At 47.1% G+C, this 143,548-nt stretch overlaps 5 protein-coding genes and 1 long non-coding RNA gene across 7 annotated transcripts; 1 reads left to right on the forward strand and 5 right to left on the reverse strand.

Annotated features, from left to right (window-relative positions):
- Positions 1–3,314: 3,314 nt before the first annotated feature.
- Positions 3,315–31,071, reverse strand: rce1a (Ras converting CAAX endopeptidase 1a). 2 transcript variants are annotated; one of them, XM_080182435.1, is made up of 8 exons: positions 30,918–31,071; positions 28,305–28,407; positions 24,046–24,129; positions 23,109–23,187; positions 19,534–19,701; positions 15,949–16,020; positions 6,514–6,576; positions 3,315–5,526 (listed from the first exon to the last, which is right to left on the reverse strand). In XM_080182435.1, the coding sequence occupies exons 1-8, from the start codon at positions 31,064–31,066 to the stop codon at positions 5,294–5,296; spliced, it is 951 nt and encodes a 316-aa protein (XP_080038561.1). In that variant the 5' UTR covers positions 31,067–31,071; the 3' UTR covers positions 3,315–5,293. The 2 variants fall into 2 exon arrangements, with proteins under 2 accessions (XP_080038561.1, XP_080038562.1); XM_080182436.1 differs by having other exon boundaries at positions 24,046–24,125; positions 30,918–31,032.
- A 3,627-nt stretch (positions 31,072–34,698) lies between these two features.
- LOC145337640 (uncharacterized) lies at positions 34,699–37,920 on the reverse strand. Its single transcript, XR_013885380.1, has 3 exons — positions 37,805–37,920; positions 36,207–36,580; positions 34,699–34,887 (listed from the first exon to the last, which is right to left on the reverse strand). It is a non-coding gene; the product is annotated as an uncharacterized LOC145337640 (long non-coding RNA).
- A 14-nt stretch (positions 37,921–37,934) lies between these two features.
- On the reverse strand, positions 37,935–46,010 carry top6bl (TOP6B like initiator of meiotic double strand breaks). The gene is made up of 5 exons (XM_080182429.1): positions 45,826–46,010; positions 43,818–43,939; positions 40,312–40,422; positions 38,930–39,028; positions 37,935–38,036 (listed from the first exon to the last, which is right to left on the reverse strand). Exons 1-5 carry the CDS (start codon positions 45,986–45,988, stop codon positions 37,935–37,937), a joined length of 597 nt encoding a protein of 198 aa, XP_080038555.1. The 5' UTR covers positions 45,989–46,010.
- A 1,117-nt stretch (positions 46,011–47,127) lies between these two features.
- LOC145337627 (type 2 DNA topoisomerase 6 subunit B-like) lies at positions 47,128–67,426 on the reverse strand. Its single transcript, XM_080182430.1, has 6 exons — positions 67,314–67,426; positions 64,334–64,481; positions 62,315–62,368; positions 59,817–59,920; positions 56,881–56,964; positions 47,128–47,133 (listed from the first exon to the last, which is right to left on the reverse strand). The coding sequence occupies exons 1-6, from the start codon at positions 67,329–67,331 to the stop codon at positions 47,128–47,130; spliced, it is 414 nt and encodes a 137-aa protein (XP_080038556.1). The 5' UTR covers positions 67,332–67,426.
- A 242-nt stretch (positions 67,427–67,668) lies between these two features.
- Positions 67,669–115,548, forward strand: LOC145337624 (acylphosphatase-2-like). Its single transcript, XM_080182428.1, has 5 exons — positions 67,669–67,684; positions 83,213–83,363; positions 95,475–95,491; positions 104,932–105,041; positions 114,300–115,548. Exons 2-5 carry the CDS (start codon positions 83,303–83,305, stop codon positions 114,412–114,414), a joined length of 303 nt encoding a protein of 100 aa, XP_080038554.1. The 5' UTR covers positions 67,669–67,684; positions 83,213–83,302; the 3' UTR covers positions 114,415–115,548.
- LOC145337628 (putative G-protein coupled receptor 75) lies at positions 70,800–72,447 on the reverse strand. Its single transcript, XM_080182431.1, has one exon. The coding sequence runs from the start codon at positions 72,445–72,447 to the stop codon at positions 70,852–70,854; it is 1,596 nt and encodes a 531-aa protein (XP_080038557.1). The 3' UTR covers positions 70,800–70,851.
- Positions 115,549–143,548: the final 28,000 nt, after the last annotated feature.

Here is a 143,548-nt window from a genome sequence, read left to right on the forward strand (position 1 = left end):
GTCACTGGCTGGGTCAGCATTTATTACCCATCCCTAGTTGCCCAAGGGCAGTTGAAGGTCACCCACATTGCTGTGGCTGTGGAGTCACATATAAACCAGACCAGGTAAGGATGGCAGATTTCCTTCCCTAAAGGACATTAGATGGATATAGAAGGATAGGGGCCAAATGTGGGCAATTGGGATTAGCTTAGGGGTTTTAAAAAAATGGCATGGACAGGTTGGGCCAAAAGGCCTGTTATCATGCTGTAAACCTCTATGACTTTAGTATTAAAGTGAACCAGATGGGTTTTTCCCTACAATGATTTCATGGTTATCAGTAAATTCTTAATCCCAGATTGTTTTTATTGAATTCAAATTCCACCATCTGCCATGGCAGGATTCAAACCCATATCCACCAGAACATTAGCTGAGTTCCTGGGCTAATCATCTAGTGATAATACCACTGGGCCATCACCTCCCCATTGTGGCAGATTGTTATTTGCCACTCATCAGCCCCAGCCTGAATGATGTCCAGGTCTTGCTGCATATAGACACTGACTGCTTCAGTATCTGAGGAATGATGTTGAACATTGTGCAATCATCAGCGAATATCCCCTCGTGAGATGGGAGGGAGGTTATTGAAGCAGCTGAAGATGGTTGTGTCTTAGACACTACCCCGAGGAACTCCTGTAGCAATGTTCCACAGCTGATGGGATTGGACTCCCAACAACACCAACCAATTTCCTGTGTGTTAGGTATGACTCCAGCCAGTGGAAAGTTTTGCCCTTTATTTGCATTTATTTCAATATTACTTGGGCTCCTTGATGCTGCACTCTGTCAAATGCTGCCTTGACGTTAAGGACAATCACTCTCACCTTGAGTTCAGCTCTTTTGTCCATGTCCGAATCAAGGCTAGATTTTTAGAATCGGACAGAGCGGTTGGGCACAGAACATGTCCCCTTTTCTTCATGCTCTGCCTTTTTTTGCTTGACTCACAACCAACTCTTAGAATCATAGAATTCTACAGTGCAGAAGGTGGCCATTCAGCCTATCAAGTTTGCACCCACCCAGGCCTTATCCCCATGCATTTACCTTAGCTATTTCCTTGAAACTACAGAGCAATTTAGCATGACCAATCCACATATCTTTGGGGGGTGATGCCCCTTAGACAGGCCCTGGCAGAACCCAAATTGAGCATGGTTGAGCAGGTTTTCAGGGTTCAGGACAGAATACTTAGGGAAATCTCTCATTGGTGGAAGGATTATCAAAGGGGCATAGATTTAATGTAATTGGCAAAATAAGCAGTGGAGGCATGATGAGAACCACATCTCTGAAGATCTGGAATTCACTGCCTAAGAATGTGTCAGAGGCAGGTTCAGTTGAAGTGGTGATTGGATTACTATTAACTGAAAACACCACAATGCAGTTACTGTGAAAATCCCCTGGTCGCTACACTGTGGCACCTGTTTGGGTTACACTGAGGGAGAGGGGGAGAATTCAGCATGCCCAATCCACCTAACCTGCACATCTTTGGACACTAAGGGGCAAATTAGCATGGCCAATCCACCTAACCTGCACATCTTCCAACTGTGGGAAGAAACCAGAGCAGCCGGAGGAAACCCATGCAGATACAGGGAGAATGTGCAGACTCTATACATATAGTGACCCAAGGCAGGAATCAAACCCAGTTTCCTGGAGCTGTGAGGCAGGGTGCTAACCATTAGGCGATCCAGGATAGAGTGCCACGCATTCCAGACGCACACTTATTATTCTCTCCGTAAAGCAGAGGCCAGGTTTGATGAGCACATTCTCTATATTTTATTTTGCTTTTTTCTTTCTTTAAAATCAGAAATTTATATTCTACATAATACAGTACAAGATTGTCAGTTCAAGTAAAACTCTTTAAAACCTCTCTTGGTTTCTCATAATACAATCTCTCGTCAGGAAAATAGTTACTTTTAGAAAATATATATTGTTTGATTTACAAACATTTCTGCAGTTACACGTTAGAAAAAATATTTACTTCTTTCTGAATGAGCCGAGGGGAGCGAGGCCCTCAGTCAGAGTTATATCAACTTTCGTTTTTCAGTAGTGAGGTCAAAGAGAGGTTACCAGAATCCTAAATGTTAACTGGCTGGTGAGACATTCAGCACCGTCAAGGTCCCAGTCAGTACACTCTGGGTGTGTAGCTGGCAGGAGGGGTGGGGAGCATTGAGACCACCTTTCCCTGGAAAAATTAGCATGGACATGGAGATGGGCAATGGTTTCAGGTGGCCAGACACACGCATTGACAGACACACGCACAGACAGCGTGCACACTACCCAGCAAGATACTTCTTTTACAACTTCCTTTGCATTCACAGCCAACGCATACACAAAAAATTGAGTCGGTAAGTTAAAAGGGTGCTTCAGAAATGCTCACAAACTGTGCAAAACTTTTTAAAAAAAGGCAGACAGGAACTCATTCTAATGCGGAACTCTGGGTGAGGTAGGGTAAAAGTTTCTGCCTAGTGGTTAACGGCTCTCTAAATTCTCCAAGATCGAAAGATTTCAGGCGCAAGTTAACTCCTTCCCCTTGTGTTAAAGTAAATGATAAAACGGGGGATGCTTCCACTGCAGTTTGGGCTGCAGACATAAATAGGTATTGAATTCTGTCTCCCCCACAACCACAACTACACCTACACACCTCCACACACACTCCAGCCCCAATTTTCTGCAAACGGATTTAGCTTACATTCATCTGTCCCCTTTGGATCTGGATTAAGTTCCAGAGATTAGCCTGCCCAGGAGATGCCAAGCACTGCAGCAGTGCAGGGCACTGCAAACAAGCCCTGCTCAACACAAAAGGGCAAACGCACTTTAATTGCTCATGTTGGCCATCCAAGAATTCTTGGAAGAAAACGGCGAGGGGGGTGCGAGAAGGGGATGTAGTGGCACTGAGAAAGTGGCACCACAAACACAGCCCAGATTGTAGGCTGCCCGTCAGGCCTGCTATTTCACCCGCTCCTGCACACTGTCACTGCTCCCCAGTGCCCACTGATTCCTCCCTCATTTGACAGGTTTGGACTGGCACTCTCATGTCACTGCTCCCTGGGTGAGTGAGCAGAGATCCTACGCTTCACAACAAGAAAGGGAGCTGGGCACTGAGTTCCATGATGTGGAGATAGATGCCAGCGTTGGACTTGGGTAGGCACAGTAAGAAGTCTCACAATACCAGGTTAAAGTCCAACAAGTTTATTTGGAATCATGAGCTTTCGGAGTGCTGCCCTTTCATCAGGTGAGTGCAGACTATTCACCTGATGAAGGAGCAGCACTCTGAAAGCTCATGATTCCAAATAAACCTGTTGGACTTTAACCTGGTGTTGAGACTTCTTATTCTGCACTGGTCCCCCCAGAACCTGGAAACTTCAAATGGGCCAGTCAATGGCCCCTGAAACGAAGCCACAATCGGGACAGCTCCAAAGGGCCTGTGGATAATTTAGCTTAATGAGGCAATAAGTCCATTTCTGCGCACATAAACCCTGGAATTATTTAACAAACAGCCCAGCACTGTGACAGTAGCGAGATGGGTGTACGACTGATGTAGGCTCTCTCCCCTCCAGATTTAACATGGACCCGAAAAGCCTTTCTCATCCATATATTTCACCGTGACTTTGCAAAGCTGCCTTTGAAACACAACACACACACACACACACACAACAGCACTCACAAAACCTAACAACTGAGGTTTCAATGAGCTTATCATACTATTGTAATACTCCTTACAATGCCAGTGTAAGTTGCTCTGATTCAGAACTGATTTGTGTCAAAAAAAACTCTTAAAATTTGTCTTTTAGTTTAGAATCATAGAATCCCTACAATGCAGAATGAGGCCATTTGGCCCATCAAACTTGCACTGACCACAATCCCACCCAGGCCTTATCCCCGCACCCCCACACACTTACCCTACTGGTCCCCCTGACACTAAGGGGCACTTTAGCACGGCCAATCCACCTAACCAGCATGCCTTTCGAACTGTGGGAGAAAACCGACGCAGACACGGGGGAGGATGTGCAGACTCCACACAGACACTGACCCGAGCCGAGAATCGAACCTGGGTCCCTGGCGCTGTGAGACAGCAGTGCTGACCGCCTCTGCCCCTGCTCCTGCAAGCTCTGAAAAAAAGGGTTGCCCTCAGTCTGTCTCATTGATGGGATGCTTTCAAAATCAGAACATGATTCCTTGGCGTCAAGTCCAAAATGACTAGAACCCCAAATTTAAATGATTAAAAAGGCCCTCTCACACTCCACACATCTCAACCCACCCTAACCAAGAGCTTTCTGGCTAGACACAAACATCCCTGGCCTTCATATCCCTGGAGAGAATGAGCAAGGATGTTTGTCAACAGACAGAATTCAGAAAGACCTGCTGAATCATGTCCCAAACTCTTCAACCAGTTGAGAGTGGGTGGGCCATCGGAACATAAACGATTTCTTTCTAATCTCTGCAGGGAGAAAGCACCCTACCCCCTCTCCCCATTGAGAAAAAGAGAGTCCTCTTCCTTCACTCTGCCAAACTCCCCCAAGGGGCAGAGACAGAGGTAAGGTTCTGTGAATGTACACAAGACCCCCACCCCTCCCCGCTGGCCTTAAGGTGACAATCTGGGCGAGAACCAAGTGCAGTGAAGAAAGAGTGTGCACAGTGCCAGAAACAGGCCTGCAAATGTACATCGCAACCAATTAGTCAAAACCCTGGGGTTGTTGTGTTGTAAGAATTCCCAAGTGCTGGAATATTGTAATTATATACTGGGTGGGGCGGAAGTGGTGGAGGAAGTAGGCAGGGGGAAGAATTTGATGAAGCGGAGAGGAATTTGATGAACCAGGGAGGAATCTTGACACAGTGACCTGGCCGTGTGTAGAGATACAGGAATTGGGGTGGGGGTTGGAGAAGGAAAAGGGTGAATTAAGCATCGCATTGGGGCTTTTTTTTTAAGCAATGGCAGTTCGAGAAGTGGATAGAAAACAAACGTGGTTCAGTAACAAGTGCTGGTTTGGAAGCCCTGGGCTCCTTAAACACAATTGGGCCTGGCTTGGTGCGGTGGGCTGGATAACAACACCTCGACATGTACGGTCTGTATCACGTGGGGGGGGAAAGAGAGATCTGGGGTGGTGACGGGAGCCTAAGTTTTTTATCCCAGACTTGCAAAGACGACTCCCAATTCCTGAGACATTTCCCAATCCACTCGCCGGCTCCCAGATGGAGAGTTCCCTGAATATTAGAGAGAGAGGGGAGGGGAGGGGGAGGGGATGCAGCTGACAGATCCGCCCTGCTGGGGTCAGGTGCACACCGAAGAAGGGCTGATGTCTGACTTGGTCAACTGGCAAATGGCAAGGCTCCCGTAGAAGGTGGGGTCCGTCATGGGAAAAAGCAGCAGGAAGAAGAGGATGACTCCCAATAGGTAGAAGATGATGATGGTGACTTTCTGAGGATGTTCCAGGGCAGCTCCAATGGCTGGGAATCCCATGTAATTACAAAACGAGTGGCACAGCACGGGACCAATCAGGTGGCCTAGGAAATAAAGAGCCTGTCACAAGACTGAAAGGATTCTTGTTTCATCAAAGAACCGCAACATCCAGATCTTCCCCAGTAGCAGCAACAGAGTAGCTCTCAAACCATTCATCCATCCCCAGGAATTACTAACACTCCCTGGGGGCCCCCAGAAAAAAGATCGGCGCTCCCAGGGGGCCCCCAGAAAAACAAGGATGCCCCCAGGGACCACCCTGAAAACATCAAGCCTAAAGACTAGGACGGCACAGTGGTTGGCACTGCTGCCTCATAGTACTGGGTCCTGAGTTTGATTCCTGGCTCGGGTCAGTGTGTGGAGTCTGCACGTTCTCCCTGTGTCTGCGTGGGCTTCCTCCGGGTGCTCCGGTTTCCTCCCACAGTCTCAAAGACATGCTGGTTAGGTGCTAAATTCTCCCTCAGTGTAACTGAACAGGCACCGGAGTGTGGTGATAGGGGTTCTCACAGTAACTTCACTGCAGTGTTAATGTAAGCCTACTTGTGACACTAATAAATAAACTTCAAACTTAAAGGAGGGAGAGGAAACTGGGGCAAGAAAGGAATTCCAAGAGGATGGGAAGGAATGAGCTGTCATTAGAGGCAGGCAGTGCAATGTATCTGAATCATAGCACCACTACAGTGCAGAAGTAGGCCATTCAGCCCATCAAGTCTGCAATGACCACAATCCCACCCAAGATTTAACCCTATCATTTACCCTAGCTAGTCCCTCTGACACTAAGGGGCAATTTAGCATGGCCAATCCAACTAACCTACACATCTTTCAGATAATGGAATGAAACTGAAGCACCCGGAAGAAATTCACGCAGACACGGGGAGAACGCAGAGACTCCACACAGACAGTGACCAAGCCGGGAATTGAACCCAGTTCCCTGGCTCCGTGAGGTAGCAGCACTAACCACTGTGCTGCCCCAAACACAAACGAGGAGGCTGGAAAGGGGACATGAAAGGTGTGAACAGTAAAGGCATACTAACCTGTCCTGATGAAAATAAATGCTGTGTACGCTCCAAACACTGCAGTGTACGAAAACTGGAAAACTGGGGAGAAGATGAAACAAAAACATGGATTATTAACCCAGTTATCAACAATTAAAGGCACAGTTTTATTGTCACCGTTTCAACCAGGTTGCAAATCTGTCACGATCAAAGCTGTCACAAAGGGAAATGTTGGACTTTAATCTGGTGCTGAGACTTACTGTGCCCATCCCAGACCAACGCTGACATCTCTACATCATGACAAAGGGATACAAATAGATGATTTTAAAAAGATATTCATTTGTGGGACATGGGCGTCGCTGGCTGGGCCAGCTCATTCCTAGTTGCCCCTTGGAGGGCAATTGAGAGTCAACCACATTCTGTGGCTCTGGAGTCACATGTAGGCCAGACCGGGTAAGGACGGCAGATTTCCTTCCCTAAAGGGAACCAGATGGGTTTTTCCGACAATGGATCACCAGTAGATTCTTAATTCCAGACATTTTTAACGGAATTCAAATTCCACCATCTGAAAGATTCATGACTCTCAAGAGCAAAATTTTTCCTTCATTTCTGTTATAAATGGGAGACTACAGTTTTTAAACTGTGTCCTATGTCCTAGTCTCTCAACAAAGAAAATTACAGCACAGGAACAGCCCTTCAGCTCTCCAAGCCTGCACCGACCATGCTGCCCGACTGAACTAAAACGCCCTACCCTTCTGGGGACCATATCCCTCTATTCTCATCCGATTCATGGATTTGTCAAGACTTCCCTTAAAAGTCATTATCGTATCTGCCTCCACTACGTCCCCTGACAGCACCCACCACCCTGTGTAAAACAAAACTTGCCTCATATATCTCTCTCCCCCTCGCACCTTAAACCTGACCCCCTTGTAACTGACTCTTCCACCCTGGGAAAAAGCTTCTGACTATCCACTCTGTCCATGCCCTTCATAATCTTGTAGACTTCTATCAGGGTCGCCCCTCAACCTCCGTCATTTCAGTGAGAACAAATCAAGTTTCTCCAACCTCTCCTCATAGCTGATGCCCTCCATACCAGGCAGCATCCTGGTAAATCTTTTCTGCACCCTTTTCTGTAAGGGGACACATTCTCTCAACATTCATCCTGACAAATCTTTTCAAGATCTTGTATGCTGCTGTACGATCAACTCCCAATCTTCTGAACTCCAATGGAGTTCAATCTTTCCTCATACAAAAACTCCCTCATCCCAGGAATCAGTGAACCTTCTCTGATGTGCTTCCAATACAATTACATCCTTTCTTGAATGAGGCCAAAACTGTATTATGGCAGGCAAAGCGATGGCCTAGTGGTGTGTTGCTAGACTATTAACCTAGAAACTCAGCGAATATTCTGGGGGTTCTGGTTCAAATCCCACCACAGCAGAAGTTAGAACGTGCATTTAATTTTTAAGAATCTGAAACTAAGAATCTACTGATGACCATGAAACCATTGTCGATTGTCAGAGGAACCCATCTGGTTCCCTTTAGGGAAGGAAATCTGTCGTCCTTACCCAGTTTAGCCTACATGTGACTCAAAGAACAAAGAAAATTACAGCACAGGAACAGGCCCTTTGGCCCTCCAAACTTGCACCAACCATGCTGCCCGACTGAACTATAACCCCCCCACCCTTCTGGGGACCATATCCCTCTATTCCCATCCTATTCAGGTATTTGTCCAGACACCCCTTAAAAGTCACTATCGTATCTGGTTCCACTACCTCCGCCGGCAGCGAGTTCCAGGCATCCACCAGCCTTAGTGTAAAAAAACTTGCCTTGTACATCTCCTTTAAACCTTGCCCCTCGCATCTTAAACCTGTGCCCCCTAGCAATTGACTCTTCCACCCTGGAGAGAAGCTCCAGGACACAGCAATGTGGTTGACTCTCAACTGCCCCTTCAGGGCAACTAGGGATGGGTCATAAATATCAGCCCAGCCAGTGACGCCCATGTCCCACAAATGAATAAGAAGAATTCCAGATGTGATCTCACCAACGCCCTGTACAACGGCAGCAAAACATCCCTATTTTTATATTCTATTCCCCTTGCAATAAATTACAACATTAATTTGCCTTCCAAATCACTTGCTGTACCTGCTGACTAACCTTGTATGAATCATTACCAGGACACCCAGATCTGTCTGTATCTGTGAGTTTTGTAACCTCTCCCCATTTAGATATTATGGTGCTTTTATATTCTTCCAATAACGTGAACACATTATACTCCAGTGGCTAACTTTTTGCCCATTCACTTAATCTTTGCAGACACGGTAGCACAGTGGGTTAGCACTGCTGTCTCAGTGCCAGTGACCCAGGTTCGATTCACGGCTTGGCTCACTGTCTGTGCAGAGTCTGCACATTCCCCCCGTGTATACATGGGTTTCCTCCAGTTTCCTCCCACAGGCCAAAGATGTGCAGGTTAGATGGATTGGCTGTGCTAAATTGAACCTTAGTGTTAGAGGGACCAGCTAGGCTAAATGTATGGGGCTATGGGGTAGGACCTGGGTGGGATTGTGGTTGGTGCAGACTCAATGGGCAGAACGGCCTCCTGCACTGTAGGGATACTATGATTCTAGTCAATCTATTTAAAATAATGGGCTGGCTCCCATTTCAAAATAACCCACTGTGTAATTACACGCAGTGAATTTATCATAGAAGGAAATCCTCATCAGGAGTGCTTACACCTCTACTTTCTCAGAAGACTAAGGAAATTTGGCACGTCCGATACGACATTCACCAAACTTTACAGATGCACCATAGAAAGCATTCTTTCCGGTTGTATCACAGTTTGGTTTGACTCCTTCTCTGCCCAAGGAACTACAAAAGGACATGAATGTAGCCCAATCCATCACACAAACCAGCCTCCCATCCATTAACTCTGTCTACACTTCCCACTGCCTTGGCAAAGCAGCCAGCATAATCAAGGACCCAACACTCGCCCTGGACATTCTCTCTTCCAACTTCTTCCATCAAGAAGAAGATACAAAAGTCTGAGGTCACGTACCAACCAACTCAAGAACAGCTTCTTCCCTGCTGCTGTCAGAATTTTGAATGGACCTATCTCGCATTAAGTTGATATCTCACTACACCCTAGCTATGACAGGAACACTACATTCTGCACTCACTCCTTTCCTTCTCTATGAACGGTATGCTTTGTCTGTATAGCAAATGGAATTTATGGCAAATGGAATTTAATGTTGGCAAGTGCGAGGTGGTCCACTTTGGTAGGAATAATGGTAGGAAGGATTATTACTTACGTGGCGAAAAACTGCAGCAGGCGACTGTGCAGAGGGACCTTGGGGTCCTTGTGCACGAGTCGCAAAAACCCAGCTTGCAGGTGCAGCAGGTGGTCAGGAAGGCAAATGGGATGCTGGCCTTCATAGCGAGGGGGATTGAATATAAAAGTAGGGAGGTTCTCGGGGCTTGTTAGAGTGTAGTTTACTTCCGTACCGGAAGTTAGGCCAGGGGATAGTCGTTAAGGGGGAGCGGGGGGTATAAATCGGATACTCACCCGGGGACCCACCTCATTGTTCTCCGGAGCATTGAACCTGGTGGCTGTGGCGAGTGACTGATTTGAATTAAAAACTGCTTTTTTCCCTCTACTTCCGGTTCTCAGGGCTTGTTAGAGTGTAGTTTACTTCCGTACCGGAAGTTAGGCCAGGGGATTGTCGTTAAGGGGGAGCGGGGGGTATAAAAAAGGGGTAGCAGCATAGAGCGGGCAGCGTCGGGAGCGGGCAGTGGAGTGAGTGGGAACTGAGTGAGAAGGGCTTTGGCTCGCTGGGCTTAGGTGAGAGTAGGCTTAGAGAAGGGAGTTGCAGATTTCTACCTTTTGCCACATACAGGAGGTTGGGACATGGTAGGGAATATAGGGAGGAATGTAAGTTGCGTCCAGTGCCACATGTGGGAGTACCTGGTGGTGTCACGTGTCCCCAAGGTACACATCTGCAGTAAATGTTTAGAACTGCAGCGATTGAGGGCCCGGGTCAGGCAACTCGAGGGGAGGCTGGAAGATGCGTTTCTAGTCAGGGAGAACGAGGAGATAATGGCTGGGAACCATGAGCAGGAGGAGGTCTCAAGGGCTGAAGAGAAGGGAGGATGGACGACTGTTAGGAGGGGAAAAAGGAAGAAGAAGAAGAGTAGTCAGGGTCCCCCGGCCTCCCCGGAGGCCCCCCAAGGGTCGTCGGCAGGGGCACAGAAAAATAGGAAGGAGGGGAGACTGACTTAGAGGGACGGAAGGGGGCTGGTAAGGTGATAGTGGTAGGGGATGGGAGGGTCCGAGGGATTGATAGGAGGTTCTGTGGGCAGGGGCGCGACTCCAGGATGGTGGTCTGCCTCCCTGGAGCAGGGGTAAAGGATATAATGGAAAGGGTAGAGGGAATTTTGAAAGGGGAGGGGACCCAGGCAGAGGTCATAGTACACGTAGGGGAGGGGGACATAGGAAGGAGGAGTAGGGAAGAGGTCCGTAGGCAATTTAGGGAGTTGGGGGCCAAACTAAAGAGCAGGACCTCCAGGGTGGCACTGTCTGGGTTGCTGCCCAGTGCGAGCAGGGCTAAGAATGACGAGATCATGCAGTTAAATGCATGGTTGAGGGACTGGTGTAGGGTAGAGGGGTTTACTTATGTGGATCACTGGGAGGTGTTTAGGAGAGAAAGGCAATTGTACAGGAGGGGTGGGGAGGATTTGAACGGGAGGGGGACTAGTGTCTTAGCAGGGAGGTTAGCTGGGGTGTTCAGGAATGATTTAAACTAATAGGGAGGGGGCGTGGGGAGGTGGCTGGGAGAGAGTCGGGTGAAAGGAAAATTATAAGGGAGAAGGTGGTTCCGAGGGACACTTGTGGGTTGAACTGTGTCTGTTTCAATGCTAGGAGTGTGGCAGGGAAAACGGATGAGCTTAGGGCCTTGATGTTTGTGAGGCAGTTAGATGTGGTGGCTGTAACGGAGACGTGGTTACGGGAAGGGCAGGACTGGCAGCTGAATGTTCCTGGGTACAGGTGTTTTAGGTGTGACAGAGGAGGGTTGAAGAGAGGTGGAGGGGTGGCACTGTTATTCAAGGAAAACATCACAGTAGTGCAGAGGGAGGACGATATGGAAGAGATAGGGATTGAGTCGCTGTGGGTGGAGCTGAGGAATAAAAAGGGAGAGATCACATTGCTAGGGGTGTACTATAGGCCACCCAACAGCCCAAAGTCAGTGGAGGAAGGCATCTGCAGGGGCATTTTGGACAGGTGCAGGAAGAATAGAGTGGTTGTAGTGGGTGATTTTAATTTTCCCGGAGTGAATTGGAGGGGGCCTAGAGCTGGGGGTACGGAGGGAGAGGAGTTTGTGAAATGTGTTATGGAAGGGTCGCTAGAACAGTATGTAACTAGCCCGACTAGGGGAGGGGCTATACTGGATTTAGTGTTGGGAAACGAGCCGGGGCAGGTGGGTGAGGTAGAGGTAGGCGAACATGTGGCGAACAGTGACCACAAGTCCGTCTACTTTAGGATAAAAATGGAAAGGGACGAGTGCCGGCCAAACGGGAGTGTGCTGAACTGGGGAAAGGCGAGCTATGGCAGGATTAGGAGGGAGCTGCAGCAAACTGATTGGGAGGGACTGTTAGCTGGCAAGTCCACGGTTGGCAAGTGGGAGGCTTTTAGGGACAAAATGAAATGGTTGTAGGGGAGGTATGTTCCGGTTAAGCGAAAGGATGGGAAAGGTAGGATTAGAGAGCCGTGGATTACGGGGGATATTGAAGACTTGGTCAGGAAGAAGAGGGAGGCATATGTTAGGTCAAAACAAATGGGTACGGAGAGTGCGCTGGAGGCATATAGAGAGAGTAGGAGGGAGCTAAAAAAGGGGAATTAGAAGGGCGAAGAGAGGGCATGAGATGGCTTTGGCTGGTAGGATTAAGGAAAATCCAAAGGCATTTTATTCCTATATTAGAGGCAAGAGAGTAGTTAGAGGGAAAATTGGTCCTCTTAGGGACAAGAGTGGAGAGTTGTGTATTGAGTCGGAGGGAATGGGGGAGCTCCTGAATGAATACTTTGCGTCGGTATTCACGAAGGAGAGGGGTTCGGAATCGTGCGGTCTCTTGGAGGGAGCGGAGGTTCAGTTGCAGGATATAGTTATTACGAGAGAGGAAGTGCTAGGGCTTTTAGGTAGCGTAAGGACGGATAAAGCTCCAGGGCCTGATGGTATTTATCCCAGGCTGCTTAGGGAGGCGAAAGATGAAATTGCTGGGCCTCTGGCGCACATCTTTGTCTCTTCTTTGGACACAGGTGAGGTCCCAGAAGACTGGAGGGTAGCAAATGTGGTCCCGTTGTTCAAAAAAGGTAGTAGGGATAACCCTGGGAATTATAGGCCGGTGAGTTTGACGTTGGTGGTAGGGAAGTTAATGGAAAAAATACTTAGGGGTAGGATGTATGAGCATTTGGAGCGTTGCGATCTGATTAGGGATACGCAACATGGCTTTGTTAGAGGGAGGTCTTGCCTTACGAATCTGGTGGAATTCTTTGAGGAGGTGACAAAAACGGTTGACGATGGGAGAGCCGTTGATGTCATCTATATGGATTTCAGTAAGGCGTTTGACAAAGTCCCTCACGGTAGGCTGGTAGAAAAGGTTAAGGCGCATGGGATACGAGGCCAGGTAGCTAGGTGGATTGAGAACTGGCTGGGAAATAGGAGACAGAGGGTAGTTGCGGAGGGGACCTTGTCGGGCTGGAGGCCAGTGACCAGTGGTGTGCTGCAGGGCTCAGTACTGGGACCTCTCCTCTTTGTAGTCTACATAAATGACTTGGAAGAGGGCGTAGGCGGTGTGATCAGCAAGTTTGCTGATGACACCAAGATGGCAGGGTTGGCGGGTACGGAACTGGATTGTCAGGTGATACAACAGGATATAGATAGGTTGGTGCAGTGGGCAGATAGGTGGCAGATGGCATTTAATCCTGACAAATGCGAGGTGATGCATTTTGGACGGAATAATGCAGAGAGGAGCTATGTGATAAAAGGTAGGCCAATTAGGAGTATAGACATACAGAGGGACCTGGGAGTGCAGGTTCACAAATCCATGAAGGTTGCGTCACAAGTGGAGAAGGTTGTTAGGAAGGGGCATAGAGTATAAAAGCTGCCGTCTAATGCTTCAGTTGTACAGAACGTTGGTTAGACCGCATTTGGAGTACTGCGTCCAGTTCTGGTCACCTTACTACCGGAAGGACGTGGAGTCTCTGGAAAGGGTGCAGAGGAGGTTTACCAGGATGTTGCCTGGCATGGGGGGACTGGGTTACGAGGAGAGATTGAAGAAACTGGGGCTATTCTCCTTGGAAAGACGGAGATTGAGAGGGGACATGATAGAAGTATATAAGATACTGAAGGGAATAGATAGAGTTAATAGTGAGAGACTGCTGCCTAGACTGGGTACGAACAGGAGAGGTCATCATTTAAGGGTGGGGGGGGGGGGAGGTATAATTTGGAGGTGAGAAGAAGGTTCTTTACGCAGAGAGTTGTGGGGGTCTGGAATGCGCTACCGAGTAGGGTGGTGGAGGCAGGAACGTTGGACTCGTTTAAGATGCAGTTAGATAGGCACATGAGTGAAACGAGAATGGAGGGATATGGTAGGGGCTATTAAATAGGGTTAAACCTCGGGAGACACCGGAAGGGCAGGCTGTATGATTAATATTTTTTGTCTTTATTCCACAGGTGGAGGTCCACCTCGTGTCAAGCGAGGGGCATGCACACGGTGGGTCGTGCGTGGGCTGCTCTTGGAAGTCCAGGAGGGGCCTAGTACTTCATGTCGGTGTGTGTGCTTGATCCTGGACTGGTAGACGGGCGCCGCAACAGCTCAGTGACTAGCACTGCTGGCTGTGCAGACACATGGATTTGGGCCTGTGTCTGTGGGAGTTGGCGCGTTCTCCCTGTGGTTGCGTGGGTTTCCTCCGGGCGCTCCGGTTTCCTCCCACACCCCAAAGATGCGCTCTTAGGCTAATCGGTTTTTACCAAATTGACACTATTTCTTCCCTGAATCTGACTGAGTAGGGTTCCATTCGTAGACATGCAGGGTAGAATAGGTGTAGGGTGATGCGGCGGCACAGGCTCGTTGGGCTGAAGGGCCTGTTTCCCGTGCTGGGTTGTTCTTTGTTCTTTGTCTTGCTGCGGCTGTATAGGGCATTGGTGAGGCCGCAGCTGGAGTACTGTGTGCAGTTTTGGGCGCTGCACCTGCGCAAGGATATTTTGGCCTTGGAGGGAGTGCAGAGGAGGTTTACTAGGCTGATACCGGAGTTGAGGGGGTTGAGCGATGAGGAGAGGCTGAATAAACTAGGCTTGTACTCGTTAGAGTTTAGAAGAATGAGGGGAGATCTCATTGAGACGTATAAGATGATGAATGGGATGGATAGGATAGAGGTGGAGGTGGAGAGACTCTTCCCGCTCAGAAAGGATAGTAGGACTAGGGGGCACAGCCTCAAGATAAAGGGGGGGGCGGTTTAGAACGGAGTTGAGGAGGAACTTCTTCACTCAAAGGGTGGTGAATCTCTGGAATTCTCTGCCCGTTGAAGTGGTGGAGGCTACCTCGCTAAATATTTTTAAGACGCGGGTTGATGGGTTTTTGATAAGAGAGGGGATTAAGGGTTATGGGGAGAGGGCGGGAAAGTGGAACTGAGCCACGACAGATCAGCCATGATCTTATTGAATGGCGGGGCAGGCTCGAAGGGCTAGATGGCCTGCTCCTGCTCCTATTTCTTATGTTCTTATGTTCTTATAGCGCGCAAGAAACTATATTTTTCACTATATACTAATATTTGTGACAATAAATTAAATCAAAAATCAAGTCTTTATAAACAGGCCGCTCAGTCAATACCACGCTCTTTACACTATCAACCAAAGTCCAGGTTACCCGGAGAAAAGTAAAGTTAAAAGTTCATTATATTAGCCACAAGTAGGCTTACATTAACATTGCAATGAAGTTACTGTGAAAATCCCTAATCGTCATACTCCTGTTTTGGGTAGGCTGAGGGAGAATTTAGTACGACTGATGCACCCTAACCAGCACATTTTTCGGACTGTGGGAGGAAACCGGAGCAAACCCAAGCAGACATGGGGTGAATGTGCAAATTCTGCACAGACAGTGACCCAAGCCAGGAATTGAATCGGGGTCCCTGGCGCCGAGAGGCAGCAGTGCTAACTACTGTGCCATCTTGCCACCCACAACTGCATATCCAACTGGCTGGTGTAGCCAAACCGAAGTACAAAGGTTTGCTTTAAGAGAGAGTTGATTGACTTGTTAAGCTCTCCTTCCACACAGTCCAGTGTCCCAGCTGTCCCCTATCTATAATAGCCTTTGCTTAACCTTTGCAAATGTAATTAATAAGACACTGACACACCGTAAACAGTAACCCACTCTTCCCAATCCAATGTTTGGTCCAAGAGCACCCTCCTCCCATGTGCATCATACCTGCAGAGAGGAAGATCCCCACAACTGTGCCTTGTCTGAACTTCAGGAGTTCGATCACATGGTGGAAATGAGCTTGGGAGCGGGAGAAAGAAAAAGACACAAAAATGTCACAAGATTTAAAACAAAACCTCACCTGGTCACTTGATAACACAATCAGTCTGGGCTACACTTCCACCTGGGACCTTTGCCTGTTGCCACCCCACCTTAGCGTGGCAGTGATTAGTACTGCTTCACAGCGCCAGGGACCCGGGTTCAATTCTGGCCTCGGGTCACTGTGCGGAGCTTGCACGTTCTCCCCATGTCTGCGTGGGTTTCCTCCTGGTATTCCAGTTTCCTCCCACAGTCCATAGATGTGCAGGTTAGGTTGATTGGCCATGCTAAATTATCCCTAGTGTCAGAGGGATTCGCAGGCTGAATACACGGGGTTATGGGATAGGGCGTCGGTGGGATTGTGGTCGGTGCAGATTCAATGGGCCGAGTAGCTTCCTTCGGCACTGTAGGGATTCTATGATTCTTTGCCCAAGTAGACATTATTTTAGAACTGAGGGGAGGAGAAATTTCTTCACCCAGAAAGTGGTGGAATTCATTCCCACAGAAAATAGTCGAGGCCAAAACGTTGTGAGATTTCAGGAAGGAATCAGATATTGCTCTTAGGGCTAAAGGGTTCGAGGGATACGGAGGAGGTGGAGGGGATCATGATATTGAATGGTGGAGCAGGCTGAAAGGGCCAAATGGCCTACTCCTGCTTCTAGTTTGTGTGTTTCTTCAGGTGCTGGTGTATTCAGTGAGTTTAACAGGTGGATGGTGGAGAATGGGCACTACACAACACTGTTCACACCAATGGCCTTTCCAGCAGAAGTTGCAGAATTGCAATCAGCCACCTGGGAGGACCAGTTTACTCTTTCGATTAGGTCTGATTTACTATTGTCACATGTATCGGGATCCAGTGAAAAAGATTGTTTCTTGCACACTATACAGACAAAGCATACCGTTTATAGAGAAGGAAAGGAGAGAGTGCAGAATGTAGTATTATAGTCATAGCTAGGGCGTAGAGAAAGATCAACTTAGTGCGAGGTAGGTCCATTCAAAAGTCTGACAACAGCAGGGAAGAAGCTGTTCTTTAGTCGGTTGATATGTGACCTGAGACTTTTGCATCTTTTTCCCAACATAAGGCGGCAAAGAGGGAATGTCCGGGGTGCGTGGGGTCCTCAATTATGCAGGGCTGCTTTTCCCGAGGCAGCGGAAAGTGTAGACAGAGTCAATGGATGGAAGGCTGGTTTCCGTGATGGATTGGGCTACATTCACAACCTTTTGTAGTTCCTTGCGGTCTTGGACAGAGCAGGAGCCCATACCAAGCTGTGATACAACCAGAAAGAATGCTTTCTATAGGGCATCTGTAAAAGTTGGTGAGAGTCATAACGGACATGCCAAATTTCCTTAGTCTTCTGAGAAAGTAGAGACATTGGTGGGCTTTCTTAACTATAGTGTCAGCAAGGGGGGACCAGGACAGGTGACCTGGACACATGAAAACATGAAGCTCTCAACCCTATCTACGAGTATGTTCTTAGGTTTTTTCTACTTTGTCCCCATTAACGTAGACAGGGGCATATTCTCCTCTATGCTTCCTGAAGTCAATGACAATCGCCTTCGTTTCGACAATCTCCCCTGACTTAGGGGCATTGAGGCTCTGACGCCGTCTCTGACTGAGATCCTACATCCTTAGCAATGACTGTGACACTACATTCTGCACCCTCTCCTTTCCTTCTCCCCAAGGTACCCTATGAATGGTTCTGTATAGCACACAAGAAACAATACTTCTCACTGTATCCCAATACACGTGACAATAATAAATCAAATTGAACGAGAATGCTGACAGAGGGAATGAAGGGAAGGTGTGGAGTTGGTGAAAATGGTGGAAGATTACGCTTTGCACACGGAGGTTGGTGGGGTGAAACGTGAGAACAAGGGAACTCTGTCCTAGTTCTGGGAAGGAGGGGAGGGGGTGAGGGCTGTGGCGCAGGAGATAGACTGCACGCTGTTGAGGGCCCTGTCGACAACTGTAGATGGGAATCCACAGATGAGGAAAAAGAAGCACATGTTGTTCTGGGGAACCCGGGTTCGAATCCCACCACGGCAACTGGCGGAATTTGAATGCAATAAAAAAAATCTGGAATTAAAAATCTACTGATGACCATGAAACCATTGTCGGAAAAACCCATCTGGTTCATTAATGTCCTTTAGGAAAGGAAATCTACTGTCGTAATTGCCCCTTGTTGTCTGCAGATACATAGGTTAGATGGATTAGCCATGTGGGGTTATGGGGATAGGGTAGGGGAAAGGGCTTGGATAAGATACTCTGTTAGAGAGAGATGCTGTAGACTCGAAGGGTTGAATGGCCTCCTTCTGCACTGTAAGGATTCTATGGAGGCACTTTGGTTCATTCATTTCGGGACAATCTTTATACTATCTCCCTTCCCCTTTCGGAAATTTGTTCAGTTTTTGCTTTAAGAGATACAGCAGACTGTACCTCAACTCCTTCCATGTATTAATGTTGCCTTGCATAATCATCTTGTTTCTCTGAAATTATTCCTGGGATATGGGTGTCACTGGCTGGGCCAGCATTTATTGCCCATCCCTAGTTGCCCTCAGAGGACAGTTGAGAGTCAACCACATTGCTGTGGCTCTGGAGTCACATGTAGGCCAGACCAGGGCAAGGACGGCGGATTTCCTTCCCTAAAGGGAACCAGATGGGTTTTTCTGACAATGGGTCATCAGCAGATTCTTAATTCCAGATATTTTTATTGAATTCAAATTCCACCATCTGCCATGGCCGGATTCGAACCCGGGTCCCCCAGAACATTAGCTGAGTTTCTGGATTAATAGTCTGGCGATAACACCACTAGGCCATTGCCTCCCAGGGCAGCACTGTGGAACAGTGGGTTAACACTGCTGCCTCGCAGCACCAGAGACCCGGGTTCAATTCTCGGCTTGGGTCACTGTCTGTGTGGAGTTTTGCATGTTCTCCCCATGTCTACACGGATTCCGCCAGGTGCTCCGATTTCCTCCCACAGTCCAAAAGACGTGCTGGTTTAGAGTGCATTGGCCATGTTGAATTCTCCCTCAGTGCACCCAAACAAGAGTATGGCAACTGGGGGATTTTCACAGTAACTCCACTGCAGTGTTAATGTAAACCTATTTGTGACACTAATAAACAAACTTTAAACTCTTTTTCACAGTAACCTCATTAGTGTTAATGTAAGTCTACCTGTGACACTAATAAATAAATAAGCACGGAACAACCGTGCTAAATTCTCCCTCAGTTTATCTGAACAGGACTGTGGCGACTAGGGGATTTTTACAGTAACTTCATTGCAGTGTTAATGTGAGCCCACTTGTGAGACTAATAAATAAACTTTAAAAAAAACTTCCCTCCAGCCATGAACAGAAGCTGGCCAGAGAAAGAACAGACTGTCTCTGGAATGGTGCTTTGAGCCAAGAATTCCCAAGCACAGCGCCTCAGACATCCTCGTGTGTGCACAAGTACACCTTACACCTTTCCGACCCTGAACGTAACATCACACTCACCAACTCCGAAGAACAGCGGGCAGGTAACAATGGCACGGCTGAGGCCTGTACAGGGCACCAGCATTGGTAGCATGCACGCCCGGAACACCAGCTCTTCCGTCAGAGGAGCTACCACCTGGTTCCTCATCCAACGCATGTCGGCCAAGCAGTGCACCCAAAACTGGGGGTCTGGGAAAGAGACGAGAACAGGGTTACTGGAGCTTGATCTCTTGTGGCGCACTCAGACAGGCATTGACAGAGACAGGGGAGCACATATCCCTCACTGCACTTTTCCACATTGCTACTCGCTGACTGGGCAAAGATCCATGAAGCAACAGACAGGATCTTCCTCCCAAATATTTGCCTACTGAGAAAAAGCATTTATTGCCCACACATAGAAACATAGAAGATAGGAGCAGGAGGAGGTCATTCGGCCCTTCGAACCTGCTCTGCCATTCATCACCATCATATTTGTCCAACTCAATAACCTAATCCTGCTTTCTCTCCATAACCTTTGATCCCGTTCGCCCCCAAGTGCTAGATCCAGCCGCCTCTTGAATACATTCAATGTTTTGGCACCAACTACTTCCTGTGGGAATGAATTCCACAGGCTCACCGGGTGAAGAAATGTCTCCTCATCTCCGTCCTAAATGGTCTCCCCCCAATCCTCAGACTGTGACCCCCCCTAGTTCTGGACTCCTCCCCCCCCCCCCCAACCATCGGGAACATCCTCCCTGCCTCTACCCTGTCTAGTCCTGTTAGAATTTTATAAATCTCTATGAGATTCCCCCCTCATTCGTCTGAGCTCCAGCGAAAACAATCCTAACCTAATTAATCTCTCCGGTGGCCTTTTAGAAGGTGGTGGTTTGCTGCCTTCCGGAGTGATGTAGACCACATGGCGTAGGTACCCCAGTATTATTATGTAGGGGATTCTCAGATTTTGATCCAGCCCCACAGTGGGTTAGCACTGCTGCCTCACAGCGCCAGGGACCTGGGTTCAATTCCCGGCTTGGGTCACTGTCCACGTGGAGGCTGCATGTTGTCACCCCCATGTCTGCATGGGTTTTCTCTGAGTGCTCCAGTTTCCTCCCACATGAAAGACATGCTGCTTAGGGTGCATTGAGCTGAACAGGCAGTGGAGTGTGGTGACTAGTGGATTTTCACGGTAACTTCATTGCAGTGTTAATGCAAGCCTACTTGTGACACTAATCAATAGACTCCAAATCAAAATGGTGTGACTTTAAGAGAAACTGGGAGATAGTGCTGGTGCTGGCAACACCTGCTGCCCTTATCCTTCACAGTAGTAGATGTGGATTAAAGTTTATTTATCAGAGTCACAAGTAGGCTTACATTAACACTGCAATGAATTTACTGTGAAAATCCCTTAATTGCCACATTCTGGTGCCCATTCAGGTGCACTGAGGGAGAATTTAGCATGGCCCAATGCACTCTAACCCGCACGTCTTTTGGACTGTGGGAGGAAACCGGAGCACCTGGCTGAAATCCATGCAGACACAGGGAATACGTGCAAACTCCACACACAGTGACCCAAGTCGGGAATCGAACCCAGGTTCCTGGCTCTGTGAAGCTGCAGTGCTAACCATTGTGCGGGTTGAGGAGTCATCATTGGAGAAAGCTTTGGCGAATTGTTTCAGCGCATCTGGCAAATGTAGCCAGTGTAGAGGGGGCGATGGTTTAGGTGGGTGAGGTGCCTAAACAGGTGGACTATCTTGTCTTGGATGGATGACTTGCTATAAAGTGTACGTTCATTTCTCAATTTTCATAGCTACTGAGCCATAAGTGCAGAGTGGTGCACTGGCTCTAGAATCATAGAATCCCTACAGTGCAGAAGGGGGCCATTTAGCCCATCAAGCCTGCATTGACTACAATCCCATCCAGGCCCTATCTCCGTAACTCCACATATTTACCCTGCTAATTCACCCTGACACTAGGGTCAATTTAGCATGGCCAATCCACCTAACCAGCACATCTTTAGGCACTAAGGGGCAGTTTACAGTGGTCAATCCATCTAACCTGCACATCGTTGGACACTAATGGGCAATTTAGCATGGCCAATCCACCTAACCTGCACATCTTTGGAGAAGACAGCCAGCTGAGGACAAAGACTGAATGGGCAATGATTATCCCTCCTTGAATGAAAGTGAGAGAGACGACACCACCCCAAGGCACGCAAGAAAGAACTCGCGTTTGTATCACACCCTAAGGCTGTCCCGAAGTGTTTTGCAGTCAATGAGGCATTCTCTGAAGCATAATCACTTTTGCAATGCCGAAAACACAGCAAGCATGTAACAACAGCAATGTGATTAGTTGCTAGCTGAGAATTTAGGTGTTTTGGATAAAATGACACTTCGAATTAAACTGCAAAAGCAGACGCAGCTTGTGATTAGCTGAAGACAGATTTGGGACTGGGGAACGATCTTTACTCAGTGATTAACAACTTGAACGGGTTCATGTTAGTGTAGTGGTGGGGAAATCCCTGGAATCATAGAAGCTTCACAGGAGGAGACAATCAATTAGCTTATAGTGACAATGGCAGCCATCTGCAAGAACTTAATCCCACTGCCCAGCCCTGTGCAACCTACCTGCACTAATTTAGGGAATGCCTGGATGCTACATATGCCATTGACTCATCTATGTTCTCTCCCTGTGTCTGCGTGGGTTTCCTCCGGGTGGTCCGGTTTCCTCCCACAGTCCAAAAGATGTCCTGGTTAGGTGCTAAATTCTCCCTCAGTGTAACCCGAACAGACACCGGAGTGTGGCAACCAGGGGAATTTCACAGTAACTTAGCTATGAGGAGAGATGGAATAAACTGGCATTGTTCTCCCTGGAAAGATGGAGGCTGAGACGTGACCTGATTAGAAGTTGATAAAATTATGAGGGGTATAGATAGGGTGAACATTTGGAAGCTTTTTCCCAGGGCAGAAATGACAATTACAAGGGGGCACGAGTTCAAGATAAGGAGAGAAAGGTTCAGCGGAGATGTGCAGGGTAAGGTTTTTACACAGAGTTGTGGGGGGTGGGGGGTTGGAATGCACTGCCAAGTGAGGCGGTTGAGGCAGATACATTAGCCACATTTAAGACTTATCTGGATCGACACATGAACAAACAGGGAACAGAGGGATAGAAGCAGTTGGTAAGAGAAGTAAAGGTGATCCAGTGCAGGCTTGGAGGGCCAAAGGGCCTGTTCCTGTGCTGTCCTGTTCCTTGTTCTTGGTTCATTTCAGTGTTAAGGTGAGCCTACTTGCAACACTAATAAGTAAACTTAAATAAACTAAAAGCAGATACGGGGGTGTTTGGGAAGTGGGCAAACAGTCTTTGGAGGAAACTGGAGCATCCAGAGGAAACCCACGCAGACAGGGGAGAATGTGCCAACTCCACACAGACAGTGGTCCAAGCCAGGAATCGAACCCGGGTCCCTGGTGCTGTGAGGCAGTTGTGCTAACCCACTGTGTCCCCCCCTCCCTCTCCCCACAATTCAGGCAGCCATTCAGCAACTTAAGCCCTTGTTCCAAACTGAGCAACCTCAGAACACAAGTCACTCGCTACAGACCAGACTCGCTGCACAAGAGGCTCACCGAGAAACGTCTTCATCCCATCGAGTAAATCCCACGGATAATCCATAACCAGTTGAATCAGTGGCCCAAAGAACAGCACCTGGCAGGCACAGAGAAACACTTTTAATTCTACATCAATCCCATGTGCACCTCACCCACTTCCTCTGTGCTGCCCACATTCTCACCACCCTCTTTCTTCCAAATCTCCGATCTGGTTGATTCGTGACTCTGATATCTGGATGGCTCCTCATTTTGGACACCCTCACATCATCTCTACATCAAACCCTATCAAACAGCTTTACGCTGTAAATCTTAGAAAGACCCCTACCAGGTCACTCCTTGAGCAAGGATCACCCAGCCTAGGCAGCCTTTCCTGATACGAATAACCTCTCATTTTGTAGTTCCAGAGAATTCTTCAGTGCAGAAGGAGACCATTCAGGTCATCAAGTCTGCACTGACCACAATCCCACCCAGGCTCTATTCCTGCAACCCCACACATTTACCCCAATAATCCTCTCTCTCTCTTCCCCCCACACTACAGTCAATTTAGCAATCCCAACCTGCACATCTTTGGACACTAAGGGACAATTTAGCATAGCCAATCCACCTAACCTGCACATCTTTGGACTGTGGGAGGAAACCAGAGCACCCGGAGGAAACCCATGCAGACTCTGCACAGACAATGACCCAAGCCAGGAATCGAACCCAGGTCCCTGGTGCTAACAACTGTGCCACCGTGCCGCCCCAGTTATGGTCCTTGAGAATCTTTGTTGTACCTACCAGTCGTTGCTATAAGATTAGGAATGTGCACAATATCCTAACCAAAGTTCTACACAAGTGCATAACATTGCTACGTAAGTGAGTAAAAAGAACTGTTTTAGTTCCCAGTATTGCAGGAAAGCCTGCCAGCCTGCATCCCCGCCGTTCTAGAAGTTACTTACTCCGAGTGTGCACTCACCATGGTCAACAAGAGTGGAAGGCAAGCAGCGGCAATAATGCCCTCCAAATGAACGCCCATTAGCATCAGCAGCGAGGGACCTGTCTAATCAAAACATGCAAGAAGTCAGATCCGCCGGTCTAGCCCGCCCGACGAGTAAGGAGCACCGTGACTTCAACTAATGCCACGGGCAGGATTTTACACCCTCGTTCATCCTGAAACTGCAAAATCCCACCACAGGGCAACCCTCCACCCCTCGCCCGCTCGGCTTCCTGCAGCGGAGCAGGGGCGGTAAAGTTTCAGCCCTTGTTATTCACAAGTGAAAATTATTATTTAAATGGGAAGCAGATTCAAAGCAATTTGGTGCAGAGGGATCTGGGTGCCCTTGTGCATGACTCGCAGAAAGTCAGCACGCAGATGCAGCAAGCAATAAGAAAGGCAAATGGAATCTTGGCATTTAATGCAAAAGGTCCAGGTGTTAAAAGTAGAGAAGTGTCGTTACAAATGTATAAAGCCTCGGTGAGGCCACATCTTTTTTTAAATTCATTCATGGGACATGGGTGTTGTTGGCTGGGCCAGCTATTTACCATTTATATAGATGATCTGGAGGAGGGAACCGAGTGTAGGGTGTCAAAATTTGCTGATGACACCAAGATTGGGGGAAAGGCAAATTGTGCGGAGGGTGTGGAGAGTCTGCAGAAGGATCTGGATAGGCTGGGCGAATGGGCCAGGAAATGGCAAATGGAATTTAATGTTGGCAAGTGTGAGGTGGTCCACTTTGGTAGGAAGAATGGTAGGAAGGACTATTACTTACGTGGCGAAAAACTGCAGCAGGCGACGGTGCAGAGGGACCTCGGGGTCCTTGTGCATGAGTCGCAAAAACCCAGCCTGCAGGTGCAGCAGGTGGTCAGGAAGGCGAATGGGATGCTGGCCTTCATAGCGAGGGGGATTGAATATAAAAGTAGGGAGGTCTTGCTGCAGCTGTATAGGGCATTGGTGAGGCCGCAGCTGGAGTACTGTGTGCAGTTTTGGGCGCCGCACCTGCGCAAGGATATTTTGGCCTTGGAGGGAGTGCAGAGGAGGTTTACTAGGCTGATACCGGAGTTGAGGGGGTTGAGCTATGAGGAGAGGCTGAATAAACTAGGCTTGTACTCGTTAGAGTTTAGAAGAATGAGGGGAGATCTCATTGAGACGTATAAGATGATGAATGGGATGGATAGGATAGAGGTGGAGAGACTCTTCCCGCTCAAAAAAGACAGTAGGACTAGGGGGCACAGCCTCAAGATAAAGGGGGGGCGGTTTAGAACGGAGTTGAGGAGGAACTTCTTCACTCAAAGGGTGGTGAATATCTGGAATTCTCTGCCCGTTGAAGTGGTGGAGGCTGCCTCGCTAAATATTTTTAAGAAGCGGGTTGATGGGTTTTTGATAAGAGAGGGGATTAAGGGTTATGGGGAGAGGGCGGGAAAGTGGAACTGAGCCACGACAGATCAGCCATGATCTTATTGAATGGCGGGGCAGGCTCGAAGGGCCAGATGGCCTACTCCTGCTCCTATTTCTTATGTTCTTATTGCCCATCCCATTGCCCCTTGAGAAGATGGTGGTGAGCTGCCTTCTTGAATCGATGCAGTCCACGTGCTCTGGGTTGACCCACAATACCATTAGGGAAGGGATTCCAGGATTTTGACCCAGCGACTACAAAGGAACAGCCGATATATTTCCAAATCAGGATGGTGAGTGGCTTGGAGGGGAATTTGCAGGTGGTGGTGTTCCCCATGTGTCTGCTGCCCTTGTCCTTCTAGATGGAAGTGGTTGTGGGTTTAAAAAGAACAAAGAACAACCCCACGCGGGAAACAGGCCCTTCGGCCCAACGAGCCCGCGCCACCATTTCAACAAAACATTTTGCTACGCCTACCCTGCCCCGTGTGTATGTGAATGGTACCCCTAATGCAGTCAGATTCAGGGGAGAATAGTGTAGGGTCAATTTGGTACACCAATCAGCCTAAGAGCACATCTTTGGGGTGTGGGAGGAAACCAGAGCACCCGGAGGAAACCCATGCAACCACAGGGAGAATGCGCAAACTCCCACAGACACAGGCTCAAATCCATGTATCTGCACAGCTAGCAGTGATAGTCACTGAGCTGTTGTGGTGCTTGTCTGCTGGTCCAGGATTAAGCACACACAACGACACGAAGTACTAGGCCACTCTCGAAACCTCCAAGAGCAGCCCACGCACGACCCACCGTGTGCATGCCCCTCGTTTGACAACAAGGTGGACCGACACCTGTGGATTTAAAGAGATAAAACATTAACATGTAATATTACATTTCCAGTGTCGTCCCGAGGCTCTGACCCTTTTTAATACCGTCTACTATAACCCTCCATCCCTGTTTCGCTCATGTGTCTATCTAAGTAAACCTTAAGTCCAACGTGCCTGCCTCCACTGCCTTACTTGGCAGCGCGTTCCATACCCCCATGACCCTCTGCGTGAAAAACCTTCCTCTAGTATCCAAATTATACTTCTCCCCCCTCACCCTTAGATCGTGACCTCTCGTAATAGTTGTCCCCAATCTAGGGAAAAGCCTGCCACTGTTGACTCTATCTATTCCCTTCATTATTTTATACACTTCTTTCAGATCCCCCCTTAATCTCCGTCTTTCTAAGGCGAAGAGCCCCAGTTTTTCCAACCTTTCCTCGTAACTCAGTCCTTCCATGCCAGGCAACATCCTGGTAAACCTCCTCTGCACCCTCTCCAGGGTCTCCACGTCCTTCCGGTAGTAAGGTGACCAGAACTGGACGCAGTACTCCAAATGCGGCCTAACCAACGTTCTGTACAACTGAAGCATTAGACAACAGCTCTTATACTCTATATCCCATGGAAGGTGCTGTCTAAGGATGTCTGGTGAATTGCTGCAGTGCAGCTTGTCGATGGTGTACACTGCTGTCACTGAGCGTCAGTGTGGAGAAAGTGAATGTTTGTGGATGTGGTGCCAATCAAGCAGGGCTGCTTTGTCCTGGATGGTGTCGAGCTTCTCGAATGTTGTTGGAGCGGCACCCATCCAGGCAAGTGGGGAGTATTCCATTACACTCCCAACTTGTGCCTTGTAGATGGTGGACAGGCTTTGAGGAGTCAGGAGGTGAGTTACTCCCCACAGTATTCCTAGCCTCTGACCTGTAGTGTTAAAATGGTGAATCCAGTTGAGTTTTTGGTCAATAGTAACCCCAAGGATATTGACAGTGGGGGATTCAGTGACATTTATACCTGGATTATTGCATCCAATTTTGGTCTCCTCATTTGAGGAAGGATATGGTGACTTGGTGGCAGTTCAGAGGAGGTTCACTGGATTGAGCCCAGGGACAAAAGTTAAAGTTTATTTATTTATTAGTGTCACAAATAGACTTACATTCAGACTGCAATGAAGTTACTGTGAAAATCCCCAAGTTGCCACACTCCAGTGCCTGTTCAGGTACACTGAGGGAGAATTTAGCACCCTAACCAGCACATCTTTCGGAGTATGGGAGGAAACTGGAGCACCTCGAGGAAACCCACATAGACACGGGGGGAGAACGTGCAAACTCTGCACAGACAGTGATCCAAGCTGGGAATTGAACCCAGGTCCCTGGCACTGAGAGGCAGCAGTGCTAACCATTAGTGCTGTCAAACTATATTTGACACAAAGCCATTTGAGATATCAGGAAAGGTAATCATAGGATCCCTACAGTGCAGGAGGCCATTTGGCCCATCGAGTCTATACCAACAACAATCCACCTAGGCCCTACCCCCATAACTCCACATATTTACCCCACTAATCCCTCACACCTACATATCCCGGGACACTAAGGGGCAAGTTAGCATGGCCAAAGCACCTAACCTGCACATCTCTGGATGGTGGGAGGAAACCCACGCAGAACGTGCAAACTCCGCACGAACATTGATCCGGGGCCAAGAAATGAACCCGGGTCCCTGGCGCTGTGAGGCAGCAATGCTAACCATCATCCCACTGCTCCATCCTCAAAAGTTTGGTTAAAGAGCTTTAGGAAGGATCTTAATGAAGGGGACCAAGGTGGAGAGGTTTAATGATGGGATTCCCAGGTTTAAGGTCCAGTGGAGAGTCCGGCTGCCAATAACGCAATGACGGAAATCGGGGATGCTCAAGAGGCCGGAATGGGAGGTGTCGCAGAGATCAACATAGGATTTGATCCACCGGGCAGAATTCCAATCGGCATGGTAACCTGTCGTTGCTGGACGGCCCCACAGAAGTTGGCGAACACAATGACGTACCTTGAAACCCGTGTATTGCCGCCATGTCCACAGCCATAACGGAGACAGTATCGAGACAATCAGGACACTGGTGAACCGCCGCTTAATCACAGTGGGGTGATCCCTGTTATACAAAAGAAATTCTATTAGACAGAAACGCTTTATATGGATTACCTCACATTGCAGGCACCATACACAATCACAGAATATACACTGCAGAAGAGGCCCTTCAGCCCATTGAGTCTGCACCGACGCATGAAACGCCCTGATCTGCCCAACCAATCACATCTGTCAGCACTCAGCCCTCAATATTATGACATGCCAAGTGCTCATTCAGGTGCTTTTTAAAGGATGTGAGACATCCCGCCTCCACCACCCTCCCAGGCAGCGCATTCCAGACCCTCTGGGGAAAAAAGTTTTTCCTCAACTCCCCCCTTTGCACACCCTCCACTGTATTCACATCCTTCCTATAATGTAGTGACCAGAACTACACACAGTACTCCAGCTGCGGCCTCACCAAAGTCTGATACAACTCCAACATGACCTCTCTGCTTTTGTAACCTATACCCCAACTGATGAAAGCAAGTGTCGCATACACCTTTTCCACAACCCTATTACCTGCCTTTCCACCTTCAGAGATCTATGGGCAAACACACCAAGGTCCCTTTATTCTTCAGAACTTCTGTGTCAGACCTTTCATAGTATATTTCTTTGTCAAATTACCCCTTCCAAAGTGCTTCACCTCACACTTTTCAGGGTTAAATTCCATCTGCCAGATATTCTTATCTGGCATTTGACCATTTTGTCTGTATCTCTTGTAACCCAAAACACTCTAAGTCTTACAATACCAGGTTAAAGTCCAACAGATTTCTTTGGTAGCACAAGCTTTCAGAGTGCTGCTCCTTCATCAGTGAAGAGGCAGTGCTCCGATAGCTCGTGATTCCAAATAAACCTGTTGGACTTTAACCTGGTGTTTTGAGACTTCTTACTGTGCCCATCCCAGTCCAACGCTGGCATCTCCACATTGTGGCTACCACCAACACCGCAAACTACTGGCTCAAAGTGGACAGGATCTCCAAGAAGATCGCGCATATCGACACACACATCAAGTTTCTACAAAGATGCAAGAAAGCAGGCAAGATACCGAAAGGACTACAGATCACACAGGTCAACCTGGAACACAGACTATGCTGAGAGACTTTGCCATCGCACCTCTCTCACACTCCTCAACCACCTCATACACCATCTACAGCACACCTCCTTAACTTGTGCTTAACCCTCTCTTCACTCGCATTGTCTGCACCTGTAAAGCCTCGATTACCTGAAAAGACTTGCATTCCAACCATTATCTTACAATTGTGTCTGTGTCTACATACGCCGTGTTTGTGAAACCTACCTCTCCACTCACCTGATGAAGGAGCAGTGCTCCAAAAGCTCGTGATTCCAAATAAACCTGTTGGACTTTAACCTGGTGATGTGAGGCTTCTTACTGTCCCCACCCGTCATCTCCATACATGACTCAATCTCACTGTTAACCACCCGACCAGTCAAGAGGCATAAAGTTAAAAGTTTTAAACTTTATTTAACCACTGCGCCAGCGATAGCAATTTAGCAATAACTGCACATGATCGCGAACATCCGAGCGGCTAGCAATGCTGCCTTACAGCGCCAGGGACCTAGGTTCAACTCCCAGCTTGGATCACTGTCTGAACCTTCTCCCTGCATCTGCGTGGGTTTCCTCCGGGTGCTCTGGTTTCCTCCCACAGTCCAAAAGATGTGCTGGTTAGGTGGATTGGCTGTGCTAAATTGCCCCTCAGTTTTGATTTATTATTGTCACATGTATTAGTACACATGAAAAGTATTCTTTCTTGCACTATACAGACAAAGCATACTGTTCATAAAGAAGGAAAGGAGCGAGTGCAGAATGTAGTGTTCCAGTCACAGCTAGGGCGTAGAGAAAGGTCAACTTAATATAAGTTAGGAAGAGACTGTAACAGAGCATTGTTAGAGGGTTGCAAAGAGTTACAATAGAGTTTCAAAAGCATAGAGCAAGAATGAAAGATAGAATTAGTGGGTATGCTTGGAATTCATTGGTTAGTCACAAGTTAGGCTTACACTAATACTGTAATGAAGTGATTGTGAAAATCCCCTAGCTGCTACAGTCCGGTGCCTGTTTGGGTCAATGCACCCTAACCAGTACATTTTTCGGCTTGGCTTGGCACAACTTGCAAAAAGTCACCTTATTCCAGCACCATCTTTGATGAATCAGTGTACCTGGACAGGCACCACAGTGTAGCTTCTAGGGGATTTTCACAGTAACTTCATTGTGACATTAATGCAAACCTACTCGTGAAACTAATAAATAAAATAAACCTTCCATCATTTCTGTTTTGCAAAAGTCAGGTGAGAACTTGTGCATTATTAACTGTTTCACATACAGGGAAGGGGGGTTTATTTCTCTCCCTCTCTCAAACTTTCCTCCGCTACAAGGGTTGCTGACTCAGCTGTTGCTGGCTCAGCAGCATTGCAACGGAGGGACCCCCCCCTCCCGGAGGGGGGCGGGGGGGGCAATGGCGTTGCCCCTGGCAACCCGCTCGCCCACCCGCAGCGCAGCCGCAGCGGCGGCACCGTTACCTGGGCAACGGGCTCCTCCACACGTACAGGCTGCCCACATAGCCGCAGGCCAGCAGCAGGCAGGAGGTGACTGAGATGGGGCAGAGCTGGGGACCGCCGCTTCCCCCACTTCCCGCGGCTCCACCATCGCCGCCCTGCTCCGCCATCATCCACAGGCCAGCACTTCCGGCGCAGCTGGTGCTCCGGCGCGGGATTAATGCGTCATTCAAGCCCCGTCCCCCATCACGCCAGCCCTGTCCCGCCCCCCTCACCCAACTTCATTCATAAATTTACCCGCAAGCGCGGGAAGAGTAGCTTAGTTACTGCTCTCAGAGGCTCATGTCCAGCCCAGCGTGGGCTGCACTGCAATTCCTCTTCTGTTAGCTTGGATCTTGTCTATCTCCCTTGTGGGGGTTCTGAATTTGGTTTTAATTTGATTTATTATTAATTACATTTATTATTGTCACAGGGTATTAGCAAACAGTGAAAAGTATTGTTTCTTGTCTGCTATACAGACAAAGCATACTGTTCATAGAGGAGGAAAGGAGAGGGTGCAGAATGTAGTGTTACAGTCATAGCTAGGATGCAGAGAAAAATCAACTTAATATTTGATTTATTATTGTCACATGTATTTACAGTGAAAAGTATTGTTTCTTGTGCACTGTACAGACAAAGCATACCATTCATAGAGAAGGACAGGGTGCAAAATTTAGTGTTACAGTCATAGCTAGGGTGTAGAGAAAGGTCAGCTAAATACATTTGATTAGATTTATTATTGTCACATGTATAACTTGGACATCTCTGGACACTAAGGAGCATTTTAGCATGGCTAATCCACTGAACCTACACATCTTTTGACACTAAAGGGCAATTTAGTATGGCCAATCCACCTAACCTGCAATCACATGCAGCCTAACTAAGATTCTATGAAGCTGCAACACAACTCACCACTTGGAGTGTTGTGTGCAGTTTTGGTCTCCTTATCTGAGGAAGGATGGCCTTGCTACAGAGGGAATGCAGCGAAGGTTTATCTGGCTGATTTTGACATCAAAACCTTGGGTGTAGAATACACCATACTGCTAGGCTGCTAACCCACTTGAGAAAAGAAACATCCTCTTTGCTGGAGCTGTGGCAAGATTAAACCCATTAATAAATGATTTCCCTGCATTTAATGCCGTGAGGAATTCTTTACCTATAGTGATAAATGAGAGGATTTGAGTGGCAATGCAGGTGGAGAAGGTAGTCAAGAAGGCATACAGCATGCTTCCCTTCATTGGCCGGGGTATTGGGTTTAGAAATTGGCAACTTGCTTGGAATATAGTGTTCAATTCTGGTCGCCACACTACCAGAAAGATGTGGAGGCTTTGGAGAGGGGACTGAAAAGATTTACCGGGATGTTGCCTGGTATGGAAGGCATTAGCTATGAGGAGAGGTTGACGAAACTTGGTTTGTTCTCACTGGAATGATGAAGGTTGAGGGGGCGACCTGATAGACGTCTACAAGATTACGAGAGACCTGGACAGAGTGGATAGTCAGAAGCTTTTTCCCAGGGTGGAAGAGTCAATTACTAGGGGGAACAGGTTCAACGTGCGAGGGGCAAGGTTTAAAGGAGATGTACAAGGCAAGTCTTTTACACAGTGGGTGGTGGGTGCCTGGAACTCGCTGCTGGGAGAGGTAGTGGAAACAGATATGATTGTGACTTTTAAGCTGCATCTTGATAAATACCTGAATAGGATGGGAAGAGAGGGATATGGTCCCCGAAGGAGTAGGGGGTTTTAGTTCAGACAGGCAGCATGGTCGGTGCAGGCTTGGAGGGCTGAAGGGCCTGTTTCTGTGCTGTAAATTTCTTTGTTCTTTGAATAGGGATGTTTTGCTGAAATTGTACAGGGTATTGCTGAGGCCACACCTGGAGTATTGTGTGCAGTTTTGGTCTCTTTATCTGAGAAAGGATGTCCTTGCTATAGAGGGAGCACAGCGAAGATTTATCAGGCTGATTTCTGGGATGGCAGGTCTGCCATATGAGGAGAGACCAAGTCAGTTAGGATTATATTCATTTGGAAGAGTGAAAGGGGATCCCACAGAAACTTTAAAAATTCTAAAAGGGTTAGATAGGGTAGGTTCAGAAAGAATGTTCCTGATGGTGGGGGTGTCCAGAACTAGGGATCATAGTTTGAGAATAAGGGATAAACCTTTTAGAACTGAGGTGAGGAGAAATTTCTTCACCCAGAGAGTGGTGGAATTCACTCCCACAGAGACTAGTTGAGACCAAAACATTGTGTTATTTCAGGAAGAAATTAGATATCACTCTTGGGGCTAAAGGGATTGAGGGATATGGGGGGAATCAGGATATTGAATTGGATGATCAGCCACATCAAAATGAATGGTGGAACAGGCTCGAAGGGCCGAATGGCCTCCTCTTGCTTCTAGTTTTTCTGTGTTGCTGCGAAATGGCAGATTCACAGTCATGATGGCTCCACAAAATAAGTTGAGAGTTCAAGGTGGGTTTGCCAGGATTAGGTGTGCATCAGAGTTTGGGAACTTCCCTAATAAAAAGCAAATTCTAATGGTGTCACATAGAATGTCAGTGATAATGATGAGGGATTGCATGAACAACAGCAATGAGCGTGCAAGAAGCTGGAACATGTTACATAGCAACACAACTACAGGAACTCTGTCTCAGTCCTTAGATATGCACAGGTGGGATTTTACAGCTTCGCTTATCCAGAAACCGTTTATTTATTAGTGCCACATGTAAGCTTACATTCACACTGCAATGAAGTTACTGTGAAAATCCCCCAGTTGCCACACTCCGGCACCTGTTCAGGTTACACTGAGGGAGAATTTAGCATCTAACCAGCATGTCTTTCGCACTATGGGAGGAAACCGGAGCACCCAGAGGAAACCCACACAGACACGGGGAGAATGTGCAAACTCCACACAGACAGTGACCCAAGCCGGGAATCGAAACTAGGTTCCTGGCACTGTGAGGCAGCGGTGCTAACCCACTGTGCCACTGTGCTACTCAAAATCCCACCCACGATCAATGCATCTTTCCATTGTTCATCTGTCGCCCACTCTGAATCCCGTGGCAGATGGGACGGTAAAATTCCTGTTGATATATTTTTAAAACAAGCAGAAGCCTCTGTTACTCTTTACCACAGATGGATGTCATGCAGAGTGCTGTGTTCCCTATTCAGATAAGAGTTTTATTTCTATGGTGCAATGTGCCAGAGGGCAGCAGCCTCTAACTAAATGATGCAGGGTAAAATATACTATTATTGTACTGTATGATCCAGACTGGGGCACTTGATTTATGATGTGGGTATGCCGGCGTTGGACTGGCGTAAACACAGTAAAAAGTCTGACAACACCAGGTTTTAGTCCAACCTATTTATTTGATAATATTCTCACAAGCTTTCGAGGGGTTACCCTCTTCGTCAGGTGAATGGAGAGCATGGTACATTGGGGAGACCATGCAGACGCCACGTGATCATCCGTTGTCGTGGCGTCTGCATGGTCTCCCCAGTGTACCATGCTCTCCATTCACCTGACGAAGAGGGTAACCCCTCGAAAGCTTGTGAGAATATTATCAAATAAATAGGTTGGACTAAAACCTGGTGTTATCAGACTTTTTACTGCACTTGATTTAAACAGCAGTTGGATGTGCTGTGAATGCATAATAGAAATTCTGGCTATTAACCCTCTCCATGTCACCCTGGAAACAGAGCAAAGATCCTAAAAGTAAAATAAAATCTCCTGTTCCACAGAAACAACTTTATTTTATACATGTTCCCTTTTGCATTATTATACATTGGGTAAACGTTGTCCAGATTTATTCCTTATTCTGGATTCCATGTGGCTCCTGCTCTGTTGTTAATGCTCATTTCTACCTGATTTGAGTTGATGACCTGAGGGATCTATCAGCCCACCCTGACGATCAGTGAGTCCAGTCAGACAAATTGGAAACTTCCTGAAGCCACAAGTATTCCTCCTGCATCCAACAACACAAAAAATATTATTCTCATTGCCAAAGAGGCCAACATGGAGGACACAAATGATTAACAGAAAATATTACATACTTTTCTCCCCTGGTGATGCCATTGAATGTAATTAATGAGAGCTTCAAGTTTTTAGGTGTCCAGATCACCAACAACGTGTCCTGGTCCCGCTATGCTGACACTATAGTTAAGAAAGCCCACTAACGCCTCTACTTTCTCAGAAGACTAAGGAAATTTGGCATGTCAGCTACGATTCTCACCAAATTTTACAGATGCACCATAGAAAGCATTCTTTCTGGTTGTATCACAGCTTGGTATGGGCTCCTGCTCTGCCCAAGACCGCAAGGAGCTACAAAAGGTCGTGAATGTAGCCCAATCCATCACGCAAACCAGCCCCCTATCCATTCACTCTGTCTACACTTCCCACTGCCTGTGTGTAGGTTAAATGGATTGGCCGTGGCAAATTGCCCCTTAGTATCCAAAGATGTGCTGGTTAGGTGGATTGGCCATGCTAAATTGCCCCTTAGTGTCCAAAGATGTGCAGGTTAGGAAGACTGGCCTTGCTAAATTGCCCCTTAGTGTCCAAAGATGTGCTGGTTAGGTGGATTGGCCATGCTAAATTGCCCCTTAGTGTCCAAAGATGTGCAGGTTAGGAAGACTGGCCTTGCTAAATTGCCCCTTAGTGTCCAAAGATGTACAGGTTAGGTGGATTGGCCATGCTAAATTGCCCCTTAGTGTCCAAAGATGTGCAGGTTAGGAAGATTGGCCGTGCTAAATTGCCCCTTAGTGTCCAAAGATGTGCGGGTTAGGTGGATTGGCCATGCTAAATTGCTCCTTAGTGTCCAAAGATGTGCGGGTTAGGTGGATTGGCCATGCTAAATTGCTCCTTAGTGTCCAAAGATGTGTGGGTTAGGTGGATTAGCCAGGCTAAATTGCCTCTTAGTGTCCAAAGATGTGCAAGTTAGGTGGGTTGGCCATGCTAAATTGCCTGAGTGTTCAAAGATTGCAGGTTAGGTGAATTGGGCATGCTAAATTGTCCCTTAGTGAAGTGGGATTAAAAGATTAAATACATGGGGTTACAGGGATGGGGTGGGATTTTTATCGGTGCAGACACGAAGGGCTGAATGACCTCCTTCTGCACTGTAGGGATTCTGTGATTCTATGTTAGAATTTGAACTCAACCTCTGAGTTACTAATCTAGCAGTATAAATATAGCAATAGGTTTTCATGTTTATCAGGCACTTAGCCGATCAAGACATATAAAAGTTCCTGACAATGAACTAGGATACCAATGCTGGGTACAGTCACACACCTGATCTTCAGTTGATTTTCTATTGAATGTTTGCTCAGTGCTCATTATACTGCAGTGAGCCCCAAAGAGGTCAGCTGTCTGAGATGTGAATCTTGTTGGGGTAGGTGGAGAGACCTGCACGTCTGTTTTCAGTAAGGGAATATGGCCTAAGCTAACGTTTTCTGAGCTTGTCTGGCTGTATGGTCCATGCGCTGCTTTTTTGAACGGTCTGCTGTAAGGACTTGCACAGGGCTTCATTCTATATGTTCCCAGCTGCCTTTTTCTGGTGCCAATTCTTTCCTCATTGCTGCCCAAACAACAGTCAGTTTCTGCTGTCACTTGTGGAGGTTCAGCAGTCCAGTGCAGCCTGTCTGAATCCACCAGGGTAGATGGATCTGAAAGATAGAATATATCAAATCTGTTTTAAAAACTTGCATTCCATCCACTCCTTTCAATTTTCCGTAATACTGCAAAGCACATCAGTTAAAGTTTCCATTTTAACACAGTGGGTTAGCGCTGCTGCCTCACAGCGCCAAGGACCCGGGTTCGATTCCCGGCTTGGGTCACTGTCTGTGCGGAGTCTGTACATTCTCCCCCTGTGTCTGCGTGGGTTTCCTCTGGGCTTGCCCCGGCACTGTGGTGTGCGTGCCATACAGAATGGCAAAGGAACAGAGGGACTGGAAAACCCCACCGGTGGCCAATAGCATGCCGTCTCCACCATCAAAAAACACGCAGCGCAGGAATTGGAAAATCCCACAACATTACTGACACCCTGTAATCAGTGGAGGGGAAGGGGGATCCACTGTCACTCTGCCTGGGATCAGTGGGGGGAAAGAGGGGGAGGGTCACATGATGGTAAAATTGGGCCCATAGCATGGATGGTAGGAGACTAGGAAGTTCTGTGGATCAAAGGGACTTTAGCACGTTTGTCCACCGAAAGGCAGGTTAATAGGGTAGTGAAAAAGGCATATGGCACAATTGCCTTTGTCAGTTGGGCTATAGATTACAAAAGCAAGGAAGTTATATTGAAGTTATATAGAACTTTGGTGAGGCCACAGCTGTGTGCAGTTCTGGTCTCCGCATTATAGGAAGGACATGACGCACTGGAGGGCGCGCAGAGATTTACCAGGATGCTGCTTGGGATGGAACAGTTAACTTCTGAAGAGAGGTTGGATAGGCTTGGGTTATTTTGGTTGGAGCAGAGAAGACTGAGGGGTGACCTGATTGAGGTGTTCAAGATTATGAGAGACATGGATAGGGTGGATAAAGAGCAGCAGTTCCCCTTAGTTGAAGGGTCAGTTATGAGGTGATATAGGTTCAAAGTGAGGGGTGGGAGTTTTAGCAGGGGATTTGAGGAAAAACTTTTTTATCCAGAGGGTGGTGAGGGTTTGGAATGCGCTGCCTTTGAGGGTGGTGGAGGTGGATGCCTCACATCCTTTAAAAAATACCTGGATGAGTACTTGGCACGTCATAACATTCAGGGTTATGGGCCAAGTGCTGGCAAGTGAGATTAGGCAGGAGTTCAGGTGTTTCTTATCTGTCAGTGTGGACCCAATGGGCTGAAGGGCCTCTTCTGCACTGTATGATTCTAAAAGGTTTGCTTTGCGTTGACCTTGTACCTGACTCAGAATCAGTGGGCCCAGTATGGATTCTCTGTTCTGTGTGATACAGATTGTCTCGACTGGTCTCTGGACTCGCTGGATCAGTGTTAGACTGAGCATGGTCACCATGTCCTGAATGAACCTTTGGTCAAAAGACAACCGATATTAATCTGACAACAATCACAACTGCAACCCCAGTGACCCAAGTATTAATCTCGTGTCGAATAATAGGTGCCCCAAACACTATTTTCTGAAGGATATCAATCATGAAATTTGAATAAAATAACTTTACAGAAGGTGTTGACTTTCTCAAAATCATAGAATCCTACAGTGCAGAAGGAGGCCATTCAGCCCATCGGGTCTATACCAACCACAATCCCATCCAGACCCTATCCCCATGCATTTACCTTAGCTAGTCCCCCTGACACCAAGGGGCAATTTAGCATGGCCAATCCACCTAACCAGCATATCTTTGGACTGTGGGAGGAAACCGGAGCACCTGGAGGAAACCCGCACAGACATGGGGAGAACATGCAAACACCGCACAGACGGTGACCCAAACTGGGAATTAAACCCGGGATCCCCTGTGCTGTGCGGCAGCAGTACTAATCACTGCCGTTGTCATGTATTCCCCATTCAGTTAATTCAGATGGTACATTGGGGCAGCATTGTGGCGCAGTGGGTTAGCACTGCTGCTTCACAGCGCCAGGGACCCGGATTCGATTCCCGGCTTGGGTCACTGTCTGTGTGGAGTTTGAACGTTCTCCCCCCATGTCTGCGTGGGTTTCCACCGGGTGCTCCGGTTTCCTCCTGCAGTCTAAAGATGTGTGGCTTAGCTGGATTGGCCATGCTAAATTGACACTAGTGTCAGGTGGTTAGTGGAGTGAAAAAATAGGGTTATGGGGATTGTGGTCGGTGCAGATTCAATGGGCTGAATGGTCTCTTCATGCACTGTAGGGATTCTCTGATTCATTGTATGATAAACAATCACCGAATATTATTCTGGAGCGGCGTAACCAGCTCATTAAGGATCGTGAACCATTCAAAAATCACAACATCATAAAATCAGCTGTGTCCAGGAAGCAAATCAAGTCTCCTGCAGCACTCAGTCATAATCAGCTCTCAAGTTATTTAAGAACATACTCGCTTTGAATCACAGACTCTGCTCGGGAGAAATCTATTCTGGATAATATGTTGGAGAGTATTCTTAAGTGAAGTCCTCATTTCTCGAGTGTGTGAGACCTAGAAAGTCAATAGCAAAATCAATTGCAGCTGGAATCATTTTCAATTTTCAGAGTAAACGTGGTGGTGAAAATAAATGATAGAAGCAAGCAGTGCGGCGGAGAACTGCAACAGATCTACACTTCACAGGTTCCAACTGGGATCCGCTCACTTAGCACAGACAACAGAATATTCAATTACAGAACAGAGACGTGTGATCTACCGGCCCCAAGCCTTGAACTGACCCCGTCTGTGTGACTGGTACTGTGTTGAGCACAAAGGTATTATAAGATATAGGAGTAGAATGAGACCATTTGGCCCATCGAGTCCACTCTGCCATTCGATCATGCACCTCATCCCCATTTCCCATAACCCTTCAACCCATTCCCAATTAAAAATCTGTCTAACTCCTCCTTAAATTTACTCACTGTCCCAGCACCCACCGCACTTTGGGGCAGCGAATTCCACAGATTCACACTTTGGGAGAAGTAGTTTCTCCTCCAACTCTGTTTTAAATTTGCTGCCCCTTATCCTAAGACTATGATCTCTCGTCCTAAAATGTTCCACAAGAGGAAGCATCCGCTCCACGTCTACTTTATCCAGACCTTTTATCACCTTGTGTCCCTCAATTTGATCTCCCCTCATTTTTCTAAATTCCAGAGAGTGTCGGCCGAAACTGTTCAATCTCTTTTCATACGACAAACACCTCATCTCTGGAATCAGTCTACTGGGGGCGATTCTCCTGGCCCACTGTGCTGCTCGAGCTCAGGGTCAGGGGCTGGCACTGGGGCTGACCCAGGAAGTCCGGTTGTCCAGTGACCGGGGGAGGGGGCGGGCTTGGCAAGGACAGCGATTGCGGGGAGGGAGTTGCGGGACTGCTCAGTGATGGGGTTGACCAGCGATCTGGAGGCCAGCAATGCAGGGCCACTAATGCACGTGCTAATCCCGATGCTGACAGATCGGCGCACACGCAATGGCACACTCAGTGCTACACTGCCGGCTTCCTGAGTGGGAATAGGCCCAGTCTGCAGATTTTCAGAGTGAATCCAGCTGAGTCACTCTGTGATGTCAGAGATTCAATCTGGAAATCAAACTTTAAAAAAAGCAGGATTTACTCCCATTTTCCCACAAATCGGGGACTTTGAATTTTTTTGGGAGAATTCCATGCTGTTTTATTGGACACGGTATGATGCTTTAATAGCTGCAAGTTTGTTTTGCTGCAGTTTTTGCTCGTCTCACTGCCACTTTCATCTGCTTAAAATGATGCATTTTGTTCGCCTACCACAGGACATCTCCATGTGTACCTTCAGGAGCTGCAGAGACTTTGTTCTAAAATCACGATCTGTGCTGCTTGATAATATACTCAGAATGGCATCACAGATAACAGCAGTCGCGGCCTGAATTCTTCTTCGATTCTACAGGGAAAAAATATAAATAACCACTGGTTTGTATTAACTACAAATGTTCCCTTCTTCCCAATCACATCAGTAAATTCAAAGATAATTTTAACATGCAATGGGCTGTCTCATTGGGCGAAATACAGTCCAGGCTGTATTCAATGGTGGTCCCCCATTCACCCAAAAACATTAGTGTGTAATCCATGTTGTCCAAGGCTAAAACGGGGTGGCATGGTGATACAGTGAGTTAGCACTGCTGCCTCATAATGCCAGTAACCTGGGTTCGATTCCCGGCCTTGGGTCACTGTCTGTGCGGAGTTTGCACATTCTCCCTGTGTCTGTGTGGGTTTCCTCCGGGTGCTTCGGTTTCCTCCCACAGTCTGAAAGATGTGCTGATTCGGTGCTAAATTCTTCCTCAAGTGTTCCCAGGTGCCAGAGTGTGGCGACTAAGGGGAATTTCACAGTAACTTCATTGCAGTGTTAATATAAACTTACTTGTGATTAGTAAATAAACTTAATTTATATAGAGGCCAGATCAGATAGAGAGTCATAGGTTTGCTGGAGGATATTAGTGAATCAGTAGAGCTTTTACAACAATCCTGCAACTTTCAAGGTCATGTTTTTTGTGCTATCACAGTGTCATAGTGGGTCAGCACTGCTGCCTCACAGCGCCATGGACCCAGGTTTGATTCCCAACTTGGGTCACTATCTGTGTAGAGTCTGCACTTTCTCCCTGCGTTTGTTTGGGTTTCCTCCAGGTGCTCCGCTTTCCTCCCACACTCCAGGTTTCGGACTTCCACACGCAGGTTAAGTGGATTGGCCAAGCTAAATTGACTCTTAGTGTCAGGGGGATTAGCAGGGTAAATACGTGGGTTTCAGGAAATAGGACCTGGGTGGGATTGTGGTTGGTGCAGACTCGATGGGCCAAATGGCCTCCCGTAGCGATTCTATGGAACAGCTATGTCTATTGAATAAATGCCCAGAGGGGCAAGTTCCTCTCTAGGGTGAACCAGAGAAAGATCAAGAATTTTGGATGGGTACATGGATAGGGAGGGAATAGAGGGATACAGACCGAGTAAGAGCAGAAGTTTTTTTTTCAGTTTGGTTAGGGTATCATGATCGGCACAGATTGAAGGGCTAAAGGACCTGTTCCTGTGCTATACTGCCCTTTGTTTGTTCTTTGTTGTTTGAATAAATTCTTTCTATTTTCTCTGAAAAATGCTGAGTTTTAGCTGGGATGTAGTTCTAAGGTGTCCTCTAACATCTCAAGCAACCATTATTCACACGACAAACCTACAAGTGTTGAAAGGCTAATTAATCACTGGGACATCACATCTGAGCTTAATCCTGTGCTTACTAGATAGCCACACAAATGTGTTCCACAGAAGTGGCCAATGCAGAACAGTTACCACTGGGACACTCTGGGTTACTTTTCCCTCACCAGACCAGAGGGATTGCTGACCTGCCTGAGATCAATAATGCAGCACAGGCTGAGAATTAAATCTTCCTGTCTTGATGGTTTAGCTAAAGCTATTCTCCTGACACGGTTAGCACTGTTGTCTCACAGCTCCAGAGACCCGAGTTTGAATCCCAGCCTTTGGTCACTGTCTGTGTGGAGTCTGCATGTTCTCCTTGTGTCTGTGTGGGTTTCCTCCGGGTGCTCCAGTTTCCTCCCACAGTCCAAAGATGTGTGGCCATGCTAAATTGCCCCTTAGTGTCCAAAGGTGTGTAGGTTGGGTGGATTGGCCATACTAAATTGCACCTCAGTGTCCAAGGATATGTAGATTAAGTGGATTGGCCATGTTAAATTGCCCCTCAGAGTCCAAAGATGTGTAGGTTAAGTGGATTGGCCATGTTAAGTTGCCCCTCAGTGTCCAAAGATGTACGGGTTAGGTGGATTGTCCATGCTAAATTGCCCCTTCGTGTCCAAAGATGTGCAGGTTAGGTGGGTTGGCTGTACTAAATTCTCCTTCAGTGTATCCAAACAGGTGCCGGAATGTGGCGACTAGGGGATTTTCACAGTAACTTCATTGCAGTGTTAATGTAAGTCTTACCTGTGACTAATAAATAAATAAAAACTCAACTATAATATGATATTGACAGAATGCAGTATCATATTTACCAATCTTAGAATAGAATAGAATTCCTAAAGTGCAGAATGAGGCCATTCGGCCCATCAAGTCTGACTCTCTGAACGAACATATTACCCAGCATCCCCCCACCTTCCCATTTTGCCATGTTTAATTCTCCTAGCCTACACAGCTTGGACACTAAGGGGCAATTTAGCACGGCCAATCCACCTAACCTACACATCTTTGAATTGTGGGAGGAAACCGGAGCACCCGGAGGAAACCCACGCAGACACGGGAAGAACGTGCAGACATCGCACAGCCACCAGGCCAAAATCAAACCCGGGTCCCTGGTGCTATGAGATGGCAATGCTAATCACTTTGCACACATTCACTCTTAATAAGCTTAGGATAAAACTTATTATATCCGGCACAATAGCACAATAGTTAGCGCTACTGCCTCATGGCACTAGGGACCCAGGTTTGATTCCTGGCTTAGGTCACTATCTGTGTGGAGTTTGTGCATTCTCCCCATGTCTGCGTGGGTTTCCTCCAGGTGCTCCGGTTTCCTCCCACAGTACAAAGATGTGCGGGCTAGGTGGATTGGCCGTGCTAAATTGACTCTTTAGTGTCAGGGGGACTAGCTAGGATAAGTGCATGGGGTTATGGGGATAGGGCCTGGGTGGAATTGTGGTCAGTGCAGACTCGATGGGCTGAATGTCCTCCTTCTGCACTGTAGGATTCTACGATTCTAATGGCAAGGGAAAGATGGTGAGAGTGAGAGTGAGAATTCTTATGCAAACCCACTATACTCATCACAGCTGCTCTACAAAGGCTGTGCTCAGTCCATAATCGAGCTGGTACTTCCAAGTCCTTCCACTGTGAACATTACTGGGTACAGCCCGGTTACCATATTTCCTCCACTATTTCTTTAAGTTCATTTATAGGACATGGATGGCGCTGGCTGGGCCAACATTTTTTCCCAAAGGGCACATTGCTGTGGCTCTGGAGTCACATGTCGGCCAGAGCAGGTAAGGACAGCAGATTTCCTTCTCTAAAGAATATGAGTGAACCAGATGGGTTTTTCCGACAATGGGTCATCAGTGTTCCAGACGTTTTTAAAAATTGAATTCAAATTCCACCATCTGCCGTGGTGGGATTTGAATTCGGGTCCCCTGGAACATTAGCTGCGTTTCTGGATTAATAGTCTAGCGATAATAGCACCAGGCTATCACTTCCTGTACTAGAATAGTAAAGCATCAGGTTAACCCAGTGTTAGGATATAATCAGATTCTACAGCTCCTCATCATTTGTTGTATATCTTTGCAGTTTAGCCACTGATACCTTCTTGAAATTAAAGTATTCATCCAGGAGTTGATGAAGCACTAATTGAATTGATTTCCCCACAACATCTTTGTTGTAATGAAGAACCTGGTCCAGATGATCTACAATGGCCTTCTGTCCTCCTGTCAACAAAGGAAGTCTATTAAAGATTCACATCACAAACCACTCTGTTAAAGAGACCTAGATTATTATGCTAAATAGGATGCCATTGGCACTTTGATTGCAAAACTGAGGCCAGAGTTTCAGTATCAAAGTGTCATAGAGGTTTACAGCATGGAAACAGGCCCTTCGGCCCAACTTGTCCATGCTGCCCCTTTTGTTTTTAAAACCCCTAAGCTAATTCCAATTGCCCACATTTGGCCCATATCCCTCTATACCCATCTTACCCATGTAACTGTCTAAATGCTTTATAAAAAATAAAATTGTACCCGCCTCTACTACTACCTCTGGCAGCTATCAATAATCTTTTCTTTTTCCCAATGTAAAGAAAATAATCAACAAATCTGCCATCATAAGAAGGAACATCAGAGTATAGGCCCACTTCAAAAGGCATATCAACAAGGGATAATTTAGCCGCCAGACGGAGGTTCATTTAGAAATCTCCAAACCTACCTCACCTCCAAAAGCAGAACCTGCACGCGTGTCCAATTGGAGATTTCAGTCATAGTAATAAAGAACAAAGAACAAAGAAAATTACAGCACAGGAACAGACCCTTCGGCCCCTCCAAGCCTGCACCGACCATGCTACCCGATGAAACTAAAACCCCCTACCCTCCCTGGGACCATATCCCTCTATTCCCATCCTATTCATGTACTTGTCCTTCAAACTCACTATCGTATCTGCTTCCGTGATCTCCCCTGGCCGTGAGTTCCAACCATCCGCCACCCTCTGTGTAAAAAAACTTGCCTCGTACATCTCCTTTAAACCTTGCCCCTCACACCTTAAATCTATGCCCCCTAGTAATTGACTCTTCTACCCTGGGGAAACACTTCTGACTATCCAGTCTGTCTATGCCCCTCATAATCTTGTAGACTTCTATCAGGTTGCCCCTCAACCTCTGTCATTCCAGTGAGAACAAACCAAGTTTCTCCAACCTCTCCTCATAGTTAACGCCCTCCATATCAGGCAACATCCTGGTAAATCTTTTCTGTACCCTCTCCAAAGCCTCCACATCCTTCCGGTAGTGTGGCGACCAGGATTGAACACTACATTCCAAGTGCAGCCTCACTAAGGTTCTACAAAGCTGCAACATGACTTGCCAATTTTTAAACTCAATGCCCCAGCCAATGAAGGCAAGCATGCATTTTGCCTTTTTGACTACCTTCTCCACCTGAATTGCCACATTCAGTGATCTGTGTACCTGTACGTGCTTGCTTGCACCCATGCAGCCAATTATAAGGTTAAATTTGTTTATTAGTGACACAAATAGGCTTACATTAACACTGAAATGCAGTTACTGTGAAATTCCCCTCATCACCACACTTTGGCGCCTGTTCGGGTCAATGCACCCTAACCAGCACATCTTTCGGACTGTGGGAGGTAACTGGAGCACCTGGAGGAAACCCACACAGACACGGGGGAGAATGTGCAGACTCATCACAGACAGTGACCTAAGCTACAAATCGACGCCAGGTCCCTGGCGCTGTGAGGCAGCAGTGCTAACCACTGTGCCACCGTGCCACCCACACTGAGGGAGAATTTAGCATGGCCAATGCACCTAACCAGCACGTCTTTCAAATTGTGGGAGGAAACTGGAGCACCCAGACAAAACCCACACAGACACGGGGAATTCCGCACAGACAGAGACCCAAGGCCTGAATCGAACCCAGGTCCCTGGCACTGTGAGGTAGCGGTGCTAACCACTGTGCTACCCTGATGGAAAATCCATTCTCATTTGCAATGCGGAGAGAATCCACTTGCATTTCCCGATAAAAAAAGAAAATGAGGCAATGAAGTGAATACACCTGAAACTAAAGGAAGCTCATAGAATAAGCTTTGTGAAAGTACCTGCTATATCCATCAACTCCAAGTGAAAGTCATCCCAGAATTGATTAAAGAGAAAAAGAAGCAGCATCTGTTCTTGGACCTCTCCACGTTCAGACCAGTCGTCGTCCAGGATTGATTGAAGAGTGTAACTGATATCTGGGCAGGCTAATCCTGTAACACACATGGATCTATACAGTGGCTTTTACAATTTGTTTTCAGATTTCTATCCTCTCCAGCAGATGTTTACTTTTATGGAGGTTCCTGTGGGGCCACCAATTCTCTAGTGTGTCACTGAAGTGGCCATGTTAGCACTATTTTAGTAAAAAGTCTGACAACACCAGGTTTTAGTCCAACCTATTTATTTGATAATATACTCAATTATCAAATAAATAGGTTGGACTAAAACCTGGTGTTGTCAGGCTTTTTACTGTGTTTATGCCAGTCCAACGCCGGCATACCTACATCAGCACTATTTTAACCATACCATGTATTCTACCTGAGCTAGATTCTGTCTTTCCCAAACAGACACAATCGAGCAAACACCACTGCTTAATGATTAGGAGTGAATCCCTAGCTGAATGTTCCTGTTCATTGACTAACAACACCAAGAGCAATTTTCGTCTGGAATTGAATCCAGAAGCTTCTATCCTGTGGCTTAGCACCATACATAGGGGTGGCATGGCTGCACAGTGGTTAGCGCTGCTACTTCAAAGCACCAGGGATCCGGGATAAATTCCCAGCTTAGGTCATTGTTTGTGTGGAGTTTGCACGTTCTCCCTGTGTCTGCGTGGGTTTCCTCTGGGTGTTCTGGTTTCCTCCCACAATCCAAAAGACGTGCTGGTTAGGTGCCAAAACTGAAAATGCTGAAAAATCACAGCTAGTCTGGCAGCATCTGTAAGGAAAGAAAAGAGTTGATGTTTTGAGTCCAGACAACTCTTTATCAAAGCTAAAAGGCAGAGAAATTGGCCTTTATGCCTATAAAAGACTCTGTCTTTTAGCTTTGACAAAGGGTCATCTGGACTCAAAACATCAGCTCTTTTCTCTCCTTACAGATGCTGCCAGACCTGCTGAGATTTTCCAGCATTTTCTGTTTTGGTTTCAGATTCCAGTGCTGCAGTAATTTGTTTTTATGCCGGTTAGGTGCATTGGCCATGTTAAATTCTCCCTCAGAGTATCCAAACAGCGCCAGCTGGAGTGTGGCGACTTGGGGAATTTCACAGTAATTTCATTGCAGTGTTAATGTAAGCCAACTTGTGACACTAACAAATAAAGTACATCTGGCAGTTAGCCAGTGGGCCATCAGGAACACTCTTTTGGAGCAGGCTAAACCTGCAACAATGGACGAATATATACAGTTCATACTTAGAAGAGGTAATGGTGAAGTGGTATTACTGCTAGACTATAATCTGGAAACTCAGCTAATGTTCCGGAGACCCAGGTTCAAATCCCGCCACGGCAGATGGTGGAATTTGAATTCAAAAAAATAAAAATCTGGGATTAAGAATCTACTGACGACCCATTGTCGGAAGAACCCATCTGGTTCCTCTTAGGGAAGGAAATCTGCCGTCCTTACCCGGTCTGGCCTACATGTGACTCCAGAGCCACAGCAATGTGGTTGACTTTCAACTGCCCTCCAAGGGCAACTGGGGATGGGCAATAAATGCTGTCCCAGCCAGTGACACCCATGTCCCCAGGAAAGAGTAAAAAAAAAGTCAAGGTAAATATGTACAAGTGGGATAAATTTTACTGTCCCACCTGCAACAGGAATTGGAGTGGGTGAGGGGAAGACCATGGAAAGATCTGTTGACCTCGGATGGGATTTTCCGGTTTCAGGTCAAAGAATGTGATTGATCCAGACATTCCATCAGCGTACATATTTAAAGATTTGCAATTTATTTAGTGACTTTCACGACCTCAGGAGAATTTAAGTGAATTGAACAGCAAATTGACTGGGATTTTACATTGTCCGTAAGACCATAAGACATAAAAGCAGAATTAGGTCACTCAGCCCATCGAGTCTGCTCCGCCATTCAATCATGGCAGATATGTTTCTCATCCTTATTCTTCTGCTTTTTCCCCATAACCCCTAAATAAATTATCTATGGTATTATCCATGTTGTGCCTGTGCAAGGAAGAGAAAGATCAAATATATTGTGCCACATTGTCTCCCATGTTGTTTAATTTGCACACCCCTTATTCTTCCCTCCTATCAGCTATCTCTCTTCCTTCAAGTACTCATTCCCCCATTTCTCTTCTATACTCCCTCCCATTTCTCACACTTGCTTTTCATGGCATTTTCTTTCCCTTCCCCATCTGCCTTTACAGTTGGCAAGTGGACCAATTGGCAGGGCAGCCTTTCTGTTTTTGCCGCATCCTTGGACCAGGGCAGGATGAAAGGCTCAGATGAAATTAACAAGTGTGTCTGGGGACTACAGTCTGTATATTGTCGTGACCTGACCCTCATGCATAGCTTTTCACTGACATTTATTGTTTTACAAGTCAGCAGCTTCCTCCCGCTGTCTCCCTGAGAGAGAGCACATTGGAAATACCAGCTCGCACGCTCCATTTCCTTGGGTGCCCATTCTCCCTCAGCCTTTCACAGAGTGTACTTCACGCTGGATGGCTGTTAAGCAGTGTGATAACGTGTCAACAATACAACCTTGGCAAGAAGCAGGTTTCATGTTGGCTCACGGCCTCGCATGAACGTAAAGTTCAGGCCATGGAGTTACAACGTTTTGCAGCTGTTTCATCTAAAATGTTAAAATAATCATGACTTTTGGGTTTAAAAACCACACTGATACTCCCCTGCCTGTTATTTTAAGATGTGGAGATGCCAGTGTTGGAATGGTGCGAGCACACCAGGTTAAAGTCCAACAGGTTTATTTGGAATCAGGAGCTTTCAGAGCGCTGCTTCTTCATCAGGTGAATCCTGATGAATGAGAGTCCTGATGAAGGAGCAATGCTCTGAAAGCTCGTGATTCCAAATAAACCTGGACTTTAATCTGGTGCTGTGAGACTTCTTACTGTTATTTTAAGAGTTATTAATTCACTGAGCATTCAAGGAGAGATTCTCTCAAAGGAGCAGAAGATATTTTAGTTATTTTGTCATGGGATGTGGGCATCGCTTACAAGGTCAGCATCCGCTGAGTGGCTAGACTATTAAACATTTCTATGGGTCTGGAGTCACATGTAGCCCAGACCAGGTAAGGTCAGCAGGTTTCCTTCCCTAAAGGTGCCAGACAGATTTTTTACACCAATTGACGATAGCTTTATGGCCACCATTACTGAGACTAGCTTTTAATGCCTGACTTTATTTGAACCTATGTCTCTAGAGCCTTAGTTGGGATCACAAGTCTTGTGTGCCATTATTACTTGCCACTGCCTCTCTGAAATTTGAGGAAGTTCTTTTCTTTAGAGGCAGGAGACAGTATTTTTAACATCTTGCAGTGTTTACCTAATTTTTTAAAAAAGTTCAGGAAGTTTTGTCTGCATTGGATTACCAGTGACTTTTGTTTAAAATTAGCAATTTAAATCCTTAATTACAGACCTGAACAAATGGTCCTTTATGAGGCCACATAGTGGCTTTAATGCTAATTACAGTAATTATAATTAAGCCTTGAATATTTTTCAATGCAAATTGCTTCAGTCTCTACAAAAATGAGGGTAGCATTTCAAGGACATTATACATAAAAACAAAAATAGCCACCTTGCAAATTATAGCTAAAACAGATTGATAGTTTTATGACTGGAACTCGTTGACTGTTACTGTTGACTACTCATAACACCTCCTAGTGGGCTGTTACTTATCTTCGTTAAATAATTTCAAAACATTCACTGAAAACTGAAAAAAAATCTTATTCGCTATTACGCTCTAGCGGAACAATAAACCCTCAATGCAATGTATTTGACGTAATGCTTATAACTTCACTGTGTTTTAAATTTTAAACAAATCTCTCCCATTATTAGCTGGTTGTATAGCTGAGCTGTACAAATCAGGCAGATGCCAAGTTTGATTCCTGGACAGTGTAGTCAGTTTGAATAAAGCTACGGCAACAACTGAGATGGTACAATTAGCCTCTGTTCTCCAGGAGAAAGAAGGAGAAAGATCTCCCATGTTTCTACCCCCAGAGAGAGACGTGGACTTTCACAGAATACTACAGTGCACATCCTTCCTATGATATGGCAACCAGAACTACACACAGTACTTCAGCTGTGTCCATGCCCCTCATAATCTTGAACTCCTCAATCAGGTCACCCCCTTAGTCTTCTCTGCTCCAACAAAAACAACCCAAGTCGATCCAACCTCTCTTCATAACTTAAGTGTTCCACCCCAGGCAACATTCTTTTTTCTATTCATTCATGGGGCATGGGTGTCACTGGCTGGCCAGCATTTATTGCCCATCCCTAGTTGCCCTTGGAGGGCAGTTGAGAGTCAACCACATTGACAATCACACGACATCCTGATGAATCTCCTCTGCACTCCCTCCAGTGCAATCACATCCTTCCTATAATGTGGCGACCAGAACTGCAGACATTACTCCAGCTGTGGCCTCACCAAAGTTCTATACGACTCCATCATGACCTCTCTGCTTTTGTAATCTAGATTGTCAGAGCAGCTCTGACGAAGGGTCATCCAGACTCAAAATGTTGGCTCTGTTCTCTTTTGACAGGCTGTCAGACCTGCTGAGATTTTCCCACATTTTCTGTTTTTGTTTCAGATTCCAGCACCCGCAGTATTTTGCTTTAATCTCAGACTAGTTGCAAACTGGATTATTCTGCGATCTGGATAATCCAACATTCACTGCAAGCTAATATATGATGAATAGCCATTCAGGAATATTTGGGGGTGCCCTCGTGGCCATATCCTAGCTAGGGGAAACCTACTCAGGGGACTAGAAGGGTAAAGGAAGAATTAGTGGAAAGTAGGGCAAAGAAAATAATGGGAAATATAATATTTCAGACTACTGTATGCCCCAGTAAACTTCCATTTTCCCTTGGTTTCAAAGGGCTCTCCGAGTGGCTTCAATTCTATATTTATGTCCGTGTCTCAATGCGTTGGCAGACTCAGGGAAATATTTTGTACCTATGTTGTCCACTTTGCAGGTTTTAATGACAAAAAAATTTACAACTCAAATAAGAATCCATGCAATTTACATAAACAATTCTTTAACTATCTTAAGGATATCAGCTTTTGATAAAGAAGTAAAGAAATTTAAACTTTCCTTCTGCTGTCTGTACATCTGGATTTTGAGTCAGAGTTTGTTCATACTGTTTCCAGTCTGCTAGATGGGATGGATCCGTGAAGAACGAGCAAGCGTTTTTGCTGTCCTTGAACAATATAGGCAAGTCAGCCGGTCCATATATGAATATATGTGTCAAGTCAAGGGGTGTTGTTTCTCTTTTGCAGGTATCATTGATCTGTAGAAACTATTTGCTACATCCAAGTTGTTAGCTCCTCTCCACCTCTACTCCATCATCATGGCTAAATCACAAACATAGGGCTGGATCTCATTTTCATCTGCCAGTGGGTTTGAAGGCACGGGGTGGGGGTGAGGGGGGCATGTAAAATCCGGCAGGTGACCCTCCTACTTACCAGCCCATGACCTATCTAAGGTTTTATGGGGAGGTGTTCATAGAATCTGGCCTTGTCCCACTGCCACTGCTACATGCCGGAGGTCAGGCAACTTTAGCTGCATGGGCTGATGTGTTGGTCACAGGTGGAGAATCTGCTTTGTGGATTTACTGGGCTCATCAGCTGGATACCACCATCCCCCCTCAAAGATTGTCTAGCCATCCTCTCTTTAGCTGGCCTCCTGATCTAGGCCCCACCTCACTCTCCACTGACAGAGACTCGTGACTCTGGACTTATCTGGCTCCTCAGCATGGTGAGATTGACTGTAGTCGGCAGCATGGTGGCACATTGGTTAGCACTGCTGCCTCACAGCGCCAGGGACACAGGTTCAATTCCCGGCTCGGGTCACTGTCTGTGCAGAGCCTGCACAATGTCTACGTGGGTTTCCTCCAGATGCTCCGGTTTCCTCCCACAGTCCAAAAACCATGCTGGTTAGGTGGATTGGACACTATCCACTCCACCTAATCCACACATCTTTGGACTATAAGCAGCAAGTTAGCATGGCCAATCCACCTAACCCATGCATCTTTGGACACTAAGCGACAATTTAGCTTGGCTAATCCACCTAACCCGCATATTTTTTGGAGTGTGGGAGGAAACCGGAGCACTCAGAGGAAACCCACGCAGACACAGAGAGAGCATGCAGACTCCACAGGCAGAGACATGAATCCAGAATTGAACCAGGGTCCTTAGCACTGTGGGGCAGCAGTGCTGACCACTGTGCCATCGTGTCGCCCCAAAAGGTCAGCTAGATCAAATCTACCCCCTTAGCCATTATGGTGGACATTACACACAATGGAAGCATATCACGAGAAGCACATACTTCAGCAGAGAAACTTACTTCCCATTTACGTTTACACATGGTTTATAATCTTTCAGTGAAGGATACAGATATGTTGGAAATTCTAGTGGGTTTGTTGGGGTAGTTCTTAATGCAAGGGCAAATAGCCGCTATTGATAATATCTCAAGCACTCCGCATGCTCCTTCTTCTGCTAATTTGTTAGGAATAGAAAGAGGGAAAGGTTTCCCAGCAATAGGATGGAGTCTGCAGCATCGTGAATCAGCTGTACGCTCAAAGTCTCTGCTCAGAGAAAAGAAAATAAATGTATAATGTAAAAAATTAACTGTTATTAACTATATATATATTTTTTAAAGTTTATTTATAGTCACAAGTAAGGCTCACATTAACACTGTAATGAAGTTACTGTGAAATTCCCCTCGTTGCCACACTCCGGCACTGTTCAGGTCAATGCACCCTAACCAGCACATCTTTCAGAATGTGGGGGGATATCTATAAGATTCCCTCCTCATTCTTCTGAATTCCAATGAGTATAGTCCCAGTCTACTCAGTCTTTCCTCATAAGCCAACCCTCTTGACTCCGGAATCAACCTAGTGAATCTCTGCACCCCCTCCAGTGCCAGTATATTCTTTCTTAAGTAAGGAGACCAAAACTGTACACAGTGCTCCAGGTGTGGCCTCACCAGCACCTTATACAGCTGCAACATAACCTCGCTGTTTTTAAACTCCATCCCTCTTGCAATGAAGGACAAAATTCCATTTGCCTTCTTAATTATCTGCTGCATCTGCAAACCAACTCCTTGTGATTCCTGCTCAGGGACACCCACATCCCTCTGCACAGCAGCATATGGCAATTTTGTACCATTTAAATAATAGTCCATTTTGCTGTTATTCCCATCAAAATGGATAACCTCACATTTACTAACATTGTACTCCATCTGCCAGATCCTCGTCCACTCACTTAGACTATCGCTATCCCTTTGCAGACTTTGAACGTCCTCTACACACTTTGCTCTGCCACCCATCTTAGTGTCATTTGTGAATTTTGACACACTACACTTGGTCCCCAAATCCAAATCATCTATGTAAACTGCAAACAATTGCGGTCCCAACACTGATCCCTGAGGCACACCACTAGTCACTGATCACCAACCAGAAAAACACTCATTTACTCCCACTTTTTGCTTTGTGTTAGTTAACCAATTCTCAAAGCATGCTAATACATTACCCGTAACACTGTGCACCTTTCCCTTATGTAGCAGTCTTTGGTGCTGCCTTCGGGAAATCCAGATACACCACATCCACAGGTTCCCCATTGTCCACTGCACACGTAATGTTCTCAAAGAATTCCACCAAATTAGTCAAACATGACCTTCCCTCCATGAACCCATGCTGCACCTTACCAATGGGACAATTTATATCCAGATGTCTTGCCATTTCTTCCTTGATGATAGATTCAAGCATTTTCCCTAGTATAGAAGTTAAGCTAACTGGCCTATAGTTTCCCGCTTTTTGTTTACCTCCTTTGTAAAATAGTGGCATCACATTTGCAGTTTGATTAATTATTGTCACATGTCATGCTATACAGACAAAGCATATCATTCATAGAGAAGGAAAGAAGGCGCAGAATGTAGTGTTACAGGTATAGTTAGGGTGTAGAGAAAGATCAACTTAATGCAAGGTAAGTCTGTTCAAAAGTCTGACAGCAGCAGGGAAGAAGCTGTTCTTGAGTCAGTTGGTATGTGACCTCAGACTTTTGTATCTTTTTCCCGATGGAAAAAGGTAGAAGAGAAAATGTCCAGGGTGCTTGGGGTCATTAGTTATGGTGGCCACTTTGCCGAGACAGCAGGAAGTGTAGACGCAGTCAATAGATGGGAAGCTGGTTTGCGTGATGAACTGGGCTACACTTTTGTATATTTTTCCTGATGAAAGAAGGTAGAAGAGAGAATGGCCAGGGTGCGTGGGGTCTTTGATTGTGCTGGCTGCTTTTTCAAATGTGGAGATGCCGGTGTTGGACTGGGGTAAAGAGAGTAAGAAGTCTCACAACATCAGGTTAAAGTCCAACAAGTTTATTTGATAGTAAATGCCACAAGCTTTCAGAATGCTGTTCCTTCATCAGGTGAAGGAACAGCATTTCTGAAAGCTTGTGGGTTTACTATCAAATAAACTCGCTATACTTTAGCCTGGTGTTGTGAGACTTCTTACTGTGCTTTTTCCAAGACAATGGAAGGTGTAGACAGAGTCAATGGATGGGAGGCTGGTTTGTGTGATGGATTGGGCTACATTCATGACCATTTGTAGTTTCTTATCTGATCCTTACCTAACAAACTGAGCACTGTCTGAAAGTATAGAGTGTCCATAACTGCAAAATTTGTCCAAGTTCCCATTCCTAAAATTAAAGTGTTTTAGTTAGCGTTGGATCAAGGTGAGGCATTTTTGTGCAATCCTAGATTAGTAAATACTTGTGACCGGGGAAGGCGGATGAGAAATCTATACATAATTCAATAAAAATCAACAGATTTGAAGCAGACTGACTTGAAAATTTTTTGGACATGAGCCATATAGAACTGCATCTCCCACATCCTCTTCCATAGAATGGCCTGACCAGCCATCATCTCATTCCAGCTTCCTGTGCCTCAGCTAATCAACAGCAGAATCCCCACCTCATCCTCAAATCACTCATTGCCCCAATTGCTCAGATATCCCTATCCACATTCTCCATTTTCTGACCCCAGTTTAAGATTATCCATCAGTGTCACAAGTAGGCTTACATTAACACCACAATGAAGTTACTGTGAAAACACCCCTGTCGTCACACTCCGGTGCCTATTCGGGTACACCGAGGGAGAATTTAATACCTAACCAGCACATCTTTCGGATTGTGGGAGGAAACCGGAGCACCCAGAGGAAACCCACAGAGATACGTGGTGCAGACTCCACACAGATAGTGACCCAAGCTGAGAGTCGAATCTCGGTCACTGGCGCTGTGAGGCAGCAATGCTAACCACTATGCCACCGTGCCATTAACTATTGGGCAGTTACTATTGGCCCTGCAACCTGCCCACTCCACTGAGTAAGGCCAATCTTTCAGCCATTGCATAGGGAAATCACAGAAACCCTACAGTACAGAAAGAGGCCATTCGGCCCATCGAGTCTGCACCAACCATAATCCCAGCAGGCCCTACCCCCATATCCCTACATATTTTACCCACTAATCCCTCTAAGCTACGCATCTCAGGACACTAAGGGGCAATTTAGCATGGCCAATCAACCTAACCTGTACATCTTTCGGACTGTGGGAGGAAACTGGAGCACCCAGAGGAAACCCACGCAGACACGGGGAGAACGTGCAAACTCCACACAGACAGTGACCTGAGCTGGAAATTGAACCTGGGTCCCTGGTGCTGTGAGGCAGCAGTACTAACCACTGTGCTACCATGCCGCCCAAGTGGTGACAAGCATGGGGAGTTGAGGCTGAAATGCAGAAGGTAATGTGAAGTATGCTGTTCTGGATTAGTGGAGATTTGACAAGAGTGAACTTCAAAGCTCTTAAAGAATTATTTGATACCTATAACAAAACATATAGTGATATTCCACATACACTAGAGTAGTGATGTGATAGCAAGTGCATATTCTTACCCAAAGATGTGTGTCGATAGGTTACCATTTATTTTGACATTAAACTGGATTTTCACCTGAAAGAAAAGGTTTTTTCTTTCTTACTCTTGAGAGTAATGTTTGAAATCAATACAGCCAATACAGAACAGCAGTGTATTTATATTTGAAAGTATGGTCATTTTAATCAAATTGTTTTTCTGTCCATTGTCACTGTTAATTTTCATCTTTTATTTATTAGAGTCACAAATAGGCTTAATCTTAATGCCGCAATGAGTATTGTGAAAATCCCCCAGTCTCCACTTTCCGGAGTCTGTTTGGGTGCACTGAGGGAGAATTTAGCGTGGCCAATGCATCTAACCAGCTCATTTTTTGGACTGTCGGAGGAAACTGGAGCACCCAGAGGAAACCCACGCAGACAGAGGGAGAACGTGCAGACTCCGCACAGACAGTGACCCAAGCCGGGAATTGAACTCGGGTCCCTGGCGCTGTGAGGCAGCAGTTCTAACCACCGTGAGGTAACCCACTGTGCCTTAGGAGAGAAGTTAGAAAACATTTCTTTACATGAAGGATTAATTAATGAATTATCAATCAATAATAAATATTTGATCAAAGGCAGGATAAAGGGTTATGGGGAAAAGGCAGGGGAGTGGAGTTAGGAGGAGATGGAGAATAGCCATGATCATATAGAATGGCAGAGTGAGCTCAAAGGGCTGCGTTGCCTTCTCTCGCTCCTAATACTTATATAATTCTAAATCTGAAGCTGATAGGTTTGTGCTGGTCAAAGGTTATCAAGTATCTGGAGTCAAGGCATGTGGATGGAGTTAAGATACAGTCAGCTCTGATCTCAATGAATGGAGCAACAAGCCTGAAGCCTATCCCAGTTCTTATTTTCATGATCCCCAGATGGCCAGCTGATACTCCACATTCAAAGGCTCAATATGTTGGCCTTGATGTGAAGGAACAAAATTAGAATGTGATTTGATATTTGGTTTTTCCTGGCTCACCCAACTGATTCACACTCAATACCTGTGGATGTACGATGCTGATCCTTTGTAAGAAACGCTTGATCATTAAACAATCTGTCATCACAATGCGGCTTCTCTCAGTAATCTAATTAACACAGAGAAAAACAATGTGACTTCAGAACACAGCAATGAAGGGATTAGCCAATAAATTCTATCAAGAGCAAACACAGGAATGGCCTACGATTGGAGGAGAAGCTTTTTGCAGAATCTTCCATTCCAAATGACTGGCCCTTCGAACATAAGAACTTGGAGCAGGAGTAGGCCATCTATCCCTTCAAGCCTGCCCCGCCATTCAATAAGATCATGGCTGATCTGAAGTGGATCAGTTCCACTTTCCCGCTTTCTCCCCTAATTCCCTTGAATATCAAAAACCTATCTACCCGTGACTTAAATATATTCAGCGAGGTAGCCTCCACCACTTCAACGGGCATAGAATTCCAGAGATTCACCACCCTTTGAGTGAAGAAGTTTCTCCTCAACTCCGTTCTAAACTGCACCCCCCCCCTTATTTTGAGGCTGTGCCCTCTAGTTCTGCTATCCTTTCTAAGCAGGAAGAATCTCTCTACCTCTACCCTATCTAGCCCCTTCATTATCTTGTAAGTCTCTATAAGATCCCCCCTCAGCCTTCTAAACTCTTAACGAGTACAGACCCAGTCTATTCAATCTCTCTTCATAAGCTAACCCCCTCATCTCTGGTATCAGCCTGGTGAACCTCCTCTGCACTCCCTCCAAGGCCAATATATCCTTTCGCAAATGCGGGGACCAAAACTGCACACAGTACTCCAGCTGTGGCCTCACCAGTACCCTGTACAGTTGCAGCAAGACCTCCCTACTTTTATATTCTATCCCCCTTGCTATAAAGGCCAGCATTCCATTTGCCTTCTTGACCACCTGCTGCACCTGCAGACTGGGTTTTTGCGATTCATGCACAAGGACCCCCAGGTCCCTCTGCACCGTCGCATGCTGCAGCTTTTCGTCCTTTAAATAATAATCCCTCCTACTATTATTTCTGCCAAAGCGGATAACCTCACATTTGCTTTGAAACTGGCCCCGGAGCCACATAGAGGCACTTGGGCCGCCTGTTGGACTAAACCTGATCTAAACAAGCAGAGTATAAATCTGTTCCCATTCAAGGGTCTCTTGTGATATTCTGAGGTTCACTGCCCGAAGCTGAGTGAGGGTGGGAGCAGAGCATCTTATCTACCAACATGCAAAAGGGAAGCTTTAAACTTTATTTATTGCTGTCACAAGTAAGGTTTACATTAACACTGTAATTAAGTTACTGAAAATCTCTTAGTCGCCACACTCTGACACCTGTTTGGGCACACTGAGGGAGAATTTAGCGCCTAACCTGTGTGTGGACTGATGCCGCACACAGTCTATCTTTCAGACTGTGTACGGCACAGTGGTTAGCACTGCTGCCTCTCAGCACCAGGGACCCGGGTTCGATTCCCGGCTTGGTCACTGTCTGTGTGGCGTTTGCACATTCTTCCGGTGTCTGCACAGGTTTCCTCCGGGCGCTCTGGTTTCCTCCTACTTCCAAAGATGTGTTGGTTATGTTGATTGGCCATGCTAAATTTCAGGAGGGTTAGGGCCTGGGTGGGATTGTTGTTGGTGTAGGCTCGATGGGCCAGAATGGCCTCCTTCTGTACTGTAGGGTTATGTTGATTGGCCATGCTAAATTGTCCCTAAATTGCAGGGGGTTGTCACTGGGTGGGATTGTTGTCAGTGCAGGTTTGATGGACTGAATGGCCTCCTTCTGTACTGTTGGGTTATGTTGATTGGCCATGCTAAATTGTCCCTAAATTGCAAGGGGAGGGGGAGGAGTCACTGGGATAGGGCCTGGGTGGGATTGTTGTTGGTGCAGGTTTGATGGGCTGAATGGTCTCCTACTGTACTGTAGGATTATGTGGATTGGCTGTACTAAATTGCCCCTAAATTGCAGGGGTGCCACTGTGGAAACAGACAGATTTACATTGGGGAGCAAAGGCTTTGACTAAAGATCCAATGTGAGTCATTAACCTGGCTATTCAGATGTTGGCTATGCCTTCTTAGCACCATTTACTTTTAATTTGAGATATGTATTTATACCTTCATTTCCATCTTGCATGTCTTTTAAAAAATCCCAGCACGATGACACAGTTAGGTGGATTGGCCATGCTAAATTGACCCTAGTGTCGAGGATTAGCAGGGTAAATACGTGGGGTTATGGGGATAAAGCCTGTGTGAGATTGTGGTCAGTACAGACTTGATGGGCTTCCTTCTGCACTGTAAAGATTCTATGATTGTATGAATATTTAAATTCAGCAGAGCTGAATAAGGTTAAGTGCTTAATCCTAACTCTTGACTTCAACCCACAGGAATTGGAGACACAACATCCTCAGTTTCTTCAAGATTTTGAAATCGAGATCTTTTTGCCCCCAAAATTTGTTGTGATTATTAGACATAATCTGTGACTATTTACTTATTAGTGTCACAAGTAGGCTGATATTAACACCGCAATGAAGTTACTGTGAAAATCTCCTAGTTGCCACACTCAGGCGCCTGTTCGGGTACACTGAGGGAAAAGTAAGCAATGCCAATCCACCCTAACCAGCACATCTTTCGGATGTGGGAGGAAACCAGAGCACCCGGAGGAATCCCACACAGACACAGGGCAAACGTGCAAATTCCACACAGACAGTGACTCAAGCCGGGAATTGGACCCAGGTCCCTGGCACTGTGAGGCAGCAGCACTAACCATTGTGTCACCGTGCCACCTTATTATTTATTTTACATATATATCCGTTTACAATCAGCTTATACATTTTCACAAGAATAGCAATACATATTGCTACTTTACCCCTTGCCCCTCTCCCTCCTTCTAAAAACATGACAAATATCAGTGATAAAAAAAATTCGGTGGCTTCTGGTAGTGGCTGATTACGCTGTTCATACCTCAAATGTCAGCCTGAGCCCTGGAGAATTGAACTTCTCATTTAAATCAGCACTCTCCATGTCTGCTTGCACACTTAAGGATAGCTGTAGCAAGAGCTTTTCAACTGCTGATAAAAGAGATCAGTGTTAGTGGAATCAGAACCATTGGAGTCATCTTAGTTTATCAGGACCAACAGTTTTAGGAACTGGAATGTGAGGCAATGGTCTAGTGGTATTATCACTAGACTGTTAATCTTGAAACTGAGCTAATGTTCTGGGGGACACGGGTTTGAATCCCATCACGGCAGATGGTGGAATTTAAATTCAATAGACTGGGACTTTTTTCTCTGGAGTGTAGGAGAGTGACAGGTGATCTTATAGAAGTCTATAAAATAATGAGGGGCATAGGTCAGCTGGATAGTCAATATTTTTCCCAAAGGTAGGGGAGTCTAAAACTAGAGGGCATCGGTTTAAGGTGAGAGGGGAGAGATATAAAAGTGTCCAGAGGGGCAATTTTTTCACACAGAGGGTGGTGAGTGTCTGGAACGAGCTGCCAGAGGCAGTAGTAGAGGCGGGTACAATTTTGTCTTTTAAAAATAATTTAGACTGTTACATAGGTAAGATGGGTATAGAGGGATATGGCCCAAATGTGGGCAGTTAGGACTAGCTTAGGGGTTGGGGTGGCATGGACAAGTTGGGCCGAAGGGCTTGTTTCTATGCTGTAAACCTCTATGACTTAATAAAAGATATCTGGCATTAAGAATTCTCCGATACCATGAAACCATTGTCAATTGTTGGAAAAACCCATCTGGTTCACTAATGTCCTTTAGGGAAGGAAATCTGTCTTCCTTACCCACTCTGACTTACATATGACTCCAGAACCTCAGCAATGTGGTTGACTCTCAACTGCCCTCCATGGGATGGGCGATAAATGCTGGCCTAGCCAGTGACACCCATGTCCCACAAATGAATCAAAAAAGGTTGTAAACTTTAAAACTTTCTCAGTGTTCATCTTGTCAATTCCTCCCAGAATCTTATGTTTCAATAAGGTCGCCTCTCATTTTTCTAAACTTTAACGGATACAGTTTATGTTTATTTATTAATGTCACAAGTCGGCTTACAATAACACTGCAATTAAGTTACTGTGAAAATCCCTTAGTCGGCACACTCCGGCGCCTGCTCGGGTACACTGAGGGAAGCCAGCATTGAACCCAAGTTCCTGGTGCTGTGAGGTAGCAGTGCTAATCACTGTGTTAAACACTGTGCCACCATGCATCAAGTGATGAAGGGGCAGCGCTCCGAAAGTTCGTGCTATCAAATAAACCTGTTGGACTTTAACCTGGTGTTGTGACACTTCTTACTGTGCTCACCCCAGTCCAACGCCGGCATCTCCACATCACAACAAGTTAGTATTTAGGTGCAGGAAGTGATTGGAAAGGAAAATCCGAACATTGTCATTTATTGTAATGAGGATGGAGTATAAAAGTGACAATGTTTCGTTAGAGTTGTATAGGGTGTGGGTGAGATCAGATCTGGAGTAAGGTGTGAAGTTTTAGTCTTCTTGAGAAAGGATTAGAAGCAGTTCTGATAAGGTTCACTCAACTGATTCCTAGGATGAAGGGGTTCTCTTATAAAGAAAGGTTGGAAATGTTAGGTCTCTCCAGGGGTGGCACAGTGGTTAGCGCTGCTGCCTCACAGCACCAGGGATCCAGGTTCGATTCCCTGGCCACTGTCTGTGCGGAGTCTGCACGTTCTCCCCATGTCTGCGAGAGTTTCCTCCCAAAGTCCAAAGATGTACGGGTTAGGTTGATTGGCCATACTAAATTGCCCCTAGTGTCTTTTTTATTTATTCACACGTGGGTCATGGGCTTCGCTGGCTGGGCCAGCATTTATTGCCCATCCCTAGTTGCCCGAGGGCAATTGAGAGTCAGGCACATTGCTGTAGCTCTGGAGTCACAGGTAGGCCGGACTGGGTAAGGACGACAGATTTCCTTCCCTAAAGGACATTGGTAAACCAGATGGGTTTTTCCGACAACTGACAATGGTTTCATGGTCATCAGTAGACTCTTAATTCCAGATTTTTTTTATTGAATTCGAAGTCCACCATCTGCTGTGACAGGATTTGAACCTGGGTCCCCCAGAACATTAGCTGAGTTTCCTGAATTAATAACCTAGCAATATTACCACTAGGCTATCGCCTTTCCTGTCAGAGGAATTCGCAGGGTAAATGTGTGGGGTTACAGGGATAGGGTCTGGGTGGTATTGTGGCTGGTACAGACACAATGGGCCGAATGGCCTCATTCTGTACTGTTGGGATCCTCTGATTCTATGGATTCTACCCAAAGATAACATATTTATCCCTGTTCTCTGCTTCTTGAGATTTAAATACAACAGGATTGGAAGAGGAACGGTGGGGAGAAGGGGATGGTAAAAGGTGATTGGCTGGCATTGCGATGATCCCCAGCCGCAGAAAAACTGGAAGAAGCCGAAAGTATAAGACTTACTGATTTTGCTCTTACCTTTGTAAAAATGATCTGTTTGATTACTGGGGATCCATTGTCCTGCAGCTGCAACTGGACAAATTGGAATAATTTTAAAAAATTAACATCATGGCTAAAATAAAAACCAATTGATATATGACACATAGAATCATACAGTGCAGAAGAGGTCCTTCAGCCCAACGAGTCTGCACCAACACATTAGAAACACCTAAACTCCCACCTAAGCCCATTTGCTAGCACTTGACCCATAATCCTGAATGTTATGATGTGCCAAGTGCTTATCCAGGTACTTTTTAAAGGTACATTGCATGAAACCCATCCTGAGAACTTGTTTCACAGGAGTTAAGTGATCTCACAATTAGGTGATCCAACATGTAGGATTACAAGTAAATTCCATTTGAACTTAAAAGGACCAGTTTACCAGAAATGAGTTCCTCCCTGTACCACCCTCCCCGGCAGTGCATTCCAGATCGCCACCACCCTCTAGGTAAAAAGGTTTTTCCTCACATTCCCCCTAAACCTCCTGCCCCTCACCATGAACCTATGTCCTCTCATATCTGACCCTTCAACTAAGGGGAATAGCTGCTTCCTATCCACTCTGTTCATGTCTCATAATCTTGAACACCTCAATCAGGTCACCGTTCAGTCTTCTCTGCTCCAACAAAAACAACACAAGCCTATCCAACCTCTCTTCATAACTTAAATGTTCCATCCCCGGCAGCATCCTGGTGAATCTCCTCTGCATGCCCTCCAGTGCAACAGCATACTTCCTAAAGTGTGGCGACCAGAACTGCACACAGAGCTCCAGCTGTGGCCTCGCCAAAGTTCCATACAACTCCATCATAGAACTTTGGTAAGGCCACAGCTGGAGTACTGTGTGCAGTTCCAGTCACCACATTATAGGAAGGATGCTGTTGCACTGGTATAGCATTGGTATAAAAATCTGTAACTCCTCCATAAATTTACTCACTGTCCCAGCATCCACCGCACTTTGGGGGAGCGAATTCCACAGGTTCACAACACTTTGGGTGAAGTAGTTTCTCCTCCAACTCCATTTTAAATTTGCTGCCCCACAAGAGGAAGCATCCGCTCCACGTCTACTTTATCCAGACCTTTTATCATCTTGTATATCTCAATTCGATCCCCCCGTCATTCTTCTAAATTTCAGAGTATGGTCTAAACTATGCACACCTGTACTCTAGCTGTGGCCTCACCAAAGTTCTATACAACTCCAGTATGACTTCTCTGCTTTTGTAATGCCTTGATTGATGAAGGCAAGTGTCCCATATGCCTTTTCACTACCCCACTAACATGCCCTTCCGCTTTAGAGATCTACGGACAAATAAGTCAAGATCCCTTTGTTCCACAGAACACATATGAAATTAAATGTTAAGTTTCACTTCTGGTTGCTGTCAACTTTGAGTGTCTGTTTATGTGTTATTGTACAGCGAGGTAATGTTGCAGCTGTATAAGGTGCTGGGGAGGCCACACCTGGAGTGGTCTCCTTACTTGAGAAGGGATATACTGGCAGTGGAGCGGGTGCAGAGGAGATTCACGAGGCTGATTCCGGAGTTGAGAGGGTTGGCTTATGAGGAGAGACTGAGTAGACTGGGACTATAGTCATTGGAATTCGGAAGTATGAGGGGAGATCTTACAGAAACTTATAAGATTATGAAGGGAATATATAAGATAAAAGCAGGCAAGTTGTTTCCAGTGGCAGTGAAACTAGAACTAGGGGACATAGCCTCAAAATAAGGGGAAGCAGATCTAGGACCGAGTTGAGAAGGAACTTCTTCACCCAAAGGGTTGTGAATCTGTGGAATTCCCTGCCCAGTGAAGCAGGTGAGGCTCCCTCATTGAATGTTTTTAAGGCAAGGATAGATAAATTTGTGAACAGTAAAGGAATTAAGAGTTACGGTGAGCAGGCGGGTAAGTTGGAGCTAGGTCCACAATAAAGATCAGCCATGAGTTTATTGAACGGCGGGGCAGGCTCGAGGGGCCAGATGGCCCTCCCCTGCTCTGCCTGTTCTTACATACCTGTTACAACACAAAAGAGATATTCCCTTTGAATGTGTAAGCTTGAGTTTACTGCATTAACCAGGACAAGCAGATCTCCTTCCAGTTCAGCCAATTTTCTAAATCTTCTGTTGTCATTTTTAATGTGAATAATAAGATACTCTATAATCTGAAAAGAAAACATATGATTGTGTCCAACTCATAAACCATTTCTAATATCATGACAAATAATAAGGAATGGCTTGTGCTGAATACTTTATTTTAGTTCTTAATTCTTATCCAGATTTAGCAAAGCAATGCAGTTTTTTTAAAAATTAGAATCATAGAATCCTACAGTGCAGAAAGTTAAAGTTTATTTATTAGTCACAAGTAAGCCTTTCATTAACATTGCAATGAAGTTAAGTTACTGCGAAAATTCCCTAGTTGCCACACTCCGGCGCCTGTTCAGGTCAATGCACCCAAACCACGTTTTTTGACTGTGGGAGGAAACTGGAGCACCCGGAGGAAAGCCACACAGACACAGCAGAACGTGCACACAAACAGTAACCCAAGCTGAGGATTGAACCTGGATGCCTGGCACTGTGAGGCAACAGTGTTAACCATGGTACAGTATTTTCTGGCATGGACCCTTTCCTGTATTTTTCAGTATGATGTTTGGAGGGGAAAAAGTTGGCTTGACAGAGAGCTTACACATCTGCTTCCAAAGGCACCACCGTAGTGGGTCGGATCTCAAAAGAATGACGAGACAGAGTACAGGAATGAGACAGAAAATCTGGTGAACTGGTGCAACAACAATAATCTCTCCTTCAATGTCAACAAAACAAAGGAGATTGTCATCGACTTCAGGAAGTGTAAAGGAGAACATGCCCCTGTCTACATCAACAGGGACGAAGTAGAAAGGGTTGAGTGCTTCAAGTGTCCAAATCACCAACAACGTGTCCTGGTTCCCCCCATTCCAGCACTATAGTTAAGAAAGCCCCACCAAGTAGTCCTCTACTTTCTAAAGAGGTGAAGAAAATTTGGCATGTCAGCTACAACTCTCACCAACTTTTACAGATGCACCATAGAAAGCATTCTTTCTGGTTGTATCACAGCTTGGGCTCCTGCTCTGCCCAAGACTGCAAGAAACTACAAAAGGCCGTGAATGTAGCCCAATCCATCACGCAAACCAGCCTCCCATCCATTGACTCTGTCTACACTTCCTGCTGTCTCAGGAAAAGCAGCCAGTATAATTAAGGACCCCCCACGCACCCCGGACATTCTCTCTTCCACCTTCTTCCATCGGGAAAAAGATACAAAAGTCTGAGGTCCCGTACCGACCGACTCAAGAACAGCTTCTTCCCTGCTGCTGTCAGACTTTTGAATGGACCTACCTTGCATTAAGTTGACTTTTCTCTACACCCTAGCTATGACTGTGACACTACATGTTGCACTCTCTCGTTTCCTTCTGTATGAATGGTATGCTTTGTCTGTATAGCGTGCAAGAAACAATATTTTTCACTGTATCCCAAGACAATAATAAATGAAATCAAATCAGAGAGGATGGCAGACTCTTCAACTTGCAACAGCTAGTGGCACATACCAAAACAAGAGCGGAGCTGCTGTTTGCTGATTGTGGGACTCTCAGTTCAGCTTGGCTCAGCAGGTGCCATTCCTGTTTCTGAGTCCATGGATTTTAGCATATTGCAACATCACAGGCAGTGAACGCCTTCAGGTGCTTCCACCATGTGACTATTCTTCTTTGTGCAAACCTACTCGAGGAACAATGCCAGGTTATCCAGCCACAAGGACCTTACAACCTTGCACAAGCCTCTTGGGTTTGGAGTCAGTTACATTTAGGAGTCAGTAACAGTGTCCATGAACAGGAACTCTGGCATATCTTCCCTACCTGGGCGAACAAAACCCTCACGACAAAAAACCGAACCCTCCCGGCTAACTCTGGACAAAGGAAATGCAAGCTTGGGATCTTCCCAGGCAGAGTGACTCGAACATTTAAGGAGGAAACTCATTGACCCCCAGCTAGAGCTGGTTGCAGCAGTTCAAACCCTTGAATAAAATTATGCCCAATATATCCTCTTGAGTTTCACCCTCTGCCTCCTCATGGAGAATGATGGGAAATAAGCAATGGTGGCCACCATTTTCCCAACTCAGGAAAAATAGCAGATTGGGAATTTGAAGGCCGTTGACATAGAATCATAGAATCCTACAGTGCGTAAGGAGACCAGTCAGCCCATTGAGTCTGTAACAACCACAATTCCACCCAGGCCTTATTCCCATAAACCCATACATTTACCCTGCTAATCCCCCTGACCCTAGGATCAATTTAGCATGGCCAATCCATCTCACCCGCACATCTTTGGACACTAAGGGACAATTTAGCATGGCCAATCCACCTAATCTTGGACTGTGGGAGGAAACTGGAGCACCCAGAGGAAACACGCAGACACGGGGAGAAAGTGCAAACTCCACACAGTGACCCAAGGCCGGAAATCGAACCCAGATCCCTGGCACTGTGAGGCAGCAGTGCTAATCCCCTGTGCCCACCATGCTGCCTGTTCATTTTGATTTGAAAGACTATATATGTATATATATATATGCAAATTTAGCAATTCAACTCATGCACTTAGCATCCTTCTTTTGCAGTTCAATTGAGAAAAGAATAAAATATCCTAAATTATTTGCTGACTATTAGTCCAGGCACTTCTTTCTGCGGTGCTTTTCTTTCTCCCTTGGCAGTGGAAGACTTTGCCCTCTGTGCCTCCATTACCTGGCGGAGCGCGGGCTCCATTTTTTTATGAATGGGTTTTTTTTCCTTACTGAACTATTCCCGCGCGCCGCTAACGGAAATTTCCGTTTAAAAATTAACGCACTCTCCCCTACACCCGCGTGCCGGTCCTTTCCCGCCCAAAAGGAGGCGTAATGCGCCTGCGCCGGCCTTCATCAATCTCTCTCTCTCTGTTTCTCTTCCCCGCCCCCCACATTATAAATCGGTCCCCCTGACCCGCTCCCCTGTGCGCATGAAACGTCCACGCCCCCCACTCCTTTGCCAATATTGCTAGAACGCATGTGCCAGCTCGTCACCACACTTGGCCCGAATCGCTAGTCCGTACGCGCTTGCCCGCCAAGACGACTTTGCCAGTATCGCTAGTACGCATGCGTTCACCCTTACTTGGCCTAGTCCGCATGCGCCACCCTTGGCTTAGCCCGTATGCGCCATCCATCCAAGCCCTTTGCCAGTATCGCTACTGCACATGCGCAGAGAATCACCCCCACCATGCCAGTATCCCCCACTGCGCTTGCGCTGGTTCTCCCGCACTTCCCTTGTCAGTATCCCTCGTGCGCATGCTCTGGATGTCTGGTTGCTGAGAGGAGGTAAGTCCTTGACAACAGAAAGTAGCTGACAGTTACTACTGGAATGGGGATGATAAGGTTATTATTTAATGCCCCACCGTGCTCCAACAATGTACCTGCTAGATATGGTTCTGATATCAACCTTCCTAGACTTGAAGTAATGTTTATTTATAAGTAGGCTTACATTAACATTGCAATGAAGTTACTGTGAAAATTCCCCCTAGTCACCCACACTCCGGCGCCTGTTCAGGTACACAGAGGGAGAATTTAGCACAGCTGATGTATTGTGATATTAGAGTCAAGTTAAAGTTTATTCTTTATTTATTAGTCACAAGTAATTGTAACTACTTACATTAATCAAAGGCTTACATTAACACCGCAATGAAGTTACCGTGAAAATCCCCTGGTTGCCACACTCCAGCGCCTGTTCGGGTTACACTGAGGGAGAATTTAGCCCCTAACCAGCACATCTTTCAGACTGTGGGAGGAACAGTTACATTAATCAAAGGCTTACACTAACACTGCAATGAAGTTACTGTGACAATCCCCCTAGTCACCCACACTCCGGTGCCTGTTTGGGTTACACTGAGGGAGAATTTAGCACAGCCCAATGCATCGTGTCATAGAGTCAAGTTAAAGCTTAAACTTATTTATTAGTCACAAGTTAGGCTTATATTAACACAGCAATGAAGTTAATGTGAAAATCCCCTAGTCGCTGCACTCCAGCGCCTGTTCAGGTTACACTGAGGGAGAATTTAGCACCTAACCAGCATGTCTTTCAGACTGTAGGAGGAAACCAGGGCACCCAGAGGAAACCCATGCAGACACTGGGGAGAACATGCAGACAGTGACCAAGCCGGGAATCAAACCCAAGTCCCTGGTGTTGTAAGGCAGCAGTGCTAACCACTGTGGCATCAGATTAGCAATCCAGAGAACCAGGCTAATGCTCTGGGGACACGGGTTCGAATCCCATCATGGTAGCTGGTGGAATTTATTCAATGAATAAAATCTCTGATATAAAGCTAGTCTCAGCGCCAATGAAACTATCATCAATTGTTGTAAAAAAAAACACTAATGTGAAGGAAATCTGCTGTCCTTAGCCGGTCTGGCCTACATGTGACTCCAGACCCACAGCAATCCCAAGCCTGGTGAAGGTCATAGCATTGAGGGAGCGTGCCCAGTGGTAACATATCGGAGGTAACTTCATGATTGAGTTCTGCTTCAACAGGGAATTGGGGTGGTAATAGCCTAGTGGTATTATCGCTAGACTAGCAGTCCAGAAACTTAGCTAATGTCCTGGGGGACCCGGGTTCGAATCCCCCCACAGCAGATGGTGGAATTTGAATTCAATAAAAAAAAATCTGGAATTAAGAATCTACTGATGACCCATTGTCGGAAAAACCCATCTGGTTCCCTTTAGGGAAGGAAATCTGCCGTCCTTACCTGGTCTGGCCTACATGTGACTCCAGAGCCACAGCAATGTGGTTGACTCTCAACTGCCCTCCAAGGGCAACTAGGGATGGGCAATAAATGCTGGCCCAGCCAGCGACACCCTGGCAGTATCTTGCAAGTTTCAATAAGATCCCCCCCTCATCCTTCTAAACTTCAATGAGTACAGACCCAGAGTCCCCAACTGCTCCTCATACAACAAGCTCTTCGTTCCAGGGATCATTCTTGTGAACCTCCTGCAGACCCTTTCCAAGGCCAGCACATCCTTTCTTAGATACGGGGCATAAAACTGCTCAAAATATTCCAGTCCTCAGACTTTTATAGAATATAAAAGCAGGGAGGTCTTGCTGCAACTGGGGTACTGTGTGCAGTTTTGGTCGCTGCACTTGCGCAAGGATATTTTGGCCTTGGAGGGAGTGCAGAGGAGGTTCACTAGGCTGATACCGGAGATGAGGGGGTTAGACTATGAAGAGAGACTAAATAGACTGGGTCTGTACTCATTGGAGTTTAGAAGGATGAGGGAGGATCTTATAGAGATGTATAAGATAATGAAAGGGATGGATAGGGTAGAGGTAGAGAGATTCTTCCTGCTCAGAAAGGACAGCAGGACTAGAGGGTGCAGCCTCAAGATAAGGGGGGGGGCAGTTTAGAATGGACTTGAGGAGGAACTTCTTCACTCAAAGGGTGGTGAATCTCTGGAATTCTCTGCCCGTTGAAGTGGTGGAGGCTACCTCGCTAAATATATTTAAGTCACGGGTAGATAGGTTTTTGACAGACAAGGGAATTAAGGGTTATGGGGAGAAAGCGGGAAAGTGGAACTGAGCCACTTCAGATCAGCCATGATCTTATTGAATGGCTGGGCAGGCTTGAAGAGCTAGATGGCCTACTCCTGCTCCTACTACTTATGTTCTTATAGGTATGGAAGACAAAACCAGAAGCCATAGGAGCAGAATTAGGCCATCCGGCCCATTGAGTCTACTCCATCATTCAGTCATGGCTGATATTTTTCTCATCCCCATTCTCCTGCTTTTCCCCATATCCCTGATCCCCTTATTAATCTATCTCTGTTTTAAAGACACTCAATGACCCGGCCTCCACAGCCTTCTGCGGCAAAAAGTTCCACAGATTCCCCACTCTCTGGCTGAAGAAATTCCTCCTCATCTCTGTTTTAAAGGACCGTCTCTTTAGCCTGAGGTTGTGCCCTCTGGTTCTAGTTTTTCCTACTAGTGGAAACATCCTCTCCATGTCCACTCTATCCAGGCCTCGCAGTATCCTGTAAATTTCAATCAGATCCCTCCCTCATCCTTCTAGACTTTGAGTACAGACCCAGAGTCCTCAACCGTTATACAATTTGCAGGATATATGCTTCTGAGGGGACTCATAGTTGATCTTTCTCTACACCCTCGCTGTGACTGTAACCCGACATTTTGCACTCTGTCCTTTCCTTCTCTATAAACAGTATGCTCTGTCTGTATAGCGTGCAGGAAACAATACTTTTCACTGTGTGCTAACACATGTGACAATAATAAATCAAATCAAATCATTCATAAGACATGCTGCATCCAGATTTATACAGATTATTAACTCGTATCCAGTGTTCATTGTTATATTTGGATGTTTTAACAGTACATTCAATTTGCCATTCTAATTAACAACATCCTCATGTCACCCACGTTTGTCTGCTTCCAAAGCTTTGGTGAACCATGTGCTCTGTTTTGCCCCGTACCAATTTGGTTGCACTAGACAGATGGGGCAGGAATATGTTTGACTGACGTGCTGTCGCAATCCTGCATGAAGTCCGATGTTTTGGAGATGTGGTAGTACATTCCAGTGTAGGACTGGGCAGAGCCGCAAGCATACTTCCTGGGCTGCAGGCATGTGGGGGTACTCCCCTCCTGGGACACGCTGCTATTATAGATACTGTAGTAGGGCTCGATCCGAGTGTTGATCAGGGTGGAGGCGCTCTGCGTTTTCTGCTGGTGCCCCACCGAGGTGAAGATGTCCTTCGAGTGGCTGGGTCCGCAGGCCTGGTCCACAAGCTTCTTCTGCGACTTGGGGGAGAGGATATAGGCCGAGTTGGTGTCGTGGTGAGAAGATTTGTTGCGGTTGGCCACCAGGCTGCCATCCCCCACCGCTTTCAGCCTGGTTTTCTGATGGCAGCACAGCAGGAGGGCCGCCACCTGCACACACCATGCCACCTTCTTGCGGAGACCGGAGTTGTTGCGGGAATAGATGAAGGGGTTGAGGCCCGACCTGAAAAAGACCAAGGTCAGGCCGCACAGTTCGAACTGGTAGATGATGAAGCTACTCTCCAAAGTCAAGACATGGTGCACCAGGACCACACCGAGCGGCAGGCAGCAGATCACCGAGAGAAGTATCATGACGCAGGTCGCAACTGCTTTGGAGTCCTTGGCTGCCGAAAGATTCACCGTTTGCTCCAGCTTCTTGCCGGACGAGGTAGTGTTTTTGCCATGCGCGTAGAGGTGTGTCTGAACGTGGGATGATTTGTGAAGGTTCTGCTTCCTGTACAAGGAGGGCTCTGACGCATCTGGTGTGGCCAAACAGCCGGGCTTTTTGGGGTCAACCACTGTGATGACAGGGCAGCGGCGTACCTGCGCGTTCTTGTGCAAGGTTTGAGCGATCAGGGCGTAGGAAATGGCGACGATGCCCACGCAGAGGGTGAAGTCCACCACGTACGTGTACAGGACGGCCTTGCCATCCTCGCTGATGAGCCCGAGCAGCGGCACGCAGACCCTGGAGCCATGGTACTTGGTCATGGCCGACAGGGTGGCCAGGGTGAAACTGATGACCCACAGGACGATGGTGAGGAGGAGCGTGCAGACAAAGGAGGAGGCTTGGCTCGACTGCTGGCCCAGCACCATCCGCAGGCGGTGGACAGCGATCATCGCCACCGTCTTCAAAGACATGATGACAAAGCCCGCGCTGGTGAGGTGGAAGGCAAAGCAGAAAGCGTCCGACATGCTGCCTCCGTTGTCAAAAAACATGACAGCGCCAAACATGGGGACGACCACGAGGCAGACGAGGAGGTCGCAGAAAGATAGGTTCAAGATCATGAAATCGAAGTGGGTCCGGAATTTCCTGAAGGCTGGGTTGAAGAAGGAGGACAAGACGATTAAATTCCCGTAGGATCCCAGAAAGAAGACCAGCATGAGCAGCAGGCTACAGGTGGCCAACGTGGCCTTGTGGATGGCTGTTTGGACTCCGGTTTGATTCTTGCCCGGGGAGCAGTTTGTCAGCACTGGGAAAATGCATCCCGGAGTGGTGTTGGTACTGAAGGTCAATTTCCCACTTACAAAAGATGGCTGGATATCCATTGACGAAGGCAGTTTACTCGTTAACTATGACAGTTCCTGAAAAGTTTTCTGTCAGGTTTATTATGGCACCTGGAATTAGAAAGGTGAGTTTACATTAAAGTTTTTTTCAAAAGTTTATTTATTAATGTCACAATTAACACTGCAATGAAGTTACAAGAAATCCCCTAGTCGCCACACTCTGGGTACGCTGAGGGAGAATTTTTGCATGGCCAGCACGCGCTGGCTAGGGGGGTGGTGGGAGCAGGTACAATAGTAGCAATTAAGGGGCACCTAGACAAATACATGATTAATAAAGTTAAAGTAAGGCTTACATTAACACCACAATGAAGGTACTGTGAATAGGATGAGAATGGAGGGATATAGACTCAGTAGGTGCGTACAGTTTTAATTTAGGCAGGTATTACGATTGGCTTGGAGGGCCAAAGGACCTGTTCCTGGGCTGTACTGTTTTTTGTTCTTTTGTCTTTCGGACTGTGGGAGGAAACCAGAGCACTTGGAGGAAATCCATGGAGACATGGGGAGAAAGTACAGATTCCGCTCGCTCTGTGCCCCAAAGCCGGGAATCGAACTTGGATCCCTGGAGCTGTGAGGCAGCAGCGCTAACCACTGTGCCAGTGTATTTTGTGAATAAAGGATACCATAAAGCTACAAATTTTGATGTAAATAATAACACCTTGAAATAGATTTTTTTAAAATTTGTTTGTGGGACGTGGGCGTCGCTGGCTGGGCCAGCTTTTATTGCCCATCCCTAGTTGCCCAAAAGCAGTCAAGTAGTCAACCACATTGCTGTGGATCTGGAGTCACATGAAGGCCAGACCGGGTAAGAACAGCAGATTTCCTTTCCTAAAGGATATTAGTGAACCAGATGGGTTTTTCCATGGTTTCATGGTCATCAGTAGATTCCAGATATTTTTAATTGAATTCAAGTTCCACCATCTGCCATGGTGGGATTTGAACCCGGATACCCCAAGAACATTAGCTGAGTTTCTGGATTAATAGTCAAACAATAATAGATATAGTTATTTTGTATAATACATTTTTACCCATTTAGGCATAAATTTCCCACCCTTCTCCCAAATGCTATGTGTTGTTCTCATTCTGAGGTCAAAGTGCAACATGGTCTGAGCGCTTCCCTCACTGCTGCTCACTGAACAATTATTGGTGGTCAAATCAATGTAGGACAAGGTGGTACAACCTGTATCCTTTTCTCTAACGAAGCCTCCACTTGACATCTATGCATTTCAGCAGTCTAGTCGTCAGTCGAGTCATCAGTCACCATGGAGTCTGCTCCGCCATTTAATCATGGCTGATATTTTTCTTATCCCCATTCTCCTGACTTTTTCCCCATAATCCCTGATCCCCTTATTAATCAAGACCCTATCTATCTCTGTCTTAAAGACACTCAATGACCCAGCCTCCACAGCCTCCTGCAGCAAAGAGTTCCACAGATTCACCACTATAGCTGAGGTTGTGCTCTCTGGTTCTGGTTTTTCCTACTAATAGAAACATCCTCTCCAGGTCCACTCTATCCAGGCCTCACAGTATCCTGTAAGTTTCAGTAAGCACCCCCTACCCCCGCCATCTTTCTAAACTCCATCAGTTGTGGATTGGGCAGAGACCTGTCTACAGGTAAGCATGGAACTAGCTCATAACTTATTGTTGTTGCAATTGTATGGGATGCTGGTGAGACCACATCTGGAGTACTGTGTCCAGTTTTGGCCTCCTTATTTGAGGAAGGATGTGGTGACATTGGAGGCAGTTCAGCGGAGGTTCATCAGATTGATCCTGGGGATGAAAGGGTTGATGTATGAGAAGAGATTAAACAGTTTGGGCTTGTACGCACTGGGGTTTAGAAGGGTGAGAGGGGGATCTGATCGCGGCATATAAAAGGGATTGATAAAGTAAATGTAGACCGAATGGTCCCTCTGAGGGTGGTACTTTCATGACATGTAGTCTAAAATGAGGGTGCATGACATGGGGAGAATGTGCATATTCTGCACAGTCAGTCACTCAAGGCCAGAATTGAACCAGGTCCCTGGCACTGTGAGGCAACAGTGCTAACCACTGTGCCACCATGTTTTCTAACCAGTATTGTTTCTAGATGAATGCACAAAGTGCCAGTTTTTGTACCAGGCCTGTGCGTGAGTCTTTTTGACATCAGTTCAAAGTAAATATTAAGTCAATATTGGCATTGTAAGAGCAAATAGAAGAGTTTGGTGCGATTATGCTAAGCCTTTACGTTGATTCATTTCTGCTCAGAAAACAAACTGTTGTGAATCTTGGCTGGAACTTTCCTGATGGGATCCTCTGAATGGTGTATCCCACCCCCTCCCGTGGGATTCCTAGTGGCAAGGGGCAAATTTAGTGGGAAATCCCATTGACAATGGCAGATCCAGTGGATTCCACTGCCAGCCAATGGCGGGCTCCGTCCACCACCGCAGAACACAGCCATGATCAAAATGAATGGCGGAGCAGTTCAAAGGGCCGAATGGCCTACTCCTGCTTCTAGTTTCTATGTTTCCAAGTTCTATCGCAAAGCAACATTCTGAGGAATGAAAACCTTAGCTCACCAATAAAATCAATCCCTGTGCTAAAAATCATGACAATTTCTCAATAAAAATGCTGAACTTTGATATTGCTGAACATCATAACACCTGCACTAATAGTCCCCCTGTCTTCAGTTTCTCCTATTTTGTTTGAACAAGAATGGCTTCCGTTTGTTTACATTTTGTTCCTATCCAGTGGCTCCCTGCACCTCATCACAACACCACTGAAGTGGAAACTTGCCCTCAGGTCTCTGCCACAGATTTTATTATAAATTCTGGTAGCCACACTAGAAGGACGTGGAAGCTTTGGAGAGAGTGCAAAGAATGTTCACCAGGATGTTCCCTGGTCTCGAGGGCGTTGACTATGAGAAGTTGAATAAACTTGCTCGCCTTCATCAGTCTGGGCGTTGAGTACAAGACTTGCCAAATCATAACGCAGCTATATAAAGTCTTGGTTAGGCCGCATTTGGATTTTCTGAGTATTTCTGGTTGCTATGCTACCAGAAGGACGTGGGAGCTTTAGAGAGAGCCTGGTGGCACAGTGATTAGCACTGCTGCCTCTCAGCACCAGGGACCCGGGTTCGATTCCCAGCCTTGGGTCACTGTCTGTGTGGAGTTTGCACGTTCTCTCCGTGTCTGCATGGGTATCCTCCAGGTGCTCTGGTTTCATCCCACAGTCCAAAGATGTGCAAGTTAGGTTGATTGGTCATGGTAAATTCACCCTTAGTGTCAGGAGTTATTAGTAGGGAATTACGTGGGGTTATAGAGAGAGGGCCTGAGTGGAATTGCACCTAAACAGCTCACCTTTCGGACCATGGGAGGAAACCCACGCAGATACGAGGAGTTCATGCAAACTCCACACAGACAGTGACCCAAGCCAGGAATTGAACCCGGGTCCCTGGCGCTGTGAGGCAGCAGTGCTAACCACTGTGCTGCTATACATCCCCTTCCACCCTCATTAGGTTAATGAGGGAAAGCAACTATTATCCCCAGTGGTCCTCTTACACCTACACAACACTATTAGAACAATTATTAATGTAAATTAGGATTTGAAGCTGAAGAAATGATGCCCTTACTGTGAATAGTATTCCATTGTGGACGGTAGCTCATTCTGTATTTAATTAACTGCAAAACGTTAACGAAATTAGGCATTGGTGCCACATTCACTGAACCATAGTTTTCTTTGCTTGCTTGCAATGTTGTCTTTGCAACAATGCATAAATATATTCAGACTCCTACACCACAAGTCCTCGACAAGGACCTCAAGTCCTCATGGGTGGTACGGTGGCACAGTGGTCAGCACTCCATCCCCTTAAACCCCACATATTTACCCTGCTAATCCCTCTGACCTGCGCATCCCGAGACACTAAGGGGCAACTTAGCATGGCCAATCCACCTAACCTGCACATCTTTGGACACTAAGGGGCAATTTAACATGGTCAATCCACCTAGCCTGCACATCTTTGGACTGTAAACGTTGACATAGCGATGCGCTTTAATGGGGCTGTTACTAGTCCTGTCCAAAATTGCAGCAAGGAATGCCTCAAAGATGTTTACGTTGTCCTGACACATCGGTTTAAATGCCCTCCTTTGCACTTCCTCCCCCCACCTCACCCACCTCCCACACTCCTGCTGTCTACCGCAGGTTGACACACACGTATGCGGTTAGGAATACGGGAGGAAAGATTGACAGGCTGTGAACTTAAACACTTCATGTGCCTAGAGTCTCAAAAAAAATACGCACGGCCGCCTCCATCATCAATTCAACTGCATTGTAAAGATTTCTGTATTGAAGAAAATTCATGCATTTAGAACAAAGGGTTTTCGGAAAAAAAAATTAAACATTCCATTTTTAGCATGGGTGTTTGCAAGTTCAGGAAAACATGTACTGTTGGCACGTCCGTAGATTCTTGCGTTTCCCTAGATTTTACAATAAGCTAACAGCTTCTCAGTAACACGACCATTTATTCAGGGATGAGTTAAGTGCTTTAATACATACCGTTTGGTGGGGATTTTTTCCCCTGATCACATCCTGGCTCTGATGGAGGGTTGTGCTAAATCTCCGTGAGGCGAGAGAGGGTTAATTTGGCATTTCACACTAGGTGCTGCAGGTTTTGACATTGGTAGCTGAGGAGATTCAGAAATCCTCAGGCTGGGAAGAAAGGAAGAAGGCACGCCAGGTTGCATCAAAAAACGGCAGCTAAAAAACCCCCCATCCACCCTGTCAGACGGAAAATGCCAAAGCAAATACACGCCAGGGAGAGAGAACAAAAATAATTCAATTAATCCACTCAGTACACTGACACACTTTGTTAAACAAGCTCTTTCCCCCCCCCCCACAGTAACCCCCCCTTCCCCACTCTCATCTGCTGCAGCACTCTGGAGCAATCTCCTGTTTCTAAGGAGCATCTCCATGGAAACCACAAGTACGTACGAATTAGAAATGTGTGTTGCTCTGCGAGCCATCGTCCTGATGTTTTCACAGGTAGGCTGGTCCATCCAGATGGATAAACCTGCCCCCCCCCCCCCCCCCCCCCCTCCAAACTGGTGGCAAAAGGTTCACCCATATGGCAAATCCAATTAGACACCCACGTTGGGCACAGTGGGTTAGTGCTGCTGCCTCACAGCGCCAGGGACCCAAAAGAAAGAACAAAGAACAAAGAACAAAATCAGCCCGGGAAACAGGCCCTTTGGCCCAACGAGCCCGCGCCGCCATCTCAACACCACCAGTCCACCTCTCTACCCATGACCCCTATCTAATGTTTTATGGCCATCCAGATTGAGGGAAGCTGATTTAGGGACAATTTATTCCTGCCAATCAGCCTAACAGCACATCTTTGGGGTGTGGGAGGAAACCGGAGCACCCGGAGAAAACCCACGCAAGCACGAGGAGAATGCGCAAACTCCCACAGACACCGGCCCAAATCCATGTGTCTGCACAGCAATCAGCGATAGTCACTGAGCTGTCGTATTGCCCAGTATCTTGTCCAGTTTAGGCACACACTAACGACATGAAACCCGGGTTCGATTCCAGCCTTGGGAGTGGCTGTTTGCACGTGCCTGTGTGGGTTTCCTCCCGATGCTCTGGTTCCCTCCCTCAGTCACAAAGATGTGTAGGTTAGGTAGACTGGCCATGCTAAATTGTCCCTTAGTGTCCAAAAATATGTAGGTTAGGTGGATTAGCCATGTTAAATTGCCTCTTATTGTACAAAGATCTGTAGGTTAGGTGGATTGGCCAGCTCCTTGGGCTGAATGGCCTTCTTCTGCATTGTAGGGATTCTATGATTATGACTTGGGGCCCTTTATTAAAAGAAATAAAGCAGAACCTTATCGTCCCGCCCACTACAGGCATTTGAGTGAGCGAGGGGTGGACCTTGGAAAGATCCTTTGACCTCGGGCGGGATTTTCCGGTTTCAGGGCGAGCGAGCCCGGAAACTCTCACCCATCGTTTTTACCCAACTTCCAATCCTGCATGAGCTACTTGCTCATTCGTGTTCTGGGTGAACACGTGCCTCGGCTTTGGACAATTTCCATATTTATGTGTGTGTGTTGTAATTCTTCCATGAGGTGTGTGCATCGCTGGCGAGGCTAGCGTTGGGTGTCCATCCCTGACTGCCCTTAAGAAGGTGGCAATGAGCTACCTTCTTGAACCACTGCAGTGCATTTGGTGCCTACAAAAGCGTGGTTAACCTCTTAGAGGTTAAGGTTTGGGATCTGTCTACTATTCATACAAAGACAATATACCATTCTGTGTGGTGTGTGGGAGTGGAACAATATGCAAACACTATGTGGCTGGAAGCATCTGTACGTCTCCAAAACAGCACTTGGAACTTGATCAGTAAAGATTGGCCAAACTCCTCACTGTTACGAAGGTAAAATTATGACCCAGAGCAGGTAAGTGTTCAACAGTTCCATGGCACAGTGGTTAGCATTGCTGCCTCACAGCGATTCCCGTCTTGGGTCACTGTCTGTGCGGAGTCTGCACGATCTCACCCTGTGGGTTTTCTCCAGGTGGTCCGGTTTCCTCCTACAGTCCAAAAGACATGCTGGTTAGGGTGCATTGGCCATTGCTAAATTCTCCCTCCCAAAACCAAGAGAGAAAACACTGGAAAATTTCAGCAGGTCTGGCAGCATCTGTAAGGAGAGAAAAGAGTTGACGTTTTGAGTCCAGGCAACCCTTTCTCAGAGCTAGAAGACCAAACTCCTTTTAGCTTTGACAAAGGATCATCTGGACTCAAAACGTCAGCTCTTTTCTCTCCTTACAGATGCTGCCAGACCTGCTGAGATTTTCCAGCGTTTTCTCTTTTGGTTTCAGATTCCAGCATCTGCAGTAATTTGATTATATCTAAATTCTCCCTCAGTGTACCCGAACAGGCGCTGGCTGGAGTGTAGCGACGAGGGGATTTTCACAGTAACTTTGGGGGTGATTCTCCCATCGTGACCCACAGATTTTCTGGCAGGTCTGATCTGGAGAATTGCATGTCAGCCATTTTGTGGGATTCGGGCTTGCGTCTCCAATGCATGCACCTCTCCCAGAGCCAAGAAACAGCTGCAGTCGGGACTGTGCAGGAAACTGACGGGAAGAGAGGGAAGTGATCTCAATCTGTTTTAAATATAATTTTAAATATTATTATTGGGCCTGGCAAGTTCCCACGCTGTCAGGACTACTTCACTTCGGTGGGGTTTAGAATAGCTCCCCACGTTTGGGGAACTAGCGGGAGAGCCCACCAGGGTGAAGGGGGGGGGGTGGAATCAGGACCTTGGGCGGGGGGGGGAGGTGTCAGGCAGCAGGGAGGGGGACAGTGTCCCCTGGGCATGAGCACCCAGGCAGTGCCAGCCTGTGCCCCTGGCACTGCCCAAGGGGCAAAGTGCCCATGCTTGGGGGCATCTTGGCACTGCCCACTAGGCACCGAGCAGCGCTAAGGTGGTGGAGCCTATTGTGGGCAGGGCCTAATGAGCGATTGGCAGGGATGCTGGATCCCGCTCTGCATGGCAATCGGTCTGGGCTGAAGTGATCGAGGCAGGCTGGGGAGGGTTGAGTGGGGTTGAGGAGGAGGGGGTCTGGCAGGGATCAGCAAGTGGGGTCTGCTGTGGTGGGGGGGTTGGGGGGAGGCTGTACATCAGGGTGCTGCTCTGGGATGGGGGTAGGTCAGGGCTGGTCTGGGAATTGTTGTGGGGGCTGCGATCGGGCTGTGGTGGGGTTTGGGGGGGCGGTGGTGGTGGGCTGGAGAGACAACACTGTGAGGTTCCTGAGCTGGCCAGCAAAAGGGGAAACTGACAGATTGTGGCCACTGTGCATGCACAGACTTCCAGAACTGTCAAACTCTGGCACGAATAAGCCCCGCTCCCCCAGGTTTTTAATGACATTCCCGACTGGGACCTCCGCAGTGCACAGAGTACGAAGATTCACTGAAGAAACAGTTGTGATCAAGGCCAGTTTTCTCACCAATTCAGCACTTTTGAAAGAATCGCCTCCTCTTCATTGCAGTGTGAATTTACTTGTGACACTAATAAATAAACTTGCAAAACTTCAGAGCTTATCCTGGGATTTTCATTGGCCTGGCACGTTTTCCTCTGTTCCGTGAGTGCTTTGGCTGTAGGTAGGTCCTCAGCTCATCACTCACTGGTGTTTCATCCTGAGCTGTTTTTCTGGGCAGTTTTTGTCAGTGGTGGTTTTGCCACTGTTGTCCATTCTCAGGACAGGGGTGGGGAACAAGATCACAACTCTACCACAGCCAGATTGGATAACCAAGCCCAAACAGTTGGCATTCTTGTGAATCACATACTAACCATGAAGGGAAGGTCATGTTTGACTAATTTGGTGGAATTCTTTGAGAACATTACATGTGCAGTGGACAGTAGGGAAATTTTGGATGTGGTGTATCTGGATTTCCAGAAAGCATTTGACAAGGTGCTGTACCAAAGACTGCTACATAAGATAAAGGTGCACGGTGTTACGGGTAATGTATTAGCATGTATAGAGAATTGGTTAACTAACAAAAAGCAAAGCGTGGGGGTAAATGAGTGCTTTTCTGCTTGGCGATCAGTGACTAGTGGTGTGCCTCAGGGATCAGTGTTGGGACCACAATTGTTTACGGTTTACATAGATGATTTGGATTTGGGGACAAAGTATAGTGTGTCAAAATTCACAGATGACACTAAGATGGGCGGCAGAGCAAGTGTGCAGAGGGCGCTGAAATCTGCAAAGGGTTATCAATAGTCTAAGTGAATGTGCGAGGATTTGGCAGATGGAGTACAATGTTGGTAAATGTGAGCTCATCCATTTTGGTAGGACTAACAGCAAAATGGACTATTATTTAAATGGTAAAAAATTGCAGCATGCTGCTGTGCAGAGGGATCTGGGTGTCCTTGTGCAGGAATCACAAGGAGTTGGTTTGCAGGTGCAGCAGGAAATGAAGAAGGCAAATGGAATTTTGTCCTTCATTGCGAGAGGGATGGAGTTTAAAAAACAGCAAGGTTATGTTGCAGCTGTATAAGGTGCTGGTGAGGCCACACCTGGAGTACTGTGTACAGTTTTGGTCTCCTTACTTGAGGAAGGATATACTGGCACTGGAGGGGGTGCAGGGGAGATTCACTAGGTTGATTTCGGAGTTGAGAGGGTTGGTTTACTGCGCTAGTGCAAAGTCCCCCTCACTCTGTTTTTGTTATCTCATTGGGCTAAACTGCCTGGGCAAATGCCATGCCAATGTGCAAACTTGGGTTAGCACTATTCAGAGCAAGAGACAAATGTAAATTTGGGTTGTCTCATGAGTACTACTGTTTGTGATGTGAACAATATACGAAACACATACTCTGGAAAAACTTTAAATATATTTTGGGGGGACCCTTAATGTAGCTTTAAAGGAATGAGATGTGCTTGCAATTGCCACAATCTTGAGGGTTAGGATGGCACGGTGACATAATGGTTAGCACTGCTGCCTCAATTCCTGGCTTGGGTCACTGTCTGTGTGGAGTCTGCACATTCTCCCCATGTCTGCATGGGTTTCCTCTGGGTGCTCCGGTTTCCTCCCACAATCCGAAAGATGTGCTGGTTAGGTGGATTGGCCATGCTAAATTGCCCCTTAGTGCCACGGGGATTAGCTAGGGCAAATGCATGGGGTTGTGGGTGATAGGGCCTGGGTGGGATTGTGGTCGTTGCAGACTTGATAGGCTGAATGGCCTCCTTTTGCACTGCAGGGATTCTATGATCCACAAATGCCCATGGCATAGTGGTTAACACTGCTGCCTCACAGTGCCAGGGACTGGGTTTGATTTCCCAGCTTCTGTCACTGTCTGTGTGGAGTTTGCACGTTCTTCCCATGTCTGCGTGGGTTTCCTCTGGGTGCTCTGGTTTCCTCCCACAGACCGAAAGACTTGCTGGTTAGGACGAATTGACCTGAACAGGCTCTGGAGTGTGGCGACGGGGGCAGTTTTACAGTAACTTTATTGCAGTGTTAATGTAAGCTTGCTTGTGATACCAATAAATAAACTGGTAGTCTAGGTCAGCGTTTGATGGAAGACTAGAAGCAGAGCGGTTGACTCAGTTTCTAAGTGATCGATAAAACTGGTTAGCAACTGATAGCAAACTGGTTAGCATTGCTGCCTCACAGCACCAGGGACCCAGGTTCGATTCCCGGCTCGGGTCACTGTCTGTGCGAAGTCTGCACATTCTCCCTGTGTCTGCATGGGTTTCCTCTGGGTGCTCCAGTTTCCTTCCATTGTCTGAAAGATATGCTGGTTAGGTGTATTGGTCTTGCTAAATTCTCCCTCCCATGCTAAATTTCCCCTTAATGTCCAAAGATGTGCAGGTTAGATGGATTGGCTATGCTAAATTAACCCTAGCATCAGTGGGATCAGCAGGGTGAATATGAGGGGTTATATGGAAGTCGGGGGCTCGGATGGAATTGTGGTCGGTGCAGACTCAATGGACCAAATGGCCCTCCTCTTTACCGTAGGAATTCTATGATTCCTTTGTGTGTTCATCCCAATTGTTAATGCCTTTAAATGGGTAAAGAAAACAATGCAGCCAGTGTTATACAAACTCGTAAATCAGAGCGAATTAGAGCCCTAATGAATAATAAACAAACTAAATTCCCCTAATGAAATGTGTCGGCTGCAACACAAAAGCCTAGAGGATAAAAGATGATAGGAATTAGAGTCTGTCTTTATTGTCCTGTTCCTTGGTCACTTGCTTACTCTCTCTCTCTCTTTGCTGACAGAAGGATTTTGTCACCCTCGGGCTCCTGTAGACATCTCCAGCCAGACGCAGTAGCTCAGCTATCGTCTTGCAGTCCTATCCAGTTTTGGAGATGAGTTCCCCGGCAGCTGGGCTGAAATCCGTGGATTATGAGATCTTCGGGGAAGTGCAGGGTTGGTATATTTGCAGGACAAATCTCCTTCCCCCTTTTCCTGCTGTAAATTCTGTTTGATTTTGTTTTTATTTCATCTCGTTTTAATTCCCTGGCTTGGCTAAGTGTGCTGGTACAGGGGAGGGAGCTGAAAATAGAACAGCAAATCCATTTGGAGCTGCAAAAAGCCAGCTGCCATCAAATACCAAGTAATAGCTCAGAAAATCAAACTGCTTTATCAATCTCTCACTTTTTACCAAGACTGACTGATAAAATTTGACAATTTATCTGTGGAAGTAAAAATGCAATTAATTGTCCCTTGCATTTCAAAGATTATCTTGTCAATGCTCTGCTGTAATATTTATGTTCACTGCATGGGTATTCCATCATTTATTGTACAGCAAACCGAATTGTGCCAAATGATGTGCAAAAGATGTGTAAATTAGATGGATTGGCTGTGCTAAATTGCCCCTTAGTGTCTAAGGATGGGCGGGTCAAGTGGATTGGCCATGCTAAATTGCCCCTTAGTGTCCGAAGATGTGAAGGTGAGACAGATTGCCATGCTAAACTGCCCCTTAGTGTCCAAAGCTATGCAGGTTAGGTGGATTAGCCATGCCAAATTGCCCCTTAGTGTCCAAAGATATCCACGTTGGGTGGATTGGCTGTGCTAAATTGTCTCTTAGCATCCAAAAAATATGCAGGTTAGGTGCATTGGCCTTGGGAAATGTGTACGTTTATGGGAATAGAGCAGCGGGTGGGCCTGGGTGAGATGCTCTGTGTGGTAGTCAGCACAGAGTAGATGGTCTGAATGGCCTCTTCTGCACTGTAGAGATTCTATGATATTCCATGATTATAAATCATCCGCAAGATCACCTCATGGCTTTGTGGCTGGAGGCTCCTTAATAGCACGGAAGAAGGTTCTGTAATAAACAAAAGACTGTGGATGCTGGAACCTGAAACAAAAACAGAACACTGGAAACACTCAGCAAGTCTGGCAGCATCCGTAGGGAGAGAAAATAGAGTTAACATTTCAATTCCGTTTGACTCTTCATCAGAATTAAGAGAGAGGGAGAATGTATTGGATATTATAGGACAAAAGGCACTGCAGCACAGGGGTAGGCCCTTCGGCCCATTCAAGCCCGTGTCGATCACGATGCCCTAACTAAACTAAAAAAAAAACTTTCTGTCCTTACTCGGTTCCTATCCCTCTATTCCCTCGCTATTCATGTACCCGTCCAGATGCTTCTTAAATGTTGCTAATGTACCCACTTCCACCACCTCCTCTGGCAGCGCGTTCCAGGCATCCACCACTCTCTGCGTGAAAAACTTCGCCTGCACGTCTCCCTTAAACATTCTCCCTCTCATCTTGAACCTGTGCCACCCGTGTAATTGACACTTCCACTCTGGGGAAAAAGCCTCTGACTATCCACCCTGTCTACACCTCTCGTCATTCTGTAGACCTCTATTAGGTCTCCCCTCTCAGCCTCTGTCTTTCCAGTGAAAACAATCCTAGTTTATCCAACCTCTGCTCACAGCCAACACCCTCGAGACCAGGCAACATCCAGGTGAACCTTCTTTGCACTCTGTCCAAAGCTTTCATGTAGTTCTGGTAGTGTGGCGACCAGAACTGCACACAATACTCCAAATGCGGCCTAACCAATGTGTTATACATTGATATTCCCAACTCTTGATGATTTCCCAACTCTTGTACTCAGTGCCCCGGCTGATGAAGGCAAGCATGCCGTATGCTGTGGCTGGGAGAAATTGCAACAAAGATGGAGAAAAACCTCATAAGAAGAGACAGACAGCCCAGTTGGGGGCGGTCGTTATTTTAGGATAAAAACTGTATGGGATGTTAAAAAGGTTAAGATGGAGGAGGAAGGTCACCATTTAAAGTTGTTAAACTCACTGTTGACTTCCTGAGGGCTGTAACATGATTAACTGGAAGATGAGACACTGCTGTTCCAGGCTGCGTTGGGCTTCACTGGAGTATTGCAGCAGGCCAAGGACAGACAAGTGGGCATGGGAGTGAGGTGCTGAGTTCAAATGGTAAACAACAGGAAAGTCGGGGTCACGCTTAAGGGCTGAGCGAAGATATTCCACAAAGCGGTCACCCAGTCCATAAGACATAGGAGCAGAATTAGGCCACTCGGCCCATTGAGTCCGGTCCACCATTTAATCTTGACTGATACTTTTCTCATCCCCGTTCTCCTGCCTTTTCCCCATAACCCCCGATCCACTTATTAATCAAGAACACAGGTTCGATTCCCGGCTTGTGTCACTGTCTGTGCGGAGTCTGCATATTCTCCCCCCTTTTCTGTGTGGATTTCCTCTGGTTGCTCCAGTTTCCTCCCACAGTCTGAAAGGTGTGTAGGTTCGGGGAAATGGCCATGCTAAATTGCCCCTTAGTGTCCAAAGATTTGCGGGTTAGTGAATTGGTCATGGTAAATTGCCCCTTAAGTGTCCAAAAATGTGCAGGTTATTTGGATTGGCTGTGCTAAGTTGTCCTTTAGTGTCAGGGAGATTAGCAGGGTAAATAAGTGGAGTTTTGGGAATAGGGCCTGGGTGGGATTGTTGTCAATGCAGACTCGATGGGCTGAATGGCCCCCTCCTGCACTGTAGGGACTCTACAATTCAATGATTCCATGGCAGCCAGAAGGTCATAAGACTGTAAAACATAGGAGCAGAATTAGGCCATGTGGTTGATATTTTTTCTCATCCCCATTCTCCTGCCTTTTCCCCATAACCCCTGATCCCCTTATTTATCAAGAACCTGGCTACCTCTGTCTTAAAGACACTCAATGACCTGGCCTCTACAGCCTTCTGCAGCAAAGAGTTCCACAATTTCACCACTCTCTGGCTGAAGAAATTCCTCCTCATCTCTGTTTTAAAGAATCGCCAGGGACCAGGGTTCGATTCCTGGCACCCACCACCCCTGGTGTCTGCATGGGTTTCCTCTGGGTGCTCCGGTTTCCTCCCACAGTCTGAAAGACGTGCTGGTTAGGTGCTAAATTCTCCCTCAGTGTAACCCGAACAGGCACCGGAGTGTGGCGACTAGGGGATTTTCACAGTAACTTCATTGCATTGTTAATATAAGCCTTACTTGTGACTAATAAATAAACCTCTTTTTCATCACCCACCTTCCCCCTCCTCCCCATGGCATCACCTGGCTCTGCCAGTTCTGGAGGCCCAGATGCTTTTGCCCCAGGGTCTGTGATCCCTCAGCCTGGACCTGTGAGACTGTGCCAAGATCTGGAGCTCCTCTGGGGGGGCTGCTGCTCCATAAAACTTACCTCCCTACTCCTCCTGTTTAACGCTGCCATGCCAACTCCCAGCTTTTATATCACAGTGGTAAACCGGGCTGGTGTGACATCATGCCAGAGAGTTGGGAGATGCTGAAGAGGGCGGGGATTGTTGTCACGGACCCACCAATCATATGCTAAGGTCTGTAATCACATGCAAATGTCTGCTGGGCTCATTTTCAGTCTCGTTCTGTTGACGCAATCGAGCAGGAATGAAAACGCTGCAGATCAGCCGGTGCAAGAATCTCCTGGCCTGCTGAGCTGCGTTTTGTAGCAATCTGACTTGGCAATTTTTAAACTCAATGCCCTGGCGATGAAGGCAAACATGCCACGTGCCGCCTTGACTACCACCGAGGCCCAGGCCACGGAGTTTGGAAATGAGTTTCGTGGGAATAATAGTGTTGAAGGCTGAGCTGTAGTAGATAAATAGGAGTCTGACATCGGTGTCCTTGTTATCTAGGTGTTTCAGGGTTGAGCGCAGGGCCAAAGAGATGGCGTCAGCTGTGGATCTGTTGCAGTCATAGGTGAACTGTAGGGGAGGAAGCATAGTGGAGAACATGCCCCTGCCTACATCAGCAGGGATGAAGTGGAAATGGGCGAGTTTCAAGTTTTTAGGTGTCCAGATTACCAGCAACCTGTCCTGGTCCCCCTCTCGCCGACACTATAATTAAGAAAACCCCACCAGCACCTCTGCTTTCTCAGGAGGCTAAGGAAATTTGGCATGTCCTGTACAGCTTTCAGTGACCTGTGTATCTGTACACCCAGATCCCTCTGCCTATCAAAACTCTTAAGAGTTCTGTCATTTACTGTATATTTCCTATTTATTTTGGACCTTCCAAATTGCATTACCTCACATTTGTCCGGATTAAACGCCATCTGCCATCTCTCCCGCCCAAGTTTCCAACCGATCTATATCCTGCTGTATCCTCTGATGGTCCTCATCGCTATCCACAATTCCACCAATCTTTGTATCATCGCAAACTTACTAATGAAACCAGTTATGTTTTCCTCCAAATCATTTATATATTATTTCAAACAGCAAAGGTCCCAGCACTGATCCCTGAGGACCATCCACAAGAAATATGGCTGACTCTTAACTACCCTCTGCAATGCCCTAGCAAGCCACTCATTTCAAGGGCAATTATGGACAGCCAACATTAACATTTTCTTATTAGCATCACAAGTAGGCTTATATTAACACTGCAATGAGGTTACGGGGCACAGTGTGTTAGCACTGCTGCTTCACATGCCAGGGATCTGGGTTCGATTCCCGGCTTGGGTCACTGTCTGTGCAGAGTCTGCATGTTCTGCCCCATGTCTGTGTGGGTTTCCTGCGGGTGCTCTGGATTCCTCCTGCAGTAAAAAGTCTGACAACACCAGGTTTAAGTCTTCAGGTGAAGAAGAGGGAAACCCCTCGAAAGCTAGTGAGTTTACTATCAAATAAATCGGTTGGACTTAAACCTGGTGTCAGACTTTTTACTGTGTTTACCCAGTCCAACGCTGGCATATCCACATCATTCCTCCTGCAGTCCAAGATGTGCAGGTTAGGTGGATTGGCCATGCTAAATTGCTCCTTAATGTTCAAAAATATGCAGGTTAAGTGGATTGGCCGTGCTAAATTGTCCCTTAGTATCCAAAGATATGCGGGTTAGGTTGATTGGCCATGCTCAATTGCCCTTAGTGTTAAAGGGATTAGCAAGGTAAATATGCCGGGTTGTGGGACTAGGGCCTGAGTGAGATTGTGATCGGTGTAGACTCGATGGGCCAAATGGCCTCCTTCTGCACAGTAGGGATTCTATGTGCTGGCCCATGTCCTATAATCTGTATGGTGCCCATATCCTATGAATGAATAAATTGGGGAAAAAGGTCACTGTGTGTCTCAGTGTATGTCACTGATTCTGCACTATTCTCCCAGTACCTTTTTTACTGCCGGCCACTTGTGGGTGGGATCCAATGCGTTGGATTTTCAAATGTCAACCTGCAGATGGTGCCACAGACTGTACATCTGAAATGGGAGACCAGTAAAACTGTAACCTAATAATCACTGCTGAGCACAAACCTCAGTAATAATAATTGCAGATTGTTCCTGTAAAAACTATGTTTCATGCCACTGGTTATGGTAAATCTCGAAGCCTTCTGCGGTAAACAATTTGTATTTATATGAGCGGTACAGTGGGTTAGCACTGCTGCCTCACAGTGCCAGGGAGCCAGATTTGATCCCCGGCTTGGGTCACTGTCTGCGTGGAGTCTGCACGTTGTCCCCAGTGTCTGCGTGGGTTTCCTCCCACAGTCTGAAAGACGTGCTGGTTAGGTGCTAAATTCTCCCTCAGTGTAACCCGAACAGGCGCCGGAGTGTGGTGACCAGGGGATTTTCACAGTAATTTCATTGCAGTGTTAATGTAAGCTTTCTCATGACACTAATAAATAAAACTTTAATATTACCCTTGTGAATCAAGGCCAAAGCTCTAACCTTCAGGAAGTGGATCCAAGCAGAGCCCACACAGCGTCTCAACAGTTGCCAATAATGTGCACTCGAGTCTTCAGTCAACCAGCACCATTGTCTGAACAGATCATTCCCTTTCTAGTCACGGTGCATCACATCCAACATTAATCTGATTAATTCTTGCTGCTGATTGGAAAATCAATCACGCAACTAAACACCTCTGTTTCATAGAAACTAGAAGGAGGTGTAGGCCATTCGGCCCTTCGAGACTGCTCTGCCATTCATTTTGATCATGGCTGATCATCAAATTCAATATCCTGATTCCTCCCCCATATCCCTGGAACTCTTTAGCCCCAAGAGCGATATCTAATTTCTTCTTGAAATCACACAATGTTTTAGCCTCAACTACTTTCTGTGGGAGTGAGTTCCACCACTCTCTGGGTGAAGAAATTTCTCCTCACCTCATCCTAAAAGGTTTACCCCTTATCCTCAAGGCCATGCTAAATTGCCCCTAGTGTCCCAAGATGTGTAGGTTAGGTGGATTGGCCATGCTAAATTGCCCTTTCATGTCCAAAGATGTGTAGGTTAGGTGGATTGGCCATGCTAAGTTGCCCCTTACTGTCAGAGGGACTAACAGGGTAACTGTCTGTGGAGTCTGCATGTTCTCCCTGTATCTGCGTGGGTTTCCTCCGGTGTTCCGCTTTCCTCCTACAGTCTGAAAGACGTGCTGGTTAGGTGCATTGGCCATGCTAAATTCTCCCTCAGGGTACTCGAACAGGCGCTGGAGTGTGGTGATTGGGGGATTTTCACAGTAACTTCATTGCAGTGTTAATGTAAGCCTTATTTGTGGACACCAATAAATAAACCTTTTAAACCTGAAAAACATGTGGGGTAATGGGGATAGAGCCTGTGTGGGATTGTTGTCGGTGCAGACTCGATGGACCGAATGGCCTCTTTCTGCACTGTAGGGATTCTATAATATGAAAGATAAATATCCATTTACTATTAGCGCTATCAATTATGACTCCTAGTTCTGGACTCCCCCAACCATGGGAAACATTCTTTCTGAATCTACCCTGTCTAACCCTGTTAGAATTTTATAAGTTTCTATGAGATCCTCCCTCACTCTTCTAAACTCCAGTGAATATAATCCTAACCAACTTAGTCTCTCCTCATATGACAGACCTGCCATCCCAGGAATCAAACCTTCGCTGCACTCCCTCTATAGCAAGGACATCCTTCCTCAGATAAACCAGAGTTACAATTACAACTCCTTTCCCTCGTCGCTGTTTTACCATAGACACCATTTAACAGCAGATCAATATGTCTTTGGTTCCTGCCACTCAGTGACAATTCCAGGAAAAATGATGCGGGGGAATAAAGAATACAACCTAAAAGAGAGGACAAGAAAGGGGAATGAGAGCGAAGGTCAGCTCACAACAAAGCAATAAAAATAGCATGAATTTTCCATATTTAGAATTACACTCATTTCAAAGCTAAGGTGAGAAAAACTTGTGCTGCACCATGTTAGTGCATCAAAACTTACAGGAGGCCAGAGTGGGTTTGCGCTCCCTCCCCTCAACAGCAACTTGCTACTATCTGTTTTTTGGGCAGCATGGTGGCACAGTGGTTAACACTGCTACCTCACAGCGCCAGGGAACTGAGTTCAATTCCAGTCTTGGGTGACTCTGGAGTTTGCACGTTCTCCTTGTGCCTGTGTGGGTTTCCTCTGGGTACTCCGGTGCCTCCCACACTCCAAAGATGTGTAGGTTAGGTGGATTGGCCATGCTAAATTGTCCCTTTTGTCCAAAGATGTGTTGGTTCACTGGATTGGCCATGTTAAGTTGCCCGAGTGTCCAAAGATGTGTAGGTTAGGTGGATTGGCCGTGTTAAATTGCCTCTTAGTGTCAGAAGGAAACACTGTAAAAATGTGGTCTTAGAGGGATAGGATCTGGGTGGGATTGTTGTTGGTGCAGGCTTGATTGGCCGAATGGCCTCCTATATTGTCAGAATTCTATATTATGAAAGTGTCCATTTACTGGTAGCGTTGTCAGTTAAAAATAATGTAAATATTTATAGATGATATATTTTCATATCAGTTACGGAGAGAAAACAGGATTAGGCTATTGAGTTGGATGATTAGCCATGATTGTGATGAATGGCAGAACAGTACTGAAGGACCGAATGGCCTCCTCCTGCTCCTATCTTCTATGTTTCTGTGTGTCAAGAGCCAGTCTGTGGTTTGATAATGTTCTGCCCAGAGATGGCAAATTAGCATTAAGGTTTGCAATGTAAATCATACACTCTTTCTGTGGGCAGTGCCATTCCATGCCCAAATATGGAGAGCAATGATGTGGAGATGCCGGTGTTGGACTGGGGTGAGCACAGTAAGAAGTCTCACAACACCAGGTTAAAGTCCAACAGGTTTATTTGGTAGCTATGGAGATTATGACATAGAGAGAAAGCCAGAAACTGCATAATCTCCTTCCTATCTCCCTACGTTCATTGGTGCACTATGAGGGAAATCTGTTTTAGCCCTGATTTTCATTGGGCAAAGCCACACGATCACTGGCATCATAGAACCCTACATGCAGAAGGAGGCCATTCGACCCATGGAGTCTGCACTGACCACAATCCCACATATCCCCATAACACCATGCATTTACCCAAGCTAGTCCCCCTGACATTGAGGGGCAATTTAGCGTGGCCAATCCATCTAACCTACGCATCTTTGGACACGAAGGGGCAATTTAAGCATGACCAATGCACCTAACCCACACATCTTTGGACTGTGGGAGGAAACCGGAGCACCTGGAGGAAACCCGTGCAGACTCCACGCAAACAGTGACCCAAGCTGGGAATCAAATCCGGGTCCCTGGCGCTGTGAGGCAGCAGTGCTAACCAGTGTGCCACCATGTCACCCCTTGTGTGTTAAATCATCATTGCTATTTCTGTTGTTTTTAGCCAATGCTTCAGCAGCTCTTCTGTTATCCATTGCTGCCCCTTTGTGCGTCTTCCCTGACGGACTTCTGTCACACCTATGTCTCATCTAACTAAAGTTGTTGAACTCACTAGTGGAATAGTTGCGGCAAATGGCATGAATTTTTTTAAAGCTTGTTTATTTATTAGTCACAAGTAAGGCTTACATTAACACTGCATGAAGTTACTGTGAAAATTCCCTAGTCGCCACACTCAGGCACCTGTTCAGTTACACTGAGGGAGAATTTAGCACCTAACAAGCATATCTTTCAGACTGTGGGAGGAAATCGGAGCATCCAGAGAAAACCCACGCAGACACAGGGGAGAATGTGCAGACTCCACACAGACCCAAGCCGGGAATCAAATCCGGGTCCCTGGCACTGTGAGGCAGCAGTGCTAACCCACTGTGCCACAGTGTTGCCCAAGTGAGAAATGGCTCACTGGAACATAAACACCAGCATAGAACTGATGGGCCAAATGGCCCTTTTCTCTGCTGTAACATTCTGTATAATTCAACTGAAAGGAATAGTCAGTGTGTGAGGGTGTCAGGGAGATGGTAGCATCTTGTCTACCTTCTCAACTCCATCAGTCTAGCTTCAAGTTTTCTTTATTCTTTAAAGAGATGTGGGGCATTGCTGGTTAGGCGTGCATTCCTTGTCCATCCCAAACTACCCCTTGATCTGAGTGGGCTTGCTATTTTTATTCATTCCTGTGACATGGGCGTCGCTGGCTGGGCCAGCATTTATTGCCCATCCCTAGTTGCCCTTGGACAGCAGTTGAGAATCAACCACGTTGCTGTGGCTCTGGAGTCACATGTAGGCCAGACTGGGTAAGGACGGCAGATTTCCTTCCCTGAAGGGCATTTGCTTTTTAAAGATTTTTTTTAAACAACAATCGATGATAGTTGCCGTGGACTAGCTTTATAATCCAGAACTTATTAATTGAATTAAATTTCTCCAGCTGCCATTGGGGAATTTGAACCCATTAACTTATTCCCTATTAACACAGCGGAGGTATTAATTTATCCAGACTAAACTAGTTCATGCATCTGTTAAAGTGACGGATGAAAGAAATTTCATGAGGCAATTCATGGGCAGCAGGTTAGCAATGCTGCCTCACAGCGCCAGGGACCCGGGTTCAATTCCTGGCTTTGGTCACTGTGTCCGTGCGGACATTCTCCCCGTTTCTGCGTGGGTTTCTTCCAGATGCTCCGGTTTCCTCCCACAGACCAAAAAAAAATTGCTGTGCAGACACATGGATTTGGGCCGGTGTCTATGGGAGTTTGCGCATTCTCCCCGTGCTTGCGTGAGTTTTCTCCGGGTGCTCCGGTTTCCTCCCACACCCCAAAGATGTGCTGTTAGGCTGATTGGCAGGAATAAATTGTTCCTAAATCAGTTTCCCTCAATCTGGATGGCCATAAAACATTAGATAGGGGTCATGGGTAGAGAGGTGGACTGGTGGTGTTGAGATGGCGGTGCGGGCTCATTGGGCCGAAGGGCCTGTTTCCCGGGCTGATTTTGTTCTTTGTTCTTTGGTTAGATGAATTGGCCATGATAATTGCTCCTTGGTGTCAGTGGAACTAGCTTGCGTAAATGAATGGGTTTATGGGGATTGTGATCAGTGCAGACTTGATGGGCCGTGTGGCCTCCTTCTGCACTGTAGGATTCTATGAATTCAACATCTGTTGGTAAGTGCTGTGCAGAGCGCAATTTCAAAGGTCTTTGATTCCTGTCTAATGTAAGTCTGAAGAAGGTCTCGTGAAGGGAAAACAATTAAAATTGGAAGCAAAGGACAGAATATTTTTTCTTCCTTCTTCAGTGGGACATGACCGTCACTGGCTGGCCAGCGCCCATCCTCAGTTGCCCCTTGAGAAGATGGTAATGAGCTGCCATCTTGAATCGCTGCAGCCCACGTACTGTGGGTTGACCCACAATGCCATTAGCGAGGGAATTCCAGGATTTTGACCCAGCGACTGCAAACGAACGGCCAATTATATTTCCAGGTCAGGATGGAGAGTGGCTTGGAGGAGAACTTGCAGGTGGTGGTGTTCCCCATGTGTCTGCTGCCCTTTGTCCTTCTAGATGGATGTGGTCGTACTTTCAAGTTTTTAGGTGTCTAGATCATCATCAACCTGCCCTGGTACCCCCATGCCGACAATATAGTTAAGAAAGCCCACCAAGTCCTCAACTTTCTCAGAAGACTAAGGAAATTCAGCATGTCAGCTACGACTCTCACCAACTTTTACAGACGCACCATAGAAAGCGTTCTTTCTGGTTGTATCACAGCTTGATCTGGGCTCCTGCTCTGCCCAAGACCACAAGGAACTACAAAAGGTCGTGAGTTTAGCCCAATCCATCATGCAAACCAGTCTCCCATCCATTGACTCTGTCTACACTTCCCACTGCCTCGGCAAAGCGGTCAGCATAATTAAGGACCCCCCACACCCCGGACATTCTCTCTTCCATCTTCTTCCTTCGGGAAAAAGTTACAAAAGTCTGCGGTCATGTACCAATTGACTCAAGAACAGCTTCTTCCCTGCTGCTGTCAGACTTCTGAACAGACCTACCTTGCAATAAGTTGATCTTTCTCCAGACCCTAGCTATGACTGTAACACTACATTCTGTACTGTCTCCTTTCCTTCTCTATGAACGGTATGTTTTGTCTGTATAGCACGCAAGAAACAGTACTTTTCACTGTACATTAATAGGTGTGACAACAATAAATCAAATCAAATTGAATCAGAAGAGGCATCAAACCCCAGAAACCCGGGGCTGGAATGTTGCCCCCTTCACACCCATTCTGCTGCGCTGAACAGAGATTTGGCTGGAGCCAAATTCTCCAAATTTGCTGCAGTGGGAGCATGGCGTGAACAGGCCGGGAGGATTGCCCCCTGTGCATCTAAAACTTTACTCTGACCTCACCACCCAAGGAGCCAGCTCACCTCAGGAATTGAGCAGAACCTTTAATTGAATCCAAAACCTTAACTTTTGTCCGCTCTTTGGGCAGCACGGTAGCACAGGGGGTTGCCACTGCTGCCTCATAGCGCCAGGGACCTGCGTTCAATTCCGGCCTCAGGTCACTCTCTGTGTGGAGTCTGCATGTTCTCCCAAGTCTGCTCCAAGGGTTTCCTCCAGATTCTCCAGTTTCCTCCCATAGTCCAAAGACGTGCAGGTTAGGTGGATTGGCCATGCTAAATTGTCCTTTAGTGATGTGAGCTAAGGGGCTTAGCAGGGTAAATGTGTGGAGTTATGGGAATAGAGCCTGAATGGGATTTGGTCGGTGCAGACTCAATGGGCTGAATGGCCCCCTTCTGTACTGTAGGGATTCTAAGAAGCAGTTTCTCAATATAAGCATTGGCTGTTTTCAGAATGTTGAGTGATTAATTATATTTATTCTCTTCTGCTTCCAGGTGTCTTTTTTCGAAAGGTAAGAGTGCTGAAACCAAAGGAGTCCTCCATTCCTTGCCACAGCTAGCTAAGTCAGCCAGGGGCGCGGTGTGTCACCTGTGAGTATGGGCTTCTGGAAAGGGGAGATTCACCCCTGTGTTTTCAGCGGAATGAGTGAACGAATGAGCACCACAGTGATTTAAAAATAACCCCCACTACAAGAAGCTGGGAATAGGTGCTGGGTGCCTGGAAGTGGCTGCTGGGGGAGGTAGTGGAAGCAGATACAATAGTGACTTTTAAGGGGTAGCTTGACAAATACATGAATAGGATGGGAATTGGGGGATATGGTCCCCAGAAGGATAAAGGGTTTTAGTTCAGTTGGGCAGCATGGTCGGTGCAGGCTTAGAGGGCCAAAGGGCCTGTTCCTGTGCTGTAATTTTCTTTGTTTTTTGAGTAACTCGCCTTCTAACTCCGCAAAGCCTGTCCACCATCTAAAGTAAAAAGTTTACTTATTTGTTATGAGTAGGCTCACATTAACACTGCAATGAAGTGACTGTGAAAATCCCCTAGTTGCCGCACTCCAGCGCCTGTTCAGGTACGCTAAGGGAGAAATTAGCATGGCCAATGCACCTAACCTGCACATCTTTGGACTGTGGGAGGAAACTGGAGCACTCGGAGGAAGCCCACGCAGACACGGGGAGAAGGTGCAGACTCCACACAGACATTGACCCAAGCTGGGAATCGAACCCGGGTCCCTGGCGCTGTGAGGCAGCAGTCCTAACCCCCTGTGCCAACCTGAATCTATGGAATTCCCTGCCCAGTGAAGCAGTTGAGGCTACCACATTGAATGTTTTTAAGGCAAGGATAGATTTTTGAACAGTAAAGGAATCAGGGGTTTTGGTGAGCGTGCGGGTAAGTGGAACTGAGTCCACGAAAAGATCAGCCATGATCTTATTGAATGGCAGAGCAGGCTCGAGGGGCCAGATGGCCTACTCCTGCTCCTAGTTCTTATGTTCTGAAGAGATGTGAATTGTCTCAAGCCAAGGCAGTAAGTAGGATTTTGCAAACCCAAGCCAAATGGTGGGGGTTACACTATGTGTAACCCAGGTTGAGGCCGTCCTCATGCGTGTGGAACTTGGCTATCAGTTTCTGCTTGGCAATTCTGTGTTGCCATGTGTCTTGAATGTCGAAATGCACTGCTTTGAAGGAGGCTACCATTGACAGTTTAATGGATTTCTGCTCAGCTCCCAGCCAGCTGCATCTAATTACATTTTCTTCATGCTTGAATGCATCTCAAGTACCTCCATTGTTCCAACCCTTTGACTCTAAGTCTGATTGACAATTTTGGTTTCTTCAAAGGGAGTAAGTGGTTTAGCTCTCTCTTTTGCAGACCACTTATTCTGTGAGAGGCCTGAGTGAGGGTCTGGAGGGGTACTGAGTGTTTTAAAGCTTATTTATTAGTCACAAGCAGGCTTACATTAACACTGCGATGAAGTAACTGTGAAAACCCCCTCGTCGCCTGTTCGGGTGACACTGAGGGAGAATTTAGCACAGCCAATGCATCCTAACCAGCACGTCTTTTGGAGTGTGGGAGGAAACCGGAGCACCCGGAGGAAACTCACGCAGACATGGGGAGAATGTGACCCAAGCTGGGAATCGAACCCGGGTCCCTGACGCTGTGAGGCAGCAGTGCTAACCCATTGTGCTATCGTGCTTCCCACTTGTAGACAGATGTAGTTTTGTCCAATAAAATCTGATGGTCCTTTCCTTGACGGGTGGCATAATGGTTCACGCTGCTGCTTCACAGCGCCAGGAACCCGGGTTCGATTCCCAGCTTGGGTCACTGTCTGTGTGGAGCTTGCACGTTCTCTTTGTGTCTGCATGGATTTCCTCTGGGTGCTCCGGTTTCCCTCCACACTTCAAAGATGTGCAGGTTAGGTGGATTGATCATGCTAAATTGCCCCTTAGTGTCCAAAGATGTGCGGATTAGGTGGATTGGACATGGGTAAATTGGGGGATTAGCAGTGTAAGTGTGCGGAGTTATGGGAATAGGGCCTGGATGGGATTGTAATCGGTGCAGGCTCAATGGACCGAAAGGCCTCTTCCTGCATGTAGGGATTCTATATTGTGGTTTTTCCTGATATTTATTCCCGTCTCCTTCTAAACTGTATCAATAGGCCAGTAAGTGTGTCAGCTGTCATCCTTTGGGAGAATGTTGCCTCTGGAAGGACGAATTCAAGACCCCCCCCACCCCCACCGTGGTTTAGGCATAATCCAGCTGACACTCCAATGTAAGTGCTGAGGCAAATCCTGTCTGCTCCATGTATACATTAATGTCCTCTGCTGCTGTTGGAACAATAGCAGAGAACTCTCCCCTGTGCTGAGGCAGCTCCTTAAAGTCAGACACAACCTCCCCCTTCACAAATCCATTCTGGTGAACACACTGCATTAAATAAGCACCAACGAACGTGCTGCTTTTTTTTTCAATGAAAGATGATACAGAATAGTTTTAACCTTTCCAAATACGTGCCAGAGGCGGGGAATCTCGTCTGCCAGCTCTCAGAAAATCATCAGAAGATTGCCGTGATTTTCCAGAGTCTGACACATGAGATTCATTGCCGCTGGCAGTTCCTCAGGATTTAGGTCAGTATTCTTACAGTCAGCAGAGCAGTTCGCGACGACCAAATTAAATCTGCCTGAGTAAAGTTTATTTATCGGTGTCACAGGGCGGCACGGCGGTTAGAACTGCTGCCTCACAGCGCCAGGGACCCGGGTTCAGTTCCTGGCTGGCGTCGCTGTCTGTGCTGAATCTGCACATTCTCTCCCCCCCCCCCCCCCTCAATCTGTGTGGGTTTCCTCCGGGTGCTCCGGTTTCCTCCCGGGATTAGCTAGGGTAAATGCAAGGGGTTATGGAGATAGGGCCTGGGTGGGATTGTGCTCAGTGCAGACTTGATGGACCAAATAGCCTCCTTCTGCACTGTCAGGATTCTATGAGTGAGGCTTACATTAAGACTGCAATGAAAATCCCCGAGTTACCTCACTTCAGCACCTGTTTGGTACACTGAGGGAGAATTTAGCATGGCCAATGCACCCAACCAGCACGTCTTTTGGACAACACTTGACAGTACAGGATTTGCCCCAGCACACTCATTGGACTTCTGCCTAGATTATGCCTAAACCACGATAGGGGTCTTGAACGCGGAGGAAACCCATGCAGACACGGGGAGAACGTGCAGACTCCGTGCAGTGACTCAAGCCGGGAATTGAACCCGGGTCCCTGGCGCTGTGAGGCAACAGTGCTAACCCACTGTTCCACTGTGCTGCCCACTTACAATCATCTTGAATCAAATGTTGACGGACATCATTGGCTGCACCCTGGCGAGTTGGCCGGGGTCACCACCAGGTCAGCTGGGCATCCAGAAGTCCGGAGTTGCCACCCTTCCTGCGGCTGTGTTGCTGGGGAGGAGAAACTGGTGAGAGGACAGCAAGTTTAACATTATGTCGCATTTACAGCACAGAAGCTGGTTGTTCAAACCAACTGATCCATGTTGGGGTCTAAGCTACCTCCTCCCATTTCACTGACCATAGGAAGATAGAAAATAGGTGCGGGTGTAGACCATTTGGCCCTTCGAGCCTGCTCCACTATTCTGTATGATCATGGTTGATCAGCACTTCCAGTATCCCACTCCCACTTTCTCTTCATGCCCCCCCTTGATCCCTTTAGCCGCAAGGGCCACGTCCAGCTCCCTCGTGAACACGTCTAATGAACTGGCCCCAAAAGCTTTCTGTGGTAGAGAATTCCACAGGTTTGCAACTCTCTGACTGAAGAAGTCCTTCCCCATCTCAGTTCTAGAATCATAGAATCCCTTCAGTGAAGATGGAGGCCATATCGGCCCATCGAGCCTGCATCGACAACAATCCCACCCAGGCCCTATACCCGTAACCCCATGCATTTGCCCTAGCTAGTCCCCCAACACTAAGGGGCAATTTAACATGTCCAATTAACCTAACCCACACATCTTTGGAGTGTGGGAGCAAATCGGAGCATTCGGAGGAAATCCACGCAGACACGGGGAGAATGTGCAAAGTCTACACAGAAAGTGACTCAAGCCAGGATTGAACCCGGGACCCTGGGGCTGTGAGGCAGCAGTGCTAACCGCTGTGCTGCCCTTCCCCATCCCTTGATTTGATTTATTATTGTCACGAAAAGTATTGTTTCTTGTGCACTATACAAACAAAACTTACCGTTCATAGAGAAGGAAAGGAGAGAGTGCAGAATGTAGTGTTACAGTCATAGCTAGGATGTAGAGAAAGATCAACTGAATGTGATGTAGGTCCATTCAAGAGTCTGACAGCAGCAGGGAAGAAGGTGTTCTTGAGTCGGTTGGTACCCCCCACCCCCATGTCCAAAAGATGTGCTGGCGAGGTGCTAAATTCTCCCTCAGTTGTACCCGAACAGAAGTGTGGCGACGAGGGGATTTTCATAGTAACTTAGTAAATTTAAACATTGCTAATCCAGCCAGGAACACTGATGGCAGTGTTGACTCTTGTTATGTGAACCGTCACTTCCTGGATTATTGGAAACCTTCTTACATCCCTAACCACTATTTTTAGTGATTTGTATAAGGAAAAACCAACCCACGATCATTTGTTCCTGTTGAGTGTTTTCCAAATACATTTATTTTCAATGTTGCCCATTTTAAACACTCTGACAGAATTCCCTTTGAACTTGATGCTTGCACTTGTCTCATTCCCCTCAATCATAGTGTTCTCTTGAAAACAGCTCCACTGTCCCACATCCTTACCCCTGTTTCTCTACTTCAGCTCTTTTTAACTTCCTTCCCTATGAGTTGAATAATTTTTGGGATCTGGGTACCACTGGCTTGGCTGCCTTTTGTTGCCCATCCCCAGTTGCCCTTGCTTGGTCATTTCAGAGGGCATTTCAGAGTCAGTCACGTTGCTGTGACTCTGGAGTCACGTGTAGGCCGGACCGGGTAAAGACTGCAGATTTCCTTCCCTAAAAGGATGCCAGTGAACCAGATGGGTTTTTCTGACAATCGACAATGGTTTTGTGGTCACCATTAGACTTTTGATTCCAGGTTTTTACAAATTTAATTTAAATTTTACCAATTTTGGGCAGCATTGCTGCCTCACAGTGCCAGGGACCCAGGTTTGATTCCCGGCTTGGGTCACTGTCTGTGTGGAGTTTGCACGTTCTCCCCGTGTCTGTGTGGGTTTCCTTTGGGTGCTCTGATTTCCTCCCATGGTCCAAAGATGTGCAGGTTAGGTGTATTGGGCGCGCTAAATTACCTCTTAGTATCAACAGGATTAGTGGGTAAATTACTTGGGGTTATGGGGATAGAGCCTGATTGGGAATGTTGCTGGTGCAGGCTCAATGGGCCAAATGGCCTCCTCCTGCACTGTAGGGATTCTGCCATGGTGGGATTTAAACCTGGGCCCATTTCTGCTACAACCATCACCAACTTTTACAAATGTACCATAGAAAGCATTCTTTCTGGTTGTGTCACAGCTTGGTATGGGCTCCTGCTCTGCCCAAGACTGCAGGAAACTGCAAAAGGTCGTGAATGTAGCCCAATCCATCACGCAAACCAGCCTCCCATCCATTGACTCTGTCTACACTTCCCACTGCCTTGGGGAAAAGCAGCCAGTATAATCAATGACTCCGTGCACCCTGGACATTCTCTCTTTCTCCATTACCAAAGTCTGAGATCGCATACCAACTGACTCAAGGATAACTTATTCCCTGCTGCCACCAGACTTTTGAATGGACCTACCCTATATTAAGCTGATCTTTCTCTACACCCTAGCTGTGACTGTACCACTACATTCTGCACCCTCTCTTTTCTTCTTCCCCTTTGTACTCTATAAATGATATGCTTCAAAAAGGGCAAAGAAAGGCACAGCACAGCAATGGGCCCTTCTGCCCTCCAAGCCCTGCTGATCATAATGCCCTAACTAAACTTAAAAAAAAACCTGCTCTTACTCGTTCCATATCCCTCTATTCCCTCTCTATTCATGTACCCATCCAGATGCCTCTTACATGTTGCTAATGTGCCTGCTTCCACCGCCTCCTCTGGCAGTGCGTTCCAGGCACCCATCACTCTCTGCATGAAAAACTTCCCCTGCACATCTCCCTTAAACTCTCCCCTCTCACCTTGAACCTTATAATTGGCGCTTCCACCCTGGGGAAAAAGCTTCTCTCAATCCACCCTGTTCTAACATGTTATATTGTTTCATTTATTTTATTATTTATTTATTAGTGTCACAAGTAGGCTTACATTCACACTGCAATGAAGTTACTGTGAAAATCCTCCAGTCGCCACACTCCGGTGCCTGTCCGGGTTACACTGAGGGAGAGTTTAGCACCTAACTAGCTCGTCTTTTGGACTGTGGGAGGAAACCGGAGAAAACCCACACGGACATGGGGAGAACTTGCAGATTCCACACAGTAACCCAAGCTGGGAATCAAACCCAGTCCCTGGCGCTCTGAGGCAGCAGCGCTAACCCGTGTGTCACCGTGCTGCCAGTTCACTGATCCATGTGACACAAGACCTTGGAAAGGCAGAGATTCTATCATATAGTCAGCTGATGTTCAGGGGGACCTGGGTTCGAATCCCACCACAGCAGACGGTCAAATTTAAATTGAATAAAAATCTGGAATTAAGAATCTACTTTTGGCCATGAAACCATTGTCGGAAAAACCCATCTGGGTTCAGTAATGCCTTTTAGGGAAGGAAATCTGCTGTCCTTACCCCGGTCTGGCCTACATGTGACTCCAGAGCAGCAGCAATGTGGTTGACTCTTAACTGCCCTCCAAGGGCAACTAGGGATGGGCAATAAATGTTGGCCCAGCCTGCGACACCCATGTCCCAGGAATGAATAATAAAAGTGATCTTGTGAATGTGAAGGGCTGAATGGCCTGTTTTTATGTGCTACAGACTGATTTGTTGTTAGTTTGGTGTAGAGACGAGGCTAATATTGAGTGATTTGGCTTTTATGCAACAACACAATAGCATACTGGATTTGATTTGATTTATTATTGTCACATGTGTTAGTGTACACTGAAAAGTATTGCCCCTTGTGTGCTACACGGACAAAGCATACCATTCATAGAGAAGGAAAGGAGTGAGTGCAGAATATAGTGTTACAGTCATAGATAGGGTGTAGAGAAAGATCAACTTAATATGAAGTAGATCCATTAGACTGCCATTTTGAATGGACCTACCTCGCTGCCGGGGGGGTAGTGGAAGCGGATACGGTAGTGACATTTAAAGGGCGTCTTGACAAATCCATGAATAGGATGGGAATAGAGGAATATGGTCCCTGGAAGGGTAAGGGGTTTTAGTTCAGTTGGGCAGCATGGTCGGTGCAGGCTTGGAGGGCTGAAGGGCCTGTTCCTGTGCTGTAATTTTCTTTGCTCTAAATTGCCTCTCTGTGTCAACGGGGATTCGCAGGATAAATACATGGGGTTACAGGATCGGGCGCTGGGTGAGACTGTGGTTGGTGCAGCCTTGTTGGGCCAAATGGCCTCCGCCTGCACTGTAGGGTTTCGGTGAAAAGGCATGACAGAGGATGATGATTGGGGAAATGTTGTCTAGTTTAAACGGCTTGGTCAGCTGGTGGTGGTTATATGACAAGTCATTGTGACCTGGCCAGTCTGGTTAACATCCTGAACGTTGACCTTTCCAGCAATGGGAGCTGCAGGCTGCCCCCTTTAATTTCATCCAACCAGCAGTCGGTTGTGTTCCAGCCCTATGTCAACAAAATTAAGATGGAGGACAGATTGTGTTTTAACACATCCTCACAATAAAGAAGAGTCGGAATGGTGTGTGAGCAAGTTTCCGCATTGACTCCCTTTCCCGATTCCGTCCGTGACGGTTTCAAAAACCTCTTGAAACACAGCCAAGTGGAATTCTGGCATGTCTGTGAAAGTCTCAACACATAGCTCCGCGTCACTGTTCATTAGAATAACATAAGAACTTGGAGGACGGGTGTAGGGCATCTGGCCCCTCGAACCTACTCCACCATTCAATAAGATCATAGCTGATCTTTTCATGGACTCAGCCCCACTTACCCACCCACTCACCATAACCCTTAATTCCTTTACTGTTCAAAAATCTATCTATCCTTGCCTTAAAAACATTCAATGAGGGAGCCTCAACTGCTTTACTGAGCAGGGAATTCCACAGATTCACAACTCTTTGGGTGAAGAGGTTCCTCCTCAACTCAGTCAGGTGGTGAATCTCTGGAATTCTCTGCCCGTTGAAGTGGTGGAGGCTGCCACACTCAATATATTTAAGACGCGGGTTGATAGGTTTTTGATAGGCAAGGGGATTAAGGGTTACAGGGAGAGGGCGGGAATGTGGAACTGAGCCACGACAGATCAGCCATGATCTTATTGAATGGCGGGGCAGGCTCGAGGAGCTAGATGGCCTACTCCTGCTCCTATTTCTTATGTTCTTATGTTCTCAGTCCTAAATCTGCTCCCCCTTATTTTCAGGCCATGCCCCCTAGTTCTAGTTTCACCCGCCAGTGGAAACAACTTCCCTGCTTCTATCTTATCTATTCCTTTCATAACCTTATATGTTTCTATAAGATCTCCCCTCATTCTTCTGAATTCCAATGAGTATAGCCCCAGTCTACTCAGTCTCTCTTCATAAGCCAACACTCTCAACTCCGGAATCAACCGAGTGAATCTCCTCTGCACCCCCTCCAGTGCCAGTATATCCTCTCTCAAGTAAGGAGACCAAAACTGTACACAGTGCTCCAGGTGTGGCCTCACCAGCACCTTATACAGCTGCAACATAACCTCACTGTTTTTAAACTCCATCCCTCTCGCAATGAAGGACAAAATTCCATTTGCCTTCTTCATTTCCTGCTGCACCTGCAAACCAACTCCTTGTGATTCCTGCACAAGGACACCCAGGTCCCTCTGCACAGCAGCATGCTGCAATTTTTTACCATTTAAATAATAATCCACTTTGCTGTTATTCCTACCAAAATGGATGAACTCACATTTACCAACATTGTACTCCATCTGCTAAATCCTCGCACATTCACTTAGACTATCAGTGTCCCTTCTCAGACTTTCAGCGTCCTGTGCACATTTTGCTCTGCCACCCATCTTTGTGTCATTTGCGAATTTTGACACCCTACACTAAGATCTCCACTCATTCTTCTGAATTCCAATGAGTATAGCCCCAGTCTAATCGGTCTGTCCTCATAATCCAACCCTCTTAACTCTGGAATCAACCTATTGAATCTCCTCTGCACCCCCTCCAGTGCCAGTATATCCTTTCTCAAGTAAGGAGACCAAAACTGGACACGGTTAGAAATCAATGAATAACTCTGTTCAGAGTGCTGTATGTTACTATTGGGTGTCCTAATGGTTTCAGTTTGTTCCCCTGCTGTGTTATCTCATACTTTATTGTAATATTCTATCTTTCTGATTTATTTCAGTATACTGAGGAACAAGCCAAGAAACTAGGCCTGGTTGGCTGGGTAAAGAACACAGCACAAGGCACGGTGACTGGACAGGTGCAGGGACCAGTTGAAAAGGTTCACTTTATGTGAGTAGTATGAGGTTAAAAATATTGCAATATTTAAATAAAATATTTTAAATTGTTGGCATCATTTCATTCTGTGCAGTGTGAAATGATAAGAGGAATTAACCTAGAGTCACTGTGGCCCAGCTTATCCATGCTGCCCTTTTTTTTTAAAACCCCTAAGATAATCCCAATTGCTCGCATTTGGCCCATATCCCTCTATACCCATCTTATCCGTGTAACTGTCTAAATGCTTTTTAAAAGCCAAAACTGTATCTGCTTCTACTACTACCTCTGGCAGCTCATTCCAAACACTCACCACCCTCTGTGTGAAAAAATTGCCCCTCTGGACCCTTTTGTATCTCTCCCCTCTCACCTTAAACCTATGCCCTGTAGTTTTAGGCTCCCCTACCTTTGGAAAAACATATTGACTATCTAGCTGATCTGTGCCCCTCATTGTTTTATAGAACTCTATATGATCACCCCTCAGCCTCCTATACTCCAGAGAAAAAAGTCCCAGTCTATCCAGCCTCTCCTTATAACTCAAACCTGAAGAACAATGCTACTGGCAGCATGGTGGCACAGTGGGTTAGCACAGCTGCCTCCCAGTGCCAGGGATCAGGGTTTGATTATGGTTTGGGTCACTGTCTGTGCAGAGTTTGCACATTCTCCCTGTCTGCATGGGTTTCCTCCGAGTGCTCCAGTTTCCTCCCACAGTCTGAGACACATGCTGGTTACTTGCTAAATTCTCCCTCAGTGTAACCCGAACAGGTGCCGGAGTGTGGCGATTAGAAGAATTTCACCGTAACTTCATTGCAGTATTAATGTAAGCCTTACTTGTGACTAAGAAATGGACTTTACTGTTGACAGGTTAGTAATTTTAAAAAATAATCCCTGCATTGATTGAACTAAACTGAAACCTGATTTTTACTTTAGGATAAGGGATCTCTGGAAGATATCTTTTTTTCTTTATTCTTTCATGGGATGTAGGTTTACAAGTAGGCTGACAATGCTGCAATGAAGTTACTGTGAAAATCTGCTAGTCACTACACTCAGGTGCCTGTTTGGGTACACTGAGGGAGAATTTAGCATGGCCAATGCACCCTAACCAGCACGTCTTTTGGACTGTGGGGAAACCACAGCACCTGGAGGAAACCCATGCAGACACGGGGAGAATGTGCAAACTCCACACAGTCAGTCACTCAAGTCAGGATTTGAATCTGGGTCCCTGGTGTTGAGAGGCAGCAATGTTAACCACTGTGCACCATGCCACCACTGGTATCGGGTCAAGGCTAGTATTTGTTGTCCATCCTTAATTGCCTGTTATATATTTAAGTAGTTGCATGATTGCTTTAAGAGCTCTTAGAATCCCTACAGCGCAGAGAGGGGCCATTCGGCCCGTCGAACATACACTGACAACAATCCCACCACACCCTACCCCTCTAACCCCATGTGTTTACTCTGCTAATCTCCCTGACACAAAGTGTCAATCCACCTTACCCGCACATCTTTGGAGTGTGGGAGGAAACCGGAGCACCCGAAGGAAGCCCATGCAAACACAGGGAGAGCGTACAAGCTTCACATAGTGACCTGAGGCCAGAACGCAACCCTGGCGCTGTGAGAAAGCTGTGGTAACCACTGTGCTATCCGCTGCTGATCACATGATTTTATGGCGATGTCATTATTGTGCTTCACAGCTGCTGTTTAGTTTGAGTCTCTGCTCTATGTTCTTACAATAAACCTTGTCTACGTCCCTCATAATTTTGTAGACCTCTATCAGGTCTTCCCTCAGCCTCCGTCTTCCCAGCGAAAACAATCCGAGTTTATCCAATCCCTCCTCATAGCTAACACCCTCGAGACCAGGCAACATCCTGGTGAACCTTCTTTGCACTCTCTGCAAAGCTTCCACGTCCTTCTGGTGGTGTGGTGACCAGAACTGCACGCAATATTCCAAATGCAGCCTAACTAAGGTTTTATACAGGGAAAGTGATGGCCTGGTGGTATTATCGCTAGACTATTAATTCAGAAATGCAGCTAATATTCTGGGGACCTGGGTTTGAATCCCGCCATGGCAGATGGTGGAATTTGAATTCCATAAAAAAATCTGAAATTAAGAATCTACTGATGACCCATTGTCGGAAAAACCCATCCGGTTCCCTTTAGGGAACGAAATCTGCCGTCCTTACCCTGGTCTGGCCTACATGTGACTCCAGAGCCACAGTAATGTGGTTGACTCTCAACTGTCCTCCAAGGGGCAACTAGGGATGGGCAATAAATGCTGGCCCAGCCAGCGACACCAATGTCCCACGAATGAATAAAAAAATCATGATTTCATAACTCCTGTGCTCAGTGCTCTGGCCGATGAAGACAAGCATGCCTTCGTAATCACTTGGCCACGTGTGTTGCCCCTTTTTAGGGAAATTGTGGACCAGCACGACCAGACCCCTCTATGTTCATGTTCTTAAGGGTTCTGCCATTTACAGTGTAATTCACGACTAAATTTGATCCTCCAAATGTATCACCTCGTTAGACCAAGATGGCAGTTGTATTAGTGATTTAGATAATCAGGTATTAAGGTATTAGTGATGTGGACAATCTGGGACTAAAGCATCAGTGACAAAGATGATTGGGTATTAAAGTATCGTGTTAATTGGCTGTTTATGTATTAATTCCACAGATCACTGGGCATTAAAATAAATGGCCAAAGTAATCAGGTGTTAAAGTATCAGTTACTAAGGTAAACATGTATTAAGGTATCAGTGATATAGCTAAAAGACTAATGTTACCAGTAGCTATTTAAGGGGCGGCATGGCGGCACAGTGGGTTAGCACTGCTGCCTCTCAGTGCCAGGGACCTGGGTTCGATTCCCAGCTTGGGTCACTGTCTGTGTGGACTTTGCACTGACAACAATCCCAACCTGTCCTTATAACCCCACAGATTTAACTTGCTAATCCCCCTAAACTAGGGTCAATTTAGCAAGGCCAATCCACCTAACCCACATATCTTTGGACTGTGGGAGGAAACCGGAGCACCCGGAGGAAACCCACACAGACATGGGGAGAACATGCAAACTCCACACAGACAGTGACCCAAGCCGGGAATTGAACCTGGGTCCCAAGCACAGTAAGCACTGGATTGGCCGTGCTAAATTGCCCCTGAGTGTCCAAAGATGTGCAGGTTAGGTGGATTGGCCATGCTAAATTGCCCCTTAGTTCAGGAGGACTAGCTAGGATTAGTGATGGGGTTTCATGGATCGGGTCTGGGTGGGATTGTGGTCAGCACAGACTCAACGGGCTGAATGGCCTCCTTCTGTATTATGATATGATTCTAAAGTGTCCCCTTTAAGAGCATCCAGTCAGCTAAAGCTCCTGAAAGAAATTAATCAAGGTTTAATTACTTCACGAGTTGGATTAAAGGGAAAATTTGCAACGCTGTGCCTCAATCATTCTTATATTCTGTATCTTCTTTTGTACATTTGAAGATCTTTTTAAGGATTTGTCCTTTTCTGCTACAGTAAACTAGGCCAGGTGTGCTATTTTTGCAAGTCCATTTAGCCTGAACTTGCAAATTCACTGGGGAAAGGTGTGTGAATGAGGTCAGTTTATAAATGTACACGGTTAGTGGAATTGAGAGATAGAATTCTACTAAACATGCCATGTGGGCTGATATCTCTGACTGAAGTTGCACATTCGTTAGTAAACATAGAAAATAGGAGCAGGTGGAGGCCATTCAGCCCTTCAATCCTGTTCCGCCATTCATCACCATCATGACTGATCATCCAACTCGATAGCCTAATCCTGTTTTCTCCCCATAACCTTTGATCCCGTTCATCCCAAGGACTATATCCAGCTGCCTCATGAATACATTTGATGTTTGGCATCATCTGCCTCCTGTGGTAATGAATTCCACAGGCTCACCACTCTTTGTGTGAAGAAACCACACTTTGTGGGGGTGGCATGGTGGCACAGTGGTTAGCATTGCTGCCTCGCGCGCCAGGGACCTGGGTTTGATTCCTGGCTTGGGTGTCTGTCTGGCCATGCTAAATTGCCCATTAGTGTCAGGGGCAATAGCTAGGTAAATGCATGGGGTTATAGGGATAGGGTCTGGATGGGATTGTGGTCAGTGCAGACTCGATGGGCCGAATGGCCTCATTCTGCACTATAGGATTCTATGATTGTAAAAAAATTGTCTCTTCACCTCTGTCCTAAATGGTCTACCCCCAATCCTCAGACTGTGACCCCTGGTCCTGGACTCCCCCCACCATCGGGAACATCCTCCCTGCATCTACCCTGTCTAGTCCTGTTAGAATTTTATAAGCCTCTATGAGATCTTCCCTCATCCATCTGAACTCCAGTGAAAACAATCCTAACCTAGTCAATCTCTCCTCGTACATCAGTCCCACCATCCCGGGAATCAGCCCGGTAAACCTTCACTGCGCTCCCTCAAGAGCAAGGACATCCTTTCTCAGAAAAGGAGACCAAAACTGCACACAATACTCTAGGTGTGGCCTCACCAAGGCCCTATATAATTTCAGCGACACATCTCTGCTCCTGTATTCAAAACCGCCCACAATGAAGACCAACATACCATTTGCCTTCTTTACCGCCTGCTGCACCTGCACGCTTACCTTCAGCAACTGGTGCACCCAGGTCCCTCTGCACACTCCCCTCTCCCAATTTACACCCACTCAGGCTGTACCGATTGATGGAGACAGTGGTGGTCAGAATTCTATGTCCCGCCCTCCACAGAATCGGAGTGGGTGGGGAGTGGGCAGACAGCAGAGATGTCTGCTGACCTCAAGCTGGGTTTTCCAATCTTGGTTCCAGCAAGGTCGTAAAATCCTCGCCCAGTAGATAAGGAGCAGTTATACTGGGTGGCAACTCTCCTTGTGGCCAGGATTCTTCAAGCATTCAAGCTCCATCTCTGGCGAGAATGGAGAGTTTGGCACTCGGCCAACTCGCCATTCACGGCAGCGGGGGATCGGAGATTCCCAGCTGGGGGCGAGGTCGGAGAATCCGGCCCTGTATCCGTGACGGACGGATGTGCTCAGTGTCAAACGGTACACAGCCGTGTAAATTAGGGACAGAATTAGCCCACTCGAGCTCTGCATTGCATTAGGTAAATATCTTCAATCTCTCATTACATTGTAAAAGGTCAAATTTCCCGCTGTGAGGCCTCAGCTATTCCTGAACTCGGGATTTAATTGTCACTGCCACTGTGGGGTCACACTGAATTTTTTTTTCCCTCTTGCTAAGCAGTCCACGGAGTGGAAATGATGCCAAATATTTTAAGAATCATAGAATCTTTACAGTGCAGAAGGAGGCCATTCAGCCTATTGAGTCTGCACCAACAACAATCCCTCCCAGATCCTATCCCATAACCCATATATTTATCCTGATAATTGCCCTGACACTAAGGGTCAATTTAGCATGGCCAATCCACCCACCTAACCCGCACATCTTGGGGCACTAAGGGGCAATTTAGCATGGCCAATCCACCTAACCTGCATGTTTGGACTGTGGGAGGAAACCGGAGCACCCAGAGGAAATCCACACAGACACGGGGAGAGAACATACAGACTCTGCACAGGCAGTGACGAAGCCAGAATTGAACCCGGTCCCTGTGTTGCCCTAGATTGCACTGAAGATTTTATTTGCTCGTTTGAAGGAAAGGAAGAACCTGTAGTTTCAATAACCCAATCCTTTCCAGGAATTCAGCTAACCCTACTGAAAAAAGCTGTGGCACACAATTACCTATTGCTGTACCTTAAAGACCTTGCACGAGGCGATGTCATAATTGCAAAGAGACCAGAGGGAATACGTTACCTCAACCTTTCCTCGGTCAGTACAACAGTTGAACTCCTGCCTAACATAACCTGAGTGTTGGATTCCATATCCCTTCATAATGAACAGAGTACAGAGGTGGCCGATAAAACCTGGACGCAGAGGCAGAGAAAACTCAAAGAACAGCTAGTGTGGTGATCAAAACAGAAAATGGGATTTAGAAGGCAAATCTGTGACAGAGCCTGACTGCAAATTAAACTATGAAGGTGAGTGGCGTGGTGGCACAGTGGTTAGCACTGTTGCCTCATAGCGCAAGAGGCGCAGATTTAATTCCCGCCTCAGGTCACTGTCTATGCGGAGTATGCACATTCTCCCTGTGTCTGTGTGGGTTTCCTCCAGCTGCTCTGTTTTCATCTAACAGTCCAAAAGACGTGCTGGTTAGGTGCATTGGCTGAACTAAAATTTCCCTCAGTGTACCTGAACAGGTACTGGAGTGTGGCGACTAGGGGATTTTCACGGTAACTTCATTACAGTGTTAATATAAGCCTACTTAGAATCCTTACAGTGCCACCATCCCCAGAATCAGCCTGGTAAACCTTCACTGCACTCCCTCGAGAGCAAGAAGATCCTTTCTCAGAAAAGGAGACCAAAACTGCATACAATACTCTAGGTGTGGCCTTAACAAGGCCCTGTATAATTGCAACACGTCAAGGGCAGCAAAGCAGCACAGTGGGTTAGCACTGCTATCTCACAGCGCCAGGGAGCTGGGTTCGATTCCCGCTTGGGTCATTGTCAGTGACATTCTCCCCGTGTCTGCATGGGTTTCCTCCGGGTGTTCCAGTTTCCTCCCACAGTCCAAAGATGTGTGGGTGAGGTTCATTGACCAATGCTAAATTGGCTGTTAGTGTCAGGAGGATTAGGATAAATGTGTGGCATTATGGGGATAGGGCCTGGCTGGGACTGTGATCGGTACAGACTCGATGGGCTCAATGGCCTCCTTCTGTACTGTTGGGATTCTATGACATCTCTGTTCCTGCACTCTTGCAATTAAGAAAACGTTCTCAGCAATAACTAAAAGCTGAGCAAACAGCTGACTGGTGTTTCTGGAAGAGTCTGTGGAAGTCTCAGTGACTGCGTGCCAATTCAATGGTGATTGCTATCAGCATAACTGAGAAGGTGATCACCGTACCAAGCACAAACATGCAGGGTCAATCACCAGCTCCTGAAATTTTTACAGATGCACCATAGAAAGCATTCTTTCGGGTTGTATCACAGCTTGGTATGGGCTCCTGCTCTGCCCAAGACCACAATGAACTACGAAAGGTTGTGAACGTAGCCCAATCCATCACACAAACCAGCCTCCCATCCACTGACTCTGTCCACACTTCCTGCTGCCTCGGGGAAAAGCAGCCAGCATAATTAATGATCCCACACACCCCAGACATTCTCTCTTCCACCTTCTTCCATCGCGAAAAAGATATAAAGGTCTCAGGACACGTAACCGACTCAAGAACAGCTTCTTCCCTGCTGCCGTCAGACTTTTGAATGAATCTACCTCGCACTAAGTTGATCTTTCTCTACACCCTAGCTATGACTGTAACACTACATTCTGCACTCCCTCCTTTCCTTCTCTGTGAACGCTATGCTTTATTGTCACATGTATATTAATACATGTGACAATAATAAATCAAATCAAAAATAGACATTAATCACGAGATAGGAGAAAAAAGTACCACGAGGCTAGCATGCAGCGACAAAGTAACATCAGTCTTATTCCCCGCAAAAGGGGTCAGGTTCACCAGAGAGAACGAGCGAAACTAGGTCAATACCATTATTCACACACCATGTGACTCAGACACAGAGGAGGACACAGAAACCAATAGACGTGCATTTGCTTCGATCAGTGTGTAAGAATGTTATGCTTATCCTGAATCTCAGTTTTGTGAAAGAGCTTCCCCCTGTCATGCAGCATTTGGAATGGCAGGACAGTGCAAGCTTCTCTGCAGACGCTGCTCATATTGTCTCTCCAGGCCTTGTTACGGAGGCGTTTTTCTACCCAAAACCCAATGATGATAAAGTTGCCACAATCCCAGAAGACACGGTGGCACAGTGGGTTAGCACTGCTGCCTCACAGCGCCAGGGACCCGGGTTTGATTCCCGGGTTGGGTCATTGTCTGTGCGGAGTCTGCATGTTCTCCCTGTGTCTGCGTGGATTTCCTCGGGTGCTCTCGAGGGAGTGCAGCGAAGGTTTACCAGGCTGATTCTGGGGATGGTGGGAGTGATGTATGAGAAGAGATTGACTAGGTTAGGATTGTTTTCTCTAGAGTTCAGACAAATGGGGGGGGGGGTGGTGTGGAATCTCATAGAGACTTATAAAATTCTAACTGCACCAGACAGGGTAGACGCAGGGACGATGTTCCCGATGGTGGGGGGAGTTCAGAACCAGGGGGTCACTGTCTGAGGATTCAGGGTAGACCATTTAGGATGGAGGTGAGGAGACATTTCTTCACCCGGTGAGCCTGTGGAACTCATTCCCACAGGAAGTAGTTGATGCCAAAACATTGAATGTATTCAAGAGGCAGCTGGATATAGCACTTGGGGCGAACGGGATCAAAGGTTATGGGGAGAAAGCAGGATTAAGCTATTGAGTTGGCATGCTTACCCTCATCAGCTGGGGCATTGAGTTTAGAAATTGCCAAGTCATGTTGCAGCTTTATGGAACCTTAGTTAGGCTGCACTTGGAATATAGTGTTCAATTCTGATCGCCACACTACCAGAAGGATGTGGAGGCTTTGGACAGAGTACAGAAAAGATTTACCAGGATGTTGCCTGGTATGGAGGGCATTAGCTATGAGGAGAGGTTAGAGAAACTTGGTTTGTTCTCACTGGAGCGACGGAGGTTAAGGGAGGTTAAGAGATATTGGAATAGTGTAGGTTAGATGGGCTTTAGATTGGTTTCACAGGTTGGCACACTGTACTGCACTGTAATGTTCTATGTTCTATGATAGAAGTCTATAGATTACAAGAAGCATGGATAGTCAGAAGCTTTCTCCCGGGGTGGAAGAGTCAATTTCTAGGGGGCACAGGTTTAAGGTGCGAGGGGCAAAGTTTAAAGGAGATGTTCGAGGCACGTTTTTTTACATGGAGAGTGGTGGGTGCCTGGAACTCGCTGCCGGGGGAGGTAGTGGAAGCAGATACGATAGTGAGTTTTAAGGAGCATCTGGACAAATCCATGAATAGGATGGGAATAGAGCGATATGGTCCCCGGAAGAGTAGGGGGTTTTAGTTCACTTGGGCAGCATGGTCGGTGCAGGCTTGGAGGGGCCGAACGGCCTGTTCCTGTGCTGTAATTTTTTTTGTTCTTTGATGAGCCGTGATGGTGATGAATGGCGGAGCAGGCTCAAAGGGCTGAAGGCCTCCTCCTGCTCCTGTCTTCCACTGTTTACTGTTTCCCATGTCTCCATTGCCAGAGTCAAGTCATTTCTGTTTTCTTTGACAGGTTGAACTGGCTGAAGTCTGTGGGCAGCCCAATGTCTCGAATCGACAAAGCCAATTTCTCGAACGAGAGGGAGATCTCCAAGCTGGATTTTAACTCTTTCTCAACCCGATACTAAGACATCGCAACGACTGCCGCTTGCTGCAACTTCGCTAATGTCACCTTTGATGCCGTTTAGCTTGGGAGAGGGAGAAAGAAGACCCACTTGTGGAGTGTGAAGGCCTGGAGACTTGGAGGGGGAAGGGCTGTAAGTTGCTTGTCATCCACGATCTTACTTGACCCCTTCTTCCTGCAAATTCTGAGCACCCCCCTGCCTTGGCGGTCTGGTGGTCAACCTTCATGCATCTTTGGAAACACATGTGGCGGGAATATTTGCACTCGCTCGTCCTGAAACCGAGGCCGGCTGACCTTTTCATTGTTCCAACCCCCCCCCCCAACCCCCGCTTGCCCGCTCCAGATTCCCGCAGTGGCCGGGACAGTAAAATTCCAAGGATTCTGCTGCACCAGAGTTCTAAAATGGTGTCTCAAGGAATGTGAGAGGAATTGGGAGCAAGTTGCCCCGTTCCTCCAAGATGTTTTTGTAATCAGTCCTCGGAGACACAAGCCCCTTCACCTCTCTTTATTTCAAAATCTCTTTATGTACAAGTCTGACAACAGCACACTGAGCGCTTTTAGTTAGCGGCCTACACTTGGAGTGCCAGAGGAACTGACACGCCTAGTTAAATACAAAGCAAGGGGCTCCCTGATTGGCCTGTCAATTTGGAGCACATATTCTAACAGGCCCCACCTCAGTAGCCTGATTCAAGTTGTTACAGTTTTTGTTTTTGCATTTGTTGATTGTATAAGCCCCCGCTATAACTACTTCGCTGTCTTTGAGTTAGTGGTTCTTGTCCAGGGGGCTGTCGTGGTGACAGCCAGAATTCTGCTGCCCAGGGAATCGGAGTGGGCGAGGGGATGGACGGTGGAAATATCCGCTGACCTCGGGCGGGAATTTCTGGTCTCGTTCCAGCGAGGCCATAAAATCCAACTCCGAGAGTGGGTTCTTTCCGCTGTCAGGACGAGGTAGGTTTGGCCGATTTACACGAGGAAGTGCTCTCTTGCATGCTAGAGTCACCATGATGATCTAGTGACCATTTCAGCGATCGCTTACAACAGTGATGGTAACTTTTAAGATTTAAGTTGCAGATGTTTTTGTTGCGAGTGTTTGCATTTGGTGGAAACCGACTTTATTAAACTGTGATCATAAACCTAATTGTGAAGGTTGCCTGGTGTTAAAAAGTTTACGAGCATCTTGTTACAGCTCTGTGCCGTTTGCAGGACTGACTGGTCGAATTGAAATTGTTTGGCGGGTTACTGCCACTATTTGGGCTTGTCCAACACATCAGCTTTGCTGTAAATTAACAAAGAAAAGTGCTGCACAGGAACAGGCCCTTCGACCCTTCCAAGCCTGTGCTGACCATGATCCCCTAACTAAACTAAAATACAAACCTTCTGCCCTTACTCAATCTGTACCCCTCTATTCCCTCCCTATTCATGTACCCATCCAGATGCCTCTTAAATGTTGTTAATGTGTCTGCTTCCACCACCTCCTCTGGCAGCGCGTTCCAGGCACCGGGGGTCTGAAACTGGAGGGCATGGGTTTGGGATGAGAGGGGAGAGATACAGGGGTGTCCAGAGGGACAATTTTTTTCACACAGAGGGTGATGGGTGTCTGGAACGAGCTGTCAGAGGTAGTAGTAGAGGCAGATACAATTTTATTTTTTAAGAAGTGTTTAGACAGTTACTTGGGTAAGATGGGTATAGAGAGATATGGGCTAAATGCGGCCAATTGGGATTAGCTTAGGGGTTTTAAAAAAAGGGTGGCATGGACAAGTTGGGCCGAAGGGCCTGTTTCCATGCTGTAAACCTCTATGACCTCTATGACTTTGACACATTCTTTGCTTGAAAAACTTCCCCTGCACATCTCCCTTAAACTTTCCCCCTCTCACCTTGAACCTGTGCCACTGTAATTGACACTTCCACCCTGGGGCGAAAAAAGCCTCTGACTATCCAGGGTCAACAATTGAGAAATTCGTTGAAAAATCTACCAACTTTTTAAAGTTTATTTATTAGTGTCACAAATAGGCTTACATTAACACTGTAATGAAGTTACTGTGAAAATCCCCTAGTCACCACACTCCGGCGCCTGTTTGGGTTAAACTGAGGGAGAAGTTAACACCGAACCAGCACGTCTAAGGGATAATTTAGCAATTTGGTGGGAGGTAACTGGAGCACCCGGAGGAAATGCACACAGACATGGGAAGAACATACAGACTCCGCACAATCAGTGACCCAACCCAGGAATTCGAACCTGGGTCCTGGCACTGTGAGGCAGCAGTGCTGACCCACTGTGCCACCCACAACTTTGGAATGTGAGGGGAAACCGAGCACCTAGGGGAATACTGGAGGGAGATGTGCAGACTCTTCACAGACAGTGACCCGAGGCCAGAATTGAAGCTGGGATCCTGACACTGAGAGGCAACAGTGCTAACACTGCACTGAAGACAACTTTGGAGTGTGGGAGGAAACCCACGCATACATGGGGAGAACGTGTGGACTCCACACAGACAGTGACCCAGGCTGGGAATCGAACCTGGATCCCTGGTGCTGTGAGGGAGCAGTGCTAACCCACTGTGTGAACCCGGGTCCCTGGTGCTGTGAGGCAGCAGTGCTAACCAACTGTGTGAACCCGGGGTCCTGGGCACTGTGAGGCAGCAGTGCTAACCCACTGTGTGAACCCGGGTCCCTGGGCGCTGTGAGACAGCAGTGCTAACCCACTGTGTGAACCCGGGTCCCTGGGCGCTGTGAGACAGCAGTGCTAACCCACTGTGTGAACCCGGGTCCCTGGGCACTGTGAGACAGCAGTGCTAACCCACTGTGTGAACCTGGGTCCCTGGGCGCTGTGAGGCAGCAGCGCTAACCCGCTGTGTGAACCCGGGTCCCTGGGCGCTGTGAGGCAGCAGCGCTAACCCGCTGTGCGAACCCGGGTCCCTGGGCGCTGTGAGGCGGCAGCGCTAACCCGCTGTGCGAACCCAGGTCCCTGGGCGCTGTGAGGCAGCAGCGCTAACCCGCTGTGTGAACCCGGGTCCCTGGGCGCTGTGAGGCGGCAGCGTTAACCCGCTGTGCGAACCCGGGTCCCTGGGCGCTGTGAGGCAGCAGCGTTAACCCGCTGTGTGAACCCGGGTCCCTGGGCACTGTGAGGCAGCAGCGCTAACCCGCTGTGCGAACCCGGGTCCCTGGGCGCTGTGAGGCAGCAGCGCTAACCCACTGTGTGAACCCGGGTCCCTGGGCGCTGTGAGGCAGCAGCGCTAACCCACTGTGTGAACCCGGGTCCCTGGGCACTGTGAGGCAGCAGTGCTAACCCACTGTGTGAACCCGGGTCCCTGGGCGCTGTGAGACAGCAGTGCTAACCCACTGTGTGAACCCGGGTCCCTGGGCGCTGTGAGGCAGCAGCGCTAACCCACTGCGGCTTGACGACTTGAACGATCAATGGATCTTTGCGTGATCCACACATTTCCCCCTCCATGATTCCCGTAGCAAGCGGGATGGGAAAATTTTGTTTTTTTCTTTCTGGAAAGTGCTGACAGTCTAAAATTAGAATTGGGCTTTCAGAGGGAATCCCCAGTCCTGCCAGATGCTGAGGGAATCCTGGACTCCTCTATGGGCACTTTGACAGTACTCATCCAAAGCTGTGGCTGAGATTAGTTGTGAGGACATGTTAGCTCCAAGTATGCGGAGACACAGATTCCTTACAAAATATGAACCAGCTGAGGTTGGCACAGCTCCACTCCTTGCTCTGGTAGCTCTCAGGTCCAATCCATAGGGAAAAAAAACCATAGAATCCCTACAGTGCAGAACAGGCCATTCGATCCATCAAGTCTGCACCGACCACAATACCACTCAGGCCCTATCTGCGTAACTCCACATATTTATCCACTAATCCCACTAACCAACGCATCTTGGGACACTCAGGGATTATTTAGCATAGCCAATCAAACTAACCCGCACATCTTTGGACATTAAGGGACAATTTAGCATGGCCTTTCCCCCTAACCTACACATCTTTGGACACTAAGGGGTAATTTAGAATGGTCAACGCACCTAACTCACACGTATAGCCCCAGTCTACTCAGTCTGTCCTCATAATCCAACCCTCTCAACTCCGGAATCAACCTAGAGAATCTCCTCTGCACCCCCTCCAGTGCCAGTATATCCTTTCTCAAGTAAGGAGACCAAAACTGTACACAGTAACTCCAGGTGTGGCCCCACCAGCATCTTATACAGCTGTAACATAACCTCGCTGTACTCTGCCCTCAAGGTGGATTTTGAGACGGGGGAAGGATAAAACTGAATGGATGAGATTCCACTCAAATCCAGACGCAATTTCACACTTGGAAGGGCAGGCCCGTGTGTAGGAACCCCGCCCTTTCATTGTTAAGGCAAGACACCACCTAATGATCACTTAAAGGCCTTATCCCTCAATTTCTAGGCCTGTGGGTGCGGGTAAGGTGTCAAAGTGGCAATAAAACTTCTCCCCAACCAAAAAAGAAAATGCTGGAAGATCTCAGCAGGTCTGACAGCATCTGTAAGGAGAGAAAAGAGCTGACATTTCCAGTCCGAACAACCCTTTGTCAAAGGTCAAACTTTGAGCTTTGGGGAAAAATCAAATATTTCAGGCGGGTGTCAGGCAGGCCTCACTCTGATAGTTCCCTTCAGATCTCACCCCATGACCCTGCTGCCATGATGTGCACATCTTTGGACATTAAGGGGCAATTTAACATGGTCAATCCACCTAACCCGCACATCTTTGAACACTAAGGGACAATTTAGCATGCTAATCCACCTAACCCGCACATCTTTGGACACTAAGGGGCAATTTAGCATGGTCAATCCACCTAACCTGCACATCTTTGGACACTAAGAGGCAATTTAGCATGGTCAATCCACCTAACCCGCACATCTTTGAACTGTGGGAGGAAGCCAGAGGAATCCTATGCCAATGCGGGGAGAACGTGCAGACTCCATGTAGATTGCCACCCAAGCCAGGAATCAAACCCAGGTCCGTGGCGCTGCGAGATAGCAATGATGACCTGTGTGCCGCCATGCTGCCCATAAGCCTACTTATGACTCATAAAATAAATTTGACTTCAAACCAGAGGGGGAATGGTCTACTTCACGTGCTCCTTGCCTGACTGCCTTTATTGACAGCCTGGCCTATGTGTCGCCTGCCCTTTTCCCTCCATTGGCGCTGGCGGGAATGGTGGCGAGGCTGGCGATAGATCAGGACAGCTCATGTTCTCTTGGCACTGCAGGCCCTCCCAGCAGCAGCCTGCCTGCGACTGACGTGCAGGCGAGGAACCGTGATCTAATTACTAAAAAAAAAATTGAGGCTGCATGTGGCTGGTGCATCTGACACCATTCTGTCAGATACCCAAGGCCCCTTCTCACTCCTGTTCACTCCAGATTGAGAACACTACCTACCCTGAACGTGAGTCATGAGTAAGCTCCTTCCAGTGGAATGATTGTGAAGTATATAAATAATACACTCATCAACTAATCTAAAAACCACTTAAGGATAGATGGGGAGGCAATGGCTGAATGGTATGACTACGAGACTATTTATCCAGAAACTCAGCTAATGTTCTGGAAGACCTGGGTTCGAATCCTGCCATGGCATATGCTGGAATTTAAAAACAGAACTAAGAATCTACTGATTTTAAATTCATGGGAGGTGATTTCCTCGTGGTATTATCGCTAGACTATTAATCCAGAAGCTCAGCAAATGTTCTGGGGACCCGGATTTGAATCCCCCCAGGTCAGAAGGTGGAATTTCAGTTCAACATAAAAAATATCTGGAATTAAGAATCTACTGATGACCCATTGTCGGAAAAACCCATCTGGTTCCCCTTAGGGAAGGAAATCTGCCGTCCTTACCCCGGTCTGGCCGACATGTGACTCCAGAGCCACAGCAATGTGGTTGACTCTCAACTGCCCTCCGAGGGTAACTAGGGATGGGCAATAAATGCTGACCCAGGCAGAGACGTGTGTGAGCCTTAAAATAATTTAAAATAATCTGGGAGAGACCAAACGCAGACAGGGTGACAGCTTTGCAGGACACCCCCTTCCATCCGCAAGCAGGACTCAGATCCTACTGTCGCTTGCCGCTTCAACACCACCCTGCTGTCCTGTCCACATGTCCATCCTTGGCCTGCTGCAATATTCCAGTGAACCCCAAAGCAGACTGGAGGAACAGCATCTCAACTCCCGATTTGGCACTTTACAGCCTTCTGGACAGAACAAAGCTTCAGAGCAAGAACTTTCCCTAACCACCTTCACCCCATTTATTTTGTTCCATTCCTCTTTTTATCTCATTTATCCATTTTTATTATCTCTCATTCCCAGTTCTCACTCTCCATCTTGCCCCCCATGCGCCATCCCCCACCTCCCCGCCCCCTTTCAGATTCCATATTTCTCAGGTAGTCCCTTAACAATCTGTACCTCTGATGTGCCATTCACACATTCTGGTCACAGAATGGACACTTTTAGCACCTTTCTCAGTTGTGGCGCAGCACAATACCACAGTGGGTTAGCACTGCTGCCTCACTGCGCCAGGGACCTGGGTTCGATTCCCGACTTGGGTCACCGTCTGTGCAGAATTTGTATTTCCTCCCCATGTCTACGTGGGTTTCCTTCAGGTGCTCTAGTTTCCTCCCACGCTCCAAAGATGTGCGGGTTAGGTGGATTGGCCATGCTAAATTGCCCCTTAGTGTCCAAAGATGTGTAGGTTAGGTGGATTGGCCATGCTAAATTGCCCCTTAGTGTCCAAAGATGTGCGGGTTAGGTGGATTGGCCATGCTAAATTGCCCCTTAGTGTCCAAAGATGTGCAGGTTAGGTGGATTGGCCATGCTAAAGTTTCTCTTTGGAGAGACGAAGGATGAGAGGAGACCTGATAGAGCTGTATAAGATGTTGAGAGGTATTGATCGGGTGGATTCTCAGAGGCTTTTTCCCAGGGCTGAAAGGGCTGCCACAAGAGGACACAGGTTTAAGGTGTGGGGAGTAGGTACAGAGGAGATGTCAGGGCTAAGTTTTTCACTCAGAGGGTGGTGGGTGAGTGGAATCGGCTGCCGTCATTGGTGGCGGAGGCAAATTCGATAGGGTCTTTTAAGGGACTTCTGGATGAGTACATGGGATTTAATAGGATTGAGGGTTATAGGTAAGCCTAGTAGGTAGGGATAAGATCGGTGCAAGTTGTGGGCTGAAGGGCCTGTTTGTGCGTAGTTTTTCGATGATTCTGAATTGCCCCTTAGTGTCCAAAGATGTGCAAGTTAGGTGGATTGGCCATGATACATTGCCCCTTAGTGTCAGGCGGTCTAGCTTGGGCAAATGCACGGGGCTGTGGGGATAGGGCCTGGATGGGCTTGTGGTCGGTACAGAGTCAATGAGCCGAATGGCCTCCTTCTGCACTGCAGGGATTCTATGATTCTTCATACTTATTTACATTTCCTTTATCCAATTACAGCCCCCCCACCCTCAGAGTATAAATCCCTTCTGGCTTTCTTTGCTCTTAGCTCTGAGGAAGGGTCAACCAGACTCGAAACAGTCTGAGGATTGGGGGTAGACCATTTAGGACGGAGATGAGGAGACATTTCTTCACCCGGTGAGCCTGTGGAATTCATTCCCACAGGAAGTAGTTGATGCCAAAACATTGAATGTATTCAAGAGGCGGCTGGATATAGCACTTGGGGCGAACGGGATCAAAGGTTATGGGGAGAAAGCAGGATTAGGCTACTGAGTTGATCAGCCATGATGGTGATGAATGGCAGAGCAGGTTCGAAGGGCCAAATGGCCTCCTCCTGCTCCTACTATGTTTCCATGAAACATTGGCTCTATTCTCTCAGTAAGACGTCTCACAACACCAGGTTAAAGTCCAACAGGTTTATTTGGCAGCACAAACTTTTGGAGTCCCATGCTCCTTCATCAGGTGAGGACCTGATGGAGGAACGGTGCTCCGAAAGCTAGTGCTGCCAAATAAACCTGTTGGACTTCGATCTGGTGTTGTGAGACGTCTTACTGTGCTTACCCCAGTTCAACGCTGGCATCTCCACATCATGTCTATTCCCTCTCCAATGATGCTGTCAGACCCGCTGAGATTTTCCAGCATTTTGTTTCAGATTCCCACATCCGCAGTATTTTGCTTTTATAAAATAACATGGCAACTGGTCGGCTCGTTTGACTGGTAACCAAAAGGTTGGTGGTTCCAGAGCATCAGAGATGGAGTTTTCTCTGTGTTGTGGGCAGCGCAGTCGTTGGCATTGCGGCCTCACAGCACCAGGGACCCGAGCGGTCCATTCCATGTTGTGTTCTGTCCCTGTATGACTGTACAATGTCGTTCCACAATTTACTTTCTGCCAGTTTGAACCCATGCTCCCTTGCCCTACTTTCATGACACACTTTGAAAGAGTGCTGAGGATTTAATCTTTTTATACCGTTTGCTGCTTTCGATAAGCTCACCACTCAGCCGGGAGACTCCACGTTGAAAAGTTCTTTCCTCGTAGTTCACTCTCTTTTTTGGGGGACTGGAGGATGAGAAGCATCATAAAAGGAGGCCATTCAATCCATCGCATCTGTGTCACCCAAAATCCTACCCACACTCTTTCCCATAACTCCACGCATTTACCCTAGCTAATCCCCCTGACACTAAGGGGCAATTTAGCATGGCCAATCCTCCTAACCCGCACATCTTTGGACACTAAGGGGCAATTTAGCATAGCCAGTCCACCTAACCTGTACATCTTTGGATATTAAGAGGCAATTTACATGGCCAATCCTCCTAACCCGCACATCTTTGGACACTAGGGGGCAATTTAGCATAGCCAGTCCACCTAACCTGTACATCTTTGGACATTAAGAGGCAATTTACATGGCCAATCCACCTCACTCACATATCTTTGGACTGTGGGAGGAAACCGGAGCAGCTGGAGGGGAAACACATAGAAAAGGGGAGAATGTGCAGACTCCACATGGCAGTGACCCAAGCCAGGAATTGAACCTGGGTCCCTGGCGTTGTGAGCCAGCAGTGCTAACCACTGTGCTACCCCAAATAGGATATTTTTACCTTTTCTAACCTAAAGGCTGTTGCTTACTTGGGGAGGCAATGGCCTTGTGGTGTTATCGCTAGACTATTAGACTAGACCAGCCTCCCATCCATTGACTCTGTTTACACTTCCCGCTGCCTCGGGAAAAGCAGCCAGCATAATCAAGGACCCCACGTATCCTGGGCATTCTCTCTTTCACCTTCTTCCATTGGGAAAAAGATACAAAAGTCTGAGGTCACGTACCAACTGACTCAAGAACAGCTTCTTCTCTGCTGCTGTCAGACTTCTGAATGGATGTACCTGGTATTAAGTTGATCTTTCTCTACACCCTAACTATGACTGTAACACTGCATTCTGCACTCTTTCCTTTCCTCCTCTATGAATGGTATGCTTTGTCTGTATAGCGCACAAGAAACAAACACTCTATACAAATACATGACAGTAATAAACCAAATCAAAAATAAAAATCTGAGTTCATTGGGGAGGCGATGGCCTAGTAGTATTATCGCTAGACTATTAATTCAGAAACCCAGCTAATGTTTTGGCGGTCTCAGGTTCGAATCCCCCCACAGCAGATGGTGGAATTTGAATTCAATAAAAAACATCTGGAATTAAGAATCTACTGATGACCATAAAACCATTGTCCAAAAAACCCATCTGGTTCACTAATGTCCCTTTGGGGAAGGAAACCTGCCGTCCTTACCCGGTCTGGCCTACATGTGACTCCACAACAATGTGGTTGACTCTCAACTGTCCCCCGTGGGCAACTAGGGATGGGCAATATTATTTCCTTATTATTGTTGTCACGAGTAGGCTTACATTAACACTGCAATGAAGTTACAATGAAAATCCCCTAGTTGCCACACTCCGGCGCCTGTTCTGGTTACACTGAGGGAGAATTTAGCACCTAACCAGCACGTCTTTCAGACTGTGGGAGGAAACTGGAGCACCCGGAGGAAACCCACACAGACACTGGGAGGACATACACAGACAAAGTAAAAGTTTACTTATTAGTCACAAGTAAGGCTTACATTAACACTGCAATGAAGTTACTGCGAAATTCCCCTAGATCCAAACTGGGAATTGAACCCGGGTCCCTGGCGCTGTGAGGCAGCAGTGATAAGCCACTGTGCCACCACGTCACCCATATCATACGAATTGAATAAGGAAAAAAACTCCCCCTTATTCAGCTTCTACATACCGACCACTCCTTGCCACTGCCTTTTCATAGAGTCATAGAATCGCTACAGTACAGAAGGAGGCCCTTCGGCCCATCGAGTCTGCACCGACCACAATCCCACCCAATCCCTATTCCCATAACCCCACATTTACCCTAGTTAATCTCCCTGACACTAAGGTTCAACCTATCATGGCCAATCAACCCAACCCAACTAGGGACTGTAGGAGGAAACCCACACAGACACGGGGGAGAATGTGCAGACCCCACACAGACAGTGACCCAAGGCCGGGAATCGAACCCGGGTCCCTGTGAGGCAGCAGTGCTAACCCACTGCAGATTGTTTAATCTGCAACTTTGACATCAATCTTAAAACAAGTAGGCTTACATTAACACTGCAATGAAGTTACTATGAGAATCCCCTAGTCGCCACACTCCAGCGCCTGTCCGAGTTATACTGAGGGAGAATTTAGCAGCTGACCAGCATGTCTTTCAGACTGTGGGAGGAAACCGGAGCACCCAGAGGAAACTCACGCAGACACGGAGAAACCCACGCAGACTCTTCCCCTACAGTCCTGCGCGCCATTCTTCTTTTCCAAGGTAAGGTCGTTTTCAGAGATATGTGATTCTTAGTAAAGTTTTAACCTTACTGATTTTCTTATGATTGGAGAATTGGCTAAATGTGGCTGGAGTTGAGGCTGCAGTTTTAAACCCTGTGTCTTGCGGATGAATCACTTTCGCTCCCCTTATTTGAGGAAAGATGTAGTGACATTGGAGGCAGTTCAGAGGAGGTTCACCAGATTGATTCCAGAGATGAGGGGTTTGTCATATGAAGAGAGATTGAACAGTTCAGGCCGACACACTCTGGAATTTAGAAGAATGAGGGGAGATCAAATTGAGGTGTACAAGATGATAAAAGGTCTGGATAAGGTAGACATGGAGCAGATGCTTTCTCTTGTGGGGCATTCTAGGACGAGAGATCACAGTCTGAGGATAACATAGAACAGTACGGCACGGTACAGGCCCTTCGGCCCTCAAAGTTGTGCCGAGCTATGTCCAATCCCAAGATCAAGCTATCCCACTCCCTATCATTCTGGAGTGCTCCATGTGCCTATCCAATAACTGCTTGAAGGTTCCTAAAGTGTCCGACTCCACTATCACAGCAGGCAGTCCATTCCACACCCCAACAACTCAGAGTGAAGAATCTACCTCGAACATCCCTCCTATATCTCCCACCATGAACCTTATAGTTGGGACATAAGGGGCAGCAAATTTAGAACAGAATTGAGGAGAAATTCCTTCTCCCAAAGGGTTGTGAAACTGTGGAATTCGCTTTCCCAAAGTGCGGTGGGAGTTAGACAGATTTTTCATTGGGAATGGGTTGAAGAGTTTTGGGGAGAAGGCAGGAAAATGGGGATTAAGAGCATATCAGCCAGGATCGAATGGTGGAGGGGACTCGATGGGCCGAATGGCCTCATTCTGCTCCTATATCTTATGAACGTGCAAATTTATGAAGCCAGCTGGCATTACAGATGATATGATTCGCATTGTTTTTTTAAATGATACTTATCCAGGAGATTGTTGGCATGTAGGACGTAATCTTCTATCAAACAATGATAAGGTGAGTAGGTACAGACAAAGTACATCACCCTCCAGTAAATGAAATCAAAATACTGTGGGTGCTGCTGATAGTAAGGCAGAAACTGCTGGAAAATCTCAGCTGGCCTGGCAGCCTCCATGGAGAGAGGAACAGAGCTAAAAAAAACAAAGAAAAGTACAGCACAGGAACAGGCCCTTTGGCCCCTCCAAGTCAGTGCCAATCAAGATGCCATAACTAAATTTTAAAAAAACCTTCTGACCTTACTCGTTCCATATCCCTCAGAATGTGCCCAGGCAGAAGGACCTGGGTGTCTGTGTTCAGGGCAGAGGGATCTGGGTGTCTGTGTTCGGGGCAGAGGGATCTGGGTGTGTTTGGGCAGAGGGATCTGGGTGTCTGTGTTCAGGGCAGAGGGATCTGGGTGTCTGTGTTCAGGGCAGAGGGATCTGGGTGTCTGTGTTCAGGGCAGAGGGATCTGGGGGTCTGTTTGGGCAGAGGGATCTGGGTGTCTGTGTTCAGGGCGGAGGGATCTGGATGTCTGTTTGGGCAGAGGGATCTGGGTGTCTGTGTTGGGGCAGAGGGATCTGGGTGTCTGTGTTGGGGCAGAGGGATCTGGGTGTCTGTGTTCGGGGCAGTGGGGTCTGGGTGTATGTTTGGGCAGAGGGATCTGGGTGTCTGTTTGGGCAGAGGGATCTGGGTGTCTGTGTTGGGGCAGAGGGATCTGAGTGTCTGTTCATGAACTACAGAAAGTCGGTATGCAGGTGCAGCGTGTAATAAAAAAGGCCAATGAAATGTTGGCATTTAAATGCATTTAAATTGCCCTCATGCCCATTTTGGGCATGGTCCTGATCATGGCCGTTGGTAAAGGGGGAACAGCTAAGGAGGTGGGCGTGGATTGCACTATTTGCCTCAAGCACGACTTCACCAAGTTTTTGTGCCCGTAAACGGGCGCAACTTGATGGTAAAATCGGGCCCTAAGGGGCAATTTAGCATGGCCAATCCACTTAACCTGCACATCTTTGGACACTAAGGGACAATTTAGCATGGCCAATCCACCTAACCCGCACATCTTTGGACACTAAGGGGCAATTTAGCATGGCCAATCCACCTAACCCGCACATCTTTGGACTCATTGATATGGTTGGATCCAGTTCAGTTTCTGGTCAATGGTAACTCCCAGGATGTTGATAGTGGTGGGGGTTCAGCGATGGCAATGCCATTGAACGTCCAGGGGCGATGGTTAGGTTCTGAAGATGATCATTGCCTGGCACTTGTGTGGCACGAATTCCTTTAAATAACAGTTAGGTCATTATGCGAGTGAGAAAGGAACAGTAGGAAATGTTGATGGGATAAGATGAAGAGGATGGCTTGGATGGTGTGTTGACCCCAGCTGGACTGAAGGGATGTTTCTGTGTTGCAAGTTCCATGTAATAGTTCTGCCTCAATTTGGTCGCAAACCCCTCTGATGCTGAAGGCTTAAATACAGAATGTACAAGTTGATCTGTGGTAAGACCACAGTATGTTGTTTTGGGCTGCAGATTGTTACAAGGTGCAGAGATGCCAGTGGAGAGAGTATGGTGCAGATCCTCTGGAATGCGACTGATGTGAGGAAGGAAATACTCAGAGGAGATGTTTCAATTAATACAGAGGAGCTTAAGGGATGGTTTGGTAGAAGGGTTTAAATTATAACAGAATGGGACAGAGTAAACAGAACCAGACTATTTCAAGTGATTGATGAGATCTACAACGAGGCAACATTGATACAGAGTAACTAAGAAATTTAGGACATAGAATCCCTACAGTGCATAAAGAGGCCATTCAGCCCATCGAGACTGAACCGACAACAATCCCATCCAGGCCCTATCTCTGTAACCCCACATGTTCACCCAATAATCCCTCTAATTTTAGCATCCCAGGACACTAATGGGCAATTTAGCACGGCCAATCCACCCATCCGGCACGTCTTTCGGGCTGTGGGAGAAAACCGGAGCGCCCGGAGAAAACCCACACAGACACAGGGAGAATGTGCAAACTCCACGCAGACGGTGACCCAAGCCGGGAATCGAACCCGGGTCCCTGGAGCTGTGAGGCAGTAGTTCTAAGCTTTGTGCCACCCTAAACACAGAGCAGGGAAACCATTTTTAGAGAAATGATTGTAGCACTGTGGGTGTACCTACGTCACATGGGGACTGACTGACTGTCCAACCACAATCCTGGAACTCCCTCCCTAACAGCACTGTGGGTGTACCTACACCACATGGACAGAGACTGCAGCGGGTTCAAGAAGGCATTCCATCACCACCACCTCAAGAGGCAACTGGGGATGGGCAATAAATGCTGGCCCAGCCAGTGTCGCCCACATCCAGTGAAAGTATTTTTAAAAATTAGGGCTACTTCTTATGTGTCCCCTAACCCCCTCTCAAAGAGCCCTCCACCACCCCCACAGAGTTGGAACCCCTTCCCCACAGACATGAGACACCCCTCCTCAGCCACTGGCTAATAACACAGAACCTGCTCACCCCAAGGGAAACCACCCCCCAAACTTCCCCAACGGAAGCCCCCTCTCCTCCACTGGTAGTGTCCTCTAAGGAACCTTCTTCCCCCCACTTCGGGGTCACACTGCTGCCTCCCAGCGCCAGGAGCACGGGTTCGATTCCCAGCTTGGGTGACTGTCTGTGTGCAGTCTGCATGTCCTCACCGTGTCTGCGTGGGTTTCCCCTCAGGAGCTCCTGCATCCTCCCACAGTCTGAAAGATGTGCTGGTAGGTGTAGTGACCTGAACGTCATTGGACACTAAGGTGCAATTTAGCATGGCCAATCCATCTAACCCACATGTCTTTGGACACTAAGGGGCAATTTAGCATGGCCAATCCATCTAACCCACACGTCTTTGGACACTAAGGGGCAATTTAGCATGGCCAATCCACCTAACCCACACATCTTTGGACACCAAGAGGCAATTTAGCATGGCCAATCCACCTAACCTGCACAACTTGGACACTAAGGGGCAATTTAGCATTGCCAATCCACCTAACCTGCACATCTTTGGACACTAAGGGGTTATTTAGCATGGCCAATCCATCTAACCTGCACATCTTTGGACTGGGAGGAGACCCGCGCAGACACGGGGACAACATGCAAACTCCACACAGACAGTGAGCTGGGAATCGAACGTAGATTCCTGGGCGCTGTGAAGCAGCAGTGCTAACCCACTGTGCCGTTATTGTTTTGGGGATTGGGGAAAGGGGGGGGGGGGGGGCGGTGCAAGGGGTGATGGGGGAGGGGGAGGCGGGAAGAAGAAATAACCAGAGGAATTATATATATTTTTTAGAAACTTCCCTTTTTGACATCGCCTCGCCGAGGTTACAATGCTTTGAGATTCAGGCAGCTTTCTAAAGTAAACAGAGAGAAGCGTACAGGCTGGAGTCCCGGGGAGTTGCTACTGATTTGTAGCCCTCAGAGATAGTGGTAAATTGTTTGCTTTGACAGAAGGGGCCATCTGGCCTTTTTCACTGCCATCGCACAGCTGCTGCACAGACCTCTCTCTCTCTCTCTCTGTCTCTCGCAAACTGATTCTGTTCAGCGTAACTGACCAGAACAAGGAGCCGGCCCCATTGGAAATACCCGTAACTAAAACGGCCCAGCCGAGAAGCGCAGTGGCTTTTGCACAAGGGGACTATTCTTTTCAGAGGTGGTGGTCTGAATCCCTGCTGTTCCAGGCTCTCACTGCGGTGGCGCCCCTTCTGGGGTAGCACCCTCACCCGGGGTGGGGGTGGCGGGGGGGGGGGGGGGGGGGGGGAGAGTGGGGGGTGGAATCAGATGGTTGTGAATTCAAGTCCTGCTCTTGAAGAAATTCAATATCTGCTCCAGCGCAGTACCGAGGGAGTCCTGCACGTCCTGGAGTGCCGTCTCTTTGGATGCGACAGTGAAGCAGAAGGACCCCCCCTCCCCCCTCACCCCCCCGCCTCCGCAACCTTTTCATCCCCACAGGTGGCCATGCTAAATTGCCCCTTAGTGTCCAAAGATGTGTAGGTTTGGTGGATTGGCCATGATAAAGACCCTGTGGCACTATTTTGGAGAGGAGGCAGAGTTCCCAAAGTCCAAGTCAATATCCCTCAATCCACATCACTGAAACACAATACCTGGCCATTTCCAATCGCTGATTGTGAGATTGTGTGTATATGTGTGTGTGTGTGTGTGTGTGTGTGTGTGTGTGTGTGGTGCAACTCCACTGCTGTGTTTCCCTACATAGAATCCCGATAGTACAGAAGGAGGCCATTTGGCCCATCGAGCCCATGCTGCCAACTATCCCACTCTATCCCCGTAATGCCACGTATGTACCCTGCTAATTCCCCTGACACGAAGGGGCAATTTAGCATGGCCAGTCCACCTACCCTACATATCTTTGGACACAACGGGAGAATTTAGAACGGCCTACCCACACATCTTTGGTCACTATGGACCAATTTAACATGGCCAATCCACCTAATGTGTACATTTTTGGACACTAAGGGACAATTTATCATGGCCAATCCACCTAACCCACACATCTTTGGACACGAAGGGGCAACTTAGCATGGCCAGTCCCCCTAACCTTCATGTCTTTGGACATTAGGGGAGAATTTAGCATGGTCAATCCACCTAACCTGTACATCTTTGGATACTAGGGGAGAATTTAGCATGGCCAATCTACCTAACCCACACATCTTTGGACTGTGGGAGGAAATCAGAGCACCCAGAGGAAACTGTGATGCAGACACGGGGAGAACGTGCAGACTCTGCACAGACAGTGACCCAAGCCAGGAATCTAACCCGGGTCCCTGATGCAGTGAGGCAGCAACATTATCATAGAAAGCCTACAGCACAGAAAGAGGCCATTCAGCCCATCAAGTCAGCACTGACCACAATCCCACCAAGGCCCCACCTCCATATCCCCACATATTTACCCACTAATCCCTCTAACCTATGCATCAGAACACTAAGGGGTAATTTTAGCATGGCCAATCAACCTAACCCGCACATCGTTGGACTGTGGGAGGAAACCAGAGCACTCGGAGGAAACCCATGCAGACATGGGGAGAATGTGCAAACTCCACACAGACGAGCCGGGAATTGAACCCAGGTCCCTGGCACTGGTGAGGCAGCGACGTTACCCACTGTGCTGCCGTGCTGCCTCTAAGTTGGCGACTAGGGGATTTTCACAGTAACTTCATTGCAGTGTTAATGTAACCTACTTGTGACACTAATAAATAAACTATAAACTCTTCCTCCCACAGTCTGAAAGATGTGCTGGTTAGGTGTTAAATTCTCCCTCAGTATAACCCAAACAGGTGCCAGAGTGTGACAGCTGGGGGATTGTCACAGTCACTTCAGTGTGGTGTTAGTGTAAACCAACTTGCAACACCAGTGAATAAAATAAACTGTGTGTTTTTTTCCCTGGGTCGAGCAGAGGTCTGCTGGCTGCCCTGAGGCGGTCATCAGCTTAATCCTAACAATAATAAACGGCTGTCAGCTAGCAGGAAAAGCCAGTGGAGTGGAAGGCTGAATGGTTACTGTGTGCGATCACAGGCCTGTGCCTCTGACAAACAGTATCTGACACGTCCCATTCACAGAGAGCACAGCAGGGCTCTACCCCTGAATCAGAAAGCTCAGATACGCTGACTGTACAAGTATTGACCTGTTCACGGGGACACTGCATCGTCAGCTAGCGTGCAGCGCTGCCGGGGTCCCGTAAATCCCCAACATCCACCCCCCCACAACCCCCCCCCCCCCGGACACGGATTCCAGATAATTGGCAGAAAGATAAAATCCAGGGGTCGATGGGGACAACACAGTAAGAAGTCTCACAACACCAGGTTAAAATCCAACAGGTTTATTTGGTAGCAAACGCCACTAGCTTTCAGGGATCTGCCCCTTCGTCAGGTAAGTGGGGAGTTCTGTTCATAAATAGGGCATATAAAGACACAGACTCAGTTTATATGCCCTGTATGTGATCAGAACACCCCACTCACCTGATGAAGGGGCAGAGCCCTGAAAGCTTGTGGCGTTTGCTACCAAATAAACCTGCTGGACTTTAACCTGGTGTTGTGAGACTTCTTACTGTGTTTACCCCAGTCCAGCACTGACATCTCCACATTGATGGGGACAACACAGATTTGGACTTGGCCTGTTGTGGAAGGCAGGGCCTGAGAGGGTGGCGCATCTAGTCAGGTGTTAAAAGCAGATTGTATAATAATTTCCACGAGGAAATTGGACCTGTACTGATAACACAGAACATAGAACATTACAGCGCAGTACAGGCCCTTTGGCCCTCAATGTTGCGCTGACCAGTGGAACCAATCTAATGACCCTGTAACCTAAACTATTCCAATGTTATCCATATGCCTATCCACTGACCATCTGAACGCCCTTAAAGTTGGCGAGTCAACAACTGCTGCAGGCAGGGCATTCCACGCCCTTACTACCCTCTGAGTAAAGAACCTACCTCTGACATCCGTCCTATAATTACCACCCCTTAATTTAAAGCTATTTCCTCTCGTGTTAGCCATCACCATCCAAGGAAAAAGGCTCTCAATGTCCACCCTATCTAACCCTCTGATCATCTTGTATGCCTCAATTAGGTCTCCACTTAACCTTTTTCTTTCTAACGAAAACAACCTCAAGTCCCTCAGCCTTTCCTCATAACGGAGAAAGATTGCAGGTCAACAGGCAAGAAGAAGGGAATGGAGACTAGCTCCAGTGTAGGAGGAAAGAAAGACAGGCAGAGTTGCTCAATATCAAAATTGTAGAATCCCTACGGTGCAGATCCCTTGGCCCATCCAGCTTGCACCACTAACAATCCCACCCAGCCCCTATCCCTGTAACCCCACATATTTACCCTGATAAATCCCTGACATGAAGGAGCAAAGGGGGCAGCACAGTGGTTAGCACTGCTGCCTCAGTGAACTGACAGTAATAATTGCAATATAAAGCCGAGTTCTTATCGCACCAGGAGCTGGGTTGACACGGTAGCACGGCGGTTAGCACTGCTGCCTCACAGATCCAGGGACCCGGGTTCGATTCCCGCCTTGGGTCACTGTCTGTGTGGAGTCTGCATGTTCTCCCCGTGTCTGCGTGGGTTTCCTCCGGGTGCACTGGTTTCCTCACACAGTCCAAAGATGTGTGGGTTAGGTGGATTGGCCATGCTAAATTGATCTTTAGTGTCCCGGGATGCGTAGGTTCGAGAGATTAATAGGGTAAATTTGCAGGGATAGGACATGGATGGGATAATGGTTGGTGCAAACTCAATGGGCCAAATGGCCTCCTTCTGCACTGTAAGGATTCTATGAGAATTTAGCCCAGCCAATCCACCTAACCCGCACATCTTTGGACACCAAGGGGCAATTTCGCTTGGCCAATCCACCTAACCCGCACATCTTTGGACACTAAGGGGCAATTTCACATGGCCAATCCACCTAACCCACACATCTTTGGACACTTGGAGGCAAATTAGCATGGCCAATCAAACTAACCTACACATCTTTGGACATTACTGCCCATTTCACGTTCCTCGTCTTTGACTCTCTGTTCTGATATTCCCAGCTAAGTTCAGGAATGTCACTTGGAGATGGAACAACTATTTGTTTATGTCAAGTAAAGATTATTTTGCTTTGTTCTTTCTTCCAGTTCAGTCTGGATTGTCATGTCCTCAATCACAGTGCCTGGGATGAATCAAATACAGAGTGACGGTGTGCAAATTATTGTGTTCAGATGTACCTTAATAGCACCTATTCTGTGCCGAACCATCAGGTTGTAAGACACTAAATTGTATAGATAAGATGAACCCAGAATACTAGACCCAGCTGAATCAGGACAGCGAGACAAGGTGACTCAGGTTGTAATAAGTAATAATTGAAATAAGGACAGCACGGTGGGCACAGTGAGTTCGCACTGCTGCCTTACAGCGCCAGGGACCTGGGTTCAATTCCTGGCTTAGGTCACTGTCTGTGCTGAGTCTGCACATTCTCCCCGTGTCTGCATGGGTTCCCCCCAGGTTTCTTCCCATAATCCAAAGATGTTTGGGTTACATGGATTGACCATGCTAAATTGCCCCTTAGTGTCCCAAGATGTGCAGTTAGGTGGATTGGCCATGCTAAGTTACCCCCTTAGTGTCCAAAGATATGCAGGTTAGGTGGATTAGCGGGGTAAATTATGGGGATGGGCCTGCGGAGATATCTGGGTAGGATGGTCTGCCAGAGTGGCAGTGCAGACTCGATGGGCTAAATGGCCTCGTTCTGCACTGTCGGGATTCTATGATTCAATGAAGTGAAGAATGAGTTTGTCACTGAGTTGGTGGATTGAAATTCCTTTGTTCGAAAGGCTGTAGAGATTTGGAACAACTTACCCAAACGTCTAATGGAATATTGGAGCTGAGAGGAATACAGAGTACAGTTGTGTGCGCTGTTTGGACGCAGAGTCAGAGGGATTAGTTCTGTGCAGTTAAATGACTTTTCACACTTGAAGTTTTCCTAGATTGTATGAAAGATTGGCGGAAGATTACCAAGAGCTGATCTTGTAACAAGATAAAGTCCAGAACGAGGCGAAGCCACAATTTGGCTGGTCTGTAGAATTCCCTGGGTCCCAGAGCAAGCAATTTAAGAGCATAAGGATCCTTGGCATTGAGCAAAAATCATTAAGCCTGTCCCTACCCATTAATATTTGCAGTATTACTGAGTAAAGTTCTTAATATTGTGATGTGCAATCCTGTCTATTATCTTAACAAAGATGATGACTTGTTTATTAAAGGGATGCTGTATGGACATGTTAAGTGACATCCACTAATACAGCCAGCATTCCTCAGCTCGCACCCAAAGAACAAAGAAAATTACAGCACAGGAACAGGCCCTTCGGCCCCTCCAAGCCTGCACCGACCATGCTTTCAGACTGAAGTAAAACCCCCTACCCTTCCGGGGACCATATCCCTCTATTCCCATCTTATTCATGGATTTGGCCAGACGCCCCTTAAAAGTCGCCATCATATCTGCATCGGTAAGTAGTCTCACAACACCAGATTAAAATCCAACAGAGTTATTTGGTAGCACAGGCTTTCGGAGTGCTGCTCCTTCATCAGATGAGTGCCCTGATGAAGGAGCAGCACTCTAAAAGCTCGTGCTACCAAAAAAAACCTTTGGACTTTAACCTGATGTTGTGAGACTATTTACTGTGCCTATCCCAGTCCAACACCAGCAACTCCACATCATATCCACATCACTACCTCCCCCAGCAACGAGTTCCAGGCACCCATCACCCTCAGTGCAAAAAAATCTGCCTCGTACATCTCCTTTAAATGTTGCCGCTCGCACCTTAAACCTGTGCCCCCTATTAATTGACTCTTCCACCCTGGGAAAAAGCTTCTGACTATCCACTCTGTCCCTCGTAATCCTGTAGACTTCTATCAGGTCACCCCTCAACCTCCGTCGTTCCAGTGAGAACAAACCAAGTTTCTCCAACCTCTCCTCATAGCTAATGCCCTCCATACCAGGGCAACATCCTGGTAAATCTTTTCTGTACCCTCTCTAAAGCCTCCACATCCTTCCGGTAGTGTGGTGACCAGAATTGAACACTACATTCCAAGTGTGGCCTAATTAAGGTTCTAAAGTTCTTGACTGCTTCTAATACAAATGGGCAGCAAATCTCTTTTGAAGCTTATCAGAAACGTTTACATTTCCATGCCAAGCTTCTGCCATCCAATCCCAAAACCAGGACAAAATTGCCGACAGTCTCCATCCAAGAGAATTTGATTTGATTTATTATTGTCACATGTATTGGCATTTGGTGAAAAGTATTGTTTCTTGCGCGCTATATAGACAAAGCACAGTGTTCATAGAGAAGGAAACGAGAGGGGCAGAATGTAGTTATTGAGGTTTACAGCACGGAAACAGGCCCTTTGGCACAACTTGTCCATGCCGCCCCTTTTTTTAAATCCCTAACCTAATCCCAATTGCCTGCATTTGGCCCATATCCCTCTATACCCATCGTACCCATGTAACTGTCTAAATGCTTTTTAAAAGACAAAATTGTACCCGCCTCTACTACTACCTCTGGCAGCTCATTCCAGACACTCACCATCCTCTGTGTGTGAAAAAATTGCCCCTCTGGACCCTTTTGTAACTTTCCCTTCTCACCTTAAAACTATAGTTCCAGTCATAGCTAGGGTGTAGAGAAAGATCAATTTAATGCGAGGTAGGTCCATTCAAAAGTCAGACAGCAGCAGGTAAAAAACTGTTCTTGAGTTGGTTAGTATGTGACCTCAGACTTTTGTATCTTTTTCCAGATGGAAGAAGGTGGAAGAGAGAATATTCGGGGTGTGTGGGGGTCTTTAATTGTGCTGGCTGCTTTTCCCCGAGGCAGTGGGAGGTGTAGACAGAGTCAATGGATGGGAGGCGAGTTTGCGTGATGCATTGGGCTACATTCACAACCTTTGTAGTTCCTTGTGGTCTTGGGCAGAGCAGGAGCCCATACCAAGCTGTGATACACCCAGAAAGAATGCTTTCTATGGTGTGTCTGTAAAAGTTGGTGAGAGTCGTAGCTGACATGCCAAATTTCCTTAGTCTTCTGAGAAAGTAGAGGCGTTGGTGGGGCTTTCTTAACTATAGTGTCGGCGTGGGGGGACCAGGGCAGGTTGGTGGTCTGGACATCTAAAAACTTGAAGCTCTCGGCCCTTTCTGCTTCGTTCCATTGATGTAAACAGGGACATGTTCACCTTTGCACTTCCTGAAGTCGATGACAATCTCCTTCATTTTGTTGACATTGAGGGAGAGATCAGTGTTGCCGCATCAGCACTTCATGGCAAGAGAGTGAGAAAATCATACTGGGTTCCTGCTCCTAATGCCACGAGTTAGCAGTGCTAACCCGCTGTGCCACCGCGCCACCCTTAACCAGGTTCCAGGCTTGATTCTCCATCCTGCACTGAGGCTGCACTGATTTCAGCTGGGAGAACAATGGATTCCAGCTTTGTGGAAGGGGATCAAATGCAAAAAGGCGGCAGAAGTTGATGCCTGTGGGGGTGGAGAGAGTTGCCGGGCGTGGGGTTGTATGTGTGGAAATAGATTCTGTTCCTTCCCTGTCTCTGACTTGGTGGGGGGGTTACTGACATCCGTTTACAGCATTGACAAGGGTCAAGGATGCCACAGTTCCAACACATGGTTTCTCCAAGGCTCTTATCTCTCCTGCAGACGGTATCAGTCATGGAACAGATCCTATATCTAAACAAGTGAGACGCCAGGAAAACATTTGCATTAAAGCTTACAGCCTCACACTTGGTGGAGCACAGCCAGGAAACAGGCTCGGAGCGAACGCACCGTGCAGTCTTTATGGACTTTGCAAATGATTTATTACTGTCAACTTGCACTTAAGTTACTTTTAAGTTAGCGCGGACACCTGCTGAGTATTCCCATTAAGAAGTCTCACAACACCAGGTTAAAGTCCAACAGGTTTCTTTGGTAGCAAATGCCTCTAGCTTTCGGAGCGCTGCCCCTTCGTCAGGTGAGTGGGAACTCCCCACTTTCAGACTGTGGGAGGAAACTGGAGCACCCGGAGGAAACCCACGCAGACACAGGGAGAACGTGCAAGCTCCAGACAGACAGTGACCCAGTCGAACCCGGGTCCCTGGCGCCGTGAGGCAGCAGTGCTAACCCGCTGTGCCACCATTGCTGTGTTAATGTAAGCGCTCTTGAGGCACTGATAAACAAACTGAAAAAACTTTCTCCTTGCTGTGCAGTAGCTAATTCAGCACAGCCTCAGGAGTGGGTCTGAAATGTTCTTGGTCTGAATAATGTGATCCACGCCGGCTCGTGCCTTGACCTGCTGGGCCTCTGCAACGGCAAAACAAAAAAATGAGGAGGTCAGCGCGCAATTTCTACCAGCCCCAGAAATGCCCAGTCCCTTGGACTCGAGATGCTTTACGATTTGCAGCCACAACTAATTGGCACTGGCGTGGGAATATTCATGATGTAGAGATGCCGGTGTTGGACTGGGGTAAACACAGTAAGAAATCTCACAACACCAGGTTAACGTCCAGCTGGTCAGATGCTAAATTCTCCCTCAGTGTAACCTGCACAGGCACTGGAGTGTGGCGACAAGTGGGATTTTCACAGTAACTTCGTTGCAGTGTTAATGTAAGCCTGTATGTCAATGTAATGTCTGATACTACTAAATAAACGTTAAGCTTTTCCTCCCACATTCCAGAAGATATGCAGGTTAGGTGGATTGGCCATGCTAAATTCTCCCTCTGTGTAGCCCGGACAGGCGCCAGAGTGTGGCAACTAGGGGATTTACACAGTAACTTCATTGCAGCACAAATGTAAACCCGTTTTTGACACTAATAAAAATCTACAATGGTGGCACAGTGGTTAGCACTGCTGCCTCACAGCTCTCAGGGCCCGGGTTCGATTCCCGGATTGGGTCACTGTCTGTCTGGAGTTTGCACGTTCTCCCCATGTCTGCGTGGGTTTCCTCCGGGTGCTCCGGTTTCCTCCCACAGTCCAAAGACGTGCGGGTTAGGGGGATTGGCCATGCTAAATTACCCCTTAGTGTCCAAATATGTGCAGGTTTGATGGATTGACCAAGCTAAATTGCCCCATAGTGTCCAAAGATGTGTAGGTTAGGTGGACTGGCCATGCTAAATTGTCCCTTAGTGTCCAAAGTTGGACACTAATGGGCAATCTAACCAGGATGTAAAGAAAAATCATCTTAATGCGAGGTAAGTCCATTCAAAAGTCTGATGGCAGCAGGGAAGAAGCTGTTCTTGAGTTGGTTGGTACGTGACCTCAGACTTTTGTATCTTTTTCTGATGGAAGAAGGTGGAATGTCTGGGGTGCGTGGGGTCCTTAATTATGCAGGCTGCTTTGCTGAGGCAGCAGGAAGTGTAGACGGAGTCAATGGATGGGAGGCTGGTTTGTGTGATGGATTGGGCTACATTCATGACCTTTTGTAGTTCCTTGCGGTCTTGGACAGAGCAGGAGCCCATACCAAGCTGTGATACGACCAGAAAGAATGCTTTCTGTGGTGCGTCTGTAAAAGTTGATTCTCTACACACAAACTGTGAATGTAACACTATATTCTGCACTCTTTCGTTTCCTTCTCCACTGTGTACTCTATGAATAATATGCTTTGTCTGTACAGCATACAAGAAACAGTACTTTTCCCTGTATCCCAATACATGTGACAATAATAAATCAAATCAAAGCAAATCAATATTTTGTATCCAAAAGAGAAAATGCTGGAGCATCTGTAAGGAGAGAAAAGAGCTGATGTTTCGAGTCCTGGTGACCTTTGTCAAAGGCACAGAAAGTGGGAGATATTTATACTGCAGGGGAGGGGGAGGGAATGAAAGATGAGCCATAGCCACAGAAAACAGGGGAAAGACTGCTAATGGCAGCTAGCAGAGAGAGTAGAATATGTGAATGGCTAAAGGGCAGAGAAGCTGTGACAAGTGAAGATGTGGGGGGAATGAGATGGGTGGGAGGAAGCCGGAGCACCCCGATGAAACCCACGCAGACACGGGGAGGATGTGGAGACTCCGCACAGACAGTCACCAAAGCCAGGAATCGAACCCGGGTCCCTGGTGCTGTGAGACAACAATTGGAAAAAGTGGGAGAGAAAAGGTAAGGAAAGGGGGATGAAGGAGGGGGAAAGAATGGGGGGGAGAAAAATGAAGAAAGACAGTAAAGAAATAAAAGGCAGAGAAGAGTTAAAAATGAAATAAAATGTAAACTAAGGGGTGGAGGTGGGGTAGAGTGAATCACTTGGAGCTGTTGAATTCGATGTTGAGAGTGGACGGCTGTAAAGTGCCTTGCTGGAAGATGAGATGCTGTTCCTGTGCAAGATCAGTGGAAAGCATTTCCATTTCAGTCTTGCCATCATCAGGATCGCTCACCAGAAATTACTAACAGTAGCACAGTGGTTAGTTACTGAACAAGGAGATCCAGGACTACAGGTTCATAGCTCCTTGGAAGTGGAGTCACAGGTGGATAGAGTGGTGAAGAAGGCATTCGGCATACTTGGTTTCATTGGTCAGAACATTGAATATAGAAGTTGGGACGTCTTGTTGAAGTTGTACAAGACATTGGTAAGGCCACACTTGGGATACTGTGTACAGTTCTGGTCACTCTATTTTAGAAAGGATATTATTAAACTAGAAAGAGTGCAGAAAAGATTTACTAGGATGCTACCAGGACTTGATGGTTTGAGTTATAAGGAGAGGCTGAATAGACTGGGATATTTTTCCTCTGGAGCGTAGGAGGCTGAGGGGTGATCTTATGGAGGTCTAAAAAATAAGGAGGGACACAGATCAGCTAGATAGTCAATATCTTTTTTCAAAGGTAGGGGAGTCTAAAACTAGAGGGCATAGGTTTAAGGTGAGAGGGGAGAGATACAAAAGAGAGAGGGGCAGTTTTTTCACACAGTGGGGTGACTGTCTGGAACAAGCTGCCAGAGGTAGTAGTAGAGGCGGGTACAATTTTGTCTTTTAAAAAGCGTTTAGACAGTTACATGGGTAAGATGAGTATCAAGGGATATGGGCCAAACGCAGGTAATTGGGACTAGCTTACTGGTAAAAACTGGGCAGCATGGGCAAGTTGGGCTGAAGGGCCTTTTCCATGCTGTAAACCTCTATGACTTGGAATACTGTGTACAGTTCTGGTCACCTTATTATAGAAAGGATATTATTAAACTAGAAAGAGTGTAGAAAAGATTCACTAAGATGCTACCAGGACTTGATGGATTGAGTTATAAAGGAGAGGCTGGATAGACTGGGACTTTTTTCTCTGGAGCGTAGGATGCTGAGGGGTGATCTTATAGAGGTCTATAAAATAATGAGGGGCACAGATCGGCTAGATAGTCAATATCTTTTCCCAAAGGGAGGGGAGTCTAAAACTAGAGGGCAGAGGTTTAAGGTGAGAGGGGAGAGATACAAAAGGGTCCAGAGGGGCAATTTTTTTCACACAGAGGGTGGTGAGTGTCTGGAACGAGCTGCCAGAGCTAGTAGTAGAGGTGGGTACAATTTTAAAAAGCGTTTAGACAGTTACATGGGTAAGACGGGTATCGAGGGATATGGGTCAAATGCAGGCAATTGGGACTAGCTTAGGGATTTTAAAAAAGAAAGAGTGGCATGGATAAGTTGGGCCGAAGGGCCTGTTTCCATGCTGTAAACCGCTATGACTCTATGACATGTTGGCTGGGGTGTGTTCCATGAATGAACTTGGAAAAAATGAATAGTCTCATGATAATACCACGGGGCCATCACAAAAGCTTACAACTAATTCCACAAGGAAATAAATCTCCCAAACTCTCAAAGTTGAAAAAGGCAATTGTAAGAAGGAGAAGGTTGCCAGTGCAAGGGGGAGTAACAGAGACAATGAGTGATCCTTGAATGCTTCTCCCCCTCCGTCTCCCCCAACTCCCCACCTCCCCCACACCAATTCCTGTTACCAATTTAAATTCCCTTCCCAGGAGGGAACATTCAGATAAGAATTCCACCCAAATGGCCTGTTTCCTGTTTACCCACCAAAAAATGTGTAGATATGCTGGCTTCAGAGAGAAAAAGAGACTGATGTTGAAATCATCAAAGATACTCTTCAAGTAACAGACATTATTAGCAGTTTCTTTCCAAATATCAGCGCTTAAAAGTTACAGCTGTCATCTGCTTGTTATCATTTACACCGTACGTGAGAATTCAGTCAATCAATGAACGGCATTTTATGGCCTCCCAAAACCGTAAGATTCCCACCCAAAGTCAACCGACCTTCCCATTGTCCGCCCCTCACCCGCTCAGATTCCTGTGGCAAGCGAGGCAGTGAAAGTCCAGCCAAATGTTACCGAATTCCACACAGACAGCATGGAGTATCTGGCACGGTGGCACAGTGGGTTAGCATTGTTGTCTCACAGTGCAACCTGGTTTTGATTCACGGCTTGGGTCACTGGCTGTGCGGAATCTGTTAGTTCCACCCTCCCCCCTCTCCGTGTTTGCGTGGGTTTCCTCAGGGTGCTCCGGTTTCCTCCCACAGTCCAAAAGACATGCTGGTTAGGTGCTAAATTCTCCCTCAGTGTAACTCAAACAGGCGGCGGAGTGTGGCAACTAGGGGATTTTCACAGTAACTTCATTGCAGTGTTAATGTGAGCCCCCTTGTTCCACTGATAAATAAACTTCAAAACTAGAATGGGGTTGAGAAACCTCTCAGGCATGATTGAATGGTGGAGCAGACTCGATGGGCCGAATGGCTTAATTGTGCTCCTATATCTTATGGTCTTATGATAAGATCAATTAAGCAAGTACTCAATGGGAAAGTGTCCACATGGCCCTCTCGGACAAGATAACAAAGTTTCCTTCACTTGACAGTGCCAAGAGCAATGAGAAGCTGCGTTCCAAAGCAATGTTATTTTATTCAGTTCTGAAAGAACAGCTTGCTCAATGCAGTGCCTGGGTCAGAGAGTTTAAACACACTCCTCCACTTCTCCATGTTGCAAATTCTGGTCGCTTTGAAATTGTGCTGTGTGACAGTACTGGGCAAATGCTCATAAATTAAATGCTTGCTTTAAGTTCCTTTGTTCCTTTTTTTACTGGAGATCTGAGCCTGTTAAAAATAAATCATAGAAACATAGAAGATAGGAGCAGGAGGAGGCCATTCGGCTCTTCGAGCCTGCTCCGCCATTCATCACCATCGTGGCTGATCGTCCAACTCAATAGCCTAATCCTGCTTTCTCCCCATAACCTTTGATCCCGTTCGCCCCAAGTGCTATATCCAGCCGCCTCTTGAATACATTCAGTGTTTTGGCATCAACTACTTCCTGTGGGAATGAATTCCACAGGCTCACCGGGTGAAGAAATGTCTCCTCACCTCCGTCCTAAATGGTCTACCCCCAATCCTCAGAGTGTGACCCCTGGTTCTGGACTCCCCCCACCATCGGGAACATCCTCCCTGCATCTACCCTGTCTAGTCCTGTTAGAATTTTATAAGTCTCTGTGAGATCCCCCCCTCATTCATTTGAACTCCAGTGAAAACAATCCTAACCTGGTCAATCTCTCCTCGTACATCAGTCCCACCATCCCTGGAATCAGCCCGGTAAACCTTCGCTGCTCTCCCTCGAGAGCAAGAACATCCTTCCTCAGAAAAGGAGACCAGAACTGCGCACAATACTCAGTGTGGCCTCACTAAGGCCCCTGTGTAATTGCAACAACACATCCCTGCTCCTGTACTCAAAATCTCTCGCAATGAAAGCCAACATACCATTTGCCTTCTTTACTGCCTGCTGTACCTGCACGCTTACCTTCAGCGACTGGTGCTCACGGACACCCAGGTCCCTCTG

This window comes from Carcharhinus amblyrhynchos, unplaced genomic scaffold (assembly GCF_965287045.1).
Source record: "Carcharhinus amblyrhynchos unplaced genomic scaffold, sCarAmb.v2.hapA scaffold_54, whole genome shotgun sequence".
In the NCBI taxonomy this organism is placed as follows: Eukaryota; Metazoa; Chordata; class Chondrichthyes; order Carcharhiniformes; family Carcharhinidae; genus Carcharhinus; species Carcharhinus amblyrhynchos.

Excerpts from the sequence above, each read along its gene's own strand:
- rce1a (XM_080182435.1), bottom strand. The coding sequence starts at position 31,066 with ATGATGGCGGAGCAGGGCGGCGATGGTGGAGCCGCGGGAAGTGGGGGA. Across the intron at positions 28,408-30,917 it reads TGGAGGAGCCCGTTGCCCAG|GGATCACCCCACTGTGATTA; the intron begins GTAACGGTGCCG and ends TTTGTATAACAG. Across the intron at positions 5,527-6,513 it reads ATTTATTTTCATCAGGACAG|GCCACCTGATTGGTCCCGTG; the intron begins GTTAGTATGCCT and ends TTTATTTCCTAG.
- top6bl (XM_080182429.1), bottom strand. The coding sequence starts at position 45,988 with ATGTGTGTTACAGGATTAGCCTGCCCAGATATCAGTTACACTCTTCAA. Across the intron at positions 39,029-40,311 it reads AGTCTCTGCAGCTCCTGAAG|GTCTCACACACTCGAGAAAT; the intron begins GTACACATGGAG and ends TTGACTTTCTAG. Across the intron at positions 38,037-38,929 it reads GAGTCTGTGATTCAAAGCGA|AAAATAGTGTTTGGGGCACC; the intron begins GTATGTTCTTAA and ends GATATCCTTCAG.
- LOC145337627 (XM_080182430.1), bottom strand. Across the intron at positions 62,369-64,333 it reads TCTCTTTTGTGTTGTAACAG|TTGCAGCTGCAGGACAATGG; the intron begins GTATGTAAGAAC and ends CAATTTGTCCAG. Across the intron at positions 59,921-62,314 it reads AACAGATCATTTTTACAAAG|TTGAAAAGCTCTTGCTACAG; the intron begins GTAAGAGCAAAA and ends TTTTATCAGCAG.
- LOC145337628 (XM_080182431.1), bottom strand. The coding sequence starts at position 72,447 with ATGGATATCCAGCCATCTTTTGTAAGTGGGAAATTGACCTTCAGTACC.
- LOC145337624 (XM_080182428.1), top strand. The coding sequence starts at position 83,303 with ATGAGTTCCCCGGCAGCTGGGCTGAAATCCGTGGATTATGAGATCTTC. Across the intron at positions 105,042-114,299 it reads GTTGAAAAGGTTCACTTTAT|GTTGAACTGGCTGAAGTCTG; the intron begins GTGAGTAGTATG and ends TTTCTTTGACAG.